This window comes from Thamnophis elegans, chromosome 14, assembly GCF_009769535.1.
Source record: "Thamnophis elegans isolate rThaEle1 chromosome 14, rThaEle1.pri, whole genome shotgun sequence".
Classification (NCBI taxonomy): domain Eukaryota; kingdom Metazoa; phylum Chordata; class Lepidosauria; order Squamata; family Colubridae; genus Thamnophis; species Thamnophis elegans.
In genome coordinates, this window is record NC_045554.1 from 36,406,003 (window position 1) to 36,548,360 (window position 142,358).

The following is a 142,358-nucleotide window of genomic DNA, read 5'->3' on the forward strand; positions in this document are numbered from 1 at the left end:
ACCTTCTCTTATCTAAAACACATCTAAAACATACGAAGAACGATATGATAGCACTGTTCTTATATCTAAGGGGTTTCCATAAAGGACAGGGAGTCATCTATTCTCCAAAGCATCGTGAAGGCAGGACAAGAAGCAATGGGTGGAAACTAATCAAGGAGAGAAGCAACTTAGAACTAAGGAGAAAATTCCCTCATAGTAAAACAACTTGCCTCCAGAAATTGTGAGGGCTCCAGTCCTGGAGGTTTTGAAGAAGAGACTGGACAAGCATTTGGCTGAAATGGTGTAGGGTTTCCTGCCTGAGCAGGGGATTGGACTAGAAGACCTCCAAGGTCCCTTCCAATTCTGTTGTTCTTTTATTATATGGACAAGTAAAGACCTTTAATTCCAGCAGGAGGATGGAAGAGAAGATAGAGAGGAAGAAAGAGTGAAAGGGAGTGAAGAGGAGGTGAAGGGGCAAACATCTGGATAAATGGCTGCTATCAGTAGTTTGGGGTCTTCGTTGATATATAGCCGTGCTTTTCAACTTTGACAACTTGAAGATGTGTTCAACATTCAAGTTTAAGAAAGCTAAAGTGTATTAATGAAACAGAAAGCAGGCAGATCTCCCATAACTTAAAGCAGGCGTGGGAAAAGGCAGTCAGTTTTTGCAAACATCTGGCAGCCAGCAGCAGCTTCCGTCCGAAACTGCCCTACGAATTAGTCTCAGACTTTTTCTGCTGATCTGCTACAAAAGCAAAAGCAAAAAAATAAATAAAAAGAACAGCTACTCACACTTCACAGACTTCTTTCACAACTGCTGACAGAGGTTTAGCCTGTAATTAAACATAAATGGCATGTTGAGGGTTTCCACATGATTTGAACCGTAAGCCGAGCCGGTGCACGGAGAATAAAATTGGGCACCTCTGAGCTGGCAACGATTCTTCCATGTGCCAAATGGGTTTTTTAAAAAAAGGATGTCAGGATCCTTTACCTGATTCAGTTCGATGAGCTGGGAATCGCCCCCATCATCTGCACAGCGATTTTGACCACATCTTTGGAAGGTGGCATGGTCAGCCCTTCCCTAGGTTGACCGGGAGGTCCTTCCTGCGAAAGCATGCAGAGGTCCCTCATCACATATGCTATCCAGGCAAAGGAAAAATGTATTGCTAAGATAAAGGTAAAGGTTCCCCTTGCACCTATGTGCTAGTTGTTCCCGACTCTAAGGGGCAATGCGCTCTCCGTTTCAAAGCCGAAGAGCCAGCACTTTCGGAAGATGTCTCTGTGGTCATGTGGCTGGCATGACTAAACGCCAAAGGCGCACAGAACACTGTTACCTTCCCACCAAAGGTGGTCCCTATTTTCATACTTGCATTTTTACGTGCTTTCAAACTACTAGGTTGGCAGAAGCTGGGACAGAAATGGGAGGCTCACTCAGTTATGTGGCACTAGGGATTCGAACCGCCGAACTTCAAATTGACAAGCTCAGCATCTTAGCCACTGAGTCGCCGCGTCCCTTAAGATATTTTATATCTTAATTTAAGATATTTGATAACAATTTTTGTTGCATGCATGATGTACAATGACAATAAAGCAGCGATGGGTTCCGTATCCTGTTGCAACCAGGATGATACAATGGGGCTGGGCGTATACCACATGCACGCACACCGCATGAGTACTGATCGCCAGTGATGCTCCAGCTACTCAGCGGAGCGTCACGTAGGCGCCGTACACTCTGTACGCGTAAGCCCCGATCGGCTCAAATACCAGTAAGGAGGATGGGCAGGTGGGTGGACCCTCCGGAGCACTGTACCGGATCGGTACCTGGTGCTCCCAGCAGGAACCGGTATGCCCGTACTGGGGTGTACCGGTCATATCCCACCACTGCAATAAGGCTATACTATACTAAAAAGTCTGTAGAGATTCTCAGTCATCAGATTCAATTTGGGTTGAACACCCTTTGAAACCTCCAACTGTTTCAAGGACCCTCTAAAAGGATGCAAATGACCAGCTGTCTGCAAGGAGTATACATCCTTCCATTCCCCACCATCCAGACAGAGCTGAAGAAGCTTCTCGGATGAGAAGCAAACGTCTTCAAAAAGAAAAAAACAAGAAAGTCCAGTTGCCTCCTGAAAAAGCACTTTTGGGACAACCTTGCCCTGGATGACTGAGACTCTCTACAGACTTTTAGCTATACAATTTGGGATCAACAGCCTTTGAATGGTGTGGGAGAAGGAATGGATTTCCAGAGGAAAAAGTGAAGACTATAGGAACCAGGAGCATCACTCAGGTGATCCTAAAGACACAGAAAAACTCCAAGTGGCCTCAATGACCCTCTAGAAGGATGCAAATGACCAGCTGTCTGCAAGGAGTGTATATCCTTCTCGTACTTCGTAATTTAATAAGCTTATATGCTTATATGCTTCTATTCCCCACCATCCTGTCAGAGCTGAAGAAGCAGGCTACTTCAGCTGACTGCAGTTCTGCAGTTCGGCTGTTCAAATCTCACCGGCTCAGGGTTGACTCAGCCTTCCATCCTTCCAAGGTGGGTAAAATGAGGACCTGGACTGTTGTTGGGGGCGATATGCTGACTCTGTAAACCGCTTAGAGAGGGCTGAAAGCCCTATGAAGCGGTATATAAGTCAAACTGCTATTGCTACTGCTATTGCTAGCTTCTTGGATAAGAAGCGAAACGTCTTTAAAGAAAAACAAGTAAGTCCAGATGCCTCCTGAAAAAGCACCTTTGGGACAACCCTGACCTGGATGACGGAGAATCTCTAGAGATTTCTCTCCCCTTGCATGGTTGAAGTGGGGTCGAGAGGCATGGTCAATGCGCCTTCCCTGACATAAGAGGCCCAATCCTGGGAAAAGACTCAGCTGCTTTAAAGAGTTGCTGACCAAACGTGATCGGGGTGCCTTTTTTTAAGAATCAAATTCGAAATGCTCCACAGCTTTACTTGCAAACCATCATTGCTCCCTTGTTCCCAGAACTTTGCATGCAACTTTGGGTGGGGGCGAAAAAGAGAGAGGGGAGGAGGAAGAGGAAAAATCACTCAAAATCACATCTGTCTGACAGGCGCCACTGCAGAGAAGGATTTATTAGTCGGAAGGGGTGGAGAGTTAAGTAGAAACCCACAAATAGATCTAATTCTAGGAACAGACCCTTGCTTAATGATTAAAAGTAGAGTTTGTCATTTGGATGATTCAAGCCACTTCCTCTTAATCCCATGGAGAACTGGCTGGCGTGCTTGGCATTCTTCCACCCAGCGCCTTATGGAAGGCTGAGCCATCACTGAACACTTTTAGTTTTTGGAAAAGTTTATTATTTTTCTTACTCATGCATACATACATTTCACAAATATACATTTCTCATAAATATTATTAGTGTTATACATTATCCTTTAACATTTATAAATTCCATTCTTCCCCTAAAAATATAGTAATGTATTCGAGATTGCTTTCCTGCCATCCCGTACAGTACATCCATCTTATATTACAGCCATCACTGAATACTTAAAAAAAACACCTCAATTATCTTTAAAAAAATTCAATTAACTTAAAAAAATCTCAACTTGAAAAAAAATCTCAATTAACTTTTAAAAAATCTCAATTAAAAAAATCTCAATTAACTTTTAAAAAATCTCAATTAACTTTAAAAAAATCTCAATTAACTTTAAAAAAATCTCAATTAACTTAAAAAAAATCTCAATTAAAAAAATCTCAATTAACTTTTAAAAAATCTCAATTAAAAAAATCTCAATTAACTTTTAAAAAATCTCAATTAACTTTAAAAAAATCTCAATTAACTTAAAAAAAATCTCAACTAATTTTTAAAAATCTCAATAAATTTTTTAAAAAATCTCAATCAACTTTAAAATCCAGCACTTAAATTAAAAAATGCATGCAATCCCTTTGACCCTCAACCCTGTTCAAAACTTACACACCCAAAACACACCCCAAAACCCCTTAGTCGATCTCAATTTACTCAAACTTAATCTCAATTAACTTTTTAAAAAATCTCAATTAACTTTAAAAAACCTCTCTTTTTTAAAAAAAATCCAGCACTTAAATTAAAAAATGCATGCAATCCCTTTGACCCTCACCCTGTTCAAAACTCTTTCTCTCTCCCTCTCTTTCTCTCTCTCTCTCTCTCACACACACACACACACACACACACACACACCTCCTTTAGCTCACCTTTTAGTTCTTGCAAGCGCTCACCTTGGACGTTTCCAGCCCAGGCTACCTCGCAGGGCTCCACGGGTGACTTGAGAGCAGCCGGGCGCTTCGCGGGGAAGGAAAGCTGAGTTAGCAAAAACAGAGAGAGAGAGAGAGAACCGATGCCCGCTTTCGATTCCTCCCCGTCTTACCGGGACGAAAAGAGGAGCAAAACTTCGGAGGGAAGCCAGACCTTGCCAGGAGGAGCCGAAAAACTTCAAAGCCTGCCCGATCTCGCTTTTTTTTTTGCCCACCCCCCTTACCTAAACTTTCCCTCGGATCCCACAGTCCTCTTCCGCGTCCGCCAGCAGCTCTCCGCTCCCCTCCGCCTCCGCTTCTTAGCTCGGGCTCCCTCCGGGCATCCTTGGCCGGACTCGGGCTGGGAAGCCAGCAGCGCTCTCCAAGCGAGGAAGCAGCAGCAGCAGCAGCCTCCGCCGCGGCCCCGGCCCGAAAGAGGCTCCCGCAAGGCCGGCGGGCGCGGAGAGGAGGGCGGGCGCCTGTTGGCGAAGCGGGGCTGGGCAGAGGCGAGGGAACGGGCGAAGAAAACGGGCGACGCATCAGCCGCCGCCGCCGCCGCCGCCGCCGCCTTCTGCCCACCCAGCCACCCCGCTTGGCTCGCCGTCCTTCTCCCGCTCGGCGCTCCGGCAGTTCCGGGGCGGTGGCCGGCCAGGCTGCCCGCCCTCGAAGGAGGACGGCCGTCTCCGCCCCTGGGTAGAGGGAGGCGGGAAGGGCGGACGGGCGGGCTGGCCGGCGGAGGAGCGCCAAGGCGCCCACTCTCCTCCGCCTTGGCGCTCCCTCGCCAGATCCGCTCCGAGCGATGCTGGCCCGAACCTGCCTGCCCGCCAGACGCGCTGGGTCCTTGGCCAGAGCCTGTTGCGCCCGTTCGGCACGTGCGGAGGAAGCTCCGGGGCGGCCAGCGAGGTTCCCAAAAAAGGGGCTGAGACCGCCACGATGCGATGGAAGGGAAGGCAGTAGGATTAGGATGGGATGGAATAGGAAAGAAGGGAATGTAGAATAGAATAGAATAGGAGTAGGGTAGAATAGGAGTGGAGAAGGAGTAGAGTAGAATAGAATAAAGAGTAGAGTAGGAGTAGCAGCAGGAGTAGGAGTAGAGTAGAATGGAATAGGAAAGAAAAGAAAATGTAGAATAGAATAGGAGTAGGGTACAGTAGAGTAGAATAGAAAAAGAGTGAAGTAAAGTAGAGTAGAATAGAATAAAGAGTAGAGTAGCAGCAGGAGTAGAAGTAGAGTAGAATGGGATGGAACAGGAAAGAATGGAATAGAAAAGAAAACATAGAATAGGAGTAGAGTAGAGTAGAATAGAATAAGAGTGGAGAAGTAAAGTAGAATAGAATAAAGAGTAGAGTAGCAGCAGGAGTAGGAGTAGAGTAGAATGGAATAGGAAAGAAAAGAAAATGTAGAATAGAATAGGAGTAGGGTACAGTAGAGTAGAATAGAATAAGAGTGGAGAAGTAAAGTAGAGTAGAATAGAATAAAGAGTAGAGTAGCAGCAGGAGTAGGAGTAGAGTAGAATGGGATGGAACAGGAAAGAATGGAATAGAAAAGAAAACATAGAATAGGAGTAGGATAGAGTAGAGTAGAATAGAATAAGAGTGGAGAAGTAAAGTAGAATAGAGTAGAGTAGAGTAGGAGTAGAGTAGAATGGAATGGAATAGGAAAGAATGAAATAGAAAAGAAAATATAGAATAGGAGTAGGGTAGAGTAGAGTAGAATAGAATAAGAGTGGAGAAGTAAAGTAGAGTAGAATAAAATAGAATAAAGAGTAGAGTAGCAGCAGGAGTAGGAGTAGAGTAGAATGGAATAGGAAAGAAAAGAAAATGTAGAATAGAATAGGAGTAGGGTAGAGTAGAGTAGAATAAGAGTGGAGAAGTAAAGTAGAATAGAATAGAATAAAGAGTAGAGTAGCAGCAGGAGTAGGAGTAGAGTAGAATGGGATGGAACAGGAAAGAATGGAATAGAAAAGAAAAGATAGAATAGAATAGGAGTAGGGTAGAGTAGAATAGAATAAGAGTAGAGAAGGAATCGAGTAGAAGAGAACAGAATAAAACAGAAGTAGAATAACTTTATTGTCACTTTGAATGTATGCTAATAGGCATACATTAAAATGAAATTGTAATTCAATGAAATGCAAATTCTGGGCTTTAGTCCTGCCAGCAATATCTGTAGTTTTGGGCTTTTTTTCAGCGGGTTACGTGAACTGTCCAAGGAAAGTCGGTCCAGCGAGCTCATGGCTGCTTCTTCAGCTGCATCAAAGAGGTGTGGACCCTTCCCCAGGCTAGCTCCCCCTTCTCCTTTCCCCACAAATTCTCCATTCTGCTCCATCCTGGAACTGTACTCCGATGCCCACCTTCTCCTTAAGACAATTCAACTCTTGGCCCTTTGCCAGAAGGAAGAGGGGGCCGAGAAACAATCCCTGGCAACTATTTAGACTGGCCAACAGATGTGGCTTCTGGCTGGCAGAGGAACAACACGGACAGCTGGCTTGCCGTGTGCCAGTCACAGACTTTCCACAGACTCCATTGATAGTCTCTTTGCAGGGCTTCAGATGCCTTGCAAAGAACTTTTCCTCTTCTTGCCACAATCCTTCGAGGTTCTCCAGTCTTCCCAGTGAGTCCCACACTGGAGCATTTTCATATCCCCACGATGGCTAAGCTGGTGAATGCCAGTTCTGGTATTTCCACTTCAGGAGAGGCTCCGCTGTCCATGAGCGTGGAGATGACTAAGGAAGTCAGCCATTTGGAGAAGCAAATTCCAATTCTGGCTTTTTCCAACCCTGGACAACTGTAGATGTCAACGAGGCCCATCAAAAAACATTTCTGAACATGCGAATCAGAGGCATCGGTGAGGCAGACGCTTATCCCCGATTCAAAAACAAAGGGAGAGAGGATACCTCCTCTTCAACAGCATCACTGCCACCGAAGGTATGTTGGGTTTTGCTAAATCACAAAGAGGAGTTAAGAGAGGAATTACGATGTATTTGGGATCCTTCAGTAGAGGTGTTAATATTGTGCCTGGTGATGGGAGCCAGACACGATTGGTTCTTCCTATCGGTCCATGATAGAAAGTGTCCTCACGTCAGGGGTGGGTTTCTCGCCCCGTTCCAACCGGTTCGGTTGGAACGGGGCCGGCGGTGTCCTCGTGCATGCGCGCAGCGCACGCATGCGTACTAGCGTCTGTGCGATGCTCCAGCTGCTCCTGGAGGATCGCGCAGGCGCTGTATGCGCCCTGCGCATGCGTGGAAGTGCCGAACTTGTCAAAACCGGGTAAGGAACGCGAGCGGGCGGGTGGGCCCTTCGCCGTTGCCGGAAGTTACTTACTTCTGGGTTCGCCGACCAACCAGTTCGCGGGGACTGCCGCGAACCGGTTGAAACCCACCCCTGCCTCACGTCCTGCATTATGTTGGTACGCTGATTTAACTGCTGCAGACAGGAAGGCATTACGGTGAATGATCAATTCAGCACAAGAAACCATTGGTTGCCCTCTGACATCATCAGGTCTCCTGCTTCAGCAGAGTAAGGAAGACACTCAGGGATGATTCCCACCCCGGGCAGTGTCTCTTCTCACTTCTACCATCAGGCAGAAGACATTGAAGCATAGCCAGCCGAACAAACAGGTTTAAAAATAACTTTCTATTGTCAGAGTCTTAAAACACAACCACAATCACTCCACGCGCACGTGGAAATGTAGGATTAGTTTTTCTTTTTTCTAATTACTTGCATAGCGATTATTCTTTATGCTATTTATGTTGTTTGTAATTTTTGTCATGGATTGCACCAGTGAGGCTAAAACCAATTTCGTTGTATACATGATGTACAATGACAATAAAGGTTATAGCAATAGCAATAGCAGTTAGACTTATATACCGCTTCATAGGTCTTTCAGCCCTCTCTAAGCGGTTTACAGAGTCAGCATATTGCCCCCAACAACAATCCGGGTCCTCATTTTACCCACCTCAGAAGGATGGAAGGCTGAGTCAACCCTGAGCCGGTGAGATTTGAACAGCCAAACTGCAGAACTGCAGTCAGCTGAAGTAGCCTGCAGTGCTGCATTTAACCACTGCGCCACCTTGGCTCTATACTATACTACAATTATATACTACAAGAGTCTTGCATCCAGAACAAGTCAAGTGGGAAAGACTGAGACGCAGAAAAAATACCCTCCCCAAAATAAACCATTATTTGGGCGAGGGTATTTTATCCTGTTGCTATCTCCACCGTTTGATGTGTTCTGGATGCAATGGGCCCTTGTGACCTCTAGGCTGGAATACTGCAACGTGCTCTACATGGGGCTGCCCTTGAAGAGCATCCGGCGACTTCAGCTAGTCCAGAATGCGGCCGCGCGAGTGATTGTGGGCGCACCGCGGTTCGCCCACATAACACCTATCCTCCGCGAGCTGCACTGGCTACCTGTTGATCTCCGGGTGCGCTTCAAGGTGCTACTTACCACCCATAAAGCCCTCCATGGTAGTGGATCTGAGTACTTGAGAGACCGCCTCCTGCCAATTACTTCCCTACGACCTATTAGATCACACAGATTAGGCCTCCTTCGAGTTCCATCCGCCAGTCAGTGTCGACTGGCAACTACGCGGAGGAGAGCCTTTTCAGTAGTAGCTCCGACCCTTTGGAACGACCTCCCCGTGGAGATTCGCACCCTCACCACCGTCCAGACCTTCCGCACAGCCCTCAAGGCCTGGCTATCCTGTCAGGCCTGGGGATAAAGATTCTAATCCGTCCCCACCCGAATGATGAATGAATGTTGTGTTCTATTTTTACTTATGTATTGTCTCATGTCTTGTCCTGTATTCCCCTCCCCACAAATTGTAAGCCGCCCTGAGTCCCCTCAGGGAAAAGGGCGGCCTATAAATAATAAACAAACAAATCAAATCAAAATCAATGACTGTTCTTTCTCCATCACTCGGGGCCAATACGTGTAGTAAAAGCCTCGTTTGTGTGTTTTGTAGTAATTGCTGGTTTGATCGTACATCAAATTGGACCCCAGATCTGGTGCTACGTAGATCAACTCTGGAATTCTTTTTAAGGGCTTGTGTAGTTGTTTTCAATCCAAGCAGGTGGCACTTTTTAAATCTTTGTACGGTCCTTATGTGGGATCGCACTTCTGCCTTTCACCTGCCAGTACTAACAATAAACCCACCTGGGACCCAAAGAATCTACCTGAAAGGAAGACCCCGGCAGTCAGATGCCAACTCTTAAAACAATCTCCACTCAGGGCATTTTGTAGTTCAAACCCTTAGCATCACAAGGTGGCAGATGTACAACGAAGGGTACGAAATGCCCTCTTTTTGACAACACGATAGGCCGGAAGCTTTGGAAAGTTGGTTTATTCACTCAGGAAAAAAAAAAACTGTACAAATATTACAGGCAAGTTTCTTCTGCTGCAAAAAAGTATAAAAATAATCTTTTTATATGAATCAAAACTCATTTCTCTCCCTTCCACACACCCCCAAAACATTTCCTCCATGCATCCTTTGGGGGAATGTCACCTAAGGGGTCAGACGGGCGTAAGGAGGCGACAGCCAAGAGAAACGAAGGTTCGGCGGCTGAAGAGCAGGCCCAAACCACGTACGATATAGGCAGGGAGGGGGTGCAATGGAGGCAGGGAAGGAATTCCTATGGCTCGTCCGGGATGACCACACAAGAGCTGGACGAACAGCTCAGAAATCCTGGAAGAGGAAACTTCAGGTGAACAGGGGCTCCAGAGGGTTTTATTTGTTTGTTTGTTTGTTTGTTTGACAGTCCTGTGCCTAGAGGCCGAGAAAGATGCTCCTGGAGTGGTGAAAAATCTCTAGATCTATTTCCTATCCAGAAAAAGTCAAAAGTCGCTTTTGTGGATCCTTTAGAGCCCAGTGTTTTCAACTTGATAGCTTGAAGATTGGAGGGGGGGGGGACTTCAACTCCCAGAATTTCCCAGGCAGTAGGGCTAGCTAGGGAATTCCAGAAGTGGAAGTCCGCCCATCTTAATAGCTGTCAAGGTTGAGATACCGGAAACGGGGGTGGGGGGGAAGCAGCTTTGCCTAGGTCTCCCTAATGACATTAGAAACATTCCCTGATTACAGGGGGAAGGGGATGTCAGGATCAGGCCTGCCCGCTCACACGAACCTTTCCGCAATTCTAAGCAGCACACTTCATTCAGTCCCCATCTAACAGAGATTTTCAGCCAGGTCGTTACAAGGGCTGGGATGTGAGAGCGTGAGCTCCCCCCTTCGGATCAAAACCCTGCCCGCTCTACCAGCCACATGGCAGGAGGTGGGCTTTGGGTCACTGGGGCAGCACCCGCAAAAGCCTTCGGGGTTTGCATACGGCGTAACCCGGAGGCTGACGGGCGTTGAAAAGGATATGGCTTTCAAGGGGGAGGATGTTGGGAAGTGCAGAGGGGAGGAAGGGGGAAGCGAGGGCTGCTTCCACATCCCAAGGATCAGGAGAGGACCCTGACGGAGCGTATTGGAGAGAATGCGGGAAAGGGGCACGTCATGGTTGAGTTCCAAAGAGAAGGACTGCGTCAACAGGACCGGCGACGTCATGCTGCTAGCGTATCGCGAAGGGAAACCGCATCCCCAGCGCATCCGGGAAAGCCCTATTCTAGCGGCTATGGGAGGAGGACACGCTATCGAGACTCACTTCACTAGGTGTGACTAAATCGCCTTCATCGGCGGGTCCCGATGGAGACGTTTGGGGGGGGGATCTTGAGAGCCTCCCAATTTAGCCCCCAGCCAGCTCTTCCTTTGCTGAAGCAGCACAGCTGCAAACGGGGAGGGTGAACGGGATGACAACCCAGGATGGGTATGCAAAAGAGGGCTTTGCGCTGAGCGCCATCTGCTTGAAGCCCCGGCTTGGTTTTTGCACGCCCTTTTTACAAATCCTTTCTCACTTCTGACTCTTTGGAGGGAAAAGTGACTGTGCAAAACTGGCACCTTAAAAACACGCACTCACTCACACGCACGCACACACACACACCCTCTAAAGGGGGAAAGGGGCTTCGTGCTTTGTGTTAAGAGATGCACCAGGAGGGTTACTTGAAACGCCACTTCTAAGCACATTAAAAAACAAACAAAAAAAACTAGAACCGATCCTGAGAGCGGCTGAGATGCTTGCATTCCATCATGCCACAAGCAGACGATGCCTAGAGAGAGAACGCCCCGGTGTTTGAATTCTACAAACGAGCCAAAAAAAAGGGGAAGCCAGAGGTGGCATTTTTCCCAAAAACCACCTGGCTACGATTCGGCTGTAATGTTGGTAACCAGAAAGGAAGAAGGAAGGATTGGGGGGGGGAATGCAAAGTGCCCCCAGCAGTGCAGGGATGCCAAAACAGGCTAGGGGGAGGGAGGGGTGCGGACCCAAGGAAGCGCTTTTGCTGCTCGGCAAGGTTCAAAAGCAGGTGCCTGGGAGGGAAGGAGGAGGCCCATCCAGGATCCATGGAAGGACAAGGAATGGACTAAAATAAGCCAGGGAAGAAAAGGAAAGGGGAAAAAAAAAGCTGGAGACGAGTGTCTCCTCCTCGTTGGTTTTTCGGTCTAGATCAGAGCAGCTGTGTTTCACTCAAGCACTAGCAGACAAAAAAAAATCCAAAATGAAGAGTTGGGGGCGTGTTCCCCCCCCGCCCCCCACATTCCCTCGATACAGATTTCTTTCTTTAAAAAAAAAAGGTTGGGGGGGGAAGAATCCGTATCCCAAAGTCCATCCCGTCAGTCAAAGTCAGAGGTTGAGAATCGGGACGTCGAAAAGATCGCACACCCCTTCGCTCTCGTCCAAGTTGTAGATGTAGTCGTGGTCTCCGGGAGGCGGGGAGAGGCGGAGTAAAGGAGCAAACACTACCCGGGAGAGAAAAGGAGAAGCTTAGGAAGCCGGGCCCTCTTCCGACTCGGCAATCCCACCCTCTTGAGCCCAATCTTGCTTAACCTCAGCCAACTTTTAAGATGAGCGTTTCCCAGAATTCCCCAGCCAGCCATGGTCAACTAAAACAATGCAGATGTTTATCCTGTTTCCCTGAAAATAAGCCCTCCCCGGGTAATAAGCCCAATTTGGCTTCTGAGCACATGCGCTAAAATAAGCCCTCCCTGAAAATATTGCAACACAGCAGCAGCCATGAGGTGACCATGCTTACTGCCTCCTGCACCTTAATAATAAGACCTCCCTGAAAATAAGCCAAGTGCTTATTCCGGAGGTCAAAAGAAAATAAGACCCTGTCTTATTTTCGGGGAAACACAGTAACAGCTGCGTTCCCTAGTCTTCTCTGCTATCTGATGGGGCCTTCACTCTAAACTTGGGAGTTGGAAGAAATGCAGTCCTACCTTCAGATGACATCAGCTCTTCAAGCAACTCGGAATTCACGCACTCTATGGGAAGAAGAAGAAGAGGAAAAAGAATGCGTAAGACATTTACATGCGTGAAAAATATCCCCCGTGCCCCAAATTTGACGGGTTATTCTTCCAGCCCAGATTCTTCTGCCTCATAATTCATTCCTCTCTTGACTACGTATGAGTAATGGTTCCACCACAAAACCGTGGACGACGAAATCGCGGTCGACGAAAGCGCGCATTTGACGTCATCACAGCGCAACGAAAACATCGCGCTGTGATGGAAAAATGTAAAAATAAAGCGAAAACCTTACCCTAACCCCCCCAAACCTAACCCTAAACCTAACCCTAAACTTAACCCTTAACCTAAGCCTAAATCTAACCCTAAACCTAACCCTTAACCTAACGCTAAACCTAACGCTAACCTTTAACGTAAAATTTAACGTAACCCTAACGCTCTAAACATAACCCTAACCCTTAACCTAACCCTAACCCTAACCCTTACCTTTATGTGAATCGGCTTGCTTTAATTTTATTGTTATTTCAATTTTTAATTTTTTTCGTCGTGCTGTGATGACGTCAAATGCGCGCTTTCGTCGATCGCGCTTTTGTGGACCGCGGTTTTGACGGGTCACGTGAGTAATTGGGCAGATTCTGCAGGCTCCTGCACGAGCAACATCAAAGCAATGCATATTTAGCAGCTACTGCTTCCTTTCCCCGGGGGATTTGGTCTACGCAGGTAACCAAATGAAATGTCCTTTCAGTAACAGGTTTAAAGGTTTTATAATCTTTCAGCAGGTAGAAGTCTTCCTTACAAGCAGAAAACCAGCGCAGGAGACGCAAGCCAAGAAAAGTGCTTCCTTCTGTTGCTACTCTACAAGGGAAGGGCCTGATTCAAGTTTGCTTAAAATAGCCTGACTTTTTTTTTTGAACTTCCAAAAGAAAAAAGAAAAAAAGGCAAAGCACGAACAAGGTTTGCTACAGGGACACTAGCAACGCACCTCTGGTTGGCTCAAACATTTCTGAAAGCTCTTTGGGAAATTCCAGTACTGGAAAAAGAAAACAAAAAAAGAACAAACGTTGCACATCTTAAAGACCAATGCAATTATTGTGGCACAGGCCAGCTCTGTTTCCAACCTGAAGTCCTTTGGGGCTGCCATTCCCCATCGGAATAGGAATTCTGGAAGCAATAATTCCAACGTATTCGGGAGCCCAGGTAGGAAAAAGGCCAAGATACCATTCCAGAAACCGCAGTCTGCTAAGAGTTCTTGTTTTTATATCACTCTTGAGATTTCCACTGTCTACCCCAGTTATTTCCCACCCAACTTTACAACTTTTAAGCTGTGTGGACATCAAGTCCCAGAATTCATGCTGGCTGGGGAATTCTGGGAGTTGAAGTCCACACAGCTTAAGAGTCGTCCTGGTTGGGAAACACTGGATCTACACAGCTCGTTTCTCCTGGTTATTGATCACTTCCTCTTATCAGGTCTTCTGAGAAAAGGAGCCAGCAAAGGAGCAAAGTCAAACACACCCAACGACTTTGGAACGGAAAGCAGCCCATCGAAGTACAATGCAGGGGTCAGAGCCACTGGTTCTGTCTGTTTTGATCCATCGCAACCGCCCACCCGGTAGCTGAGAAATCAGAGCACTTACTTTCTGTGGGGAAGGACTTGATTGGTTCAAAAGAGGTAAAGGAGCTGGGTAGGACAGAACTGCTGTCCAGCAAGGCAGAGGATTGAAGAGGCTGCGTATCAAGCCCAGCCGGCGGGCTGGCCGGTACAGTCGAAGGGGTAAGCGACTCCAGCTCCCCACTGCTTTTTGATTCTGCGTTCGCGGTGCCTGTCTCTGCAATGGGAAAAGAGGGTGGCGGAAAGATTGGATTACTGTAACGCACTCTACATGGGGCTGCCCTTGAAGAGTGTTCGAAGACTTCAGTTAGTCCAGAACGCAGCCGCGCGAGCAATTGTGGGTGCACCCAGATACACCCACGTCACACCTATCCTCCGCGAGCTGCACTGGCTACCCATTAGTCTCCGGACCCGCTTCAAGATGCTGGTCGTTACCTATAAAGCCCTACATGGCATCGGACCTGGGTACCTGAGAGACCGCCTCCTGCCGATTACCTCCCATAGACCGATTAGATCTCACAGGTTTGGTCTCCTCCGGATCCCATCTGCCAGCCAATGTCGGCTGGCGACTCCCCGGGGGAGAGCCTTCTCTGTTGCAGCTCCAGCCATCTGGAATGACCTCCCTGTGGAGATCCGGACCCTTACTACCCTCCCGGCCTTCCGCAAAGCTCCCAAGTCCTGGCTGCTCCAGCAGGCTGGGGGGCTTTGTGAAACATCCAGCCCCATGGAAATTGTGAATGTTGCGTTTTTTAAAGTGTTGTCTTTGTCTATTTATCCCCCTTCCCTTGTCTATTGTGAGCCGCCCGGAGTCCTTCGGGAGTGGGCGGCATATAAGGCAAATAAACTAAACTAAACTAAAGATAAATTATTATTTAAACGGATGCCACTCAATGGCCTGTTGTGTCGGACGGGTTCCACACAGCTGGGGAAAAGCAGCTGGCAAGCTCATAGCAACCGTCAGGAAAAGTACTTCAAGTTCAACCAATCTGAATAGAGCTGGAACCTAGGAAGTCTCCTAATCCAGGGGTCGCTAACCTTCCGGACCTCGGGGACCACTAAATTCATAATTTTGAATCCCGCAAATCACCAATATGATTTTTTAAAAAGATAAATGGTATTTAGTGCAATATAAAAAAATGCACATATTTTTTCTTCGGACCATCAAAATTTTCTTGCGGACCACCAGTGGTCCATGGACTACCAGTTGGTGACCGCTGTCCTAGTCCAGCCCCCTGCTCAAGCAGGAGACCCTATACCATTTCAGACAAGTGACTGTCCAGTCTCTTCTTAAAAACCTCCATTGATGGAGCACCCACAACTTCTGCAGGCAAGTTGTTCCACTGGTTAATTGTCCTCACTGTTAGAAGTTTCTCCTTAATTCCAGGTTGCTTCTCTCCTTGGTTAGTTTCCATCCATTGTTTCTTGTCTTGCCTTCTAGTGCTTTAGAAAATAATTCTATTCTTTTCTTTCCTATTCTATTCTCTATATTGTATTCTATTCTAATTCTATTCTTTTCTTTCCTATTCTATTCTATTGTATTCACAGAGTTGGAAGGGACCTTCTAGAGAAGATTTCATTATTTTGATAGGAAAGTATCAACAACAAACTTTTTGCTCAATGTGCTTGTTTCCTGCTAAGGAAGGACATGCCATTATGTGATTTTTTTTAAAACTCAGATTCTGGCTATAGCAGAGATTCAAATGAGGATAAAAGGTTTATACCAGGGGTAGTCAACCTTTTTATACCTACCGCCCACTTTTGTATCTCTGTTAGTAGTAAAATTTTCTAACTGCCCACCGGTTCCACAGTAATAGTGATTTATAAAGTAGGGAAGTAACTTTACTTTATAAAATTTATAAAGCAGAGTTACAGCAAACCCCTACCGCCCACCATGAAAGCTGGAACGCCCACTAGTGGGCGGTAGGGACCAGGTTGACTACCACTGGTTTATACAGTGGCAAGGAAAACAGGGCATGGTTCCTAAATTTGGCCCTTGATTTCATTGTGACGGTTTCTATAAAATTAACCTAATTTAACCATGATCAGCCTCACCTTCTGGAGGTGCCCTGGGAACCAAAGTTTCTGAGTCAGCCAATGTTAATAGCGTAGCTACCGGTCCACACTTTAAAATGTGCGTTTAAACTTAACAAATTCTGTGCTTTCCACTCGTCCCTTTGAACAGCTCACCTGTCCCGGTGGCCGATTTGGGCACTGGGGATCTGTGGTCTTGCGTGCTGTTGGGTACAGATACAGGAGGGTGGGCACCGCTGGGAAGAGAGGTCTCTTGGGATGGGGCAACGGATGGCTTTGTGGAGGGTGTGATTGGCTGGCACTGAATGAGGTCTTCGGGGGGAGGGACAGGAAGCACCACCGGAGGAGAACTCCAGGCATCCTTGTTCACTAGAAGAACATCAATGGAAGCGTTGCTACTCTTCAGGTGGATCTGGTATTTCCTCTGGCCGTTTAAGCCCTAGAGAGGAAGAAAAAGAGAGGTTGCATGGATGCAAGTATATGAAGACAATGTTGGTGCAACAACATTATCTGGTGTCATCACAATCGGAGGAACACACAAGACTGAAAGGAAGCCATCGATGTCAGTATGGAATTCTTTCTCCAGGTATTCTCCATGTTCAGGTGACACCCCCCCCCCCAAAACCTTCTCTGTCCCCATGAAAAGAGAGGGCCCTCACAATTTGTTGAGCCCCACATTCAGCAACATGCTCCGTGGATTAAAGTAGCCTAGAGTGCCAAGTGGAATAGGTGTGTGTCTGTGTGTGTGTGTGTGTGTGTGTGTGTGTGTGTGTGTGTGTGTGTGAGCTTAACACAGTTCCAGACATCTTAGAGCAGGCGTCTGCAACCTTGGCAGCTTTAAGACTTATGGACTTCAACTCCCAGAGTTCCTAAGCCAGCAAAGCTCTGGGAGTTGAAGTCCATAAGTTGCCAAGGTTGCAGACCCCTGCTTAGAGCAGGCCGTTGTTTTAACTAGAGACCCTAGGGAATTTGAACACGTGGTCTGCACAGAACTGTATCCACTAAGACCCCTTAGGCCAGGGTTTCCCCACTTTTAAGATGCAAGGACTTCCAATTCCCATGCTTCTCCAGCCAGGGGAACTCTGGGAGTTGGAAGCCCATGTTGCTCTTGTTGGGAAATCTTGCCTCCCAGCCAAATACCGTATTTTTCGGAGTATAAGACGCACCAAGGTTTGAAGAGGCAAATTTTCTAAAAAAGTTTTTCCACTCTGCAGTCCTCCCAAAAATGGCCCGTTTTTCGTGAAAACGGGCCCGTTTCTTTTTAAGGCATGAATAGCATTTAGGCGGCTTGTAGAGTGCTCCAGAAGGGAGCAAAAATGAGCAAAAAATGGCCTATTTTTGTGAAAACGGGCCTGTTTTTTGTCAAACAAATTGAATGCATAACCTTTAGGAAGCTTATAGAGTGCTCTTGAGGGCTGGGGGGGGGGGGCAAAATTGAGCAAAAAAAAGGCCCGTTTTTCGCTCATTTCTGCCCTCCCCAGCCCCCAGGAGCACTCTGCAAGGATTCTAGAGGCTATTAACGGCCTTTTGGTGAAGGGGGCAGAGTTTCGGGAGGTCAAAAATGCTGAATTCAGTGTGTAAGACGCACCCAGATTTTGAGAGAAAAACGTGCATCTTATACTCCGAAAAATACAGCGTATTTCTATCACAGCAATATTCCCTTGGGAGTAATCCTTCATGTGGCTGGGATTACTGAATTGATTTCTTTTTCACTGCTGTTTTTCTTCTTCCTAGTCTCCATTTTTTCCCTCTTAACTTTCTTGTCTTCCTTTTGCATCTTGATTCCCCAGGAAGTGAGCTAGATCAGATTGCTCTTGATTGTATCTAACTATCAACTGAGTGTTTCTGGAATGCCATGTTCGATTGGTAACTTTTTGCAGAGGGCTTCCTCCTCTTCATTTTTTGCTTGTAACCTGTCAAATATGTTTTCTTTTATGTACCAATGCACCAATGACAAATTCATTGTGTGTCCAATCACACTTGGCCAATAAAGAATTCTATTCTATTCTACCCTTGATCATCGAAGCTGACTTGAAGAGAGCTCTCTGCTAGCATCTTCAAACATCAACACCCACCTCAGGGACAGGAACTTCTAGCTGGGTTCCTGATGGAGCCCGGATGGCCAGCAGAGTGTCGCCTGTAACGAGAAACCAAAAGGCTGCATTCAGGAAACAGAGCCAAGCAGAGAGCAACACGAGATTGTGCATTGCTCAGTTCTTCCGCGCCAGCTGGGCACGATGTTTTCAGTCCCTGATTGCCAGGAAGTTTCTTCCCATCTCCCACACTCCCAATTCTACCCACAATGCAAATCAAAAGTACGTTGATCCAGGGAAGGACCAGCTTCTTATGAAGATTTGGCAAGGGTGGGATTACATTAGGCAGAGGTTTTAGGGATGAAGTGACGCGCCATTCTTACCTGGGAAGCACTTGCAAAGATCCTCATCTGTCACATATGCTAATGTTCCTGAAGTTAAGGGAAAAACCAACTGCCTCTGAAACTCTGCAAGATTATCCCCCCCCCTCCCCACCCAGTATTTTTTCTTCTGTTTACGGCCCTGTAACCCAGTAAATCCCCTTTGTCGGGATGGAGTCAGGGCGACTGAACAGAGCTGAGCATTTACTGGCCAGATGCCCTTCCAGTGGCCTATGCAGAGTTCACAGCAGATATTTACTCTCTGTGCCTTGATAAAACATCAGTCGCTGCCTAGGATTGAACTCACAACCTGGATTGTTGAAAATCAGCAGTAGTTTTCTGCCATTCCAAGATAGACATACACAAACAAACATGTAGCATGCACCCCAAAGTCTCAATCCTAGGAAAAAGGATACTAATTTGAAACACAAGGAGCGTTATTATTTCATGTTATTAGGACAGCGGAATAAAAGAGCCTTTTCTAATTTGACGTTAGCTGTTTTTCTGTTATCCTGTGCAAATTAGGTTACCTGCCTAGAAACATTTCTATTAGAAATAGCTTGCATAAAAAAACTTGTCCTATACAAATTGGCATTATATATATATAATCCCAATGTATACATACATTGGTGTGTGTATGTATGTGTGTATACATACATACACACACAAAAACATATATATATATATACATATATACATATATACATATATACATATATACATATATACATATATACATACATACATACATACATACATACATATATATATATATATATATATATATGTATTAGTGTCACAACCCCTGGTAAGCCCCAATTATGGGAGGAAGCTAACTGCTTCCAACATCTGTCAATCGGCTCGTCACAAGAGTCCATCACGACAGAAACCCAATATTTTTACTGTTGCCTTTTTGTTATATTTGTGCACAAATAAAAACACACACACACACACATATATATATATATATATATAAGGGACGTGCAGTCAGGGGAGGCAGGGCCTCACCACTGTCATCATGAAAAGAAAAAAAAAATTAAAAGGAAAAAGGCTGAGTTAGTTGCTGCCAGAGTTACAGTGGATTATTCTACTTAGTGCTTAACTGCAGGAGGAGGCGAGAGAACCACGTGCCTCCTTTAGTCTATCTTTATGATCACTTGAGCAGAGTTAAACAAGGGTTAAAAGGCGAAAACTTCCTTATGCAGAGGAGGCACAGGGTTCTCTTGCCTCCTCCTGCAGAGGGCACTTTTTTTAGAGGCTTTTTTAAAACAGTGAAGCAGAGTCATCCATTGGGGACTCTGGCAGCAGCTAACCCAACCTGGTTTCAGCAGCTCTTGCCTTTTTCCTTTTACATTTTTTACATTTTCATCATGGCAGACAAGAGGAGAGTTGAAATCCTCTGTGACACAGCTGGAAAAGGTATGTGACTCGGAGGGAGGAATTCAAAATTATTGTAATTTGTAAGTCATTGTAATTTGTATTATTGTAATTAATTTGTGTGTGTATGTATGTTTTATCCGCCTCTGTTGGCTTGCGGGCTGACACTATTTTTTAAAGCCATGTCGCCGCGCCCCGCCAGAGTGGGACACGTCCTGCTGTATGGCCGGTGTGGCGGCATGGCTTTAAAGACAGCGGCGTGCGTGCGCCCTCACGATTCAGTGCAGCCACTCCATCCCGTTAAACTGCCTCACAGTTAAAAAAAAAAAGGAAACTCGGCCCGACTTGGCTTTAATGAAGGCGGCACTCTGCACACGCCCAGAGGACCACCCCGCTTTTGCAACCAAGAACGTTGGAGCGGGAGCGGCTTTCTCTTTTGCCACCTGCCAATCCCTTTAAACCCTCTTTTTGCCCTGCGAGTTGGGAGGAGACGGATGGAGGGAGGCTGGAAGGCGGCAGGGGCGCCCCTTGTGCCACTGCTTCTCGGAGTGCTCTGCGCGGCTTGCTTGCCTGAGTCTCTCCGGGCGTCCTTCCGCCCTGACTCAGAGGCCGCTGAGGGAGGAGGACTGAGCTGGGAGCCCCCCCCAACCATCCATGCCTATCCAAGCCGGGTAAGAAGCGCTGCACCCCGCTCCTCTCCAGCCCCTCGCTTTCTCTTTAACCCCCTCAAACGGCCTTCAGGTCTGGCTCTGCTTTCCCCGCTTTTGCAAAGGGGGAAGTGTGTGGCCGGGGGCGCGCGTATATGAGCGGACTGCCTAGCCGCGGGTTTCCCCTTCTTCCCCCCCCCCCGCCGAAGCCACCCCCAAAGCCCCGTGTCCCGCTCTATGGCGGAAAGCCACACCGGCACTTTAAAGCTATATATAATGGCTCCGTGTGTGTATATGTTCTAGCATAACTCTGGAATGCCTTGAGCAATTTCAACCAAACTTGGTACATAGATGACCTACTCTCTGGAAAAAAAAATATTATGGAGGTAAGACACCCTCATAACCCCTTGGGAGTATGTGTTCTATTAAGATATAGCCTGTTGTGCCTTAAAATGGCTTCTACTGTACAATGCAGTGGAGTTGCCATGGTAACGGCTTCACCAGTACTCCCTCTGGTAAGGGGGAAAATCCAACATTAGAAATTACGTTTGGTCCGGACATTTTCCTCTTATAAATAAATATCCGGGCAACGCCGAGTTATCAGCTAGTCAATGATATAAAGATGAGAGATGCTCTCACTCTGAGACTGCAAATTCCAGAATTCCCAGGCAACATGACTGAATTCTGGGCACTGCCGTCTCAAATATCCGGGAGGAAGAACCATAAAGTTAGGCCAGAGCAGAATCATCAGAAAAGACCTGCGTTTTAGCTTCAAAGAAACCCGAAGGCAGGAAGAATCAAGAGTAGACTCCAAGGATATTCTTTGTTCTGTACATCGTCGGTGACATTTCTGATACTTTGCTGCACCCACATCTTTTGTTGTTCCAGTTCTCGTTCCCGATGCTCTAGATCCTCAATCTCTGCTTTCAACTCAATCAACTTGTGGGCAATTTCTCGGGTATTACAGCCAGGCCCCACACCTCTGCCAAGAAAACAAGAGAAATCAAGGGATCGGCCTTTTCCACAGCGTATTAAGAATCCGATACCAGAGACAAATGGCCATTTTAATCACACACATTGCCCGCAGAAGGAAACTTTTACAGGTTTTCTTTGTTTTAGTTCTATCTTTTCAGAGAGAATTAAGTGACACATTTAATGCACCCAAGAGAGAACTCAAAGACCCTTTTCAGAGTTCTTCTTCTGCCTCATATTTTCCCCGAGTGGGTGGGAAAATCCGGTAGTAAAAGTCTCAAAAGTTCTCATCCCTATGGGAGAGAGGGTGGGAGGGAAGGTGAGAAGGAAGGGAGGGAGTGGATCGGGAAAGGAGAGGTAGAGGGGGAGGGGAAGTAGGGTAGAGGGGGATGATGGAGGGAAGATAGAAAGTTGGAGGGGATGGAAGAAAGAGGTGTATGGAGAGTGGAAGAGGTATATTGGGTTTCTATTTTCTGGGGTATTGTTGACAAGAGGAATAGCTGCGATTGTTGTTTAATGCTGTATGGTGTTGGCTATGCACAGTATATATGTGAGTGTATGAAAATGAAAATGAAAAAAATAAAAATATTTTGCTAGAAAAGAAAAAAGAAAAAAATCTTTAAAAAAGTTCTCATCCCTGGAAGATCGATTTTTTTTTCTCAGCCAATTTCCCCTTCCACACCATTTTTTTTAATAAGCGCCAAATTTCCTAAATTAGGTTTGGGTCATGACTAAATTGATTTGTGACCCAAGTTATGGAGCGAATTATGTTCGTGACCAGAGGGTGCATGTGTGCGTTTTCGTAGATTTTCACGGGTGTAGGTATGCTGGTCTTGTTGTATTCGGGTCTTTTTCCGTGTAAAATTGAGATTGTCTTGGCAACGTTTCGGCAAAGTCCCACTCGCCATCTTCAGGCTGAGTTTTGGGCTTAAAGCGTGGGCGGAGCTGCCGTCTTTCTATGAAACTTGCTGTGTGTGTGTGTGTGGTGTACTGGGTTTGTTTCAGTAAGTGGAATGATTGGTTGTGTGGTTGTATCATGATTGGTAGATTGTGCTGGCTGTGTGTCTGTTGTTGTTTCGTGTTGTAACGGCCTGGGTGGTGGGTGGGGCTCGTTTGTTGACTGGGGCTGGTTTCCAGATGTCTGGTAGGCGGGAGGTATCACCCCCACAACATGAATAAACATGCCGATACTTCCCGCCTACCAGACATCTGGAAACCAGCCAACAAAGAAGCCCCACCCACCACCCAGGCCGTTACAACACGAAACATGTATGTATGTATGTATGTATGTATGTATGTATGTATGTATGTATATCTACAGTCACTCAGGAGAGTTACTGATAAAGTTCCTCCAAAGCCAGCTTCAGGGAAACACATACACACCCCAGCTGTCTCAAAGGTGCTTGCTCAAAAGGCAACTGGACTTTGGTTTTTCCTTAAGGAAGACGTTTCTCTTCTCATCCAAGGAGCTTCTTCAGTTCTGACTCAATTCAGTCAGTCAGAACTGGGGAAGCTTCTTGGATGAGAAGTGAAACGTCTTCAAATAAAAAACAAAGGAAGTCCAGTTGCCTTTTGAAAAAGCACCTTTGAGACAACCATGACTTGGATGACTGAGAACTGAGAAACTTCACAGACACCCTGCAGCTGTTCAGAGAAATTGTTCTGATTCACCCGTCCGACTGTTTAACGATGGATGCAACTGCAGCCGTTCCAATGGAAGTTTAGTGTCAGGGCTTCGGTCTCCTGCTACTCACTTCCACTGAATACTGTTCTTCGATTTCTTCTCGATTAGCCCGATGCCCTCGAGGACGTTTGTAATATCATAAATCCGTCTCTTTTGCCGCACTGCCAGAGTATCTGCTGCCTGCAAAGGCGAACCAACAAAAAAGAGGTGAGTTCAAAAGTACCACGGTGTTAAAAAAAAATAAAAAATACCTGGACCGTCACAACACAAAAGCTGTGTTAATTACATCACACCCTGTTTGTGAACTTTCTCAATTGCTCAGGACAGTCTATTTTAAAACTGAAAAGTGCCAAACTCTTTCATGAATGGTTATTGTGGGGTGAAACTGTCAAACTCATCACCAAATCTAACACTGTACAAAGCGGCTGCTACAACTGTAAAAACAGAGCGCCTTATGCAAAAATTAACTATTGTTCAGATTAGGCTAATGTGCTTACTGCTTCGACAATTCATCAACAATGGTTGCTAATCAAGAATGGCTCACAATCTTGTTTCTTGGGCCTTCTCTTTATTTGTTTGCATTCCATTTTAATTTGTGTCCTGCATCATCATCATCTAACGACCCCATGATCCCTTGCAGGGTGGAGTCTAGGCAACTGAATGGAGCTAGCCGAATGTTTATTGCCCGGATGCCTTTCCTGTCGCCAACGCGGAGCTTTGTTCAACAGATATATTCTCATTGTGCCCAGAGAGAGAAATATCTGCCTCTACCTAGGATTGAACCCACAGACTCCTGTTTGTGAGGCGAGAGCTCCGCCTCTAGGCCACTGCATGCCTCTGCTCTTGTTTCCTGCAAATTTATTTCATTATTTGACATGGTTAAATCATTTCTCTTTCATTTTGCCTATATAGATAAATACTGTAATGGCAGTGCTGGGCTAGTGAACTTTGACCCATTTTTTAAATTTTCCTGCAATATATTAGATGAAAGCACCATCCTGCACATGGCTATTCACAGCACATTTTTTTCAATTGAACAAGAATGACCCACAGATAAATACCCATGTACAGGATTTATGCATTTTTATGATGCCGAAGAATTGTTTTCACTGCAGGAGAAGTAACATTCCTTCTCTTTGGATTTGACAAAAGCCTGTCCATACTTCCTTAAAGGTAGATCCCACTGAATGTAGGTGAGCTTACTTCTAAATCAGGGCTGTCCAAACTTGGGAACTTTTGAGACTTGTGGACTTCAACTCCCACAAGGTAGCTGGGGAATTCTGGGAGTTGAAGTCCACAAGTCTCAAAAGTTCCCAAGTTTGGACACCGCTGTTCTAAATAAACAACTCCTCAGACTGTACTGCTGTGATATGTATAAATGCTGTAGCAACACTTCCAATCACTGCTTCCTTTTGGAATAAATACATATAGTCCTATGACTTACAACAGTTGTACAGTTTGAAGTCACAACAGCACTGAAAAAGAGTGACTTATGAGGATTTTTCACAAGTCTATCCACTGCCACATCCCCGTGGTCGTGATCAAAATTCAAATGCTTGGCAACTGGTTCGTACTTGTGACGGTTGCAAAAAAAGAAGGGGGGGGAGACCCAGATTCATTTAACAACCGTGTCATTAACTGAAGAACTGCAGTGATTCACTTCATTGTGGCAAGAAAGGTTGCCAATGGAGCAAAATTCACTTCGCTGTCTCACTTAGCAATAGAAATGATGAGCTCCATTGTGATTGTGTAACCAATTTCGTTGTATTCATTTTGTACGACAATAAAGACTATACTATGATCCAAAAGTCGAGAACTATCCATTCTGTGTAGGAACCATAGGTTGCTGCTGTTAATTTATCCAACAGAGGACTATACAGCTGCAGCCCTCCAGATGTTGCTGAACATTAACTCTTGAGACACAATCCGCATGGCCAATGGGGAAGGATGCTCGGAGTCGCCCTTATTTCCCATCTATGATTCACATGGGGATTCATTGATACTTCACCCATGCTCTGTTAAACCTCAGTTGTGGTTCACAGCACAAGAAGCAACTTCCTGCCTGGGACTTTGCTCTAGGTTTCTTATGTATGGGGAAAACCCTGCTGTGCCTTGCTACCAACTGTCCTTAGTTTCAAGAAGTTTGGGACTCTTCCCCCCCCACCCCAAATCTTCTGCAGAAATCTAAACCCTCCCAAGCATGCCTAAGAAAGCCCTGTACACAAAACACAGCCACTGTGGTGAGGTCGTGCCTTTGCAAGCACCCAGGTAGCGGAAGGGAGGTGGGGGAGAAAAGGGGAAGAAAGGGCTCCCACCAGCTGGCAGAATGGAGGGAAAGTAAGGACAAAAAGCTGAACGCCATCTCCCCCACCCCCGTTGCCCTACTGATGCTGGATGAGAGAAGGAAGGAAGGAGATGGGAAGGAAAGAAGGAAGGAGGGAGGGAGGGAAAGATAGATAGATAGACAGACAGACTGCAAGCCAGAAGGAAGGAAGGAAGGAGATGGGAAGGAAGGGAAGAAGGAAAAGAGAGGGAAGGATAGATAGATAGATAGATAGATAGATAGATAGATAGATAGATAGATAGATAACCAGACAGATAAGAGATTAGAAAGATAAGATACAGAGATGATAGATGACAAAGATTACATAGATAGATGATGATGATAGATAGATGATAGATAGATAGACAGACAGACAGCAAGCCAGAAGGAAGGAAGGAAGGAAGGAAGGAAAGAAGGAAGGAGGGAAGGATAGATAGATAGATAGATAGATAGATAGATAGATAACCAGTCAGATAAGAGATTAGAAAGATAAGATACAGAGATGATAGATGACAAAGATTACATAGATAGATAGATGATGATGATGATAGATAGACAGAGAGACAGACAGACAGATATAGGATGCAAGCCAGAAGGAAGGAAGGAAGGAGGGAGGGAGGGAAGGAAAGATAAATGGATGGACGGACAGACAGACAGGATGCAAGCCAGAAGGAAGGAAGGAAGCTCATTGGAGGGAGAGATGGGGTGGAAGACCCCAACCGCACCCCCCCCCCAAAAAATGTCTGAGTCATGCTCCAAACAGAAGCCGTGTGTCAAATGTGACCAAATAGGGAGCATGTGCAGGGACCGCACACACGTGCAACACACAAGAAAGCCACACACATGCAGGGCAAAGGATGCTGCCTAGCAGGCTGAGGATGCTCTTTTGCTCTCTCGCCCGGCTGTGCAATCCCCTAGCACCCCAGGTGGCAGCCTCTTTTCCCCAGGCTCGGCCGCAGATGGGTGTTGTAGTCCTCGCCTCGCAGCTGGTGGAAGGAGAGAAGACCACCAGCGGGGGGGGGGGGGGGGGGCAGACCCACATGGGGTGGGGGAGACAGTCCCCTCCCTGGAAGCTGAAGCTGCCCAAAGCTCTCCTGGCCGGGGAAGGCATTGAGAGCGCTGCCAGCCCCCCACCCCCGCGGGTGCATGCGGATGGCCTTTGTAGTCCACACACACCTGCAAACCTGCGGACCGACTGCTTCTCCCCGAGGAGGGGGAGATTTGGGGGGTTTTGTGCTTCCCCAGGCGAGGATCCTGCCCTTCCCCCTCCTCTCCCCCAGCCCCCACCCCCAAGCAGGCGGATGGGCTTTGTAGTCCACACACACACATGCAAACCTGCGGGCAGGCTGCCTCTCCTCGGGGAGGGGGAGATAGGAGGGTGACTTGTGCTTCTCCAGGCGAGAGTCCTGCCAACACCCCCCCCCCTCACCTCCCCAGCCGACCCCCGGCTCACCAGCTTCAAGTCGAGCACGCCGTCCTTGGCCTCCTGCAGCAGCGAGACGAACTTGGTGGTGAGCAGCCCCAGGCTCTTCTCGTGCCGGCTGGGTGCGCCGCCCGGCGGCTGCGGTCCGGACTCCGCCATCCGGACGGCTCACACCTGCCGCCGGTGTGCGGATCCCAGCGCTCACTCCGTCGCGGGCCCCCCGTCCACTCTGCCGCCGCCGCCGCCGCTTCCGGCCGCCGCGGGGCATGACGGGAGGGGGAGGAGCCAAGGCGCTCCATCTTGAAAGAAGGGGCGGGGCTTTCCCGCCCTCTTCTCCAAGCTCCGCCCCCCCTCCAGCCGGCTTTTCTTGGTTGGTTTTCTTGCGCGGCATTCCGCCGGCAGAGATGGCTGGTGAATGCTCTCTGGGTGTAGCGACGCCTACTGGCCAGGAGACGAACAGACACGGTGGGGCCCTCCCTTCATTGCAAATTCTTCTCTCTCTCTCTTTTTTTTTACAATGCCAACTTCAGCTTTCTTTATGGAAAACTTGCTGCAGTGTTTTCTTTACATCAAAAGGGATTGCATTTCTGTATTAAAAAAATAATAAATAATGTGTCTCAAAAAGTGTTTTCCATATCCTCTCCAACCTATTCTTATTTATTTGTTCGTTTGTTTGTTTACTTAGTTTCTCACTCATGTACAAGATAACAGGACTAAGAATAAACATGAATAAGAACACAGGAAATGGGGACAAATCAATGGAGACATTAGGACAGGGACGGAAGGCACACTGGTGCGCTTATGCATGCCCCAACATTAACATATAGTTATTTATTAACATATTCTTCATTAACATATAGTCTTCATTATATGTTATTATATGTTATATTAATATAGGTTATATATTATATGTTATATGATTAATTCATTTTTCATTAACATATAATCAAAACATAACATAACCTCTTTGCAAATTATTGATCGGGGAGAAGTGAGCAGCTGGCTGCTGGCAAAGTTCCCATCATCCCCAGCCAGCACAGTTGCTTTGTATTACAGTTCTCATCACACACACACACACACACACACACACACACACACACACACGGATCAGCATAGCTGGCAAGACTATGTGGACTGCAAAGCGTGAAAAAAATAAAATAATAATACAATTAATACAAAAAAAAAACAGTAAACAGTAACAGAGTTGGAAGGGACCTTGGAGGTCATCTAGTCCAATCCCCTGCTCACGTAGGAGACCTGTAGTAGAGATTCGAACTGCCGACCTTTCTGATCGACAAGCTCAGCGTCTTAGCCACTGAGGTACAATTAATTTAAAAAAACAATAATAGTTGTAAATAAAACAACAAATACAGAAAAAGAGAAAGCAATAATGTAGTGGTAAAGATATATAGGACCAGAGGTGGGTTCCTACCAGTTCGCACCTATTCGGTAGAACCGGTTCGTCAAATCTACCGAACCGGTTAGAAGAGGTTCCACCAGTGGACCCGGAAAGCAGGCCACACCTACAGAAGTGGTTCCAAAAAATTTTGAAACCCACCACTGACACACACACACACAGACTCACACAGAGAGAGAAAGAGAAAGAAAGGAAGAAATAAATAAAAAAAGAAAAAAAGAAAGAAAAAGTGAGAGATGAAAGAAAAAAAGGAAAAAGGGACAGAGACAAAAGGAAGGAAAGAGAGAGAGAGAGAGAGAGAGATGGCCGGCAAGCCACTCCCACAAAGGAGGCCATACCCACAGAGTAGGTTCAAAAAATTTTTGAAACCCACCACTGTATAGGACCCAGAAGTCCTGAGTTCTAGTCCTACTTTAAGCACAAAGCCAGCTCGGTGACTTTGAGACAGTCAACCCTGCTCAACCTCTGCAAATTCCCTCCCTTTTTATCAAGACACCAGATATGCAATCCCATGCATTCTATTAGGATATAAGTCAAAAATGCTTTTTTTCTCAGAATAATTTAATCAATCCGAATTAATAAAGCTCCAAAACAGAACCACACGATATGTGAATAATCTCAGTGAAGCCCCTTCTACATAGGGATCCCTGCGTTATTTTCCAGACCGTTCTTATATTTCAAAGCTCTGTTTCACACCCTGAAATGCAACCCAAATAATTAGCTTGTGAATTTCCTTAGAGCAGGGGTGTCAAACTCAAGGCCTGGGGCCCAGATCTGGCCCGCGAGGCCACCCTGGAAACAGCGAAGGACCGGCCCGCGGTGCCTCTACCAGTGAAAACAGAGCTCAGGAGGGCTACATGTGTTTTTGCTGGCTGAGGGATGCAGGAGGCTGTCGCAGCTGAAAACGGAGCTTGGGAACCTGTTTTCGCTGGCAGGGCACTTGGGCCAACACAGGCGCCCCCAACACAAGTGACATCGAGCTGGTCATGCCCACCCTGGCCTCACGCACCCCAGCCCCGCAAGATCAAACACAACCCTGCTGCGGTCCTCAATGAAATGAAGTTTGAACACACACACACACAAACACACACACACACACACACACACAAACACACCGCCTTAAGAGTTATCTGGGAATTAGGTTTCAGACGGCAACTGAATTGCACTGCTATCTAGTCAGATAATCAGACTTCCGTGGCTTGGAACTATTGATCTTCAAGTCAGCCGGAAACAGCTAATGTCTGAGAACACTGATAATTGAAAAACATGCATACTAACAGGGTGTGGATGTGTGTGGGTGTATGGGAGAGAGAAAAAGAAAGGAAGGGAAAGAGGGAGAGAAAGAGAGAGAGAGAAAGAGAGATAGGGGAGAGTAAAAGAGAGAGGGAGGGAGAGAGAGAGAGACAGAGAGAGACAGAGACAGAGTGAAAGGGGGAGAGGGAGGGAGGGGGAGAGAGAAAGAGAGAGGGAGGGAGAGAGAGAGAGACAGAGACAGACAGAGACAGAGTGAAAGGGGGAGAGGGAGGGAGGGGGAGAGAGAAAGAGAGAGGGAGAGGGAGAACATATTTCTGGGGATAGCTGAAAATACAAAACTCCAAAGAGTATTCTCTGCTGTGATGCAAATACCTTCAGGGAATAAGATATTGGATTTGAAAAATATTGCTGTTTTAGAAATCTCTTTGGGAATTATTATTGCTATGTACGGTAATAGTTCCACATAAAGTATCACCTCTTTACCCTGTTAATTTTTGCAACCTTAGTGTTATATAGATTCTGGGAACAAATACATTGGAAAGCACTCTGCTTCCAGGAAAATGTGCTTATTCCTGAAAAAGTAGGCATATATGGGATGTTTCTACATTGGGCTAAACTCGGCATCGACCACTCTACCCTTGTAATTGACGAATGCTGTGACATTTTCAAATCTTTGGTTTAGAATCTACTGTGACTGATGATCCCTGGGGGATTTTTCAGAAAAGAACATGAATAAATTTTTATCAAGAATGGAAAGGAGGAAACCAACATGGTTTTCAGGAGCACATCATGATTCTGTCTGAGAAGAAATAAGCATATTTGGTGATAAAGCACATGGGACACATATCCCATGACTTGATAAAATGTGATAAAATTTACATGTCTATGGAGATTCTCAGTCATCCAGGTCATAATTGTCTCAATGGTGCTTTTTCAAAAAGGCAACTGGAACTGTTTTTTTCCTGAAGGAAGAATAAGAAAAAATTTCACTTCTCATCCAAGAAGCTGAATGGAATGGAATGGAATATAATGGAATAGAAGTGGAATAGAATAATGAAAGGGAATATAGAATAGAATATAGAGAGTAGATTAAAGTAGAGTAGAGTAGAGTAGAGTAGAGTAGAGTAGAGTAGAGTAGAGTAGAGTAGAGTAGAGTAGAACAGAACAGAACAGAACAGAACAGAATAGAGGTACAAGAAGAGGAAGTAATTAGGAAAATTCTGATTTGTGCCGAAATGGATAAATTGATGTGGGAATTAAACAACAAAGACGAATCAGAATATTATAAGATCTGGGATAAATTTTATTGATGGATGGAACACAAAAAGGAAAATCTCAAAATAAGCAATGACCAAGATTTATAGAATGGAAATTAGAATTATGTATGAAATCATAACAGTGAAAATGTATAAGACAAGAACAAAGCAACGTGGATGGAAATACGATATCCTTATATTTGTAAATACTGAATAGACCAATTGTAAATCAGAATGGTGGTTATAATATTTAACTTTATATTCTAGTATGTATGGCTAAGACACTGAAAGGACGGTTACACTATGTCCAATGTTTTAATTTGTGTTTAATAAAAAACTTTTTTTTAAAGTTAGAATAGAATAGAGCAGAAGATAATAGAGTAGAGTAGAGTAAAACAGAACAGCACAGAACAGAACAAAATAGAGCTACAGATGAGAGACTCAAATACTCATCACTTAAGACTTCCGGTCTATACTGATGAATGAGAAGCAAAATGTCATCTTCTTTTACTTCCTTCAGGAAAAAACAACAACAGTCCAGTTGCCTTTTTTTGAAAAAGCACCTTTGAAGGAAATTTACAATTCCCCCCCCCCCATGGATGCATTAGCTCAGCTCCAGAGTTGCCATCATCCAACAATGCAGCCTCTTGAATAATGCATTAGTTGACTTGAATGTTTCAAAATAAAAACAAAATGTTCCCGAAGAAATTGCATCTACAGGCAGAGCAGAATAAGAAAACTCTCTGGATCGTGGCAAGCAGGATGCACGGATTCTTGCTGTGGTCAAACGCCAGCAGCAGCCTTGATGCGCTGAGCTCTTTTGTGCTGTTTCATCTGCGTTCCCAAAGAATGAAACTGACCGGTAGATTTGCTGTTTTCCCCGCCTTCCTATTCCAACATCCTGAGGGTTTGGGCTTCAGTATTACAGAGCAACCCCCCCAAGGAGATGTGAGGATTATTAACTGACGGAAACGCTATTCACTGGATCGCCTTCCTCTGCTCAGCCCCATCCAGTCCTAAGCTTTGAGCCGGAGGGATCCTGCTGCATTGAAGTCATGGGGATGTCTGCCAAGGAGAGCAATTCCACTCGTCCCAGAGGTAACAATTGAGAAACGAAGGCTGGGGATTAAGGAGAAAGAGCAAACTGAATGTTATATGATTTGGGAAGTATTTTACCAAAGGTTGGAGGTGGGGGAAAAGGAGTTTGGAAATGAAGAAAGCTAAAAAAAATGAGTAGATAATACACTTAGATGGAGATGTAATGAAGATGAAAACTGTTAGTATGTGTATGATGAGAATAATGATGTTTAACGTTGATATATTATTACTAGAAGATATTAAGAAGAATTGAGAGTTCCATAACGTTTTAATGCTCAATATGTTATAATACGAAACTTAAGAGAAATAATGTTAATATGAAGGTGAAAGATGTGGCAAAAGAGGAAAGAAGTTGCACAGAGATGTTTGTACCCAGATGACACACTGCAGAAGGAAAGATGGAATGTTTATTTTTGTAACGAAAAAATAATAAAACTCTTTAAAAAGAAAGAAAGAAATGAAGGCGGGGGGATTTTTATTTTTAGGGGCAGCAGCATGGGATATGTAATCCTTTCTACCAAGCAACAGCCCAATACGTAAGCCACCCACTTACGTCGTCCATCTCTCTCTTCCTTCCTTTCACGCTTTCCGCAGCTGTCGCAGCCAAAGGCTCATTTTATTCCTACAGGGGGACGACGCAGGAACTCAATTCCCAAACTTTGTGGTTTGCAGCCAGGTCAAACCTGGAATCTGGTTTATATTGGAGCAGAAAGTCCAGCCTACTTTAATTTGGCGAGGTTCCACAAATCCCCCTCCGTCTCTCGCTTTTAAAAATGTCGGTTTAGGGACAACTCAGCCTGAGCCGGGTGTGTAATCCAAGGTGTATTGACACCACGTTTTAACAGAATAGCAGAGTTGGAAGGGACCTTGTAGGTCATCGAGTCCAACTCTCCGCCCAAGCATGAAACCCTACCCCATTTCTGACAGGGCCTTTAGTGGGCTGTAGCCCATAGGTTGAGTACCCCTGTTCTACAGCACAGGGGCCTCCATGCTCCTGTCTATCATTTCATTCTGTTTGGGGACCAACTTGGCTGAACGGTTTTGAGAGGCTGCACTTCCGTTGCCTTTTTGCCACAGTGGGAATAACTCCAATTCTACAATCACTTTCTTCTCCCTCAAAGCTCCCTAAAATCCCCAACCTCCTCTGTGTAGCAAGGAACCCCTCCCAGAGAGATCTTTCAAGTCTGGGGAAGCCAGAGCCCACGTTCCACCAGCTGGCAAAGTTATGCATTCGTTTCCCGTTTCCTTTCTGCATCCTTAGATGAAGCATTTCCACTGCCTGGAATTTTACTTCCTTTCATTGTTCTTGCCTTAGTGGGAGAATGGCCAGAATTGGAAAAAGCAGAGAAGCTGGCAAGAGGGGCTGCCTTGAAGTGGGCATCAGGGGTGTTTTACCAACCCGACAAGCTGGATAGCCTTCCGCAGTACCAGGTTCGGGAGATGCAGCGTAACAGGTTCATCGAATCCCGCATCAAGGTAGGTAAGCGTGGCAGGGTAATTTCATCAAATCTTGAGGTCCTTGGTCCTCTCTGAGCTTGCTTGTTTTCTTGCAGACGATTCATTACCCAACTGGGTAACCTCATCAGTGCTAGAAAGGAGTTGGGTTTGTGCAGAGGAGGAGGACTGTGGGGGTCTTGGTGCTCTCTGAGCTTGCTTGTTTTCTTGCAGACGTTTCATACCCAAATAGGTAACCTCATCAGTGCTACAACCGGCAGTAATGCCAGGAGCAACCCACCCCTGGCAGGGAGTCCTTCAGTGGTGGGTTTCAACAAATTTTGGAACCTACTCTGTGGGTGTGGCCTCCTTTGTGGGAGTGGCTTGCCGGCCATGTGACCTGGTGGGAGTGGCTTGCCGGCCATGTGTTTTCTTTCTTTCTTTCTTTCTCTCTCTCTCTCTCTCTCTTTCTTTCCTTCCTTTTGTCTCTCTGTCCCTTTTTTCTTTCATCTCTCTCTCACTCTTTTTCTTTCTTTTTTCTTTATTTCTTTCTTTATTTCTTCCTTCCTTCCTTCCTTCCTTTCTCTCTCTCTCTCTCTCTCTCTCTCTCTCTCTCTGTGTGTGTGTGTGTGTGTGTGTGTGTGTAGCAGTAGTGGGTTTCAAAATTTTTGGAACCTCTTCTGTAGGTGTGGCCTGCTTTCCGGCTCCACTGGTGGAACCTCTGGTAGATTTGACGAACCGGTCCTACCGAATAGGTGCGAACTGGTAGGAACCCACCTCTGGAGTCCTTGTATAGTGACCATACTTGGAGCCAGCAATTCGGTTGCTAAATAAAGTGGTTGCTAAATGAAATTGGTTTTATTGGTGATCTTACTGTAGCTTCCCCTTGCTTTAGAGACCTGCGAAGGTCGCAAATGTGAGGATTAATCATAAGACTATTTTTAAATCCCCATTGTAACAGCAAAGAGTTGATAAACGAGGCAATTGCTAAATAAGATCTGTATTGAGTTTTATTTTCTTTCAGGCTAAGAATAGCTTATTCCGTCAGTCTTTCCAGTTAGAATTAGCTTATATTCCAACTAATATTTATTGCCTTTTTGGGAACAAGCCTGCTCCAGTTTGTTTGAATCCTTTTTGAAGTTAGCCATAATTTTATATTAAGACGAGAATTTCTCTAATGGAGAATCTTTCCAAAACTTTCTAATACTGGCAGGAACTGGGTGCTCACACAACAATCCCCCCCCCAAACTCCTTATCCATTTAATTTTATTCTTGGGATCGAATCGTCAAACACATTTATTTATTTACCTACAGTGAGCTTACATATACCTTTCTCTTTAAAAAAAAAAACCTGGCAGTTTATAAACAGGGACTCTAAAATTAAACCATCTGGAGTCACATAATATGATGGGTGTGACACAAAATTGATAAACAAATAAATAGAGGCAAAAGCGGGGGAAGAGGAGGAGGCGAAATGTAAGCCTGTCTTTTACAGGGCCCATAAACTGTACAGGTAGTCCTCGACATACGACCATAACTGAGCTCAAAATTTCTGTTGGTAAGCAAGACAGTTGTTAAATGAATGTAATCCCATTTTACAATCTTCCTTGTCAAGAGTTGTTAAGCGAATCGCTTGCAGTTGTGAACAGAATCTGGCTTCCCCATTGATTTTACTTGTCCGAAAGTCATATAAGGGGACCACGCGACCCCCCAGGACACTGCAACTGTCATAAGTGTGAACCCGCTGCCCAGTGTCCGAATCGTGACCACGTGACTATGCGTGACCCGACAAATGCGCGCACGACAAAACCGCGCCGACAAAATCGCGACGTCATCAACGTGCCGACAACAGCACACCGACAACAGCGCACCAATAGAAGCTTGATTTAAGTTAAGGTAAGGGTTAAGGTCAGGGTCAGGGTCAGGTTTAGGGTTAGGGTTAGATTTAGGGTTAGGGTTAGGGTTAGGGTTAGGGTTAGGGTTAGGGTTAGGGTTAGGGTTAGATTTAGGGTTAGGGTTAGGGTTAGGGTTAGGGTTAGATTTAGGGTTAGGGTAAGGGTAAGGGTTAGGCTTAGGCTTAGGCTTAGGCTTAGGCTTAGGTTTAGAGTGCGCTTCTGTCGGCACGCTGTTGTCGGCGCGCTTTAGCGCTCATTCATCGGTTTAGAACTCGCGGTTTTGTCACCGCGATTTAGTCGGGCGCGCTTTTTCGGGCACCCTTTTGTCGGTGAACCGTGACTATGGGGATACTGCAACGGTTGTGTGAAAAATGTCCCTGAGTCACTGTTTTTCAGTGCCGTTGTAACTTTGAACGGTTACTAAATGAAGTGTTGTAAGTCGAGGACTACCTGTGAGGACTTACTTCTGGCTTCGCCTCCAGTCCACCGCTCAGTCCTATCTGGAAGGAATGAACACAGGCCTCGAGGAACTGCATTCTGCCCTCATTGACGTCCAACACGTGGAGGAAGCCCTGGGGACCATTCAGAAGGATCTCACGTCATGCATTGATTCTTTTGCGAGATTGCAGGAGCTACGAGAACTGGCCACGGAACATGACCAGCTGGAGGCAGTGGTCCAGATGTTGCCCCAGCTTTTCTCAGGTGACTTGGGCACTGCGGGATCCCACCATCTTGCTTCCAAAACCCATTGCAAAATTTTATGCCAGGCAATAAATTCATGCCAGGTGGGGAAAGCCTTAATGCAGAAGCATAATACTCTGGATCTCTTCCTAGCCCCCACAAAAACCTTAGATTTAATTCCTTTCACATATAGTCCAGAAGTGGTATTCAGCCAGTTCGGGTCAGTTCACCTGAACAGGTAGTGGAAATTGCGGGTGGGCCCATGCACCTTTCTACCTGCCCCAGCTCTATGCCATTCTATTTAGGCACATTTTCAAGCCACACACATGATCACAGCACAAGCACAAAAGACAAAGTACATGCATGGGCACGCTTGCTCACATTTGTGAACCGGGTAGGGAAAGTAAATAATACCACTCCTGATATAGTCCCTGTATTATGTATACATTTGTCTCAGAAAGGGGGAAATGTTAAGAATAGAAGAAATAGTCTTACTAACTGAATGTTATTATTACTTTGGTTTCAATTAAATGTCAGTAACATGACATTTGTAAGGGACACGGTGGTGCAGTGGCTAAGACGCTGAGCTTGTTGATCAGAAAGGTCAGCAGTTTGGCGGTTTGAATCCCTAGCATTGTGTAATGGAGTGAGCTCCTGTTACTTGTCCCAGCTTTTGCCCACCTAGCAGTTGGAAAGCATGTAAAAATGCAAGTAGAAAATAGGATCCACCTTTGGTGGGAAGGGAAGAGAATTCCGTGTGCCTTCGGCATTTAGTCATGCCAGCCACATGACCATGGAGACGTCTTCGGACAGCACTGGCTCTTTGGCTTTGAAACGGAGATAAGTACTCCTAGAGTCGAGAACAAATAGCACGCATGTGCGAGGAAAACCTTTACCTTTAACATGATATTTTAATCTTCTTTTAGCCCCAACGGTCTTCCAGAGTGAGACTCTTGATTCAAAGACCAAATTTCAGCCTCCAAAATTTTGCATGTGCATATTTTAAATGCTTGCCCCAAACCAGGAATGGAAGTTTATATACTCCTAAGTCATTTTTATACCGGCACGGTTTCTGTTTTTTTCCTTCTTTGTTCTTTATTATTTTCATTGCTGTCTTGATCAGTGCAAATTTAAGTACAATTTTAAAAGTACGAGAATGAATTTCTCCACTGGAGCCCAATGTTCATCTGCCGCTTTTATATCAAGTTTGCCAAAAAAGGTGGAAATCTAACATGAAATTAAAGGGCCAACTTAACTATATGCTGATTTAAAAAATAATAATTTACAAAAAGAAATTCTAATTGCCTGCCATGAAGAAAATACAACATTTTGTAGGAAATGTCACAGTTAAAAAGTGAGGATGGAAGGAGGGAGTGTGAAACCAACAATCAGTGGCCAAGCTAATGGAATGGCTGATTACTGTGTTTGCGATTTTCTCTTTACTAGGTGATAATTTATTGTTCATCTCATTTTTCTTCTAAGGCAGGGGTGACCAACGTTGGCAACTTTCAGACCTGTGAATTTCATCTCCCAGAATTCCCCAACCAGCCTGGTTGGGGAATTCTGGCAGATGAAATTCACAGGTCTTAAAAGTTGCCAAGGTTGAATATCCCTATTCTAAGGGATTGAGGAAAGTAATATGTAGAGTAATATGTAATATGTAAGGAAAGTAATATGTAATATACGGAGTTATTATTATCAATTATCAATTATCAATTATCAGTCATCATCAGTCATCAGTCATCAGTCATCAGTCATCAGTCATCAGTCATCAGTCATCAGTCATTAATTATTATTATTATTATTGTTATTATTTATATGCCGCCCAATCCCGAAGGACTCGCGGCGGCTTACAAAAAAGAGGGGGGGGAAAAAGACACATAACAAACACATAACGAGAAAAAAAAAACCGGTGTAAAATCGCAACACCACATACATTCATTCTAATCGGGGCTGGACCTCAACAGTGCGGTCAACAGCTCCAGGCCTGCCGGAACAGCCAAGTTTTAACAGCTTTCCTGAAGGCCATCAGAGTGGGTATGATCCGGATCTCTGGGGGTAGCTGATTCCAAAGAGTCGGAGCAGCCACAGAGAAGGCTCTCCTCCGGGGGCCCACCAGCTGACACTGTCTGGCTGAGGGCATCTGAAGGAGGCCCAATCTGTGGGATCTTACTGGCCGCTGGGAGGTATGTGGCAGTAGGCGGTCTCGAAGGTACGCTGGCCCTAAGCCATGTAGGGCTTTAAAGGTAATAACCAACACCTTGAATTGCGTCCGGAGGCAATTGGTAGCCAGTGCAGCTCGCGGAGGACAGGTGTAACGTGGGTGTACCTCGGTGCACCCAATATCGCTCACGTGGCCGCATTCTGGACTAACTGCAGTCTCCGAACGCTTTTCATGGGTAGCCCTTGAAAACAGTATATTCTGTTCAGTAGACCAACCACTGTTCAATATTACCTTTATTTCCTTTCCTTTTAGAGGTTTCAATTTGGAAAGCTTAAACTCAATCCCTGCCTCTCCTTTACTCTTCTCCATTGGTGGGATTAAAAACATTTTACTACCAGTTCTGTGGGCGTGGCTTTGTGGGCGTGTCAAGGGAAGGATACTGCAAAATCCCCATTCCCTCCCCATCTCAGTAACCTGCTTTCCAGCTCCATTCTCCTGTTCAGGGCAACAAAAGAAGATCAGCTGGGAGGCAGCGGGAGCGAGGCCAGCCTATTAGCCGGTTCTCCGAACTACTCAAAATTTCCACTACCGGTTCTCCAGAACCTGTTAGAACTGGCTGAATACCACCTCTGCTCTTCTTCCCTGCAGTACCTCAACTCATTTCGGAAGGCTTCGGTCTCTTAGAAAGCCAGAACCTCTTGAAAGCTCATCTTGGGCTCATGGACTTGGAAAATTTACGAGATAGCATCCTGTCCCAGGTGCATAACCGCAACCTGCTCAGCCCCTTGAATTGGACCAGCATTGAGTCTTACTTCGGAGGTCTCCTGGAGTTGAACGATGCCTTGGCTCAGCATCTGTGGCGCACAGTTGCCCGAGCCACAAAACTGGTGTTGGAGGACCCATCTCTTTTGGTGTCAGCCGTACGGATCATTGAGAGAGAAGAAAATATAGATGCCGTCATCTTGCTGAGGTCCCAACCTCATGGCTTCCTCCCACCGGGACGCCCAAAACACTGGAGAAGGAAATTCTTCCAAGTCATTCAAGACACTGTGGTAGCTTCTTCTTTCCAGGCTGAGCCAAAGGAGACTCAAGGCCAGGGGCTTAGTAGCCACTTGGTATCTCTGCAGGGTAGCATCCTGGCTGAACTACGCGTCGTGAAAGATTGGATGGTCCAGTGCTGCCCTCCTCATTACAACATCCTCACGACCTTCGCCACCATGTTCCACCAAGGCCTCACCCATCACCTGCATCGTATTCTTACCAGGGACCTAGACAAACAAGAGATCTTTGCTCTCCTCCACTGGGCAATCCATGTCTACCCAAGGTGAGTGCCGTTGCTAGTGGTGCTGAAGTCCAAAACCATTTTAGGAAGAAGATCTAGAAGTGAAATTGATAGCAATAGCAATACTACTTATATACTGCTTCACAGTGCTTTATAGCCCTCTATAAGTGGTTTACAGAGTCAGCCTATTGGCCCCAACAATCTGGGACCTCATTTTACCCACCTCAGAAGGATGGAAGGCTGAGTCAACCTTGAGACCTGTGAGAATCGAACTCCTGGTTATGGGCAGAATCCACCTGCAATGTTGCATTCTAACCCCTGTGCCAGGAAGGAAAGAAGGGAGGGAGGGAGGGTACTAGCAATAGCACTTAGAATTACATACCACTTCACAGTGCTTTTACAGCCCTCTCTAAGCGGTTTACAGATTTAGCGTATTTCCCCCAACAATCTGGGTCCTCATTTTACCCACCTCGGAAGGATGGAAGGCTGAGTCAACCTTGAGCCTGGTAAAATTCGAACTGCCAAATTTCAGGCAGTTGGCAGTCAGCAGAAGTAGCTTGCAGTACTGTATTCTAACCACTGCACCACCAAGGCTCATTGATGATTGGAGCATCCACATATATGAATGGTGGAAGGGAGGAAGTTGCTTCTTGTGCTATGAAGCACAGTTGAGATTTAACAGAGCATGGGTGAAGTATCAGTGAATCCCCACATGAATCATAGATGGGAAATATGGTCTTTTCAAGGCTGAAGGGTGACTGCAAGCATCCTTCCCCATTGGCCCTGTGGACTGGGTCTCAAGAGTTAACATTCAGCAACCTCTGGAGCAGTGGTGGGATTCAATTTTTTTTTACTACTGGTTCTGTGGGCATGGCTTGGTGTGCATGGCTTGGTGGATGTGGTAGGGAAAGGATACTGCGAAATCCCCATTCCCTCCCAATCAGCTGGGGCTCGGGAGGCAGAGAATAGATGGGGGCAGGGCCAGCCAGAGGTGGTATTTGCCGGTTCTCCAAACTACTCACAATTTCTGCTATCGGTTCTCCAGAACTGGTCAGGACCCGCTGAATACCACCTCTGATATATACACATAAGGTCTCAGTAGAAGGAATCCAACATGGGTGCATATTAGAATTTTACTCATGGTTTACTATAACCAATCTAGCCTGGAATGTTGAAGGAGACTGCTAAGAGTTTTCTTCTGCCTTTTGGTCCTGACTCCCCCCCCTTTTTTTTAACAGTTCTGAAATGATGGCTCACCCAGATCTGCTTCCTGAAGTGAACATATCAACCATGGGCCCTCTGCTTTCAGCAGATACAATAAGCTCTCTGGAAGAGTCTTATCTGGGGAAAGTGCAGGTGAGTTAGAAGACCAGTCAGGATTTGGAAAATCCAATCATCTGTGGGCATGGAAGGAGGTCTGGATGTCTTTAGGAGTGATTGAACTTGAGTCTGTAGCAGAGGTGGGTTCCTACCAGTTCACACCTATTCGGTAGAACCGGTTCGTCAAATCTACCGAACCAGTTAGAAGAAGTTCCACCAGTAGACCCGGAAAGCAGGCCACACCTAGAGAAGAGGTTCCAAAAATTTTTGAAACCCACCACTGGTCCTTGGATATGATTATTCTACACTATCATGTTCATATTTATAAAACTCAGTGCCTCTGTGAAAGGTAAGGATGACAACTGCGTTTGTGGTGCAATCAGAACATTGCGTGAGTTGAAGTTGTTTTAACGCAAACCAAAGATGCCTTTTAAAAAACAAGTTTATATCCTATTCTTATGCATGCCAGTGCTGTGTGTGAGGTAATTTAAGGTGGTTCTGACAAGTGTCGTTGGCATCTTCATACCCGGTCACATGGGTGGCAAGCCACTCCCATCCGGTCACATGGGTGGCAAGCCACTCCCACAAAGGAGGCCACACCCACAGAGTAGGTTCGAACAATTTTTTTTTTCACTCAAAGATTCTTTTATTACATTTTCATTTTCCTTTATACAATCACTTAAATACTGTGCAGTTAAAAAAAAAAAGGAAACAATAAACAACTCATAACACTTCTATCCTACATACACCCTTCCTTCTACCCCTCCAACTTTCATTTCCCCCTTCCAACAATCCCCTCTTCTACTTCCCTTCCCCCTCAGCCATTCCTTTCTCCCCTTCCCACCATCTCACCCTCCTTACATTCCCTTCTCACTCCCTCTTAATTCCCCCCTCTTCTTTCCCTCTACACCTCGCTTCAGTGTATTTCTAGTATTCATTGGTCTATTTGTTTTGTACTAAAACAAAAGAAAAATAAAAGGAAAAGAACGAAGAAAAAAAAAAGGAAAAAAAGCAACAGTATCCAAGTGCATTCATTTTTCTGAAAATTGAGTCTATATTTCCACCCTCCCCCCCACCCCACCCCCTGAACCCCCCTCCCTGACCCCCTTCCGACTTCCCAGGTCCCATTCCCGGCATCGTTCTTTATCAAGCAAAGTCTGGAGTATATTGAAACCAAATAGATTAGAAGTTACAAAATAAAAAAAAAAAAAAAATAAAGAACAAAAAAGAAAAGAATAATAATAGGGGAAAAAAAGGGGGGGGACCCCCCCCCCCAAGAAAGAGAAGTCAATATACTCTCTAACATTAACCTCAGCTTCTCATTATTTTTAAAATCTTAAACAATATCTTTACCTGCTTCCGCATATAAATTCTATACCTCCCATCCTGCCTTTACCCGTGTCCGCATATATATTTTATCCTCATCCATTGCTCCTCCCATATTTACTCCACCCTCGTGTGGACTCTCCGGATAATCTTTCTTAACCTTGTATTCAAATAACAATTTATACAAAAATCAGCTTACATTCTGGATCAAGGTAATCTAATTGAACTTTCACTACCCTTCCATCTACCCCACGCCACCCGACTCCATTCATCCCAAACCACAATCCAAAAAAAACTACGATCTCCGCTCTCCTCGCCCCAAAGAATAGATCATGCGCAGTTTAAATTAAGATTCAAACAAGTCTTATATAAGTCCCATACAATATATGTCCAAATTCAGCACCGCTTCTTTCAGTCTCAATATCTCTTCATCGGTATACAGCTTTGTCATTTTATACCAGACAGGAGTCCTGAAATTTTATTCAAATTAAAAATTTAAGAAGTATTTTAAAGGCATAGCTGGATCTTTATTCTTTACTCTTCTGCCCTTCCGGAAGGGGAAAACAACACCCTCCGCCTTGTAGCCACATGTCCCGCTACTTATCTTCTCCTTCTCCTTGTCTTTCTCCAAGTCCGGGTAAGTCAGGAAGTCCCGCCTTCAGAGTTTTGTTGTAAAAATCTCGGGCTTCGCAAACAGAATTGAGACGATATTTTTGGTTCTCAAATGTGACTGTGATACCAGATGGCACTTCCCATTTATATTGTATCTGAGAATCTCTGAGTTTTTCAGTTAAGAAAGTGTAGTCTCTCCTTGCTCTTAATATTTGAGATGGTATTTCTTTAAAAACAATCAAGTCCTGTCCATCGATTCGCAGCCTGTTATTGTAGAACTTCTGTATTATCGCATTTCTGGATTCTCTTGTGGTGAAATATATAATTATGTCCCTCGGAAGCTGTCGTTGTTTTGCTACACACGAGTTCTGGCGATAAATTTTTTGAATCTGCCAATCAAAGTTAAATCCCGGACTTCCCACCGAACGTCTGAAAGCCTCAAAAAAGGTCTGTTTCAAGTTCTCCTGTTCCTTTTCACGCAATCCTCTGACTCTTATTGCAAACGCAGTCTTATTGTAATTTATCATAACGAGTTGTTTTTGAGCATTTTCAACTTCCTGTTGTAACGTTTGAATTTTAGATGTCAAATTAGAATTAGTTTTTTCCAAAAGTTCCAATTTGTCCTCCATTTCAGAAACATAATCTGTCATAACAGTCATAACTCTGATCGTATCTTCCCTTGTTTGAGCAATCTTGGCGTCCAGTTTATCATATAAGTCCGATAAAAGTTGTTTAATTTCCTGTCTGAACTCTTTAAGGGTTTCAAAAAGAAATTCTTGCGTTAAGAGATCTCCAGTAGAGGGCGTGGGAGGCAAGGGCAGCGATTTTGTAACAATTTCTTGAGATGTATTATTAAGGAGACGCTTAGACTGCTTCGATTTGGGAGCCATTATAAAAAAACGCACAAACAAACAAAGTCTCTGCTCCCCTCGGTTTTAAATGGGATACTATTTATAGACTTTTAACAGTTAATAAGGAGAAGTCTTCAGGAGAATAGAGCTGATTGAGTGTGTCATATATCAAACGCAGAAGCTATAAAATCGGCATCTTGTAACGCAGCTGGATAAGAAAGCCTTTCACAAAATTGAAGCTGGTATTTTGAATAGTAATAAGAAAAAAATGTACAACTTCAAGTTAATATTTGGTTTTAAAGCCATTTCAAAATTTATCTGCCTGCAGTTAATAAAACTCTATTGCCTGAATATGCAGCTTCAAGTAAAGAGGCTTTTATTTTGAAGTTTAAGGCTTGGCAGAACTTTCAGTGAGTAAACATTGTAACAAGACCGTTCAGCAGATTCATCACCATTTAACTTCCAGATAAGCAAAGTTAATGAAGGAGTAGAAATGAAACTAATTAAAAAGCTTCTGCTGGCCTATTGTGAAACCAAAACATATGATAAGCAATCTCTTTTGTTTTGAATTCTTGTGAATTCTTGTGAGGATTAACAAAAAGTGTTCATTATTACCGGAGAAACCAGCCTGCTCGGCGCCATTTTAAAAGCCTCTAAGTAAATAATTTTTCGGAGGAGAAAAAGAAAAGAAGCTAAAATGTTGATAAACAATTATTGTCCACGGAAATGGATTCAGCTCGTGATAAGATTAAATCAAACAAAACTTGGAACTGAGTGGGGGAGACCTACTTCGTCCTGCACAAGGCAGTTTGAAATTCCCAGCACGGACAGCCGTTCTGCCTTGGGCTAGCCCCCCTTTCCCTGCAAGCACAAAGCTGCAAAAATCGAAGAGCATTTGCCAGCAAAACAATTTCTTCTTTCCTTCTTGCCTGAAGGATAAGAAAACCTGATAAGACGTCAGATGGAAGATCCTCTAAACAGGTACGTAGCCAGGAATTCGGAGGCAGCTGATTTTTTTGCTGCCACCACCAGCAAGCTCCTCCCAGGAAGTCGGTTCGAACAATTTTTGAAACCCACCACTGGTCTGTAGGCTACTATGAGAAAGGTTTCAGGCAAATTCTTTTCTCCTACCAAAGGGGCTCGGGATTACCTGATCCCATTTTGTTTCCTTCCTGTAGGATAGCATTGCAGAATGGATGCAGAAGGCTCTAGAAATGGAGTTTGAGGAATGGCTTTGTGGAAAAGAACCTGAATCCGACTATCAAGGCTTCTTCCAGACTACTCTGCCTACCATCGTCATGAAGGTTAGGAGGAACTGGGGAGGCAAGGAGGAAAGACTTATCTAACTGAACAAAGAAGACATTTTCAATTGTAGAAGCCAAATCAGGAGTTTGATTCCCCCCATCTGTTCTTCTTTTCTCTCTTTCCTCAGATGCTTGATGAAAACGTTAGAGTGGTATCGCTCATTTCTGGTATTTTCCAGCAGAAAGTCCTTGAAATGGCTTTGGGAGAGTTGGAAGCCTTTTTGGGCAGGTTAGTTTCATCTTGTATGCCAATTAATTAAAAAAAAACAACAACCAGGATGGCGCTGCCCTTTATAACCTCAACATCTCAGTAGGAGAAGGATCTTTGAGTCCAACCAGTAGGCACATCTGAGCTGAATCAAGTTGAAAGTTCGTTTCTGGAACTTCTTGGTTCGTAATTGGATCCATCTTGGTCCTGTCCACCATTACGTCAGCTTATTGGTGGTTGTACATCAGTGTGGGGAAAAGGGGTTGGCTTGCAAGCTGGAAGTATGACAACTGCATGGATCATTTCACTCCCCCTATAACCTCACCACCCGGTGGCTCAGCAGCTAAGATGCTGAGCTTGTTGATCAGAAGGTCGGAAGTTCAGCGGTTTGAATCTCTAGCGCCACGTAACATAGTAAGCTCCCGTTACTTGTCCCAGCTTCCGCCAACCTAGTAGCTAACAGATTAACAGTGTTGGAAGGGACCTTGCAGGTCATCTAGTCCAACCCCCTGCCCGAGCAGGAGACCCTACATCTGCCTCTACCTAGGATCGTACTCACAACCTTCTGATTGTAAGGTGAGAGTTCCACCTCTAGGCCACAGCAGCAGCACATTAAAAAATGCAAGTAGAAAAATAGGGACCACCTTTGGTGGGAAGGTAACAGCGTTCTGTGCCCCTTCAGCATTTAGTCATGCCGGCCACATGACCACGGAGACGTCTTCGGAGAGTGCTAGCTCTTTGGCTTTGAAATGGAGATGAGCACTGCCCCCTAGAGTCAGGAACGATTAGCACGCACCAAAGGCTTCTGGGTGAGCAAGGCCCTCATGATAAACGTATCTTTCCTTCCTGCAGGCTGTATGAGAAACTGGTGGAATTTTGCAGAGCACATCAGCAAGAGCCCATAGCATCTAAGTACTACAGAGCGAGATTGCTGTCCACTGTCAACAACTGCTTGGCTCTCAGGTATTCCTGAAGGCTGTTTCTGGTACTCAGTACTTCTTTCTTTCTTTCTTTCTTTCTTTCTTTCTTTCTTTCTCTCTCTCTCTCTCTCTCTCTCTCTCTCTCCCTCTTTCCCCACCCTCCTCTCTCTCTCTTTCTCTCTCTCTTTCTGTCTCTTTTCTCTCTCATCTCTCTCACACTTTCTTTCTTTCTTTCTCTTTCTCTCTTTTTCTGTTTCTCTCTATCTCATCTCTCTCTTTCTCTCTGTTTCTCTCTCTCTCGTCTCTCCTCCCTCTTTCTATCTCTCTTTTCTCTCTCATCTCTCTCTCGCTTTCTTTCTCTTTCTCTCTTTTTCTGTTTCTATCTCTTATCTCTCTCTTTCTCTCTGTTTCTCTCTCTCTCATCTCTCCTCCCTCTTTCTATCTCTCTTTTCTCTCTCATCTCTCTCTCGCTTTCTTTCTCTTTCTCTCTTTTTCTGTTTCTATCTCTTATCTCTTTCTCTCTGTTTCTCTCTCTCTCGTCTCTCCTCCCTCTTTCTATCTCTCTTTTCTCTCTCATCTCTCTCTCGCTTTCTTTCTCTTTCTCACTTTTTCTGTTTCTCTCCATCTCTCATCTCTCTCTTTCTCTCTCTCCCATCTCTCTCTTTCTCTCTCCTCTCTCCTCTCTCTCTCTCTCTCATCTCCCTTTCTCTCTGTGTGTCTCTCTTTTCTCTCTCATCTCTCTCGCTTTCTTTCTTTCTTTCTCTTTCTCTCTTTTTCTGTTTCTCTCTATCTCTCATCTTTCTCCTTCTCCCTGTTTCTCTCTCTCTCTGTCTGTTTCTCTCTCTCTCTCTCATGTCTCTCTCTCCCTCCCTCTCTCTCTCTCTCCCTCCTTCCCTCCCCCCCTGTCCAGGCCTGTTTTCTCCATCTTCTTAGCCATCAGCCAGAAGGCTCTTTCTTAATTATTTCTCTTCTCTTTGCTGGCAGCTCCTCCATTTCAGCCTTGCGTGCTAATGGGTTGCCCCCCGAAGAGCCTGCCAGGATGCTACCATCTCTACACGCGGCTTTAGAGAAGACTCAGAAGAAGGCATGCCAACTTCTACTGGAGGAGATGCTGGCTGACTTGAAGGTACTCCTCATTGAGGATCACACACACAGCAGTGGGTTTGGTTCTGGCTTAGGGTGCTTGGAGAACCTAACTAATAGTGGTCATTTGATATGCCATGATCAAACGATTCATGGCTTAACTTGCAACCTGAACCAGGTTACTGATTGCTACACATCTGGCACAACCGCTGGAAAACAGAGCAGATTCCAGCTGCCTCATACAAATATACCCCAACACTTCAGAAATGAAAGCTGCACCCTTAATAAGGGTGAAGCAAACCAATGGTCAAAAGCTGTACTTCACTGGATGTCAGGCATGAAATCCTCTTACATTTGATACTGGATCGGAACCGGGAGTGCGCACATGTGCACGCTCGCTTCATGCATGCGCAGTGCTTCTGCACATGAGCAGAACCTTCTGCGCATGCACAGAGCATCCATGATGACACCTGAGTGTGTAGGCAGACCTCCCCCGCCGCCATTACCGTTCGCCCGAACTAGGGCGAACTGGCAAAATACCACCTCTGCTGTATGTTGATATAAACAGTTCATCCGGTCACTCCCATGCATGTTATAATGTAAAGTTTCCCCCTGTCCAGTCGTGTTTGACTCTAGGGGGCAATGCTCATCTCCATTTCTTAGCGGAGAGAGCCAGCGTTGTCTGAAGAGAGTTGTTACTTTCCCAGCAAAATGGTACCTATTTATCTTCTCGCATTTGCATGCTTTTGAACTGCTAGGTGGGCAGGAGCTGGGACAGTAAGCCAGCAGCCAGTAAGATCCCACAGATTGGGCCTCCTTCAGATGCTGTCAGCCAAACAATGTCGGCTGGCGGGCCCTCGGAGGAGAGCCTTCTCGGTGGCTGCTCTGACTCTTCGGAACCAGCTCCCCCCGGAAATCCAGACCATACCCACTCTGATGGCCTTCAGGAAAGCCATAAAAACTTGGCTGTTCCAGCAGGCCTGGGGCTGTTGACCTCACTGTTGAGGTCCGGCCCCGACTAGAATGAATGTATGAGGGGTGTCTGTTTTAAATTGTTTTGTCGTTATGTGTTTTTTTATATTTCTTGTAAGCCGCCCAGAGTCCTTCGGGATTGGGCGGCATATAAAAACTCAATAAATAAATAAATAAATAAATAAATAAATAAATAAATAAATAAATAAATAAATAAATAAATAAATAAATAAATAAATAGAGCTCACCCTGTCACGGGGCACTTGGGTCTCGAACCTCTGGCTGCCAGCTTTCTAGCTGATAAGCTCAGCATCTTTAACCTCTGAGCCCTATTATAATATAGATCAAAGCAAACCAATTGGGTTTTTTAGGCCTCTATATCTGTCTGTACTGGTTGCTCTTTTCGAGTCTACTTGTATAGCCTTGCATCTCATATTGAGACCCCGTTTCCCTGAAAATAAAACCTCCCCGGATAATAAGCCCAATTGGGCTTTGAGCGCATGGGCTAAAATAAGCCCTCCCTGAAAATATTTAAACACAGCAGCCATGAGGTGACCACGCTCGCCGCCTCCTGCACCTCAAAAATAATAAGACCTCCCCGAAAATAAAGGCAAGTGCATATTTTGGGGGTCAAAAGTAAGTAAGTGTCTTATTTTCGGGGAAACACAGTAGCATTAATCTCAAATACAGGTAGTCCTCAACTTACAACAGTTCATTTAGTGATCGTTCAAAATTACAACGGCAGTGGGGAAAAAGTGACGTATGCCCATTTTTCACACTTACGTACAAATTCCAATACTTGGCAACTGGTTCACACTTACGACCGCTGCGATGTCCCAAGGTCATGTGGTCCCATTTTGCAACCTTTTGATTAGCAAAATCAAGGGGGAAGTCAGATTCACTTAACAACCAGGTCATTAACTTCTCAACCACGGTGATTTGCTTAGCAATGGTGGTGTGAAAGGTCGTAAAATAGAACAAAACTCAGTTAGCAGATGTCTCCCTTAACAACAGACACTTTGGGATCAGTTGGGGTCAGAAGTCTGCAATGGGCTCTACATGGGGTTGCCCTTAAAGTGCATCCGGCGACTGCAGTTAGTCCAGAATGCAGCCGCGCGAGTGATAGTGGGCGCACCGCGGTTCGCCCACGTTACACCCATCCTCCGCGAGCTGCACTGGCTACCTGTCGATCTCCGGGTGCGCTTCAGGGTATTGATGACCACCTTTAAAGCACTCCATGGTAGTGGATCTGGGTACTTGAGAGACCGCCTTCTGCCGATCACCTCCCTTCGACCAATTAGATCGCACAGACTGGGCCTCCTCCACACTCCATCTGCCAGTCAATGTCGACTGGCGACTACACGGAGGAGAGCCTTTTCTGTTGCAGCTCTGACCCTGTGGAACGACCTCCCCGTCGAGACCCTCACCACCATCCAGACCTTCCGCACAGCCCTCAAGACCTGGCTCTCCCATCAGGTCTGGGGATAGGTTCCCAATTTACCCGCCAGAGTGTTGACTGTTGAATGCAAGTTGTGTTTTTATTATTTTCTTTCTTTTGTTCACATATTGTTTGTCTTTGATAGTGCACCCCCTTCCCTTTGATTGTAAGCCGCCCTGAGTCCCATCAGGGAAAAGGGCGGCCTATAAATCTCAATAAAATGACAAAAAAAAAATGACAAAGAAGTCAAGGACTAGCTGCAGACTAACTTTTATTTAAAAGCTACCAGCATCTTCTCTCTCTTTTTGCTACTTGGAATGCTGTTCTGAGCTCCTCTAACTAATTAAGAGAAGACTTGTTGTCTCTTGTGGTCTGTTCCAGCCACTCTTGGCCCAGTTGCCCTCCCGCCAGTGGCTGCTGGATGACTGTCAGCTGACGAACAACATCTGCGAGGTGATTGACAAGCATGCAGAAGGTTTCGGCAGAACTCACAAACCTGTCAGCACGGTAAGATCCTGGCCATCGCTGGGAACATCAGGGATGGGGATGAAGATCTATCCACTACTGAAATCCCAGGGTGAGCATCATCCTGAGATCATCACAAGCCCGAGGGCAGATCAGTCAGTTAGCAAGACAAGAGGCAAATAGCAATAGCACTTATATACCCCTTCATAGTGCTTTTACAGCCCTTTCTAAGCGGTTTTACAGAGTCAGCCTCTTGCCCCCAACAATCTGGGTCCTCATTTTACCCACCTCGGAAGGACGGAAGGCTGAGTCAACCTTGAGCCTGATGAGATTTGAATTGCCAAATTGCAGGCAGCCGGCAGGCAGCAGCAGTAGCCTGCAGTACTGCACTCTAACCACTGCGCCACCGCGGCTCTGAATGAAGGAGAGTCTAGACATTGCAAATGCGAGAAAGGGGAACAAGGATGTCACTGAATGCTGCCTTTAATCCTTCCAAATTAAAGTGGAAAGGCTTTTTTTATACAAAATTGAATTCCTGCAAAGATAATCTGTCAGATACCGTATGACAGAGGGGATAAAAACCAGCAGTGAGGAACAGAAGAGGGGGGGGGGGAAGCTGGAAATCGCCTTTTTTCAATCGTTCTTTCCAGTGGTGGGTTGTCAATTTTGTTACTACCGGTTTGGGTGTGCTCCCGTGTACGCGCACGCGCAACACTTCTGCGCATGTGCAGAATCGTCCGGGCAGGTGGGCGGAGCCTCCCACTGCCGCTACTACCAGTTCGCCCGTTCTGGGTCAAACCGGCAGCAATCCAGCTCTGATTCTTTCATTCACGCTTTTAGATAATCTTTTTTTTTTCCGTACGCCCTATATTTTTCACATGCCCTTCTCTCTCTCAGCCAAGCTCTACAGAAAAGAAACATCATTGATGACGTGCAGAGGGATACCTAAAATCCAGTCAAAGGTTACCCCTGATCTTAGCATTGTAGGTGCCCATGTTGTCCTATCTGGAAATGCCAAAAGTGAAGACAGAATCTTTTTTTTTTCCACACAAATCATGACCCTAAATTTCAGCTCAGAACAATCCAGGTTAGTTAGTGAGGGCACCGGGGGAGGGCTACTGGGGATTCATAGGGAGAACCTCTAGCTAGGATTCTAAGCAGTTTGGAGAACCCCCAAATCCCACTCCTGGCTGGCCCCGCCCACCCCTCCCCTCCCAGGAGACCCCACACAGCCCGTTTTGGATGCAGGTAAGTGCAGGACATGTGTGGAGGCTTGGGGAGGGTGAAAAACAGGCCTACCAGAAGTTCTGGGCCCATTTCCAGATCTCCAGAGGGGCTCCAGAGCCTGGGGAGGCCGTTTTCACCCTCCCGGAGGCTCAAACAAAGGCTCCGGAGCGTGGGGAGGGAAAAAACACCCCCACCATGGTGCAGGAGGCCAACTAGGCCACACCCACTCTGTCCACACCCACCCAGCAATTGGGCAGAGAACCCGTTGCTAAAATTTTTGAAGCCCACCCCTGGAGGGCACATATTCACCAATTGGATATCCAGAAACATTGCACCTGTTTTTTTCCCCCCATTCTCCTCTCATGCCCACTCAGTACCTGTTGTCAGAAGCTGAACACCTGGTCATGAGCCAATATGTGAAGTCCCTCTTGCAGAAACGGATGACGTGTCGATCGGCCGAGGAGAGGACCAGAATGTCCACAAGGATGCTGCAGGATACCTCTCAGCTGAAGGAACTCTTCTGTGCCCTGGTGAGAAAGAGACGGGGGAGGGGGAAACAACTGGCTGGGTAGAAATGCTGCAAAAAAGGGGGGGATGGGAATCTCTGGGGAAAGACAGACTAATTTGGCCCCAACAAAGGCAAGGGTGAATGACTATTACACAACCTGTGTGGCAATCTAAGCAGAAATGTTTTCTTGGTTCAGTTCTGCATGGTTTAATTATGCCCTTTTAAAAATAGACTAAAACTCAACATTGCAATCGCAGAGCCACAAAACAGACGTGGTGTAGGGGGAGAATTGCAAAAAAAAAAAAAAAAAGATTTGTAGCCACTACAATCAAGGAAGACTGGCAGCAGTTGGCATAGACCAAAATAAACTACAATGAAATCGTGACACGACAAAACCGTGCTCATCAAAATAGCGGTGATAAAACCGCGTCGCTAAAGCCGCGATGTCATCACCGCGCGTCATCACCGCCGCGACAACAGCGCGGCGACAGAAGGGCGCTTTAAAACAGCACGGCAGCAGAAAGGCGATTTAAATTAAGGTTAGGATTAGGTTTAGGGGTTTGCTTTAGGGTTAGGTTTAGGTTTAGGGTTAGGGTTAGGGTTAGGGTTAGGGTTAGGGTTAGGTTTAGGGTTAGGGTTAGGGTTAGGGTTAGGGTTAGGGTTAGGGTTAGGTTTAAGGTTAGGTTTAGGGTTAGGTTTAGGGTTAGGGTTAGGTTTAGGGTTAGGTTTAGGGTTAGGTTTAGGGTTAGGGTTAGGGTTAGGGTTAGGTTTAGGGTGCTGAGTGCTTCGGAAGGCACGGATTTGCCCTCCGCCCTTATGTCAGTGCGGTAAGGTCGCATTTGCTTTAGCGATTCGGACGGCGCGGATTAGGGTTCGCGCTTATGTCTCCGCTGATAAGGGCTTCGCGGTATTGTGGTGGAACCCAATGAAATATCCATGGTATAAAAATCAGGCAACTAGAAGTAATTGAATCACATTTGTGATTCCAAATGTATCTGAACGTTTGTTTACTCGATGATCCAATAAATAAGTATGTGCAATTTTATTTCTGGTTGACTGTCCCAAAGCTGCTTTTTTTCAAGAGGCAACTGGACTTTCTGGTTTTTCTTTGAAGGCGTTTCGCTTCTCATCCAAGAAGCTTCTTCAGCTTCTTCTTTAGCTTCTTCTTCAGCGTCTTCTCAAGAGCTGAAGAAGCTTCTTGGATGAGAAGTGAAACGTCTTCAAAGAAAACCCAAAGAAGTCCAGTTGCCTTTTGAAAAAAAGCACCTTTGGGACAACCATGACCTGGATGATTGAGAATCTCCATAGACATTCTAGTTCAGTGTTTCTCAACCTTGGCTACTTGAAGATGTCTGGACTTCAACTCCCAGAATTCCCCAGCCAGCGAATGCTGGCTGGGGAATTCTGGGAGTTGAAGTCCAGATATCTTCAAGTGGCCAAGGTTGAGAAACACTGTTCTAGTTGACGGTTTCTAGAGCATGGAAACTTGGTTCTAGTTTCTTTTGGTCTACGCCAACTGTTGCCAGTCTTGCTTGATTGCATTTTTGCAATTCTCCCCTACATCCCTTTCAAACTTCTGTTTTGGGGGTATGAGATTTCAGCGTTGAGTTTTGCTGTGTTTTGAAAGCAAGTGAAGGTATTGGCTCTGAGCTACACGATCTTCTTTTCATCCCAGGGCTTGGAGGAGGACAAACTTTCCCTCAAAGTCATTGCAGATCTGCAGCAGATCCTCAGTGTCAAGGACCCTTCAATGCTTGGCCTGGAAGTGTTGGGATTCATGTCAAAATATCCTGATATCAGGTAGGATACCCAAGTGGTGGGAAAAAAGGACCATTTCCCATCATCTGATTGCAACATCCTCTGCATTGACTGAACGAGAAACTCAGAAACTGCTATAAGCGTTCTTTTGACACCAGATACTCAGGACTGGTATACTAGGACAAGAGAGATAATTAGGCATCAGTAGTGTGACTAAGACGCAGAGCTTGTCAATCAGAAAGGTCAGCAGTTCAGCGGTTTGAATCCCTAGCACTGCATAATGAAGTGAGCTCCCATTACTTGTCCCAGCTTCTGACAACTTAGCAGTTCGAAATCATGTAAAAATGCAAGTAGAAAAATAGGGACCATCTTTGGTGGGAAGGTAACAGCGTTCCGTGCGCCTTCAGTGCTTGGACATGCCGGCTACATGACCACGGAGATGTCTTCGGCTCTTCGGCTTTGAAATGGAGATGAGCACCATCCCCTTCAGTCGGGAACCACTAGTACATATGTGTGAGGGGAACCTTTACCTTGTGTTTGACCTCAGGGGCGGGATGGATAGGGGGGCTTTGGCCAGCTCGACATCACTCATGTCTGAGGCACTTCATTCTCATTATAATCTCCTCTCTCCCTCCCCCCTCCCTTCCTTTTCTTCTTTTTCCTTCCCTCTTCATTCTCCTTTCTTCTTCCTTCCCCTCTTTCCTTATTTTTCCTTCCTTGCTCTCTTCCCATCTTCCCTTCTTTTTCTTTGTCTTTCCTCTTTCCCTTTATCACCCCCTCTCCATTCTTGCATGCTCAAGTGCAAAAGGGGAGACATTTCCCCTTTTGTTTGGCTGTTAGTGTGTTTTGCTAGGGCTCTGCCAGAGAAAATGGAGGTCGGGGAAGGGGCGCCACGCACAGCCTTCCTGAGCTCCATTTTCTCTGGCAGACACACTGTGCGCTGGTCCTTTGCTGTTTCCAGGATGGCTCCGCAGGCCAGATCTAAGCATCCCATCTAGTCCAACCAGTGGTGGGTTTCAAAAATTGTTCGAACCTACTCTGTGGGTGTGGCCTCCTTTGGGGGAGTGGCTTGCTGCCCATGTGACTGGATGGGAGTGGCTTGCCGCCCATATGAAGATGCTGACACTTGTCAGAACCACCTTAAATTACGTCACAAACAACACTGGCATGCATAAGAATATGATGTCAACTTGTTTTTTAAAAGGCATCTTTGGTTTGCGTTAAAACAACTTCAACACACGCAATGTTCTGATTGCGCCACAAACTGCAGTAGTCATCCTTACCTTTCACAGAGGCACTGAGTTTTATAAATATGAGCAGGATAGTGTAGAATAATCATATCCAAGGACCAGTGGTGGGTTTCAAAAAATGTTGGAACCTCTTCTGTAGGTGTGGCCTGTTTTCCGGGTCCACTGGTGGAACCTCTTCTAACCAGTTCGGTAGATTTGACAAACCGGTTCTACCGAACAGGTGCGAACTGGTAGGAACTCATCTCTGAGTCCAACCCACCCATCCTCTCCCGCACAAGCAGGACACCCTACACCATTTCTGACAGACGGCAGTCCAGTCTCTTACAATACAATAGCAGAGTTGGAAGAGACCTTGGAGGTCTTCTAGTCCAACCCCCTGCCTAGGCAGGAAACCCTATACCATTTCAGACAAATGGCTATCCAACATCTTCTTAAAGACTCTCAGTGTTGGGGCATTCACAACTTCTGGAGGCAAGCTGTTCCACTGATTTGTCAGGAAATTTCTCTTCAGTTCTAAGTTGCTTCTCTCCTTGATTGGTTTCCACCCATTGCTTCTTGTTCTACCCCCAGGTGCCTTGGAGAATAGTTTGACTCCCTCTTCTTTGTGGCAACCCCATAGCTATTGGAAGACTGCTATCATGTCTCCCCTAGTCCTTCTTTCTCTTAAACTAAACATACCCAGTTCCTGCAACCGTTCTTCATATGTTTTAACCTCCAGTCCCCTAATCCTCTTTGTTGCTCTTCTCTGCACTCTTTCTAGAGTCTCCACATCTTTTCTACATTGTGGTGACCAGAACTGATTGCAGTATTCCAAGTGTGGCCTTACCAAGGCTTTATAAAGTGGTATTAACACTTCACATGATCTTGATTCTATCCCTCTGTTTAGCCTAGAACTGTGTTGGCTTTCTTGGCAGCTGCTGCACACTGCTGGCTCCCATTTAAATGGTTGTCCACTAGGACTCCAAGATCCCTTTCACAGTTACTACTGTTGAGCAAGGTACCACCTATACTGCATTTCATTTTTCTTGCCTAAATGTAGAAAGTCTCCATGATGAAGCTCCCATAACTTCTGAAGGCAACTTCTATTCCAGTGGTTCCCAACCTTGGCAACTTTAAGACTTGTGGACTTCAACTCCCAGAATTCTCCAGCTAGCTCTTCTGGCTGGAGAACTCTGGGAGTTGAAGTCCACAAGTCTTAAAGTTGTCACGTTTGGGAACCACTGTTCTATTCCATTGGTGAATTGTTCTTACTGTGGTACATACAAGCTTCCATTATAATGTTGGTTTTGAAGTCTTTTCTCGTGTCTGGGTGTAAAAACATGTAGCACGCTTATCTTTCTGGGACCTGTTTTTCATCTTGTTTCTTCAGCGAGGACCACATTTCCATGTTCTTCTACTTGCGGGGCGACATTTCCAAAGAAATCTGCAATCACGTGCTGGGAATCATGGTGCAGAATCCTCAAGTTCTCCCGGAGAATTACCAACCCGTTTTCAGCAATATCTTGGTTCCTGCTCCAGAGCTGCCCCTTTGCCTTGGCAAGACCAAGTGTGCCTGAGAGCGCCTAATTGTAGCTGTTCCTCCTCCTGCTGCCGACTGTCTCACCTGCCTGTCTGAATTCACTGACCTGCCCAGAGTTCAGTTGACAACCTTGGCACGGTGTGGAAAACTTACCCTACGCCAGGGGTGTCAAAATTGTGTTCATTGAGGGCCGCAGTACTGCAGGCTACTTCTGCTGCCTCCCGGCTGCCTGCAGTTTGGTAGTTCGAATCTCACCAGGCTCAAGGTTGACTCAGCCTTCCATCCTTCTGAGGTGGGTAAAATGAGGACCCAGATTGTTGGGGGCAATAGGCTGATTCTGTAAACCACTTAGAGAGGTCTGTGAAGCAGTATATGTCTAAGTGCTATTGCTATTGTTCTTCCTTCCTTCCTTCCTTCCTTCCTTCCTTCCTTCCTTCCTTCCTTCCTTCCTTCCTTCCTTCCTTCCTTCCTTCCTTCCTTCCTTCCTTCTTTGGTCCGCAGTGGTTAGTATGCAATACTGCAGGATATTTCTGCTGACTGCTGGCTGCCTGCAATTTGGCAGTTTGAATCCCACCAGGCTCAAGGTTGACTCAGCCTTCCATCCTTCCGAGGTGGGTAAAATGAGGGCCCAGATTGTTGGGGGAAATAGGCTGACTCTGTAAATTTGGCAGTTCGAATCTCACCAGGCTCAAGGTTGATCCTTCCAAGGTGGGTCAGATGAGGATCCAGATTGTTTGGGGCAAGAGGCTGTCTCTGTAAACCTCCTAGTGAGGGCTATAAAGCCCCGTAAAGTGGTATATACCCTGTTTTCCCCAAAATAAGACCCAACGGGAAAATAAACCCTAGCATGATTTTTCAGAGTGCTCATAATATAAGGTCTACCGCAAAAATAAGCCCCAGTTAAGGTCATCAGCCAGACAGATGCAATTAGTACCGTATTTCCCCCCAAATAAGACCTAACCAGAAAATAAGCCCTAATGCATCTTTTGGAGCAAAAAATAATATAAGACCCAGTCTTATTTTTAGAGAAACACGGTAGTTCTTGACTTACGACCTCAATTGAGCCCCATACTGCTGTTGCTAAGCGAGACATTTGTGCATTTTGCCATAGTTTACGACTGTCCTTGCCACCGTTGTTAAGTGAATTGCTTCAATTGTTAAGCTAGTCACGCGGTGGCTAAGTGAATCTTGGCTTCCCCATTGACTTTGCTTGTCCGAAGGTCGCAAAAGGGGATCAACATGACCCCAGGGCCCTGCAACCGTCGTAAATATGAGTCAAATGCCAAACATCTGAATTTTGATCATGAGACCATGGGGTCCAACGGTCGTGAGTGTGAAAAAAGGTCATTAAGTCACTGTTTCCCAGTGCCATTCTAGTGGTCATTAAACGAACTGTTGTAAGTCGAGGGCTATTTTTCTTCCTCGAAGTCGGCAGGCCTTCCATTTTGATGGCTTTCCCCCCTTTATCTTCTGAACCTGTTCCTTTCTGAGCACTTGACTCTAAGTGCTATTGTGCTAGTGCTATTTACTGTAGAGCAGTAAGCCGTTGAATCAACCAGGGGCTTAAAGGTTGAGAACCAGAACAATCTTATTGTATTGTATTGTATTGTACTTATTTGGTTTGTATGCCGCCTAATCTCGGAAGACTCAGGGCGGCTTACAGGTAAAAAAGGGAGGGGGGGGACATACAAAGAATACAGACATTAAAATTCGTCAACATTCATAACTTAAGATGGGGCTGGATAGTTCAACAGCCCCAGGCCTGCCGGAACAGCCAGGTCTTAGTCGCTTTGCGGAAGGCCGGAAGGGTAGTAAGGGTCCGGATCTCAATGGGGAGATCGTTCCATAGGGCCGGAGCAGCTACAGAGAAGGCCCTCCCCCGGGGAGTCGCAAGCCGACATTGACCAGCAGATGGAATCCAGAGGAGGCCTAATCTGTGTGATCTTATTGGTCTCTGGGAGGTAAATGGCAGGAGGCGGTCTCTCAAGTAGCCAGGTCCGATACCATGTAGGGCTTTAAAAGTAACGACTAGCACCTTGAAGCGTGTCCGGAGACCAATGGGCAGCCAGTGCAGCTCGCGGAGGATAGGTGTAACGTGGGTGTACCTAGGTACACCCACAATTGCTCTCGCGGCTGCATTCTGGACTAACTGAAGTCTTCGAACACTCTTCAGGGGCAGCTCCATGTAGAGCGCGTTACAGTTATTTTATGGTGGGAAACCAGATACTGAATGTACTCACGGATAAGCCAAAAATTCTAGATCCCAAAACACACCCAAAATTAGCTTATCTGCCAGTAGAGACAATACTAGCCCCCCCCCCCCAACAACAACAAAGGTTGCTGCCTGTCAAGGGAAGGTCACAGTCCAAGCACAACCATTTGGGAGTCTCGTCACCCAGCTGCAACCCCCAAGGCTCTTCCCTCGGGCTCTGCAACGGGAGGAATGGAAGGACAAATCAGTCTGATTAGAGATTTCACAGGTGTGAGATTGTGGAAAGTTTCTCCCTGCAGCAAAGAAAGGAAAACAGTAATAGAAATAAGCAGAGTTTGTTTAAAAACAAAGAAACAAACAAACAAAAAAAGCTAGCCAGGCTGAAGCTGCCAGAATTACTCAATGAAAGATCTTTGAGTTGGTCACTCGGAATCATTGCACACAAAATGGAGATTGGGAGGGACAATGCCAGTGTAGGTTATTGTATCTCTTTAAGTTATTTCTAAGGGCATGCAGAGGCTAAGAAGCTGAGTTTGTTGATCAGAAAGGTCGGCAGTTCAGTGGTTCGAATCCCTAGCGCCGCATAATGGAGTGAGCTCCCATTACTTGTCCCAGCTTCTGCCAACTTAGCACGTAAAAAATGCAAGTAGAAAAGAGGAACCACCTTTGGTGGGAAGGTAACAGCGTTCCGTGTGCCTTTGGCGTTTAGTCATGCCGGCCACATGACCACGGAGACATCTGCGGACAGCACTGGTTCTTCGGCTTTGAAACGGAGATGAACACCGCCCCCTAGAGTTGGGAACGACTAGCACATATGTGCGAGGGGAACTTTTACCTTTACAGTTATTTTTTATAAACCTAGTTTGGGTTATTGCAGTGGTGGGATTCAGCCAGTTCACACCGCTTCGGGAGAACCAGTTGTTAAGTTTCTGAACAGTTTGGTGAACTGGTTGTTGGAAGAAATCATTTGGAGAGAGAACCAGTTGTTAAATTATTTGAATCCCACCACTGGGTTATTGTCTATCTTATTGTAACTCTTAAGGCGGGCATGATGGCTCAACAATTAAACACAGTGAGCTTGGAAAGCAGACAGCTCAGGTTCGAGACCCAAGCATCACGCAACAGGGTGATGTCCCATTACTTGTCCCAGTTCCTGTCCACCTAGCAGTTCGAAAGCATGCAAATGTGCGAGTAGATAAATAGGTACCACTTTGATAGGAAGGTAACAGCGCTGCATTCACCTCGGTGTATAGTCATGCTGGCCACATGACCACAGAAATGTCTTCAGACAACGCTGTCTCCCTTGGCTAAGGAAACGGAGATGAGCATCGTCCCATAGTGTCAGACATGACTGAACAGGGTAAAACTTTAACAGAACAGAATAACAGAGTTGAAAGGGGCCTTGGAGGTCTTCTAGTCCAACCCTCTGCTCAGCCAGGAAGCCCTACACCATTTCAGACAAATGGTTGCCCAAATTCTTCTTAAAAACTTCCAGTGTTGGAGCATTTGCAACTTCTGGAGGCAAGTTATTGCATGGATTAATTGTTCTCACTGCCAGGAAATTTCTCCTTAGTTCTAAGTTGCTTATCTCCTTGATCAGTTTCCACCTGTTGCTTCTTGTCCTGCCTTCAGATGCTTTGGAGAATAGCTTGACTCCCTCTTCTTTGTGGCAACCCCTGAGATATCTTTATCTTTATCTCTTAAAATAAAACCTGCACATTGGTAAGTTCAAAGCTTGGGGCCTGATGTAATTGAGTAGGGAAAAGATCCTATAGCTGGTATTTTGGATTGAGAGTTCCACCTCTCGTATTGCTATAATCCTGGAAAACATTTCACTGGCAAGAAAGCATATAGTCCAGATCTTACTAAAAGATTAACATGCAAACCACCATCACCCCAGGCGTTAAGGGAAATGGACAATCCAAATCTCTTTTTGAGAGGTGACTATCTCTCCCTGTTCTTTGCACTGCAGTGCTGAAATTCTGCGTCTTTACTGGGCAGAGTTGAACATAAATAGCGTTTCTGGCATCCGTGAGAAAACACCTGCCAGAGTTCAGGAAGCAAGTCTCGTAACTGCCGTTAGCCTACACTGATTCTCAGATCTGGGACGTCTAAAGACTCTTGTGAAAGAAAGAAAGAGAAAGAAATAATATCATGAAAGGAAGTCTTCTGCAATTGTTAATAATGCAGAGTTGGGAAACGTTTCTTCAGCCTCCTTGTAATACTTTTGCCCTGACTATATTAAACCTTTGAGATAGGCTTCACTTTTTATCGATGACATGCAGAGTAAAAGAGTTTCTCTGAGTCATACTCTACCAGCAACACGTCATACTTGTTTCCAAACACCTACTGTCACAAACTGAGTCAGTTTTCAAACTGGGGAGGGGAGGAGAAGTCCTTGGGAGTTCCCAACCAGGGGGACGATTCAGCCGGTTCGGAGTGGCTTGCACAAACCAGTAGTTCCAGACATCAGTTGACCCCGCCCACCAGCCCCTGCGCTAGTCTGCTCTATATTTCCTTTGTTTGAAGCCCAGCTGATGGGCACAGCAGAGCAATTGTCAAGCCTCAACTGCTTTACCCACTGGGGCTGCAGTAGAAGGTAAGTTTTAGAGCTGTTTTAAAACGAACTGTGAGCGGGCGGAGTGCGTGCTCAGTGAAGTGTACTCTCAGCGAACTGGTTGTTACACTGGTTGAATCCCACCACTGTTCCATCATCACCTTGAATATTATGAATAGGGGGAAGGGGGAATAGTTACTGTGTTCACAGAACATCTTTGCCTCTTTTGACTGACCTGAATGGTATCTTTCCTTACGAACTAAGGTTTTCTACACACTGAGTTAGGATGTCCTTGAAACTCTACTTTCACAAGCATAGGCACATGAAGTCAAGGATATATGATTTAAACTGAGATGACAATACAGTACATGAACATTCTGAAAGTCACAGAGCAGCCTTAATGTGTCAAGCTTGAAGCTGACCTGACCGGAGCCATCTTGGAGGCTTCGGTTCACCAACAAAAGCACGCCGATGAAACCGCGGCAAGGAAACCGCGTCAAGAAAACCGCGAGGTCGAAATCACGCTGACGATTTCAGTGTTGCCACACTGGAGCTGAGGGATAAGGAAGGGGGATTAGAGATAGCTGGGGTTTTGTAGCCAAAATAAAATACTTTCGCTTGGGAACCAAGGACATTCTCACACCTGGGCTGAGGAAGGAGGAGTGAGGTCACCAGACAGTGTCTTGATTGGACCATGTGACTGATTGGGGTTATGGGAAAACTTTCTCTTTTAATTAGGTGAAAACCACGGGAACCTTCAGAGTCGGTTTTCACCAGATTTGTGTCACTATGATAACTCCAATAAAGCTATTCTTTGAGGAATTCATCTGCCTCAGAGTTTTGCTTGCTATGGGACTATTTCTTGGAACCTTGTCATAATGGATCAGAGCAAAGGCTAATCTAGACTAGTTCTGTGTTCTTTAATGGCCAAATACAGAGGTGGGTTCCTACCAGTTCGCACCTATTCAGTAGAACCGGTTCGTCAAATCTACCGAACCGGTTAGAAGAGGTTCCACCAGTGGACCCGGAAAGCAGGCCACACCTACAGAAGAGGTTCCAAAAATTTTTGAAACCCACCACTGGTCCTTGGATAGGATTATTCTACACTATCATGCTCATATTTATAAAACTCAGTGCCTCTGTGAAAGGTAAGGATGACTACTGCGTTTGTGGTGCAATCAGAACATTGCGTGTGTTGAAGTTGTTTTAATGCAAACCAAAGATGCCTTTTAAAAAACAAGTTTACATCATATTCTTACGCATGCCAGTGCTGTGTGTCAGGTAATTTAAGGTGGTTCTGACAAGTGTCGTCGGCATCTTCATATCCGGTCACATGGGTGGCAAGCCACCCCCATCCGGTCACATGGGCGGCAAGCCACTCCCACAAAGGAGGCCACACCCACAGAGTAGGTTCGAACAATTTTTGAAACCCACCACTGGCCAAATACATGCCTATGAGAAAACAACCAAGGGACATAATGTCCTACTGCTCAACAGAAGAGTCTTAATGTGATTTTTGCACAGATATTTTTCAGACGTATAGTAACTGAATTGTTTTCCATTCTGTTTCCAGTCGCAGTAGCCAATTGGATTTTCTGGGACAAAGTCATATTTGCAATATACCATATAGTGTGGGAAATAACTCTGGACACTTATTAATTGCCAGCTGCAGCCCCACTGTTACTCAATAGCTGCTTTTTACGTCCATTCTTTCTAATTGTTCAAGGTGATGCGGAATTGTGTAGAATAAACAATAAAGGTAAAGATAAAGGTTCCCCTCGCACATATGTGCTAGTCGTTCCCGACTCTAGAGGGTGGTGCTCATCTCTGTTTCAAAGTCAAAGAACCAGTGCTGCCCGAAGACATCGCCATTGTCATGTGGCTGGCATGACTAAATCCTGAAGGCGCATGGAACACTGTTTCCTTCCCACCAAAGGTGGTTCCTGTTTGTCTACTTGCATTTTTACATGCTTTTGAATGGCTAGATTGGCAGAAACTAGGGACAAGTAACAGGAGCTCACTCCATTACGCGTCACTAGGGCTTCGGACTGCCAAACTGCTGACCTTTCTGATCAACAAGCTCTGCGTCTTAGCCACTGAGCCACCACATCCCTTCAGAATAAATAAACAATACAGAATAAACAATGCACCCCTCATAAATAAAATACTGAGCATCAGTTGTCTTCAGAAGCAGGAAGAAAGCAAACAACAATTGGAACTGGGTTCGAGATGTTTTAATTAACTATTTTAAAGACTTAGTGAAATGGGATTTGTTTCCAGAAACTATTAACATCGAGAAAACTAGGAGTCAGTCCTCTCTATTAACCCCCCACTGTTCCCCAAAACACCAACAAGAAAAAGAGATTCTTGCTGTGTAATTTTTGAAATCACAACAGGAAGTGATGCATTGCCGAACTAAAGTAGGAAATTTGACCACAAAACATACATTTTCAGGAAGTGTCTTATCAGATCCTTATCAAATTCTTTTCTGGTGGTAATATTCCCACTCAAGGGAAATTTAACAAAGGCATGGAGGTGCTTCACCTCACTTTGATCTGTCCAACATTAAAATATGGTTTGAGCCACTGAAGAAATTCATACATTGCACTAAACTATAATTTGGTTTGGGATTGGTATAGCAACTGTCAGGACTTAATAAATTGCATGATTCAGCTAACGGTGGCAAACCCTGGAAAAATAACCCATGATTTAGCAGGAAGGGAAAAACCACGTGTTTCTCCTTCAACTTTTCATTGGTACACCCTTGAAGTAAGATTAGAAGGTTTTACTTCAGTATTTCCATTTAAAAATTCCCTGTTTCCCCTAAAATAAGACCTCCCCAGATAATAAGCCCAATCGGGCTTTTGAGCGCATGTGCTAAAATAAACCTTCCCCCCAAAATAAGCCCTCCAGAAAATATTGCAACACAGCAGCAACCATGAGGTGACCACGTTTGCTGCTTCCTGTACCTCAAAAATATTAAGACCTCCCCAAAAATAAGGCCAAGTGCTTATTTTAGGGGTTGAATGAAAATAAGACCCTGTCTTATTTTGGGGAAAACATGGTACCTTTTCTTATGGATGTCAGAACTTAATTCAAGCTTAATTAAGCAGATAAGTCAGGATCATGAATTAAAGTTTAATGCTTGTGTGTCTTTTTAAATTCCAATAAGGTCTAACTATAGTTAATTTAGATCTGGATACAATAAGCAATAAGAAGCAAACATTACTAATTCCTTCTGTATGACTGGTCTGAGGAGAGGAGGAGAGCAATATAACTACTTGGGAAAAACAAATGAAACAGTAATAATTAAACAAGTCACACAGGAGAAAATCCCCAAATTGCCATTATGGAATTATCAATATTTCCAACTAAAATAATTCTCTGAAGACTTTTGTTCTCACCTCAGTTTCTCTATATCCTCTAAAATCTTTTATCTGAAATCTTCCCCTATAGTTCTTTCTAGATGCAACAATTACATTCCACTCAGAAAATAAAGAGTTTTGCTATCCGATTTGCTCCTGGTTCTTCTCAAACTACAGAGTCTGCATGGAAGCGGTATTGTCCTTCGTTAATTTTTCCTCGGTGTCGTTGCGCAGTTTTTCGAACAGTTTTGCAAAATTCGTCTTGCGTAGCCCTCCGCGGAAACTCCGTGCTGCGAAGGCGTAGAGAATAGGGTTGATGCAGCTGCTGGAAAAGGCCACCGCACCATGAACGTTGGTTAAAATTTTCATGGACTTGAGTAAGTTCTGGCTGACCTCGGGCTTGGCATGCTTCAACAACAATGCCGAGACTGTAATGAGGTTTAAGACGTGGTAAGGAAGCCAGCAAACAAAGAAGGCTCCAACGACTGCAGCAATCAGCTTCCCGGTTTTCATTTTCTTGTGGTTTTTCAGAGTCCGAATCTTCCTCGCCACATAAGTATAACAGACTGCCAACACAGCAAAAGGGATCACGAAGCCAAACAGGGTCTCCACGACATCAACCGCAATGTGCTGGTTGTCAGAGTTGTAAAATTCATCCGTGCACTTCCCTCTGGGCATCTCTTTGGATGAGAATATCAAGCATGGGCAGGAGAGAGCTCCCGCTAGCAACCAAATGGCTAGCATGATCGCATGCACCTCCCTCGGCTTCCGCCATCTTTGGGAAGCGAGTGGCAGGATCACCGCAGCAAAGCGGTGGAGGCTCATTAAGGTGATGGAGAAGATGCTGGTGTAGACGGTCAAATACACAAGGTACATGAGGAACCGGCACATGAAGTCCCCAAAAACCCAGCTTTTGGCAAAATAGTACGTCCAGAAAGGCACCGTCAGTATAGCCAGTAAGTCGGCCACCGCTAAGTTCAGGATGAGGGCAATGGTGAATGAGCGCTGGGGGAATTTGGAAAGGATGGTCCAGATCACGAGACCATTGCCAGGGATCCCAATTAGGAAGCACATCGTCAGGAACACAATTGGAATCACTTTAGCCTCTGGGCCTTCCATAATCTGGTTGGTTGGTGTCCCTGTGGCATGAAGGGACATCCTGGGTCCATATAATCTTGTCTGAAGGCAAAACAGCTCCAGGACAAATGCACAGGAGTCCCACGGTGTCAATGAGATCCCCAAGAAGAGGAAGATCTCTTTGGCATGGGCCAGTTTCTTTTAAAAAGAGTGTCAGGGTTTTTTTTACTCAGACTGGGACATCCTGATTGGTTCTGCAACAGAGAAAGAGAGAGGCTTTCTCCAGTCCACTTCCTTTCAGAGAATTCTTGCCTATGGCCCAATTCCTACCAGGTTGAGTAACAGTTTTGTTTTGACGTCTGCAGTGGCATTGCCAGGAAAACAGGTCTATAGAATGGAGCTACATCACAGGCAACAACGCACGGTGTTCCCAGAAAGGGCCCCCCAGTTAGTGGCTCCAGACTTCCTGGAGAAAGGGTGATAAGACGTTAAGGAGATCCCATGGGAAAGGCTCTAGAAGTAGTTGTGTGAAAAAAAGACAGTGGTGATTAGCCTAAGTCTGAAACTCTACAAATGGTAGAATAGAATAAAATAGAATAGAATAGAATATAGAGAATAGAATAGAATAGATTTCTGTATTGGCCAAGCATAATTGGACACGCATGGAATTTGTCTTTGGTGCATATGCTCTCAGTGTACATAAAATAAAAGATACATTCATCGCAAATCATAAGGTAAAACACTTAATGATAGTCATAGGGTACAAATAAGTAATCAAATCATACTAGGAAACAATCAATAAAGTTACAGTCATGCAGTCATAAATGGGAGATGAGTGATAGGACCCTGTTTTCCCCAAAATAAGACCTCCCCGGATAATAAGCCCAATTGGGCTTTTGAGCACATGGACTAAAATAAACCCGCCCCCGAAAACATCGCAACACAGCAGCAGCCATGAGGTGACCACCCTCGCTCCCTCCTGCACCTCAAAAATAACAAGACCTCCCTGAAAATAAGACCAAGCACTTATTTTGGGGGTCAAAAGAAAATAAAACCCTGTCTTATTTTTGGGGAAACATTGTAATAGTAATGCAGCCTTAGTCAATGGTTTGACTGCGGTGAGGGAATTATTTGTTTAGCAGAGTGAAGGCATTCACCGTTATGGGAAACAGGTGTTGTTTGCGCTCTACATGGGGCAGCCTTTGAAGAGTATTCGGAGACTTCAACTCGTCCAGAATGCAGCCGTGTGAGCGATTGTGGGTGCACCTCGGTACACCCACGTTACACCTATCCTCCGCAAGCGGCACTGGCTACCGATCGGTCTCCGGATACGCTTCAAAGTGCTAGTCGTAACTTATAAAGCCCTTCATGGTATTGGACCTGGGTACTTGAGAGACCGCCTGCTGCCAATTACCTCCCAAAGACCCGTCAGATCTCACAGGGTCGGCCTCCTCCGGGTTCCGTCCACCAGCCAATGCCATCTGGCTACTACCCGGGGGAGGGCCTTCTCTGTAGCAGCTCCGGCCCTTTGGAATGAACTCCCCGCGGAGATCCGGACCCTCACCTCTCTCCAGGCCTTCCGGAAAGCCGTCAAAACCTGGCTGTGCCAGCAGGCCTGGGGTTGATGAGTTCCCCTCCCCTCTCGACTGGTATGGCTGTGTGATTTTCGTGTATTTTAATTATGTGTACTGTTGTTTATGTTCCCTTTCCCCTTTGAGTTGTTCGCCGCCCTGAGTCCCTCCTGGAGAAGGGCGGCATACAAATAAACCAAAACTAAACTAAACTAACATTTGGGGGGGAAAAAGTTGTCTTGGTGTGCCGGGCTCTGTAGCGTCGTTTTGAGGGTAGGAGTTGAAACAATTTAAGTCCAGGATGTGAGGGTTCTGTAAATATTTTCACGGGCCTTTTTTTTTTTGACTCATGCAGTATACAGGTCCTCAGTGGAAGGCAGGTTGGTAGCAATTGTTTTTTCTGGCCAACACGGAGCTTTCAGCTTGAAAGAAAAAGACCGTTATGGGAAACAGGTGTTGTTTGCAAACTCTGTGGCACTGTTGGTGAAACGTCCTTGACAAGGCACCTGCACCATGCCACCAAGGCTAAATTTAGTCTGCTCCTGCTATCACCCATCCAAGGACGTGGGGAGGGGAAGTCAACCACACCTGGCGAAGCGCTACGGCTCATAGTAATAAAAACCTAGCACCCGGGGACCTAAACCTCCTGGGAGTAGCAGCCAAAATGACTTTCCTGTGGACGGCTCTCACTTACCTAGTGCTCCTTGATGTTGCCTGTGGTGAGTAAAGCATGTGTTGCCTTTCTAGGTTGGGTGGTTGTTTCCTATTCTTTCATCACGGCTGAGGGATCGTGCAGTTCCTATGGTGGGGGAGCATGCTTAAGTTCATTGCTTGCAACATATTACACACAAGCGCACAACACACGTTGCTAAACTCACAGACCTGCTTGGTTGAATTGTCCTCCCTTGCAAAAACCAAAACAAAAGAGCAACAGGATGGGAAAGGAAGAACACAGAGGAACTGTGAATGATGCCAAGGACGTTTTCTGGCAGTTAAAGCAGCTTGTTGTCACCTTCTTTGGGATTCACTTTCCAACTCCAGCAGTCCCTTTTTTTCCAAAAATTGCTCTGCTATATAATGTCACAGAGGAATTATTGAGTCTGTCATCTGCACTTCTATAACTGACTGGTTTGGTTCTGCAACCCAAGAATAGCAATAGCAGTTAGACTTATATACCACTTCATAGGGCTTTCAGCCCTCTCTAAGCGGTTTACAGAGTCAGCATATTGCCCTCAACAACAATCCGGGTCCTCATTTTACCCACCTCGGAAGGATGGAAGGCTGAGTCAACCCTGAGCCAGTGAGATTTGAACAGCCGAACTGCAGAACTGCAGTCAGCTGAAGTAGCCTGCAGTGCTGCATTTAACCACTGCGCCACCTCGGCTCTGACAGACCGAGACTTCAGAGGATAATTAGAACTGCAGGAAAAAACAATTACTGCCAACCTGCCTTCCATTGAGGACCTGTGTATTGCACAAGTCAAAAAGAGGGCTGTGAAAATATCTACAGACCCCTCGCATCCTGGACATAAATTGTTTCAACTCCTACCCTCAAAACGAGGCTACAGAGCACTCCAAACCAGAACAACTAGACACAAGAACAGTTTTTCCATGAACCTCATCACTCTGCTAAACAAATGATTCCCTCACCACTGTCAAACTATTCACTAAGGCTGCATCACTATTACTATTAGTCTTCTCATCGTTCCTACCACCCATCTCCTCCCGCTGATGACTGCAGGACTGTAACTTGGTTGCTTTGTTGCCTTATATTTATATTGATATTGATTGCTCCGATTGCTTATGACTATGACTATCATTAAGCGTTGTACCTTATGATTCTGGACGAACGTATCTTGTCTTTTTATCTGCACTGAGAGCATCTGCACCAAAGACGAATTCCTTGTGTGTCCAATCCCACTTGGCCAATAAAGAATTCTATTCCATTCTACATGTGGACAAAGAGGGACATGATTAAAAAGGTATAGAAAGCAACGTTGAGGATAGTTCACTTAGAACAGTGGTTCCCAAACTTGGCAACTTTAAGACTTGTGGACTTCGACTCCCAGAGTTCTCCAGCCAGAAGAGCTAGCTGGAGAATTCTGGGAGTTGAAGTCCACAAGTCTTAAAGTTGCCAAGTTTGGGAACCACTGACTTAGAAGATTGAAATGGACATTCAAGCGGAGTTACATCAAATTTACTTTGGCCCTACTTTGTCCAGGAAAATTTCAGAATATGAGCCCTGCCACATGTATCACTCAAGGGCCAATTATGGCTTTTCAGCTTGCAAATTTAAAATGCCCCCATTCTGTAGCCTAAAGTATAACAGCCAACCAGTTGTTTGTAGCTTCTGGTTTCCCTGAGCTTGTCAAGAGTAAGCAGCGAACGAACAAATCTGAACCAGCCTCCTCAACCTTCTTGCCTTTCATGGAAGGCTACTCAGTCCAGATCTAAGATACTTATCAGATTGACCCTCTTTGTCTTTTTGTAGGCTGTGGGATCCCAGCCATTAAGCCTGATGTGAAATATACAGCGAGAGTTATCAACGGGGTGGATGCCATTCCTAATTCTTGGCCCTGGCAAGTCTCGCTGCAGGTAAGGACATCAACCATGGTCACTGGTAGCTCAATAATGGTGGTGGGGATAAGTACTATTCTCCTTATATTCAAGATGCTGAACTGCATTTTAGGCATAGCAGGCAAGCTGAGGACCCTGGAATGGAAGAAGATAGAGGATGGAGCACCAAGTTGTTGTCGGGTTGAATTGAGTCAACATGTGGGCACAATTAAAGCACATTGTTTATGATAGAGGGTAGAGTGGTGTGGTGGCCTAATGGTGAAGACACTTGCCTTACATTCATAAGGTTGAGAGTTCAATCCCAGGTAGTGGCAGATGTTTTAATCCCTAGCGCCGTGTAACGGAGTGAGCTCCCGTTACTTGTCCCAGCTTCTGCCAACCTATCCTGTTTCCCCAAAAATAAGACCTCCCCAAAAATATTGCAACACAGCAGCAGCCTATGAGGTGACCACCCTCACCACCTCCTGCACCTCAAAAGTAATAAGAATTCCCCGAAAATAAGATGAAACGCTTATTTCGGGGGTCAAAAGAAAATAAGACCCTGTCACAGCAGCAGTTCAAAAGCACGTAAAAAATGCAAGTAGAAAAACAGGAACCACCTTTGGTGAGAAGGTAACAATGTTCCATGCACCTTCGGTGTTTAGTCATGCCGGCCACATGACCACGGAGACGTCTTCGGACTCTTTGGCTCTTCAGCTTTGAAACGGAGATGAGCACCGCCCCCTAGAGTCAGAAATGATTAGCACATATGTGCAAGGGGAACTTTTGCCTTTACCTTAAATAGGTATATTTCTCACAATGATCCTTGAAGTGAGAAAAAGACGCTGCAGCTCTATTAATCCTAGTTTAAACTCTGGCTGGTTTTAGTAAGTCTGTTACTCATAAAAATAAATGAGCACTTGGACAAGCAGAGTTTGGCATAATAAGGCTACCCTTTTAAGACATAATAATAGTGCATAGTTGAGAATAGGGTAGGGTGGACTTGAAGCTGCCCCAGAAAAAGTGACTAAAATTTTGTTGCCGTTAACAACACAGTAGTGTATTTCTGAAAATTTTTTAAAAATGTGATGTCATTTTTGCTGACCTTCAGAATATATGCAGGCACTTATTTGCACTTTTCCCAATTCCTAAAATTCATGAAAATGATATTTAAAATGTAAATAAACTGTGTTTTTTTAAATCAAAGACTACTTACCTTTCTCTGTTGTACAAATGTGTGTTGTTTTTTTTGGTTGTAAATTAACTAATACTATATGCGTGCAACTTTTAGTATTGTATATTCTTTCTGGATTCCTGGTAGAAGAGTGTGCACGATTTTTTTCCAAGACAGATTTATTTAGTGTTTATTTGCTGCTACTTTTGCATCCAAAGTGAAAAGAATGCTCGAAATTAATTGCCAATAGGACGTGGCTTTTGAATTCATTCATGTCTATACTTGGAAAAGGTGAACTACAGATTGTTTTTCTCCCCTTGATCTGTTTAGTTCAAATCCTCAAAAAAAATGAAAGGGGAAGCAAAGGAAAAATTAGGAGCATAAAGTTGCTCAACATTCTGTTTTCTTGATGCATTTTATCTTTCATGCATTCCAAATCTGTGCTATTTTGATATTTTCTTTCTTTCTCTAGACTAGCTCACGTTACCATTTTTGTGGCGGTTCCCTGATCAATGAAAACTGGGTTATTACTGCTGCTCACTGCACTGTGCAGTAAGTAATGTTGTTCTTATATTGATCACTGTCCTAGAGGCACCGTGTTACCAGTTTCATCCTTACTTGGGATCATCAGAGGCTGAGAGTTAAAAATCCCCAAGTCTTAGTTCCCGGGGACACCCCTGCCTCCCATAAACGTGAAAGAGAATTCTCGCCTTTGAGCTCTGTCCATCAAAAGGCCTGATCTGATTTAACCATCTCTTTTCCCACCTGCATCTCCAAACTATTCTCTCCCTTTCTGAACTACTGAATCAACAAAATGATGTGAGATTCAAGAGTCTGAATATTGGTAGGGGCTATTTATTTTTGATAGCCTATTTATGATCTATGATCTATAACTTTGTTGTTTTACGTGTGAATACTGAGAGCTTTTGCATTGGAAGTAAATTCCTTCTATGTCTGATCACATTTGGCCAATAAAGAATTCTATTCTATTCTACTCTACTATTCTATTCCTACTTTTTTATTTATTCTATTCTGTTCCTAATTCTATTTCTATTTCTTTCTACTCCATTCCATTCCTGTTCGATTTCTATGCTATTCTATTCTATTTCTGTTCTATTTTCTATTCTGTTCTATTTTCTATCCTATCCTATCCTATCCTACCCTTCCTTATTTCTTTCATGCCCAGCACTAAGGCATTGATTTACAGTATGCCTCAATGTTCAGTTTAGCTGCATGTATGCATCAGAGAGAAAAAGGTCACAATAGCACATTAGACATGAGTTGTGTTTTTATTTCTCCAGACCGGGGTCAGATTTTGCTTACTTTGGAATGCAAAACAGATTTGATGATGCTGCGCCAGTCCAATCGCGATCCATAATCGAGGTGAGTGTCTTATTTGGGACCATGTCCAAATGACCAAAGAGTGCATCATGCAAGGAAAGCACATTTAGGCATCGGGGATAGAAGTAAGATCACCATCTTTACTTTTTTATTTGTCCCACTTCCCAATCAGCTTGTAATCCTATGCGGTTTATAATGGAAACCGTTTAAAATTATTTTATTGAAGCTCATCCCACAGGGCAATGCAGCCCCACAGTTGTGGATGTCATGACAGACAGTTCTGCTAAGACATGGTTTGTTGGCCTAATTGGTTCACTACTTAATTATTTCCTTTTAGAGAATCTTAACAAAGGAAGATAGCACTTAGATTAATAGAGTTGGAAGGGACCCAGTAGGTCATCTACTCCAATCCCACCCCTCCGGTCAAGCAGGAGACCCTACACCATTTCTAGCCAATGGAAGTCCAATCTCTTCTTGAAAGCCTCAAGTGATGAAGTTCCCACAACTTCCAAGGGCAACTTCTGTTCCATTGGTTGACTGTTCTCATTGTCAGAAAGTTCCCCCTTATTTCTAGCTTGAATCTCTCCTTGGTCAGTTTCCATCCATTATTCCTTGTCCGGCCTTCAGGTGCTTTGGAAAATAGCTTGACCCCCTCCTCTCTCTGGCAGCCCCTCAAAGATTGGAAGACTGCTATCATGTCTTCCCTGGTCCTTCTGTTCACTAAACTAGCCATGCCCAGTTCCTGTAACCGTTCTTCATATGTTTTAGTCTCCAGTCCCCTAATCATCCTGGTTGCTGTTCTCTGCACTCATTCTAGAGTCTCAACATCTTTTGTATAATGTGATGATGAAAAGTGGAGGCAGTACTCTAGGTATGGTCTTACTAGGGCTTTATAGAGTGGTATTAGTAGCTCACTTGATCTTGATTGCATCCCTCATTGTATCCCTCACACAATCTGTGATTTTAGATTTAAGAGCTAAAGATGATATGGAGAAACCCCAGTATTTCCATTCAGAAATACCAGCAGTTATCCGTCTTGCATAATCGTATTGTTGATCATCTTGGTTTTGGGATGGGAAAAGCTCTCAAGGGCCTAGCAGGGAGCGATGGACCGTGGCACGACAAAACCGCACTCGACTAAAGCGTGCCCGATTAAAGCGCGTCGCTGACATCATCAACAGGGCGACAACAGCGAGCGCGGAGAAAGAAGAGCACTTTAAATAGCGCTTTGAAAGCAAGCCGTTTCAACTTAAGGTAAGGGTTAGGTTTAGGGTTAGGTTTAGGGTTAGGTTAAGGGTTAGGGTTAGGTTTAGGGTTAGGTTAAGGGTTAGGGTTAGGTTTAGGTTTAGGGTTGGGTTAAGGGTTAGGTTAAGGGTTAGGTTTAGGATTAGGTTTAGGGGGGTTAGGTTTAGGTTTAGGGGTTAATTTTAGGTTTAGCGTTTACAGTGTGCTTCTGTCTCCGCGCTGTTGTCGCCCTGTGATGACGTCAGCTACGCGGTTTCGTCGAGCGCGCTTTAGTCGAATGCGGTTTTGTGGTGGAACCGCGATGGACTTCTAAGATCTTAAAATCAAGCAGAGACTATGATTTTTTAAGGTTTCTTCCTTCAACCCGGATGTTTTTCAGGTAATCACCCACCCTGACTGGGATCCTTACAATATAGATAATGACCTCGCTCTATTGAAGCTGTCTACTCCAGTGGAGCTGAACGACTACGTATCTCCGGTCTGCCTCGCTTCTCCCACGGAACTTTTCTCCCCAGATTTAAAGTGTGTCACATCTGGTTGGGGACGGGACAAACTGACTTGTAAGTGGCCCTTTGGGAATCAAGCGGGCTGAGAAAACCCAAGTGAGAAAGCGAAGACACCAGCCTGCCTTCTTTCATTCAGTCCGACAATTCCAACTGGTTTCTTTCTCTTACACCATTTTTTTTTCTTTCTTTCTGCCAGCACTTGAATCTGCAGTCATATTACAGCAAGTTGTTCTTCCCTTGGTGCCAGTAAACGAATGCCAGGAAAAACATTACAGGCCTATCACCAGTTCTATGATCTGTGCGGGTGGGGCCGGTTCCTCGTCTTGCCACGTAAGGTTCTCTACAAAAAGGATTTTATCAAGGCAGTGGTGGGATTCATGTACCTTCCCTACCAGATCGCAAATGTGAGCTCGCACGCGCCGCGTCTGTGCATGCACACCTCCTTCTCCACATGCGCAGTGCTCGTGCATTACGTTGGGGTGGGTGGGTGGAACCTCCCGCAGCCGCAACTAGCGATTTGCCTGAACCGGAGAGAACTGGCTGAATACCACCTCTGCAGCGTATTGAACTGTGAGAGAGGTTCTTTGTGTCCAGCCATGGACTTATTTTGGTAAGGTAGAGAAATGCACCCAATAATATACTTTTAAGTGTTTCATACCTTTGGCCCTACTGGAGGAGGCCTTAAGAGTTCCACTCACTCAAAGGTTCTATCCACTATCAGTGGAACAGCTTGCCCCCAGTTGTGAATGCCCCAACACTGGAAGTCTTTAAGATGTTGGATAGCCATTTGTCTGAAACAGTGTAAGGTTTCCTGCCTAGGCAGGGGGGTGGACTAGAAGACCTCCAAGGTCCCTTCCAACCAGAGGTGGGTTCCTACCAGTTCACACCTATTCGGTAGAACCGGTTCGTCAAATCTACCTAACCGGTTAGAAGAGGTTCCACCAGTGGACCCAGAAAGCAGGCCACACCTACATAATTCCAAAATTTTTTGAAACCCACCACTGGTCCTTGGATAGGATTATTCTACACTATCATGCTCATAGTGATAAAACTCAGTGCCTCTGTGAAAGGTAAGGATGACTACTGCGTTTGTGGTGCAATCAGAACATTGCGTGTGTTGAAGTTGTTTTAACGCAAACCAAAGATGCCTTTTAAAAAACAAGTTTACATCATATTCTTATGCATGCCAGTGCTGTGTGTGAGGTAATTTAAGGTGGTTCTGACAAGTGTCGTCGGCATCTTCATATCTGGTCACATGGGAGGCAAGCCACTCCCACCCGGTCACATGGGCGGCAAGCCACTCCCACAAAGGAGGCCACACCCACAGAGTAGGTTCAAACAATTTTTGAAACCCACCACTGCTTCCAACTCTGCTGTTGTATTATAAAGGAAACCAGAGTGGCAATCATGATCTAAAGCCTGATGAAGAGCTTCCAAGGGCTTTTTAAGGTCAAATTAATCTCCTTTGGGTTGAAGTCAGCTCCTGGTGGCATCAAGGACATGACTATGTGATCTTCTTGACAGCCCAACAAAAATGGTTGACCACTGCTGTCTTCGTCCAGGCTGCTAGTTCAGTTTTTCAGGCTAGCTTATAATCCTTGATTTCCCCAAAGACCTGTTATTCAAGTACATATTGGGCTGTCTTTGGAGATTCTGTCACCCAGGTCATGGTTGTCCCAAAGGTGCTTTTTCAAAGGCAGCTGGACTTCCTTTCTTTTTTCTTTGAAGGCCTTTCCTTTCTCCTCCAAGAAGCTTCTTCACTTCTGATGGAAGAACTGAAGAAGCTTCTTGGATGAGAAGCGAAACGTCTTCAAGGGAAAACCAAGACACTGCCCAGTCACCTTTTGAAAAAGCACCTTTGGGACAAATTGGGCTCCAAATTGGCTAATTTTTCTGGCTCCAGGCTAAAAAAAAAGTTTTTCATAAAAGCATTTGCTTTTCTTTCCTTTTAGGGTGATTCTGGTGGCCCTCTGGTATGCCAGAACGGCCCAACTTGGTATCTGGTTGGGATCGTCTCCTGGGGAAGCTCCAGCTGCAACGTCACTATTCCTGCTGTCTATGCCCGAGTCTCCAAATTCCGCAACTGGATTGACCAAGTAGTAGCCACTCACTGATGACACACCTGGGAGACACAAGACAAACACTCTCACTGGGACTCCCCCCAATGTAGAAAATATATCAATGTACATTCTTGCAACTGAAATCTGGGGGAAAAACACATCAGTTTTCATTTCAAAGAAAAAAATATTCAAAATTTTTTGATTAGAAGATACCTCAATATTAAAAGTCATAAAAGCCGGCAACAGTTCCAGCCTTACCTCTTTCAAAGTTTAGGGGGAAAAATACTGAATATAGGAACGAATATTATCTACAATCACTTTCAAACAACTGTTTTTATCCTCGTCCACTAACTTGAGTTCAGGGCCTCACCTGAAAAAGCCTGCCATTCATTAGAGCATGTATTTTAACCATTGTTGTTGCTGCTAGTTGCAAAGTTGTGTACGACCCATCGCGACCCCATGGATGTTCCTCCAGATCTTCAGTGACTCCATCCAGCCACCTCATTCTCTTTCGTCCCCGTCTTGTTTTGCCCTCAATCTTTCCCAGCATGAAGCTCTTCTCCAGTGAGTCCTTCCTTCTCATTAGGTGGCCAAAGTACTTGAGTTTCATCTTCAGGATCTGGCCTTCTAAAGAGCAATCAGGGTTGATCTCCTCTAGGACTGACCGGTTTGATCACTTTGCAGGCCAAGGGACTCACAGGAGTCTTCTCCAGCACCATAATTCAAAGGCCTCCATTCTTAGGCGCTCAGCCTTCCTGATGGTCCAGCTTTCACAACCATACATTACAACCATACCCCACCAATAAAATAAAATAAAATAAAATAAACCATCCTTCACTACTCTGTGAGGATCAACATTTTACTGAATAAAAAGGTTACAGTTCCAAATTTTAAAAAATAGACTGAATACACAAAATAAATAATTCCATACACTAATTTCAACATTACAGGTTAACTGTCATGCATCAAATCGCCCTCTAAAAAAGTAGAGATTCCATTGTGTAAAAAAAAAAAAAAAATCCCAAAAGGCACCAAAGACAAAAATCACAGGTAATGAATACTTGGGAGAAACAAAGTAGGGAAGGGAAGTCGCTGATCTATGAAAAAGTGGCAATTATTTTTGACAAATTGGATGTTATGGTGACAGGAAGAAGTATCGGACTAAAATTGCTTAATTCCTACCTTGGAGGATTTCCAAAGGACACTGGAATGCAGGGCTATCCAACTTCCTCAACTTTTAAGACTAGTGGGCTTCAACTTCTAGAATACCATGCTGAGTGGGGAATTCTGGGAGTTGAAGTCTACAAACTTGCCGAGGTTGCACATCCTTGCTGTCGTAGTTCCAAAAGTGACAACATTCGCAGCACACCAGATATTGGCAGGAAGGCAGCAAGTTATAGTTGGGGGCTGCTGGAGTAAAGAATATTTGAAAAGTACCTTCTCTCCCAACACAGTTATCAGAAAGGAGTAACCTGTCAATCCTATTTTTTTTTAAAAAAACACACCATTTTCCATGTTGGGTTCCAGACAGCCCCGAGGTTCTTGGAAAGCCTCTCTAGCCTTAATTGAGGACAAACACTGTTAATGGGCCTCAATGAAACGGCTAGTCCCTCACTGCTGAACAATCTCAGCACCGTAGAGCTGCTACGAGATATGTCTGGACGCACTATCTGTACACAGAGTTACAGGACAGTCCTTGACTTAACGGCCACGACCAAAACCTAAAGTTCTGTGGTCAAGTGAGTTGTGCCCGGTTTCACAACCTTTCGTTGCCGCCGTTGTTAAGCGAACCACTGCAATTGTTCAGTGGGTCGTGAAGGGAGCCCAGCTTTTCTCCGTTGACTTGGCTTGTAGGAAGCCAGCTGGGAAGGTCACAAATGGTGGGATCGTATGATACATGCTGGTGGCCAGGTGCCTGAATTTTGATCCCATAACCATGGGGATTCTGCAACTTAAAGTGTGAGAATGGTCATAAACCATCCTTTTCAGTACTGTTCTAATTGTCACTAAACAAAGAGTTGTAAGTCAAGAACTAGTTGTAATTCCACTATCTTAGCCAGCAACTGTCCATCTAGGACAGTGATGGCAAACCTTTTTGTTAGGGCCACGCGCCAGAAAAGCCAAACTTCCACACCCAACAACCAGATGGCTGGCATGCATGTGCAGGCCAGTTTTGAGCACCGCCACAAACACACAAAGGGATCGAGCTCCGGAAAAGCCAACAGTGTGCTCATGCACACCCAACCATCGGCATGCAGAGTTTTTTGGCACTGCCACATATGTGAAGGACAGCTGATTGTCGTGTGCGCACACACGCCAGAAACCCGGAAGACAAACAGGCAAGGCTGCGCGTGCCAGGCGACATGGCTTTGTGTGCCACTTTGGGCACGCGTGTCATAGATTCACCATCACGGATCTAGGATTTCAGTTAATCTATAGGACCTCCTCCCTAAGATAAATGGTTTGGAAATAGGTGGCTTGCTGAACCAAACCGAGAAAAATTAAAAGCAGAGCAGGCAACAAGGGTGAATTTCCTATTTTTTTATAGCATTGTTTCTGCTTCTGTGACATCAGATGAAGCCCAAAATCATCCAGTAGTTCAAAAATGGTCGCTGAGATTTGTAATGGTTTTTCCCCTCTTTTGAACACAAGAGTCCCTTGTGTTACATCAGACTTCCTTTGACACACTGTGTTTCAAAAGTTATTTGTAACACAACACGGAGAGAAAGGAAACCAGTCTGGACTTACTAAGGGTGCATCATCAGCAGAGAGGTTCTTTGGACTGTGAACTCCTTGTAACTAATGTAGGCCTAGGTTTCCAAGAATAATGACTGAGTGGTTTAAATAAAGGCCTTTATATGGCACTTAAATCCATCTTGAGATAAAGGCAACTGTTTGAAAGTATTGGCAAAATGACTGGTGTGGATTTATGCAACTGATCCTATTCCCCAAATGCGTTTTCTTGACGTTCTCCAGCTGCTGAATTCTGTTTACAAAACCACGGAAGAATACAAAACTACTTTAATTCCATTTTCACCTCCTATTTACTCATCAAAGCTGAAACTTCCACAGACAACAATCCTGGTCATTTATGAGATAAATGTTTAAAGGCCAACCTAGGCATTATGGCAGACACAGAAGGACTGCTTAAGATGACCTCCTGTCATCTCCACCAGTCACGGGGAAATCCATGTTGGTGCACCATGGGGCTAGTAAGCAGAGGAAGATTGGGACAGGAGTCTCTTGCTGGCAATAATTTCACATGAAACGCAGCTCTGACTGGCTTGTGAATTACCATACGGTCACAGTAACATCTCCATATTTGAATTCTCTTCCACTGGAGAATAAAAGTCGTTAAAGAGCCAGAAACATTCAAGCACTGTTTTGTGACTCTTGGGGAAATGTTGGGAAGCACTGGGATTTGTGCTTCGTATGAAATGATGGGAACTGTTGAAAAATGTGGCTCATAGGAAATATTAAATTATCGGGACAGGATAAAGTGCAAGAGTTCCTGGATTCAAAAAAAGCGTTGGCAGTTTAAAGGCAGACAATAAGAATGCCTGATAAAAGCTAAATATCCTGACACTGTGGAATACATAGATGCTTGGCTCCAGACGGCCTTCTTTTAATCACTGCCCTAGAAAAAGATCTCATGCTTCTTCCTACTCGGCAGTAATACGATGACACTTCTTGATGCCAGCCCTTGGGTAAGCATGGCTATAGTCCAACGAGCCCTTAGAAAGCGCCAGGAAGAGACTGGCATAAAAGGTCCCACTGATGCTCAAATGCAAGACATAAAAAGAATATATTTCTAACGGCAAAATGTGGGCCAGAAGTCACTTCTAATCTAGAGCACCACGGAGGGAGCCACAGGAGATGGTTCAACCGTTTATGTGAAGACCATCTACCACCCTTCCCGAGCGGGTGCTGGAAGCAGAAGCGGCAGAAAGGGAGCATCAGCTGGGTGCCCGGCCCAAAGTGCTGGTATCTGAGCGGGTCGTGCAACTGGACCTGACCCTGCAGGGCAAAGCTGTGGGAACTACACCACTCCTGGAGATGATGACTGGGGTGATGCTGTTGGAACCCCAGATGGATGGAAGCTAAGCGGGACAGGCCTCGATCCTCGGATGCCCCACAAGAACGCCAGGGAATGGGGATTCCTGCCACCTTCACGTAGCCAAATGCTAGCTGGCCTCCTGGAGCAGTTTGGCCAACTCAGCGTCGGCAGCGCCATTCAACCCCTTGGCACCGAGCAGCCCAGATGGACCTTGGCCCAGCCTACGTTCACCTTCCTGGGCCAAGAAGCCACAGCGCCACTGAGTGGCGTGTCCACCTCCTTTCACTCAGCACGGAGCAGTTCGGCCCATAGCCTTATGCATTGGGCCAGACCAGCTGGGGTGATGGTCACCACGGGATTGGAGATGACCCAGCAACAAAGCCTACTGAACCAGCCTGGCCCGGTGGTATGGGGGCCGCAGCAAAGATTCTGGGGGCCAAGTATTCCACCACAGCAGCCGATATACATGACGTCTTCAGAGTCCCATTGTTAGAATGTAACCCCAACTTTCCATTCTTCCTCTCCAAGGCACAGATGGATTTCAAACTAATTGTACTTTTCAACACAGTATTGCTAAGTTCCAGTATATTTACAATAGTTTAGGTATTTCCAAGAGTGAGAAAAGGAGGCATGGGTACTGGGCACAACCTAATCTCAAGGTCAGGAGAATATTCAATGGTCGTTATTGCGTACATATCATAAATCAACAGCAGCTAAGCCCCAAATTGAATTGGAGCAGGAGAGGAGGAAGAAGCATGGATGAACAGTTATGCTGCAACCAGGATAAACATATTTTTTTTTCCTTGTCTTAGAAATTATGGCATAGACTTAAAAACAAAAACTCCACTTTGTGAATGATTTGCTTATCATTATAGCAGGCCAGCAGACTACACTTAGCCATCCTTCATGGAAGTTTTTTTTTGCTTCTGTGCTTAGATGGTACTGATCTCCATGGACAACCAGGGGGTGAAAAGCGGTGACTCTCTCTCTCAAATTGTCCTCTTCTTATTACCCAGAAGGAATGGAGCAAAGAAGAGTTAAAGAAATCTCTACCGCAGACCTCAGAATCTTCTGAAGAGTCAAAGAAATCCGCAAAGGCCAATGTCTATGGAGATTCTCAGACATCCTGGTCATGGTTGTCCCAAAGGTGCTTTTTCAAGAGGCAACTGGGCTTTCTTTATCCAGTGGCCTCTTGAAGAAGCACCTTTGATGCACAAATGCCAATGGGAAATTTGGTATGGCTCAACGGCTATCAAAATATGAATCAAGGTATGCCAATTATGGTACAGTAAACAATGACAGGATACGAAGTCATGTGTTATTAGATGTTTGCAACTAATTGACCCGACAGGCAAGAATATCCTGAACCACTAGATGGCACCCTGGCCTGAGAAACCAATTCTACACAAGGTTTGCTTAGTACAGGAGTAGAGAGAAATCAAAAGTAGAGTAACACATGCTCAAGGGGATGTAAAAAATTTAGCTCCAGGGACTCTTCTAGAATCATCACTCACTAGAGTAAAACTTATCTTTAGGCTCATAAGGCTCATAAAATTCAGTGTCATTTTAACTGCCCAACATGATAAAAGCCCTTAAATATCAAGTCTGAAGAAATGCTAAACTTTAAACTGCCAGCTAATTATCGTTCAAGACATCTGTGTTAGTTTTGAGACAGTTACATTTCTAAAAAGGATCTGCCAGAGGGTATGAGGAGATGGTTTCTGATAAAAAGGCACTTTTTTATAGCTGTCTTGGCCACAATTCCAAACTGGAAAAAAAGGACAGAAAATGATCAAGAGGACTAGGTCAACTAAATATGCTTTGGGCTGACATCGAGAATTAAAGGCATCGCTCTGGATGGTTATTTTCAAAGCTAGGATCAACTACTCGGAAACTCCAGATGGTCTTTTGAGCAGCCTTGGCTTCTCACAAGAGTCTTCCTATGCCCAGAATGAGGTAGCAGAATTCATTGGACCACTTCACCATGCAAGGGGAAGGGGAGGGGTACCACTTTGAATCAATCCCCACGTTTGGCAAATCATCTTTTTGCTAATGAAGATTTAGTGCCTCTGAAGGCTCCCTCCTACTCCCTGATGTGCTAGCTTTGTATGCGCAGGGAGATGCATTTTCTCCACGCTGTTTGAAATTAAAAGGATTAATGCTGTCGTCAAAATTCCCACACTTCCTTTGGCTGTATAATTATATCAGGCTTAAACAAGGATAGAAGAACTCAACTCTCCTTCAAGTTGGTTAATGATTTTGCAGATGCATGTTGATAATGTGCAAATTTCTTGTTATAATCGTTCGCATTGCTTCACCTGACTTTATTTTAAAAATGGCTATGGCAGGATTATTGCTTTTGGTTCCGGACTCTTCGTTTGCAACCGTGCAATTTTTTTTTTTTAAGTGGGTTAATCCTTCGGGGTCTTTGCGGTGTAGAATATTTGTGGATCTCATTAAACTACGCAAGTTAACGATTCTAAACTGTACTCTCTGCACATTCTATGGGCAGACACAACAGTGAAACTTCAACCACAACATTTGATGAGAGATTTCTACTGCTCATTCTGTCATTGTAACAGGACATCTATAGTAGGGTATGATGTTGGAAGACAAAGTTCTTAAGGTTCTTCCAGTTCTCTGGGAATGTGGAATGCGGAACCACATCCTACAAATTTGGCAGGCTTGGAATGACAACTGGGATTATAATAATTCATCCCAACATTAAGTGGAAAAAAACAAAAACAAATTGAAGTTCAAAGCAATGCCACAAAACACGAAAGAGGCAAGAAAGAAGAACAAAACTCATTCCAAGCCATTTCCAGCTAAATGTTAGCCCAGATGTAGAGAACATCCCCCCTCAACACAGAGACATTAAATGTTAAGAGAATCTCTAGAAAAAAAATTGTTTAGCACAGTCCAAGAGGTCACGCTGGTAAAGAAAACTGATTGTACGTTTGTGCACTCTCGGAAATGCTTTGAACTCCGGGTGATTCCAGATCTTAAGCAAGTGAGCCTAGTGTGTACTTCTGTATGTATCTACACAGAAGTCGCCCCCTTAATTTAATCAAGCTTATCTCCAGGTAAGTTGGCAGAGAGGACTGCCTTCTAAATCTCCCAACCATTGGACACTGTGCCAACAACAATAACAACAACTGACCTTCGTCATTAAATAAGCAGTGATAGCAAGGATTTTAAAATGGAGTAAGCATTTTCTTTTCCACGTGTTTCCAGTATTTCAGACCATCAGCTCAGGACTTGACCCAGGGAAGGCCCAAAACGGATTTTCCTCATTTCCCACCACAGCAGAGATACTGTACTGACCCTGCCCAGGTAGGGCATTTTCCCCCCAAGGCGTCAATGTCCCCACAAATCTCCATTTCTTTCCAAACAGAAAGACAGACACAGGGACTGAACTTTCAGAGAAGAAATAAGGCAGCTGGAGCACTTCGTGGGCCCCCTACCCCAGTGACAAAAAGAAGGAAGCGAGATCGTCTCTCGGGGAGCTGTCAGCCGTTGTACTGTTGCTGGTACCGCAAATTCAGTTCTCGCAGTTCCCTCTCCCGCACTCGGCGGGACTTGTTGGATTTGGTGGAACGGCTGGAACGGGTAGACTGAGCTGATTTGGTGCTTTGGCAACGAGATGACGCCCTCTTGAGGAGGTTCTGAGAGATGGAGCGGTGCAGGTTCTTCATGGAAGAAGAGGCCGCCATGCTCACCACCCAGGGATGCTTTAAGGCTTGAAGTGCTGTCATCCGGTCGCCAGGGTCCACCGTGAGCAGGCGGTCAATGAAATCTTTACCAAGATTGGACACGCTGGGCCAGGGCTGAAAATGAAGGAGAAACAAAGGGACGGGGAAAACATTAAATTGTGGTTGGAATGCAGTATTGCAGGCTGATTCTGCCCAATGCCAGCAGTTCGATCCTGACCAGTTCAAGCTTGACTCAGCCTTCCATCCTTCCAAAGTCAGTAAAATGAGGACCCGGATTTTGGGGGCAATAGGCTGACATTGTAAACAGCCCAAAGCACTATGGGGCAGTATATAAATTTAATTGCTATTGCTATTAAAGTTGGCAATAAGCAAACAAACCTGTTTTTCTTTAAATAGGGTGATTTCTCCTTTGCACTTGCAAGCACCCCATCATTTGCTCTACCTAAAGATTCTTTTGTCTGTGGACTTCCAACTCTGACTTTACGTTGGATTTTCCCTACCAAAGTAATGGGTATCTGGCCACGCCCGCCCCTGGTTTAGCAAAGGGGGAAAAGTCGTGATATGTCACATGACGACAACATGACATCGTGAGTTTGACACCTCTGCACTATAGTATCAACGGATATTCAATAACCCCTGAGATTAGAGGATTAGACAGATTTTTTAAATATCTACTGTGGTCTCTCAATGTTCCTTCCAGACAGAATTCACTGGCTAATTAGATGCATACCCAATTTATACTACTGGAGCTGGAAACTGGTTTTGTTTATTTATAGCACAAATTTGTTTCCAGCACAATCAATGCCAAGAGGAAAAGGAGTACAAAGTACCATCAGGCTACTGTAATTTCACATTTGTGTAGAACCTATGCTGAAGCACAACTATTATCTATCATTTGATTAACTATAATGGGCATCACAGTAATAATGTATTATGGGCATTTCAGTGATATCCAAAATAATTGGTTTCATCTAGATCAGGAGGGTCAAACTTGATTTCATTGGAGGTTGCATCAGGGTTGTGTCTGACCCTGGGGGGGGGCATGGCCAGGGGGCATGTCCAGCTTGACGTCACTCCTATTGGGGGCACTGGTGGTGGTCTGAGCACTCTGCTAGCGGAAACAGGCTCCTGAGCACCGTTTTCGGCTGCCACTGCCTCCTGCAACTCTCTGCCAGTGAAAACGGAGCTCAGGAGGGCTGCGTACTTGGGAGCCTGTTTTTACTGGCAGAAACACCACGGGCCGGTTCTTCACTGTTTCCAAGGGGGCCCCACGGGCCGGATCTAAGTACCCTTCAGGCCGGATTGGCCCCTGGGCCTTGAGTTTGACACCCCTGATTTAGATTTTGTACCTAAATAAAATAAAAACAAAAAAAGGACCGTGTTTGTAGTTAGAAATAGGTGTTAGGTGAAGCTCACATACTGCTAGAATGTTAAATTTAAAAATGCTAATTATCATCATCAAATAATCAAGGTTAATGTTTCAATGTTGTTTTAACAATTTAAGCAACCAGTATTATTTTAACCATAATGTGAAGCAATTCCTGAATGAGGAACTGAGACAGGCAGCAATAAATTATCACCTTCAATCTGACAAGCGAGTCAGCATTACCAGCTCAGTTAAGGGGCGCTAAACAGGAACAAATTCTCCAACAACAAGGAATTGGATTTCTTATCCTTTCAATTACTCTGCCACCTTCTGAAATGGTAAGCAGAGAGCACTAGTAATTAGAAATCTCTTCTAGTCAGCAAACACAAATTGGTTTATTGATCTGTTTATTTTGCTGGAGGCTTCACCTGCTGTACAGTATGTATCTTTGGCTTGATTTAATTAAGCTACCCTTCTGAAGAAATATATATATATATATATATATATATATATATATATATATATATATATACACACACACACACACACACACACACACACACATACAGACAGACTGACATATACACCCCTATTAAGGTTAGAAGTGAAACGAGCTTACTAGCTTCTTTGCCTACCACCCATTAAAATGATCACTTTCATTTCCTAGGATGAAATGAGAATAACGTGGAATGCTGGCCGCAGAATCTCAATTTCATGAGCTTGATATTACTTCTTTATAATAATTTTTTTCAGTATTTGCTCAAGGAGAGTTACATTGGATGCAATGTTAAAAACCTGCGTTTGAACTCAATTCTTAAGGTATCACTTAAATGTCAAAGCAAGGAAAAAAAGATGATTGGTATACAACAAGTTCATGGACAGGAAAGAGGGTGGGCTTATCTCCCCCCCCCCCAACTGAGTCCTAAACCAAATCAGACCCAACACTAATGATTGCTTGGATGATCTAAAACAAGGGTCTCCAACCTTGGCAACTTTAAAACTTGTGGACTTCAATTCTCAGAATTCCTCAGCCAACAAAACTGGCTGAGAAATTCTGGGAGTTGAAGTCCACAGTTGCCAAGGTTGGAGACCCCTGATCTAAAGCGTAGAATTCAAAAATGTTCTCGGTATTGACATTCATTTAGCTACTGTACTGGAAAGGATTATACAGGTAGTCCTCGACTTACAACTCTTCATTTAGTGACCATTCAAAGTTACAACAACACTGGAAAAAAGTGACTTAAGACCATTTTTCACACGTATACTGCTGCAGCATCTCCATGGTCACACATGACTCCCATTCGGACGCTTGACAACTGCTTCATATTTATGAAGGTTGCAGTGTCCTGTGGTCACGTGATTCCCCTTTTGCAACCTTCTGACAAGCAAAGTCAAGGCAGGAAGCCAGATTCACTTAACAATCGGGTTACTAACTTACGAACCGCTCTAATTCACTTAACAACGGCAGCGCGAAAGGACGTCAAATCCTTTGCCAAGGCAAAGGTTTTGGTTCCAAAAGCAGAACCACAGGTTATTCAGTGCCAATTTATCCTTGCCTAACTAGGTGTAGCATGGCATCTAGTCATCAACGGGTTTAATCCATTTTAGTCTGGAGCAGGTAAAATCCGCAGGGAAAGAAATGTGCTACAATATTTGTATATTTGACATAAAGTTCCATTCAGCTGGAATTCCAATTTCCCCCAGATTGACTTCTTTCTTCCTCTTTATTGTTCCAAGCTCAACCAGTAGAACAAGCAAGCAGCAGCAATAGAGGTAGAGCTAAATGGGACTCCGCAGGTAACTGCAGCAATAGACAAAATCCATAGCTGTTGCTATAGACATTCAGAGCCTCCTTCGTGGGCTTTTGTGTGGAGATACCGCTCCAATAGCAAACCCAAGCACCAAGGAGAGAGGAGGCTTGAAAGTAATTATTTTGCCTGGTGATTTGTTTGTTTGTTTGTTTATTCCATTTATATTCCGCGCTATTCCCGAGGGACTCAGGGCGGCTAACAAACAAAGTGGGGGGGGGGGGGGGAATACAAAATACAAAACAAGTTAAAAACAAAACAAGAGTCGCAATAATTCAAGTGGTGCTGGGAACTCAGATTTATACTGTGGTTGGTCATTGTTCCCAATAGTCATGCTTTGGTTAAAGCTTCATAGTGATTTCCTGAAGGGCTATTTCCAGTTTTTCAAAAACAATGGAATGTGTTGTGGCCCGGCAGGAGCTGTTGGAGCTGCCGCCAGACTCCGACAGCGAGGGGTCTTATGAGTCGGCCCTGGAGGAGGTGGAGGACCCTGGACAGGGTCCCGACTCCGAGCAGGGCGAGGAGAGACTGGTTGGCCACCAGGTGGCGCCAGAGCCTTGGATCAGTGGGGAGGAGACAAGAGTGAGTGATCCAGAAAACACCTGTGAGTTGTTCTGGGATGCATGCCGTCGAAGGGCTACTTGGCGTCAAGAACAACGGCGTAATTACAAGAGGTGATTATGCTCAGCTGATGCTCATTAAGATCCTCTCCTGATTATAAAAGAGACTGCTTGTGCCACGCCTTTCTGCAGAAGTCAGCGTTAAGGACTAACAAGAAACAAACTTGGCAGGCTGGATTGCTGCCAGAGTTTGTTTGCATTGCTGCCAAGTTTTGTAGGACTTGCTGCCAGAGTGCTTATCTCTTTGTTTATGTGGCTTGCAGCCAACAAGAGTCTTGACTGATTAAAAGAAACCTTCTCATTTACGATGGTTTCAGCTTTCGTTCCTGGATGGAGGAGGGGGGTCAGAACAGGAATGTATCCATTTAGTTATTCACAATCCAAGAATGATATCCTAGAAATTCTAACCTCTATGACACCCCTAAATCCTTGGTTAATTCACTTCTATTTTACTCTTCTGTCTTCTTTTTTTAATGTATCTTCTTTAAAATGCAAGGTTTGGCCAATGGGTTTGAGGAACCTAGAGAGGGATGAAGGCCATCAGGTGACTGACTGCTGTCGCGGAGGGTGTGTGTGTGTGTACATATCAGGGGGTTATTGCTTTTATTGTTGTATGTTGGGTTTTTATTTTTTTGTAAGCCGCCAAGAGTCACTGAGTGAGTGGGGGGGCAATATAAATTTTCTAAATAAAAAAATAATAGCTAATTGTTTTCTTTCCGCTTGTCCTTTTAGCGGGGGTGGGGTAGGGGGGAAGGTTCCATCAACACCTATCAGAACCTCTTTTCACCATTTCAAAGACGCTTTTGAATGGCTTAGTGGGAAATTACAACTTAGGAGCAAAGTTTAAGGTTGACTGAATATTGAAAACAGGAAGGATTTGCTGTTCTGTGATCATCCCGGATAGCTTGAACTCCTGTCCAGTCTTTCTCTGTCAACCTGATCCACTTCACATGATTGCTGTATGTAGATAAAACTGGGAGTGAAGGGTATGCATGCTGCCTTGACTTTCTAACAAAGGATAAGATATAAATGGAACCAGTGGTACATACTGTCAGGCTTGTCAACCCCAAAGTAATAAGCCCCCCCCGATAATAAGGCCCAAGCAACATGGGGGGGTCAAAAGAAAATAAGACCCCGCCTTATTTTCGGGGAAACACGATACATTTACAGTACCACATGGAACAGAGTAGAGCAGGGCCTGGGGGAGCAGATCCGGCCTGCGGGGTGCTTAGATCTGTCCCGCAGGGCTGCCCTGGAAACAGTGAAGGACTGGCTTGCAGTGCTTCTGCCAGTGAAAACGGAGCTCAGGAGGGCCACATGCAACCCCCCTCTCCCTGCCAAGCTATATTTTCACTGGCAGAGGTTGCAGGAGGCTGTCACAGCTGGAAACAGAGCTTGGGAGGGCTATGCACGGCAACCCCAAGCGACATTTTCATTGGCAGAGGGTTGCAGGAGGCAGATTACCTCCCATAGACCGATTAGATCTCACAGGTTAGGTCTTCTCCGGATTCCATCTGCCAGCCAATGTCGGCTGGCAACTCCCCGGGGGAGAGCCTTCTCTGTTATAGCTCCAGCCCTTTGGAACGACCTCCCCGTGGAGATCCGGACCCTTACTACCTTCCCGGCCTTCCGCAAAGCCGTTAAGTCCTGGCTGCTCCAACAGGCCGGGGGGCTTTCGAAATATCCAGCCCCACGGAAACTGTGACTGTTGTGTATTTTAAAGTGTTGTTTTGTTTATTTATCCCCTTCCCTTGTTTATTGTAAGCCGCCCGGAGTCCTTCGGGAGTGGGCAGCATATAAGACCAATAAACATCAACATCAACATCAAACATCAGTCACAGCCGGAAACAGAGCTTGGGAGGGCTATGCACGGCAACCCCAAGCTACATTTTCACTGGCAGAAGGTTGCAGGAGGCTGACACAGCTGGAAACAGAGCTCGGGAGGGCTATGCATGGCAACCCCAAGCTACATTTTCACTGGCAGAGGGTTGCAGGAGATCATTGCAGCTGGAAAAAGGAGCTCAGGAGCCCATTTTGCTGGTAGAGCACCCAGGACGCTGAAGGCACCCACACCCCCGATGCGGCCCTCAATGAAATTGAGATGGATACCCCTGGAGTAGAGCTTCAAGAAATTGCTGCTCTATTTCAGTTTGTGTGATTGGACAGCTCAAGGAGTCCCAAGTATAGACTCAGGCCTTTGGGGAAAGCACAGGCTTAAATATATTGAGCCGACTGAAACAAGCAATATTCGTGTTCTGCACACCGGAGAAAAGGAATAAATACTGCTAAGTAACAGATTGCCAGTGAAATGGCCGTTGTCAGCAAAAGACTTAGCAAGCTAAACAAGGAGAAATTGGGTGATGTACTGCCCAGAGCATTTTGAAGCTATAGCAGATATTTACAGGGGCTTCTCAGGCACTCTCTTCTAATGAGTCCCGTATCCATTTTGCTCAGCTCACTTTTAACAATACATATATTTGGAAATAAATAAAGGACCATGCTGTAGAGTAGCCGTATTAAACATCCAAAATTGTCACAATCATTTAAAGAAACAATCTATAGCAGGGGTCTCCAAACTTGTCTTAAAGTCAACAAGTTTGAAGACCCCTGATCTATAGTATAATTCACTTGGCAACATCATCCAGAATGGGTTTTATATATATTTATATAAAATATATAGTACTGTGCAAAAGTTTTAGGCAGGTGTGAAAAAATGCTGCAAACAAAGAATGCTTTCAGAAATATAAATAACGATTGTTTATTTCTGTCAATTTTCAAAATACAAAGTGAGAGAACAAAAGAAAAATCTAAATCAAATCAATATTTGGTGTGACCACCCTTTGCCTTCAAAAAAGCAGCAATTCTCATAAGTACACTTGAACAAAGTCCGGGATTTTGTAGGATTATAATCAGGGGTAAGATCAACCAATTATACCAAACAGGTGCTAATGATCATCAACGTCACACATAGGTTGACATCCAGTCAAGAACTGAAACAGAAACAACTGTATAGGAGGCAGTGGTTAAATGCAGCACTGCAGGCTACTTCAGCTGACTGCAGTTCTGCAGTTCGGCTGTTCAAATCTCACCGGCTCAGGGTTGACTCAGCCTTCCATCCTTCCGAGGTGGGTAAAAATGAGGACCCAGATTGTTGTTGGGGGCAATATGCTGACTCTGTAAACCGCTTAGAGAGGGCTGAAAGCCCTATGAAGCGGTATATAAGTCTAACTGCTATAACTGCTAACTGCTTAAAACTGGATGAGGAACAGCCAAACTCTGCTACCAAGATGAGTTTCATGTCATGGCAAGATTGAGCACAGCAACAAGACACAAGGTAGTTATACTACATTAATAAGGCCTCTCCCAGACAAAGATTTCAAAGCAGACTGGGGTTTCAAGATGTGCTGTTCAAGCTATTTTGAAGAAGCACAAAGAAACGGACAATGTTGAGGATCATAGACGCAGTCGTGGTCGGCCAAGGAAATTTAGTGCAGCAGATGAAAGACACATCAAGCTTATTGCCCTTCGAAATCGGAAGATGTCCAGCAGTGCCATCAGCTCAGAACTGGCAGAAACCAGTGGGACCCAGGTACACCCATTTACTGTCCGGAGAAGTCTGGCCAGAAGTGGTCTTCATGGAAGAGTTGCCGCCAAAAAGCCATACCTCCGACGTGGGAACAAGGCCAAGCGACTAAAGTATGCACGAAAACATAGGAACTGGGGTGCAGAAAAATGGCAGCAGGTGCTCTGGACTGATGAGTCAGAATTTGAAATATTTGGCTGTAGCAGAAGGCAGTTTGTTTGTCAAAGGGCTGGAGAGCACTACAATAATGTCTGCAGGCAACAGTGAAGCATGGTGGAGGTTCTTGAAAGTTTGGGGCTGCATTTCTGCAAATGGAGTTGGAGATTTGGTCAGGTTTAATGGTGTTCTCAATGCTGAGAAATACAGGCAGATACATATCCATCATGCAGTACCATCAGGGAGGCGTATGATTGGCCCCAAATTTATTCCGCAGCAGGACAACGACCCCAAACATACGGCCAAAGTCATTAAGAACTATCTTCAGCGTAAAGAAGAACAAGAAGTACTGGAAGTGATGGCATGCCCCCCCCCCCCCCCGAGCCCTGATCTCAACATCATTGAGTGTGTCTGGGATTACATGAAGAGACGGAAGGATGTGAGAAAGCCTACATCCACAGAAGATCTGTGGTTAGTTCTCCAAGATGTTTGGAACAACCTATCAGCCGAGTTCCTTCAAAGACTTCGTGCAAGTGTACCTATGAGAATTGCTGCTGTTTTGAAGGCAAAGGGTGGTCACACCAAATATTGATTTGATTTAGATTTTTCTTTTGTTCGCTCACTTTGCATTTTGAAAATTGACAGAAATAAACAATCATTATTTATATTTCTGAAAACATTCGTTTACAGCATTTTTTCACACCTGCCTAAAACCTTTGCACAGTTCTCTCTCTCTCTCTCTCTCTCTCTCTCTGTGTGTGTGTGTGTGTGTATGTGTGTGTGTGTGCCACTCTTATTAGTCTGTGAATGTTTTAACAGCCAAACAAACCAAAATGAGATTTTCTCAAAAGAATTCTCCAACCATATGTATTAAAAGGGAGGAAAGATTAGGATATTTATTTAAGAAAATTTATACGGCTACCCAACTCATCATCCTTAAACTTTGGGTGGCTTTCAAAGATTAAAAAAATATTATATAAAAAATAATGAAGAGATATAAGCTCCACTACCTCACCCCAACCCCTGCAACAACAATCAATCAAACAAGCCACTTGAGTGGCTCCATCACACTCTGGGTTCCACGGGCAAAACCAGTCCTTGTGAAAGAGGGCTAAAATGGGGGTCAATCTTATTTCTTTGGGGATGAAGTCCCACAGGGAGGGAGCTACCATAGAGAAGGCTCCTCTTCTTGGTCTCATTAGATGAACTTCCTTAGGGGAGAGGACGCAGGGCATTCCTTGATGTTTCTACAACTAAATGCATTTGTTTTTAAGACCCAATGCATCTAGCAGTTTCATTTTCTTGGTAACAAACGTTTGACAGTTACAGTAATCACCCTTTTCCCACACAATGGAAGAACATGCAGAAATTTTCAACCTGGAAAGTTTTCAAATTTTCTTTTCTCTTTCTCAGGAACTGAAAAGATAATAACTTGGATCAGTAAATAAAAATTTGGTCTCTTTTATTGTACAAATAAAAATAAATAGGGACCCGGTGGCGCAGGGGCTAAGACGCTGAGCTTGTCGATCAGAAAGGTCGGCAGTTCGGCGGTTCGAATCCCTAGTGCCACATAACGGAGTGAGCTCCCGTTACTTGTCCCAGCTTCCGCCAACCTAGCAGTTTGAAAACATGTAAAAATGCAAGTAGAAAACTAGGGACCACCTTTGGTGGGGAGGTAACAGCGTTCTGTGTGCCTTCGGCATTTAGTCATGCCGGCCACATGACCATGGATACGTCTTTGGACAGCGCTGGCTCTTCAGCTTTGAAACAGAGATGAGCACCGCCCCCTACAGTCAGGAAGATTAGCACATATATGCGATTTACCTATACCTTATTGTATAAATACAGTTTTCTCGCACTAAAAAGTGATGAAGCTGAATGAATCCTTCAGTACTATTTATGATCCAATTTGTAACAACTTGGAACTTCCTTAGTCTTTGCTAAGCTCATTTTCCAACAGCTACCAAATAACTTCTAAATTGATCACCTGAAGTATCTCAAAACATTGATTTCCACTGTAGGGATGGAAGTTCTGTGCACTTGCTATGTAATCTGCAGGCTTGTGTCAATACAACTCATTCATCTTGCATTTATACAGCCCAGCTAGTGAATGCAACAGCAGCAGCAGGTGTTCCTAAAAACTAACAACTGGAAGCCTCCTCCGCACAATCAGCTACGTGCACAATTTTACCAATCGACACTGATCGGTTTCAGAAGACGCCTGACAATCCCCCAGAAAAGCATTCAAGTCCAAAAAGCAAAACAGCCTTAATTGGGAAACATGTCTCTAAACCCAGTCCTGGCACTCTCCCAGGAAAGGAAGGGATAAGAGACAAAGTCACCCATTGACACCAGCTAGGGTGGGGTAGACTGAAACCTATGTACCAGGTGTGATGGACTGGAGGTGGGGTGTGTGGTAAAGGAGATGCAAAAGGATGACCCTGAACAAATGGTCGATATGCTGGAACAATCAAGGAGATGAAAGAAAGAAAGAAAGAAAGAAAGAAAGAAAGAAAGAAAGAAAGAAAGAAAGAAAGAAAGAAAGAAAGAAAGAGAAAAGAGAGAGAAGGAGACAAAGAGGGAAAGAGAGAGAGAGAGAGAAAGAGAAAGAGAAAGACATAGACACAGACAAGACAGAGATATGAATGGAGGGAGGGAGATAAATCTATTTTTGCGGTTCTATATGCAATTTCATGAACTCATTTTTATAAGACACCTTTTTCTTTGTCTTCTGTTTCTCCAAGAAATCATTGCCAAATACTGGAAGGGTAATGAAATGACTTTTGACATGGTCATCTTGCTCCAGTGCTTTTCAACAAACTTAGTACATACTTCATACAAATGAAAAAATGACAAAAGCTATTAGAAACGTATTTTTCGGAGTATAAGATGCTCCGAAGTACAAGACGCACCTCGATTTTGGGGAGGAAAACAAGGGGAAAATATCTGTCTCTGCCTCCCAGCAATTTGCCTCCTTGCAACAAACAGTACAGACAATATACACTGTTCGTAGTGTTAGATTTCAGACTATACTTGTACAGATGCTATTAAAAGTGATGTGCTTTTTGGAAGTATAGTTATTCTCTGCTATTTAAAAGAATAGCACTTTTTAAAACAATAGCACTGGGCCTCTTGAGAACAAGCATTTATTTTAAAAAGCTTCTTCGTTTTGTTAAATTGTCTAGAACAATAATAAAGCAGTCTTTAAAAAATAAGTCTAATAATTTGAACATTCTATAGGCATTTATAGTTGTTGACTTACCTCCTTGCAGCAAACAGCCTGATTAGCACAAGGGAAAAAAAATCCCCCTCCCAGCAATTTGCCATGTGGAGCAAACAGCAAGTTTCACTTTCAATTTCTCTCCATTATCAGCTGTTAATAGCCTGCAGGGATTGCTATAGCTTATTGAAGCCTTGGCAAGCTCCCACAAGTAAATTGCTGGGAGGCAGAGGCCAAAGGGTTGGGGATGGCAGGTAAATGGGGTTACATTCAGCGTATAAGACGCACCCAAATTTTCACCCTATTTTAGTGGGGGGAAGGTGCATCTTATACTCCGAAAAATATGGTACATCAAAATATTCCCAAGATTCCAAAATTTGAATGAAAGCCACAATATTCACATTTTTCAAAGATAAATGCTGCAAGCTTCAAGAACAATTTGACACTAGGTTGGAAAAAAAGAAACTTGCAGACACTTATCAGATGGGGAGACCAACTGTGAACGTCCATTTGGGATTTTATAAGGAGTCCTGTTTTGGGCACGGGGTCGTCTAGAAGACCTCCAAGATCCCTTCCAGCAATATGATTCTATGATGCATAAATTTTAAGAGACAATGTGTCCATCCTTTGAAATAGGAAATCTAAGCATTCTTGAATTGTGGATAACAGATTCTGTAACAGAATCCTGAAAGCCTGTCAGAGCTTCTCTAGGCTTCAATTTACATCTAACCCAATCAAGAAAGAGTTGGTTTTTTTCACACTTTCTACTTTCTTAGAATACGAATATCTTTTCTGTAGTGGTTGGGTATTCTCCTCTTCCTTCTCTGAGTCTAATCTGCATTCTACCATACCGCTACAAAAATCAAGTAGAGAAATAATAAACAATTTTCCTGACACCATCCAGTCTGTGTCTATTTTTCCAGGTACATCAACCTGAATCTAAGCAGTTGAAAATAAAATAAATGACTTTAATCACAATCAAATAGTCTATGTTCTCGTGGTCAATACGCAGTGGGCAAAATTCAAGTCCACAAAGGTTATTAGCCCAAATACACCCCTCTCTATTTTCACCGCAACATCTTGCGTACGAGGCTTCTGATTAGCTACAGTATAGTCAAGGTTGCAAGCAAAGAGGCCCGTGGCCATTTCAACTTTGAAAGAGAGCAAATGCCAAATGAATCTGTACTTCTGTGAACATTTCTGCCCACTGCATCACATCTGGCCACAGAGCTGAGGCAATCAGATCAGCACAAAAGGGAGCAAACTCTAGGTACATTAAGTTGTCAGCTGGACAGCTGCATTAAGGGTAGGGGGAAAGAGCGAAGAACAGGGGGGAGAAAAGAAAAGAGAGTTTCAGAGTGTGCATTTGTCAGGCTGACCTCAGGGATGGAAGCATCTTATTTCAAGCTCCATTCAATATTTCTCTTTTTTTTAAAAAAAAAAATGAAATAAAAAAGGAAGAACACTCTGCCTTTTCAACAGAGCCCCTTGAGGTTACATGAAGCCTCACCATCACTGGCTCAATCTCTCTGATGCAAAAACACATTCCTTGGTAAATGGATTTCTCTTCTAAGAAAGGGTAGGACCGCTCTTAAGGTCCTCTTAAAGAGTAAGAATATTGTAGTCTCCTTTCCATCCAAGATTTTCATGGATTTGTTTCTTCATTCTTGCATGCACTTGAAAATTGAGCCTCGGTGCTAAGTATCTGTAACACTAATGAGGGGTAGAAATTAAAGGCCCTACAACTCCTGCTGGACTCCAACCTCCATCACACTGATTGCTGGCTGCTAGGAATTGGAAACCAACCAGACCTGCAATAATTGTTTCTCAATCCAGAATTAAAAGTATCTTACAGGGGAAGGGGCATTGTGAGAAAGCAGTCAGGTTAGAACAGGTAGCAATAGCACTTAGATTTATATACCGCTTTACAGCAGTGGTGGGATCCTGCCGGTTTAACAACCACTTCAGTGATGGTGTGCTTTGCGTGTGAGCGCGCAAAGTTTAAAGAAATCTTCACTTCCGCGTTACTGCTGGGGAGTAACACAGCTGAGGCGTGGCAATCCACTCTGCCACACGAATCAGCTGAGAAGGTAGGAAAGTAGCGCAGGGAGATGGGTGGCCCCCATCTGATTATCGGCGCAATCCGGTTTGCCCGAACTGGCGCGGTAGAATCCCACCCCTGCTTTTCAGCCCCCTCTAAGCGGTTTACAGAGTCAGCCTCTTGCCCCCAACAATCTGGGACCTCATTTTACCCACCTCGGAAGGATGGGAGGCTGAGTCAACCTTGAGCCTGAGATGGGATTCGAACTGCCAAATTGCAGGCAGCCGGCAGTCAGCAGAAGTAGCTTGCAGTTCTGCATTCTAAACACTGCGCCCCAGATTTCACCCCATTCTCAATCATTAAATCTCAAAGAGTGAATTTCAGCTTAGTAATAAACAGAGTTGTTGCTATTAATGTAAAATGAGAGGAAACCTCCATCTAAGACACCTTAGGCATCTAGCACAAAGATGGGGAAACATGGACATTTTAAGACTTGTGGACTTCAATTCCCAGAATTCCTGAGCCAAACACACTGCTCAGGAATTCTGAGAGCTGAAAGTCCACAAATCATAAAAGGGCCAGAATTCTCCACTTCTGATCTAGAAGAAAACTGGAATACTAAAAAACCTAATCCAGTCTCACAATTTAAGACTACAATTATCAAAAGGGGCACAATTTATGTAAGATGTTTAAGGCAGCCTCCCTCACAGTATTTAATCTTTTCTACAAATTTTAACATTTGTGCATTACACCAACGAGTAAGTCAATACTTCATCAGTGACGCACCACAGTGTGTTCAAGGCAACATCCGCATCAAACCTTTCTGAAGTGTGTTCTGCGTCAAGGTGCATTAAACTTTGTATCAAGTGGAAGTGCTATTCGTTAGAAATTAAAAGCTGATGTGAGTCACAAAGCAACAGGGAGGGAGGGACGCTGTTGGACCGTTTTCCCAGGCAAGTTGACAAATGTAAATGACAAATTTCAGCCACTCTTCCAGGCAGATGGTGCATCCTCTACCTTTCAAATGATGGGGGAAAGTTTACAAACTGCATTTTGCTTTACTTCGTCTCTACCCTGAGAAACATTCCAGATAGGCTTTCTTCCCTTTTCAGTTTTTAGCAATACAGAAAAAACAAATCCTGAATGAAAAGGAAAGGCAGGACCAATGTGTTTGCTTTATTTCGCCTTCTAAGCTTAATGCATTATTCACAGCATTTTCCTCTAAATATCATTATTAAAAAAGAGCCAAGGAACTGAAGAAGTAGAGAGGGAAAGGAGAGAAGGAAATGGACAAGAGGAGTAGGAGAGAGAAAAGGAGAAGAGGAGAGAGAAGAGGGGAGAGGAGAAGGAAGAGAAGAAAGTAGAGAGGGGAAAGGAGAGAGATTAATATATATAGAGAATGTTAAGGTACATTTATGAAAATAATGCCTACAACTATGACGTTCAACATTATGTATTTAAAAGAGACTATAAATGTATGATTAAGAGAATATTGGTTATAACCAGGGTGTACAAAACTATATATACTCAAAAAGGACTGGATACAGCCAGGACATTGCCGTTGCAAAACTGGAATTGTATTATAAAAAAAAAAGTACAATAAAAATATTTATGTAAAAAAAGAGTCAAGGAACTGGCAAGGTTTAATGCAGGTAGTCCTCAACTTACAACCACAACTGAGCCCAAAATTTATGTCACTAAGTGGGAAACTGGTTAAGTGAGTTTGCTTCATTTTACGGGTTTTCTCGCCACATTTGCTAAGTGAATCACTGCAATTAGTAACCTGGTTGTTAAGTGACTCTGGTTTCCCCATTGACTTTGCTTGTCAGAAGGTCGCAAAAGGAGATCACATAACTCTGGGACACTGTGACCGTCATAAATACGAATCAATTACTAAGTATCTGAATGTAAATGGTCATGTCACTTTATTCAGTGCCATTTAATTTTGAGCAGTCACTAAATGAACTGTTGCAAGTCGAGGATTACCTGCATGTGCAAATTCAATTGTGTTCTGCCTGTGTGTTGCTCCATATCTTAGCAATAAACATTTCCATTGCCTGGGTAGCATTTTTCCTTTCTGATCCCTGTCGAGGACTACTTGAAGGGACTCTTCAAGGTCGGCCAATGAGTTTCATATTTCCTGAGACCTGAAACCAGGCCTCTCTAACCTTAATAGTCTTCTAAAATACAGGGCCTTTCCAGACAATCTTGGGCTCCATGCGTGCTTGTCAACCAACTTTTGCTTTTGCAAGTGAGAAGTAGACAGACAAAAGACAGCTAGAACCACCGCAGTCACTGAGCTTCGACAGGGGCATATGACCAAGCACAGAGGGAATTTAAGGTCTGCAGACATGAGAAGGGGGAAAAAAAGCTCATAATCGCATTCTAATGAGAAAACCACACAATACTTTGCGTTAATTAGAAAAGGAAAAACCTACAATGAGATGACTGAACAGAATGGAATATCCTGGAGGATGACATAACAGAGCAATGCACGGGAGCGCTTCAATTAGGAAACTGTGGAAATAACTGCAGCCTTGCTACTAAAGTTCCATCTGCCCTTGGTAACAGGTAGAACGTATTGAGCGTTGGCATGCATTGAAAACATTTTGTGCAATTGTGAAGCTGGGAGGGCCGGGAACTAACAAACCTTAGAGCAGATGTTATCAAAATAGGAGGCAACCAGGGATGGGCTGCTGGAGATTCACAGGGGTTCGGGATAACCTCTAGCTAAGATTATGTACAGTTTGGAGAACCCCAAATCCCACCCCTGGCTGGCCCTGCCGACCCTGCCCCACTCCTCCCAGGAGTCCCGACGCAACCCGTTTTGGGTGCAGGTAAGCGCAGGGCGTGTGCGGAGACTCACGGAGGGCAAAAAACAGGCCTCCTGGAAGTTTGGAAGCCCAGAAATGTGCCCATTTCCAGACTTCAGAGGGCTTCCGGAGTTTGGGGAGACCTTTTTTGCCCTCCCGGAGGCTCAAATAAAGCCTCCAGAGCCCAGGGAGGGCAAAAACGTTCCTCCCCACACTGTGGTGGAGGAGGCCGACTAGGCCATGCCAGAGAACCCCTTGCTAAATTTCCCATCCCTGGAGGCAAGGCTGAGAAACAAGTGGGCAGAAGTCTATTGCCATGTAAAGATAGGAGAAAGAAACTCTTTCAAGAATTTTAAAGAGTATTGTACAGCAGCTTATTGTCATTAAGGCTTCTTGTACCTTGCAATACAAGCAACCTACCTATCCAAGTTCCCAAACAAAGATTTATTGCTGAGCTTTGGGGGGAAATCTAAGGACGGTCTAAGTGTTAACTATAAAAACAAAAACCGGCTGCTCGGATGGTTTGAGAAGATTAACAGCATCATGTCCTGCTATTTCTGAGGTGTGAAATACATGAAAATTTAAAAGTACATATTTAAAACCTGCACATAAAAAATGTAAAACACGGATGCCTTCTTCTCCCATCGCTTCCTGTGATGTGGCCCCATTCATAAATTAGTCAAAGATGCAGGCAGGTAATTTGGGGGATACTTTTAGCTGGAGTTTTTCTTTATCAACCATAAGTGAGCAGAACAATGGGATATATCAAATCATTTGACTTCTCATCTGGAATCACCAGACACATCAGAAGGAGCGTTTTCTGCTGTGTATCCCGATTTTTATTTCCATTTTATACGGCAAAACAAAGCCTTCTGCTTATTTAAATAAGCCCTGATAAAGCAAAGAAGCTGCAGAGTGCAGGGAAAAACACAATTAGTTCCTAACAGATAAATTGAGCTGATCCTGCTCTGATCAGCCCTGTAACGCAGGAAGCTAACATCATCAGAAGTGTTTCGAGTGTCTCTCCAAACTGCATTAAATTTCCCTTCTTGGTCATCAACTATACATCATCCAGGAGGCAAAGAATAATAATTAGAGCAGTTGAAGTCAGCAGAACCTGAATGAGTTATTAGAGTAGCGTGGCCATTGATCGCTTAATAGCCTCTGGAAAACAGAATGGAACCACATAAGGAAGACACCTGCTGCTGTACTGGCAGGCAGCAACTGCAATACAGGTAGTCCTCGACTTACAACAGTTCATTTAGTGACCATTCAAAGTCACAAACTTCTCATCCTTACGACCGTTGCAGCCTCCCCATGGCCACGTGATTAAAATTTGGCCGCTTGGCAATTGACTCATACTTAACAACTCCAGGGATTCCTTTAACGACTGTGGCAAGAAAGTTCGTAACATGGGGCAAAATTCACTAAGCAACTGCCTCACTTAGCAACAGAAATGTTCAGCTCAATTGTGGTCCTAAGTCGAGGGCTACCTGTAGCTGGCGTCAGATTTTTCTTGTCGACTTTCTTTTCGCTGTCAACGGCCTCTCAGCTATTTTAGTTACGAAATTGAGCCCAGCCTCAGTTTTGAAAAGGCACTGGGTTTGAAAGAGTGGAAAAGGAGAAAGGTCCTTGCTGTTGAAATACTTCTTTGACAGAAGAACTCAACCTCCTGAATTCTTTTCCTCACAAAAAGTGCACATGGAGATTCTCAGCCATTCAGGTCAAGATTTTTCAAGAGCAACTGGACTTTCTGTTTTTTTTTCTTTTAAGAAAAAAAAGAGAAAGAAAAAGAAAAAATGAAGAAAAAGAAAAAAACAGAAAGTCCAGCTGCCTCTTGAGAAAGCACTTTTGGGACAAGTGCATTGAAGTTAACTCTGCAACACAAAATAGGAAAGATGCTGGGAACAAGCAAACAATAATCCTTTGAAAGATATTAAGTGTTATGCCTAATTTTATGTAGCGCTAAACCAGAATTTAGTATAATCTGCAGACAATTCTTTGAAAATATGGGAGAACAGGGGGGGGGGGGTATTCAGCTTTGTGCATGCTAAAAGAAAGACTCTTAATAGATTGTGTTTATCTTTCTTCCATTCTTGGCTGGTTATTGTGAATTAAACAAGAATCATGTTTTGCCAACTGCTAAGAAAGCCAGTAACTAATCCTTTGTTTTAAATCATGTTTTGATTTAGAAACAAGAAATGTGGACAGCTAAATTAAGTTGTACATAATTCTTCTGACTCTCAGGCCGGAAGAGAAGGAAATGGACAGTAAAGAAATCTGAGGCTCCACTTAGGTTTGCAAAGAGTCATGCACCAAAACTCTTGTTGTTGTTGTTATGTGCAAATACAGGTAGTGAGAAAAGTCAGCTCTTGAATCTAAGAGAGACAAACTCAATAATCAAACAGCTTTGGCAAGACACTGCAGCTTTGCCTTTTTGATATACATCTGATGGAATTAGGATTTAAGTCTCATCAAAAGCATTTACAAGTCAACATATATTAATTCAAGTTACCATTCTCAAGAGAAACTGGAGGTCATCTATAAAAGATGTCTGCATGACATAACCCAACAAAACATACATAGAGAAACGACAGGTCAAATTAAGAAATAGTACTTATCCATATTTGACTGGTGGAGTATTAAGAACATTATTGTTGGGGGCAATATGCTGATTCTATAAATCGCTTAGAGAGGGCTGTAAAGCACTGTGAAGTGATATATAAGTGCTATTGCTATTACAGCTGTGCAGTGCTAAAAGTTTCTTCTATCATTACTTTTCTGGTAAGGTCACACTGCAGCACTTTGGGCCATTCCCTAGCAACAGGCATATTCCTACAATAGATCCACTTTTCAGAGCAGAGTAATTCACAAAAATCAGATTATCCTCTTTGAGAAGTGATTCAAATATTGAAGACGGCACTGCAATAACATTATAGTCTTTTGCCATTCTTTTATTTCCTTTAATTAGGTTTGATACTGGAAGAAGTGCCTTTTCCCTGTATCAGTGGGGATGGAAAGATTCCCCTTGTTGCGAGTGTGGTGGTGATATACAAACCATTAAACATATTGTGCAAGATTGCCCACAATGTGCATTCCCTGGTTCCCTAGATGTGCATGAAGCAACGCCAGAGGTGATAGCCTGGATAGGTGAATTGGACCTCCAGTTATGAGGCCACTGCCACACACCCTTAGAAGTATTAGTTATAATTACATGGAGTGTGTGTATGTGTGTGTTTATTTCTCTTCTGTCACATTCTCATCATAACACATCATCATCATCCCTTTACTCACCTCCCCCGAGTAGCTGTATTTTCCTTTCAGAATTTGCCGATACAAGCGGGTGCGGTTATCATCCTCAAAAGGCATAGTCCCACTTAGTAGGATGTACGAGATCACCCCGAGCGCCCACATGTCCACAGAGTTAGTGTAAGGCTTCCTGATCAAGATCTCTGGGGCAATGTACTCCGGGGTCCCACAGGTCGTCTTCATTAAGCAGTCATCTCCTTTCTTCCGAGCACTCGCCAGTCCAAAATCGGTGATCATGATTTTAGAGTCCATACCTGGGTGATAGTAGAGCAAGTTCTCTGGCTTCAAGTCTCTATGAGTTATGCCCAATGTATGCAAATATTTAACTCCATCCAATACCATCTGTAGCACTCGGGTGGCATCTCTTTCCGTGAAAGACCCTTTGGCAATAATCCGATCGAACAGTTCGCCTCCGGTGGCCAGCTCCATGACCATGTAGACACGCTCCTGAGTCTCGAAAACTTCGATGAGCTGGATGATGTTGGTGTGCCGCACTCGGCGTAGCACGCACAGCTCCGATTCGCATACTTCTCTCCCCTCGCGGTATTTGGTCTCTATCAACTTGATTGCGTAAGGTTGCTTGGTAGCTTTGTGCTCCACTCGTACCACCCGACTAAAGCTACCCCGGCCAATCAGAGCTTTGATGTCGTACTTGGCTGTCACTCGGGGGTCAAATTTGGCACGGTACTTTGCCACTCTGTTCTTGCGGGGCTCCTGCTGTTCCACATACGGATTGGTGTGACACGGAGGAGAAGGAATAGCAGACTTGATGGCATCTCCATCACCTTTGATGAAATGTTTATATATGTCCGTTTTATAACCAGTGTAGGGCTCGACCTTTTTAACAAGATCCAATTGAACATCCTTGGGAGGCTCGGGAAGGACTTTACTAGTCCCACAGCCCATCACTGAATGGTACTAGTCATCCATCAATATGGTCTCCCAGGATAGCACCACAGCAACCATGCCTGGAACAATTCCAACCATTGCAACGTTCCAAGATGATGCTGAAAAGAAAGAAAAATAGTCAGTGAGTTGGCTCAGTTATATTTCCTGCATTTACAGCTTAATTGAGATTGAGATTGAGATTGAGATGCTTTATTTGTATGCCGCCCTTTTCCCTGGGGGGACTCAGGGCGGCTCACAACTCAAGGGGAGGGAGGACAAACGAGTCACAGACATAAAAACAATACATCATTAAAAACACAACAGTCATACAATTCGAGTGGGGTTGAAATCTTTAGCCCCAGGCCTGTTGGGACAGCCAGGACTTAAGGGCTACGCGGAAGGTCTGGAGGGTGGTGAGGGTCCGGATCTCCACGGGGAGTTCGTTCCAGAGGGTCGGAGCAGCCACCGAGAAGGCTCTCCTCCGGGTAGTTGCCAGCCGACATTGGCCGGCTGATGGAATTCGGAGGAGGCCTAATCTATGGGATCGTATCGGCCTAGTGGAGGTAATTGGCAGTAGGCGGTCTCTCAATTCAAACATCAGGAACTTTTTAGAAATATCAAAAATGTTGTAATTGGATAATACCCGGTTTCTATTACTAGAAAGCATTAGCGTTTCAGAGCTGAGGTGGCACAGTGTTTAGAGTGCAATATTGCAGGCTACTTCAGCTGACTGCTAGCTGTTTAAAAGATCAGGCTAGATGAAAGGATGGGGGAGATGCTTGGGGCAGATGCCTATTACTAAAATATAGGATATCTCTGTGTGTGTGTGTGTGTGTGAGAGAGAGAGAGAGAGAGAGAGAGTGAGTGAGAGAGAGAGAGAAAGAGAGAGAATGAATGAATACAGGATATGTCAGTTACACAAAGAGCAGAATAAAAAAAAATCATGGTAAATATTAACATATGATAATGTAATTATTATATGATAACAGGGGTATTAAATATAATTGTAATAGTATAACCAAATAATTTAAAACTGGGTTTTCTTATATCTTGGCCTATTTACATTTTATAGGTTATCATACTTATAGTTAAAAACAATCTCTATTTTAATACATTCATAGTCTCTCCCCCCCCCCACCCTAATTCCTACCCATTGTCTCTACCCACTCATATAAACTGTTCCATGTCAGGTAATATTCTGAAGTCTTCTTTATCCTTAATTTTAAAAGTTCACCTATCCATTTCAGCACATTCTAAAATTTTCCGAATTACTTCATTGTCTGGTGGAGTGTTTTCATTTTTCCAGTATTTGGCTAATATAATCCTTGCTGCTGTTAGTATATGCAAAGCTAAATATAAGGTCCCTTTATTGTAACCCTCTGTTATTATTCCCAACAGATATCATTCCGGCATTGAATCTATATTCTGTTTAGTTATCTCTTCCAGCCAATTACATAATTTCTCCCAGTATTTTCTTGTTTTGCTGCACACCCACCACATGTGATAGTATGTGCCTGGGGACTGATTGCATTTCCAGCATTTTGTAAACAGGTTACTAAACATTTTTGTCAGTCTTGCTGCGAGTAGATGCCCCCTGTAGAACATTTTGTATAAAAATATATAGGATTTCTATATCTAAAAAGAGAGAGAGCAAATCTAGTCTTTTTTGTCCCCCAGTGGGGACCTCACCTTTCTCCTTTACTGATATTTCCTATCCAGCCCACTGAAGCTCTATATAGAATAACAGAGTTGGAAGGGACTTTGAAGGTCTTCTAGTCCAACCCCCTGCTAAGGCAGGAAACCCTACACCACGTCATATCTCAGCTTCCTTAAGTATTTCTTTTGCAGATGGGTTGGGATAACATGCCAACTGGGAATTATGGGTCCTGGGACCCCAAACAACAACGGGCTGGGGGGCAACCAGCTGTCCAAAGGCGGCGCTGCGTTTCCCAGACCCCTCGCTGCCTGGCATGGACAAACTCTGCCCGGGGGAGAAGAAGAAGCCTGACGGAGGCCCAGACTCCTCAGGCGCGCTCGCAGGGGGCGATCGAAAACGGGCCTGGCATGCGGACCAGGTGGAAAACAAGCGCAGGCCCGGGAGGACCGAGGCCTCCCATCCCAGCCCCGTCGAGGCCAGGCAGAGAAAGAGGAGCGGGGCGAGGACCGGAACTCGCCGGGCTGTCCCGAACGGACTCACCTCAACCCGCGGCCGGTGGGGCGCCGGGTCCAGCCCAAGCCCACAGGAGGTTCTGGCCTGGCCTGGCGCGGCCGTCATGACGTCATCAACACGCGCGCTCGGGGAACACAACGCTAGGTACCACAGGCCGCTTTCCTCTACTGTGATTGGACCAGACCAGCCGAGCGGGGGCGGGACTTTCCCTGGTCCTTAGAGAGAGAGAGAGAGAGAGAGAGAGAGAGAGGAGGGTGGGGAGAGAGGAAGGAACAGTTGGCGACGGTTGCTAGGGAAACTTAAGCCCCGCCTGTAGAGGGCTGTCATTCTTTTTTGCCCTGCCTTATCCATCCGCAAAATAGTTTTCTGCATCGTTTGATGGTCGTTGGTTTAAAACGCCTTTTTGAAAACCTGATTCTGCTTCCCTTTTAAAAGAAACCTTGCAATTTTGGAATGAGTGGACGAACACTTTTTTTTTTACTGTTTTAAACATTTGTATTGTTTCTTTGACCCAGATTATTGGGGACAATATGCTAACATTGTAAACCACTTAGAGAGAGGGCTGTAAAGCACTGTGAAGCGGTATATAAGTCTTAAATGCTACTGCTATTGTATGGTTCCTTTATTTTGGGGAGGTATTATTTATGTTTTAATAATAATTAAAACATTTGAATTATAAACCATTCAGAGCTACGAATGTGAAATAGGCAGCGAATGAATGAATGAATGAATGGACAACAAAAGGTAGAAAACAAAAACAACTGTGGGGGAAAAATTAATTTGGATGCTGTGATATTAGGAAAATGCCATTTATTAGCCCAATAAATCTCTCTTTTAAAATAATTATTTTTGTGGCCACGCAGTCTTCATGATGGAAATCCTTCCTCTGATTTCTTTGAATTACAATGTCCAATTAACAGACCTCCTTTTTTTTTTTACACGTAGACTGTCTTATTTGTCTTTCAAAGATCATTGGCATCAAGTTGGCACCTGTCCTGCTTTAAATCCCTTGTTAAAATCCTTTTGATTGAGAGGAAGGCTTTATTTTCCATACATGCCAGTTTGACATCCTTCAGTTAATTGATGCGGTTAATTTCTTTATGGAAAATAGTAAACTTCAGAGCCTCCTGTGGCACCGCTGGAAAAATGCCTTTAATATACTCCAATATACCCATGATAATTAGTAAAAAGCAGTTTGTAATCCCACTGATACCGTATCTTCTTTAAAAAAAAGGCTGGGAATACTTATTGATGCTGTAGAAAGCTTTTATTGCATGCTTCTATAAAAAGTATTTATTCCTTTATTTATCACATTTCTGCACTGCCCATTTCTCCTGAGCGACTCCAGGCAGCTTATAATAAAATGATTGGTTCCAGATTCTTTACTGCAAAACATCGTTTTTTGCCAGTCTCACATCTGCCCCCCTCAGACTTTTTTTGGGGGGGAGAGGAAGAGGTAAATGTGTAAGAATATTCTTGTGGCATATTTCCTTTTTCCATTTTATGTAGTGTTCTACATTTCTGTGTTCAGATCAGATTGTGGACATCTTTATAATAAGGGCTCCCAGCGCGGATTTATTACAAGGGCTAAGCTCCACCCACGATGACCCATTCTAAAAGGTTGAATGTGTGATTATTACTAGCTCAAATGATTTTTCCACAGGTTCATCCTCAAAGGAAATGGTGATCAAGAGCGCTTTGTTGGCAGAAATTCTCTTACAGGTAGTCCTTGATTTACAACTGCAACTGAGCCCAAAATTTCTATTGCAGTCTGACCTAAGCCTAGTACACAAAATTGTATGCTACAACATCCTATCTATCAATGACTACTTCAGCTTCAACCACAATACTACAAGGGCAAGCGATAGATACAAACTCAAGGTAAACCGCTCCAAACTTGATTGCAGAAAACACAATTTCAGCAACAGAGTGGTCAAATCTTGGAATGCTCTATCTGACTCCGTTGTTACATTCCTAAACTCCCACAGCTTCAACCTCAAACTGTCCACCGTGGACCTCACCCCATTCCTAAGAGGCCCTTAAAGGGGGCATGCATAAGCACACCAGCATGCCTACCATCCCTGTCCTACTGTCCCCATTTATTTGTACTCATTTCTTTTGTTCATGTCCATGTTTATACTTATACCTGTTATCTTGTACATGTTTGCCAAACCAAATAAATAAATAAAAATAAGTGAGACATTCGTTAAGTGAGTTTTGCCCCATTTCTTGCCACAGTTGTTAAGTGAATCATGGTTACATTAGTAACATGGCTGTTAAGTGACTCTGGCCTCCCAATTAACAGGACCCCGGGACACTCCAAGCGTCATAAATATGCCACATTTGTCAGGTGTCTGTATTTTGATCAAACGACCACAGGGTTGGTGCAATGGTCATAAGAGTCCTTCCATCTCAATCCTCATCCTCATTTGTAGAAGAAGAGAAAAGATTAAAACTTGAAGAATTCCAACACAAACATGGACACAATAGGTGAAATATTAAATCTGAGCTTCTCCCCCAAACGTAAATTAAGAACTGTATGGAGGGATGCATTAGCTCAGTGGCTAAGACGCTGAGCTTGTCAATCAGAAAGGTCAGCAGTTTGGCAGTTTGAATCCCTAGCACCACATGACGGAGTGAGTTCCTGTTACTTGTCCCAGCTTCTGCCAACTTAGCAGTTCGAAAGCACGTAAAAATGCAAGTAGAAAAAATAGGGACCACCTTTGGTGGGAAGGTAAGAGCGTTCCGTGCACCTTCGGCATTTAGTCATGCCGGCCACATGACCACGGAGACGTCTTCAGACAGCGCTGACTCTTCGGCTTTGAAATGGAGATGAGCACCGCCCCCTAGAGTCGGGAACGACTAGCACACATGTGGAACCTCTACCTTTATATGGTATTGCACAGACATACAAAGAGACATGCAGATAGACATAACCCAAAGACGGCTTTTTTAATAGGGTTGGTATGTATACATCAATTCTTCTAAAAGGTTTTCTAGGGCTCTTATCTTGCACAAGGGCCCACTTTCTCCCACTGAAATAGCTGAATATATATATACATATACATATACATATACATATACATATACATATACATATACATATACATATACATATACATATACATATACATATACATATACATATACATATACATATACATATACATATACATATATATATATATATATATATATATATATATATATATAACCCCCGCATCTATTTCTCAAACTCAGCTACCAGAAATAATTAGGATGGAACATCTCGTCCTATTCCTTTTTCTCCCTAGTGTCCTGCAAAAGTAGATTTTTCTGCTGTCTCATAACACAAAGGCCGAATAGTGAGAGATGTTGCAGAAAATAAATTATGGAAAGTCTTAAGCTCTCAGGAGCAAATTATCTAGTAACCTCAGCAGGGCCAAACCATCAGTAGCTCCAGGAGTATCAGCTCAAGGGATTGGTAAACGATTATAGGTAAAGGTTCCCCTCACATATATGTGCTAGTCGTTTCCGACTCTGGGGGGGCAGTGCTCATCTCAGTTTCAAAAGCGAAGAGCCAGCACTGTCTGAAGATGTCTCCATGGTCATGTGGCCAGCATGACTCAACATTGAAGGCGCACGGAACACTGTTACCTGTTAGGGGTTCGAACTGCCGACCTTTCTGATCGATAAGCTCAGCATCTTAGCCACTGAGCCAAACAGAAAAATTCAACCAAGTTGGCTAATATTGCAGTAACACTTGGCTGTAAGTGATTTGTATCTTGGACTTCAAATTAGGTAATAAGAACTGGAGAACCAGAGCAAAAGGACCATGATGTGCAGCAGTTGTTAACACGCAATAAACCTAGCAAACATGATAATTAAGTACATTTAGTCTTGGTGCCTGAAATTGACATTCTTATAAAGTCCAGCTGCTAGTTTCTTTGCCCAGAAATGAGACTCTGAATTTACGCTATAGGACACTGCACACCAGAACAACTAGACACAAGGATAGCATTTTCCCAAATGCCGTCACTCTGCTAAACAACTAATTCCCACAACACTGTCAAATTATTTACTAAGACTGTATTACTATTATTCTTCTCTGCCTTCCTATTACCTATCTCTTCCCACCTATGACTATAACCATGCTGCTTGTATCTTTACAATTTATATTGTTTTCTTTATTCCTAGTACAATTCGATTGCTTATTAGTAACCTATGACTATCACGAAATGTTGTATATTATGATTCTTGGTGAATGTATTTTATTTTACTTTATGTACACTAAGAGCATCTGCACCAAAGACAAATTCTTTGTGTGTCCAACCACACTAGGCCAATAAGAAATTTTATTCTATTCTATTCTATTCTATTCTATTCAGATTGGGAATTTCTAGGCAGGTGACAAATATTTCAAGATTTAGAAGTCTGAGATTTTATTTAAGACTCAGAAAATTAGAAGGGAATAAATCAGTCACCTCTGGCCTCTCAATTTCACTAGGGATGGGAAGAAAATAATTTAACATACACACTGAATTTTGTGTTAGTATTATTCAAAATACTTTGAACTGAAGAGTTTCTTGGATGAAAACCGAAAGATCTTCAAGGAAAAAACAAAGAAAGCCCAGTTGCCTTTTGAAAAAGCACCTTTGGGACAGGATGCCTGAGTATCTCCATAAACATATTCAAACTATAATATTTTCCAAATTTTATAATGCAAAATTACTTTTTTTTAAAAAGGCTACAATAGAAAAAATAACTATACAAGACTGGGCAGATTCCCACAAGTACAGTATGTTACTGTACATACAGTACTGTATGTTAAAAATGCATTACATTGGGTGGAAATTACACTACAGATGTGATAAACAAGCGCAGGCAAACGTTTCCCCATGCACCAAAAAGAACACAGAATTTAGAGATTCTATTTTTTAAAAAAATAAAATCTTGCAAATGAAGGAGAATATTCCTGTCCCAGGATCCAATCTGTGTCAGTTACCAGAACCAAAGATTTAGTCTTCTGAACTCCATGTTGGAGCCCGTCTTCCAGGAATTTCTCTTGATAATTCTGGATGGGCTCCAGCACAAGGCCAAAAGCTCAGAAGACTTAACCTCTGACCCAGTGTCTGACCGAGATTGGTTATATGTGTGTGTGTGTGTGTGTGTGTGTGTGTGTGTGTGTGTGTGTGTAAAACATTGGATGATGTGAACTTGATATACGGGCAAATATGAGATACTGACATTCATTTGCTCATCCTTGAATTTAGCTATCCTGCGAAGACCTGGTGGTGCTAGAAAGCATTCCAACATTCAAAGTATAATTTGTAATTCACACAGCCTTGGCCTTCACCTTTTTGAAGTGTTTACTAACTGCTTTCACACAGCTGCCCGGAATACGCTCTATACCATCTGGTGCCTAATCTCTGAATAATAGCCACGGCACAGCCTCTATCTCCCCCACCCTCTGCTCACAACTACCAATTCTGAATCAGAGCATCATCCTCTTCCTTTATCCTCCCTCCCCCCCACCCCACCCCAGTCTAGCATCCACAATCCTTTCCAGTTCGGAAAGAGGTTGTCCCTTAGTGAAGAGACAAGGGGACAGAGAAAGGGATAATGTCTACAAAGCATTTAATCTTCTGCCTAAGCAGCAATAGAGAGCAAATTAGGATTGACTCCAATTAATTTGCCTTGATGGGCAAAATCTGGAATGGAGCCATTTCTAAGAATTAAGGAAAAGGCAGAGAGGATAAAGTAGGTCACGGGAGATTTTCTCTCTCTCTCTTTTTTTTTAAATGGTCCAGGAAGGGGGTTCATTTCTGTAGCATCTACACGATGCTCTTCGGAGACCTGTTTTTCTGGCCCGATTTGAATTATTCCATCAAATACAGACTTCGCTTACTGCAGTGTGGATTTAAGTAAGAAAAGTCGGAAGGAATAAGTATAAATGGGCAATAGGAAAATGAGATACGTGGTAGCAGGGGTGGGTGGCTGCCGGCATTGCTGTTGGTTTGCTTTGTGTGCGCTTTGCGCATGCGCACTTCAATGTAAATTGTTCTGTGAATGCACAAGGACCATTAAAAACTAATAAAAACCTTGCTGACAATGGCAGCAGAGACAGGAGAACTGGTTCAGGGGCGTGGCCAGCCTGTGTCATTGCCAATTCTGTGACCCAGGCCAAAATACCACTACCAGTTCGCCTGAACTGGTGCAAACTGGTAGCAACTCCACGGTAGGACTACGCCTGTATTCCTTTTGGTCTGGGATTACAAGAGGCTCTTTCCCCAAAGAGATTCAAGATCACTTTGCAAACAACCATCCTTCCCCCTGTGGGTTTGCCAGAAGATATCAAAAAGGGGAAGACAGGATGTCAGAGAGATCATGAGTGCCTCCATCTATGCAGGAGAAGAGACTTTTGGAAAATGTTATCAGGTTTTGATAGATTATTAATATTCTGTCGTGACTCAGCAGAAGTTTGCTATGAGTTGAGTCGGGATGCAGGAATAACAATGCAGCTGGGGCTTGTTAGTGTCGTCTTCTGGAGATAAAAGGACCGATGGTGCCATGCCCTGTTGCAGAAGTCAACGTTCGTCATTCGTGGTTCGTTCGTGGTTCGTCGTTCATCGGTCGTGGTTTGTTTGTGAGAGGCACTTGGATAAGTGATTTGCTTTCTGTAACCCTGATTCAAAGAGACACTTGGAGAAGTGATTTGCTTTCTTTCTGTAAACCTGGTTTTGCTGTAAGAGCTCTTTGTTTTTGCATTCTGCTGCATAACCTTTTTGCCAGAGACTTTATTTATGTTTATTTTTGGGCTCGCAGCCAGCGTGAGCCAGGACTGATAAAGTTATTTCTTTTTAAGTCTGTCTGACTGTCGTCCGTGAACGACTGAGGAAGGGGGGTCAGAACAATATTCCAATAAGGAATCTGTCCATCATGCCATTTATCACAAAGATAAAATTAGAAAATTTAAAATTTGGCTTATTCCAAATACATCAGATTCTGCATTCACTGCCGTTTCAAAAGTTAAGGCATAAGAAACTAGAGGAAAAATATGATTTGGATTCGAGTAGTTTTGTTTCAGGAGCTTTGGTGACTCCTGCTGCTTTGAGAAGTTATAAATTGCCTAGAACTATGAATAAGATGGCAGGGTGATGGTTGCTCTTGTGTAGATGAAGGTGTTAACAATAACATCAGCAAAGAGTAAACAAGCCTCAGCACCTTGGACAGCTCCCTAATAGCAAATTGAACCTTATCCACTTATATTCCTGTTCCACCAAGTTGGGACTCCTTCCAAGCTTCACTCTTACACTGGTATATGGAAAACATATTTTGGGGATGCTGACTATGTGCATTGTACACATCCAATCAAGTGTGTTTTTAACAAACTACAGCTTGGGATGATAAGCATATATTCGGTGAAAGGTTTCTTACTTTCTCATCTCTGTGCTCCTAAAGCACCCCTTTCTAAACTTCCTGCAGATGATTTGAGGGGAGCAGCTGCATATTTGTTGCAGCACAGTGTCTTCAGGTTGTGTACTTGGCATTCATTATACAAGCATACATTTGGCCCTTTTGTTGTGATTTAATTAAGCCCTGTCAGACCCCAGGTTGCCCTATCCATACTGCATAATAGCCTCTCTCAAATCCTCCTGCTTCAGACACAGTGCGTTCTGAGTATATCGATATACAGCTGGATCCAAATGAAACGGAACTACTAGAATAGCTAACATGAGAGCTCTCAGATAAGTAGTCAACAATGTCTGATGGGAATGCAGAGGGATAAAGAGCGATGAGTAGGCAGTGGAAAGGATCGTCATGACTCCAGATAAGATTCTGTTTGTCTAGGCAACAAGGGCATCAACGTCAGTTGAGCTTTGATTTCCGATCCAGAATTTAGGAATCTCAACAATAGTTGATCACCATCTTCTTTCTTTACTCAAAATTCTACCCAGAAGATCCTACAGCCCAGAGAGGCTACATCCAATACACCAGGGGTGTCAAACTCAAGGCCCTGGGGCAAGATCCGGCCCACGGGGTGCTTAGATCTGACCTGCAGGGCGGCTCTGGAAACAGTGAAGGATCGGCCCTTAGTGCCTCTCCATCAGTGAAAACAGAGCTCGGGAGGACCGCAAGCACTCAGGCTATCACAAGGGCCTCTGACATGAGTGACATTGAGCTGGCCATGCCCAGCCTGGCCATGCCCCCCCCCCGAAGTCAAACACAATCCTGATGCACCCCCCAAAGAAATTGAGTTTGACACTCCTGCAATCAGAGGTGGGTTCCTACCAGTTTGCACCTATTCAGTAGAACCGGTTAGTCAAATCTACTGAACCAGTTAGAAGCGGTTCCACCAGTGGACCTGGAAAGCAGGCCACACCTACAGAAGAGTTCCAAAATTTTTTTGAAACCCACCACTGCCTGCAATACACTGTCAAGAATTCCAACTGGTCAGGTTCTTATAAGATTTTTTTACTTGGATAATGCTGCAGAAACATATTGCTTCCCCCCAACAAGTATCAGATACCAATAAGGGTGAATTGAAAGCATTACGAGTTGTTGTGTGCATGTATCAAGAGATCTGATACCATAGCAATGCCTGGCAGGCGTTTGGGATAGTCAGCAGATTGGCATGAGCAGAGCCTCAACTGCCACTGAATTAGTTTTGTGCCCATTGAAGAGACTGGCATCCTAAAAGTGGGAAGAGCATTGCAATCTAAAATCATCTAAGATGTGGTGGAATCTAGAGCTGAGTTGAGGGAATGTAGGAGAAGGAACGACAGAATCTGGGGGTGGAGTCAAAAGAGAAACCAGCCTAGAATCTCTATATAGTCACAAAGGGACTAAGTTCGACCACCTTAACCCTAGCACCGAAATAGCGCTAACCATTCGTTGAGTAGATTCCCATGTATAGGCATGAACCATAGACTATCAATCATGTGATCCTGATTCTTCGTTCCTGGTCACCTAGCCTTGAATCGATAATGGGGAGGAAGCAGCTGAAAGGAGATTCTCTCTAAAACTTCCACAGTGTTTGTGTAGTAGTTCTGGAGTGAGTAGATTAATCTAGTTAAGATTCCAATCCATAGGCGAGCAGCAATAAATACTGATCAGCTCCTTGTGTCGTTGCTTCCACCTGACAAATGGCATTAATACAATGTAACAGCACTTCTTCTAAGTCTGCAGGATTACAGGTGAAATTTCACACTACTGAAGAAAGGTGTTTCATCCGGCCACCTCCTTCTCTGTCATCCCCTTCTTCTTTTGACCTCGATTTTTCCCAGCATGAGGCTCTTCTTCAGTGAGTCACAGTGAGATCTAGTGGGTACACTCACAAAATGGCTGCCACATGGCAGCCTGGCTGCTCCTGAGGTATCTGCTTCGTTGGAGACAAGCCAATAGGGTTTTTTTTTTAAACCGAGCAAGAAGGTAGATTTTCCAAAGAAAAGACCAGGCTGCAATTGCTGATATTATTTTATAAGAATGTAAGTCTCATGTGGGGCGTAAGGACATGATTGGGAATAAAGTTGTGCTGGAAGCTGGTGCTTCTTGGTTTTCTTATTTAAAATGAATTTTCATTTTAGAAAGTAAAATGGAGCTTGGATCTAGATAGGCACGATGGAAGGTGTTATAAACCACATTTCAGACCCTGATATTCTGTATACAGTGATTAGCTCTTATTTCCTTTCCTGCCACTGGATTCTTTCCCAAAGTTTGCACAGATTTTCTGTTATTATGGTGACCATTTTAACATCCTCCTGTTCCAATATTTGAGGGAGAGGGAGTCAAGTCAAGCTATTCTCCACCTGAGCACCTGAGGTTAGGACAAGAAGCAATGGGTGGAAACTAATCAAGGAGAGAAGCAACCTAGAACTAAGGAGATATTTCCTGACAGTTAGAACTATTAATCAGTGGAACAGAAGTTGCCTCTAGAAGTTGTGAATGCTCCAACACTGGACGTTTTAAAGAAGAGATTGGATAACCATTCATCTGAAGTGGTGTAGGGTTTCCTGCCTGAGCAGGGGGTTGGTCTAGAAGAACGTCAAGGTCCCTTCCAACTGTTATTCTATTCTATTCTATTCTACTCTACTCTACTCTACTTGTCTCTATTTTTTCCTATTCTATTCTATTCTATTCTACTCTACTCTATTTTTTCCTATTCTATTCTATTCTATACACCCTACCCTACTTTATTATATTCTTCCCTATTCTACTCTATTCTATCCTATTCATCCTACCCTACCCTACCCTATTCTACCTTATTCTATTCTATTCTATTTTATTCTATTCATCCTACCCTACCCTACCCTACCCTATTCTATTCTATTCTATTCTATTCTATTCTAAATATGTTTTTTCCTTCCTTTTCTTTCTTTCATGATGTGTAAACGCCCAGATATTTCTCCTTCCTGAAGAAGAGCCCGGGACATGTTTTCTCTGAGTTCCTTCATCCAAATGCCAATGTCAACAACCGTTCAAACCAGCCCGAAAGCCACATTTGGAGGACTGACTGATCGCATCAGTTGTTAATTCATACGAAGCAAACGTGAGAACAGCCTGAATGAGTAAATACGTCTAGGAACTTTTCAGTGAGCTTGTTGTACCCTTTGTTGTTCACCCATATTTGCAGCTTAGCTGAATCCTGCAGGGACCTCAGATTAATTCACTCTTAAACACAGGATCGTCCGCCGGGTACGTGAAGAACAGGCAGATTATCTGGTCTGCAGGCTACCTTTGAAACACTGGAGCTGCTCTATTTTGAGAGGACAGGGCCTAGGTCAGAGATGGCTAACCTTTTTGTCATTGTGTGTCATGCGTGGGTCCCCTCCTGCCCCCCGCCCCCTATATATGCATGCATGACTCCTGTGATCCCCCACCCCCTTGCACATCACCCTGCCCTCTCACCCATTTTTTGCTTCTGGGTTAGTAGTGCAGGAGGATTTCTAGGCCCAAAATGGGGTGTGGGGGGAGGCGTCCGTGCACCCACCCACCACCGTTTTGGGTCTGGGAGGCCTCCTGCACCAACCTGGAAGCCAAAACAGGGCTTGGGGGACAGGGCTGGCTGAAAGAAACAAACACACGCGCACGCGCACGTGCGCACACACACACACCAGAGGTGGGTTCCTACCAGTTTGCACTTATTCGGTAGAACCGGTTCGTCAAATCTACCGAACCGGTTAGAAGAGGTTCCACCAGTGGACCCGGAAAGCAGGCCACACCTACAGAAGAGGTTCCAAAAAATTTTGAAACCCATCACTGGTCCTTGGATAGGATTATTCTACACTATCATGCTCCTATTTATAAAACTCAGTGCCTCTGTGAAAGGTAAGGATGACTACTGCATTTGTGGTGCAATCAGAACATTGCGTGTGTTGAAGTTGTTTTAACGCAAACCAAGGATGCCTTTTAAAAAACAAGTTTACATCATATTCTTATGCATGCCAGTGCTGGGTGTAAGGTAATTTAAGGTGGTTCTGACAAGTGTTGTCGGCATCTTCATATCCGGACACATGGGTGGCAAGCCACTCCCATCCGGTCACATGGGTGGCAAGCCACTCCCACAAAGGAGGCCACACCCACAGAGTAGGTTCGAACAATTTTTGAAACCCATCACTGACACACACACACACACACACACACACACACACAAACACACAGTGGTAGGATTCATCCGGTTCGCACCTATTCACTAGAACCAGTTGTTAACTGTCTAAGCAGTCTAGAGAACTGGTTGTTGGAAGAAATCATTGCATCTTAACTATTTCAATTCCTCAAGGTTCTCTGGCACTCTGCCTGATTTGTAACTCTGGCCTACAGGTATTTCTAATCTAATCATTAGTTCTTTAGGGCAGCTTTTTGCAAGCAAAGAAGCTTTTTTGTAGTTTTGTACAGGTAATCCTTGACCTACAGCAGTTCACTTAGTGACCATCCAAAGTGATAATGGCACTGAAAAAAAGTGACGTATGGCCATTTTTCACCCTTACAACCGTTGCAGCATCCCCATAGTCACAAGAGGCCAGGCGAGGAGAAGCGCCCCTCGATGTGAGTGATGTTAAGTTGGCCACGCCTGCCCAGTCACATGACCACCCAGCCACGCCTACCCAACTGGAGAACTGGTTGTGAAATTATTTGAATCCCAGCACTGACAAACGCACACACAGAGACAACCTGGAGCTTCCAGGCTTTGAAACTACTCTGTGACTATCGACGAAGAAAACCTGCGTCTCCCTTGCTTGTCCCAACACACCTTATTCTATAATAAGGCCTAACAAGGAAGAGACTCCTTCTCCCCAAAGCGTGCCAGCACAGAGCGAGAGATGGAAATAAGCAAGCTTTGAGCTCCTTGGAGGCCTCCAGATCTTGTTTGTGCTTTCAGCAAACACTGAGCTCATGGCCTCCAGAGGGATCATCTTCCAAGTCCATACTTCTCACACATTCGGACCCAAAGACTGCAAGCTGGTGACAGCCAAGGATTGGTGGGCAGTTTGCCAGGCAATCAAACAACACAAAACCCCTCTTGGCTCAACCTGGATGCTCACACTGCGTCTGGTCTCTTACGTGGGTGTTTCTGGGACTGCCAGTGTGGTTCTTCATGTTTTAGGCTGCATAAACAGAGGGATAGAATCAAGATCACGTCAAGTGTTAATACCACTTTATCATGCTTTGGTAAGGCCACACTTGGAATCCTGCATTCAGTTTTGGTTGTCATGATGTAGAAAAGATGTGGAGACTCTAGAAAGAGTGCAGAGAAGAGAAACAAAGATGATTAGGGGACTGGAGGCTAAAACATATGAAGAACGGTTGCAGGAACTGGGTAGGTCTAGTTTAATGAAAAGAAGGACTAGGGGAGACATGATAGCAGTGTTCCAATATCTCAGGGGCTGTCACAAAGAAGAAAGAGTCAAGCTCTTTTCCAAAGTACCTGAGGGTAGGACAAGAAGCAATGGGTGGAAACTAATCTAGGAGAGAAGCAAATTAGAACTGATGAGAAATTTCCTGACAGTTAGAACAATTAATCAGAAGTTGTGAATGCCCCAACACTGAAAGTCTTTAAGAAGATGTTGGATAGCCATTTGTCTGAAACGGTATAGGGTTTCCTGCCTAGGCAGGGGGTTGGACTTGAAGACCTCCAAGGTCCCTTCCAACTCTGCTATTCTATTCTATTCTATTCTATTCTTCAGGTCTACACGAAGCACAGCATGAATACGATTGCAGTGATCACTTTTTTTAACACTGGGCTTTTCTCTGCTAAGATTGCAAATATAGTATTTTGTACCAATGGCCCAGATGCTGCGCCATTGGCAGTCCAACTGTCTTTATGCATGATTTCCATGTGGAAGAAGGGAAAAGAACTCTACCTTGTCTCTACCTAAACTTGTTTAGAAGAAGGCAAGTGCCTTGCATTTGTCTCTAGAGCAGGGGTCTCCAAACTTGACAAATGTAAAACCTGTAGACGTCAACTCCAAGAATTTTGGGAATTGAAGTCCACAAGTCTTAAAGTTGCCATGTGATGAACTACCATGTTTTCCCCAAAATAAGACTGGGTCTTATATTAATTTTTGCTCCAAAAGACGCATTATGGCTTATTTTCTGATTAGATCTTATTTTGATGGGAATACAGTACTAAATGCCTCTGTCTGTTGACAATCTTAACTGGGGCTTATTTTGGGGGTAGGGCTTATATTACGAGCATCCTAAAAATCATGCTAGGGCTTATTTTCCAGTTGGATCTTATTTTCTAGGAAACAGGGTACAAGCAGCTGCCTCTTAGCCCAAATTATCAGGGAGAAAGAATTAACATCCCAAGGATGCAGAAGAAACCATTTCTCTAAATGGCTACTCTAAATTCACTGCTGATACCACATCACAATATTTTTATTGCTTGGCTTGTTGCAATAATAGATAATAGAATAATAGGCTTGCATTGTTTTCTAGTGGGGGGAGAGAATCAGCTGATTCCCAAGCCAGGTTCCATAGGCAAGCCCTCCGTGTTTTCGATTGCTTTTCTAATTTTGTATCCAAGGGAAGCCAACTTTACGATTAAGAAAGAGAATGAAAAAAAATACACATCCCAAATAGTTACTCCCTGCTCCATTAAAACCTCGCAACCAGGTTTATGAGGCTCGCTCTTAAGTTTACAACAATACCTGTATATATGCTCTGTCTAATTCAGGTGTTTACATCTGAACGCACCAATAAATTTTGCAATATTCTACTGGGAGAAATGCAGCCATCCGCTTAGAAAGGGAAACATTCTGTAAATAAGATCTACCCTCGACAGAGTTAAGCAGGTATCCTGAGCGGTAAAAAGAGAAAAATGCTTTCGACTTGGTTTGATTATTTCCTGGAGGCGCTCAACGCCCTCCAAACTAACTCATCATCAGTGACAATAAAACTTGAGATTCTTGTTATAACGGATGGCAAACAACGCCAGCAAATAAAATAAAATAAAAAACCTCTCACACCCAGAAGGTGCTTGGAAATGAGCAGCATGGCTGCAGACCAAAGGCATGGATTTAATTGGACCAAGACAGGTGTTAAGGTTTTAAGCAAATAGGGAGATTAATTAAATTATGGAAGGGAGAAATGGCAGGACCAGGAAAGAAACTAAGCCAAACTGTTAATACCCGGGTGCGGAGGAAGGCATCTGCGAGTTAACTTTTGCCTTCCCTTGCAAATCGGTGCTAGAATGGCATTCTTCGCACCCTGCATTCCAGAGTAGAAAGGGGGGCAAGGACCTTTTAAAAGAAGTTTAGCACAGATGTTCTGCTGCTGTGTCTCCAAGCCCTACATAACGCATGGGTGAGCGGCTTCTCCAGAAGCTGCTTTCTCTCCCTTCATTTCTGACCGTAAATGACAGGTGGGAGGTGCAGCTTAAGACCTTCTGGAAGTCTACGGCGTTCTCATACTTACAGTTCAGCAAATGGAGGTCCTTATTCTAGGCCACCGTGAAGAGTAGCTTTCTCAGGAAACCATGTTGACCGTATGAGACTTGCTAAAATGTGTGACCTGCAAGATCTTCAGGACTCAAGATCCAAATTTACAAATGTAGAGTTTTCCACGATGGACATGCCATTCTGAAATCTGTTCCATACATGATCATGCTCCCTTGGGTCCCTCAGACTCAGATGTAGCTGGGAATGAGTCATCTGTAGGATTCACTTGCCTTCCCTACTGGTCCGCAAATGTAAGTGTGTGTACACCACATCTTTACGTGCACACCACCTTCTGTGCATGTGCAGTGCTTGCGCATAACATCAGGGTGGGTGGGAGGAGCCTCCCGCAGCCACCGCTACTGGTTCACCCAAACCAGAGAGATCCAGCTCAATACCACCTCTGGAACGAGTCCTGCCTAGCAATAGCACCTAGACTTATATACTGCCCCATAGTTCTTGTTGTAAACAGAGGTTTACAACATCAGCATATTGCCCCCAATTATCTAGCTCCTCATTTTACCAACCTCAGAACGATGGAAAGCTGAGTCAACCTTGAGCCCCGTCAGGATCAAACTCCAGACTGTGGGCAGAGTTAGCCTACAATACTGCATTCTAACCACTGCACCACCAGAGAGCTATTTGCAAATAATATAGACCATGATAGCAATAGCACTTACTTATATACCACTTTACCTGCTTTATAGCCCTCTTTAAGCAGCTTACAGAGTCAGCATATTGTCCCCAACAATTTTGGCTCCTCATTTTACTCACCTTGAAAGGATGGAAGGCTGAGCCAACCTTGAGTTCGATGAGATTTGAACTGTCAAATTGCAGGCAGCTGGCAGTCAGCAGAAGTAGCCTGCAGTACTGTATTCTAACCACTGTGCCACCACGGCTTAAGGGTTTGATGGGCTTGATTTGGTACTACTAGAGCCGAGGTGGCGCAGTGGTTAGAATGTAGTACTGCAGGCCACTTCAGCTGACTGTTATCTGCAGTTCGGCGGTTCAAATCTCACCGGCTCAGGGTTGACTCAGCCTTCCATCCTTCCGAGGTGGATAAAATGAGGACCCAGACTGTGGGGGCAATATGCTGACTCTGTAAACCGCTTAGAGAGGGCTGAAAGCCTTATGAAGCGGTATATAAGTCTAACTGCTATTGCTATTGCTACTAGATGGACTCACCGTGAAGCAATTTCCTGTGCAACTTATCTGAGATGCACTTTCCTTCTTTCTCCAGAATCTACCAACTAAGGATGCTGATTACATGCTGCATTCCCCCCTTAAAAATTCTTCACTCAACTCAAAGCCTCTTTCTGTGTGTGTTGCAAACTTTGGGCTTCCCCCAAGCTTGCTGATATCTTCGGGTTATTGGCTGGTGCGGTTTTGGTTGTAAGTACAACATTGAGATCATGAAATTGGAAACAGGAGGAAGGATAAGATCTCCTGCTCTGACTTTTTTTTTTTTTGCTGGCTTGCTTTCTTTATGACCAACTATGTCAAGAGCAAAAGAGAGAAAGCAAACTGACCGTGAGATCAGTGCTAGCTTTGCTGAATTTTCTAATGTTTGAAAAATGCATTTTTTTTTTGTATGCTCCTAAGCAAAAAATGAAGATCGGTAGTGTGATGCACAAAGTGAAGTGTATGAAGTGTGGTGCGCAGCCTGGTGTTCTAACCAAGGCTTCCCAAGAGCATGAAGCAAACTCCTTGTCCCGACAAAAACTCCTTTTATTAATTTACTGTGAATCCCTTTAATTCACATCCAGCAAAGTCTTTCAAGGGAGGATTTACAGTCACAGACCTTATCTGGCTTGGAAAGCTGCCAGGCTGATATCTGCAAAACTTGGCAAGGAGTCCCAGAGAGTCAGGAACCAATTAAGCAAACTAATTGTCTCCAGCAAACTCCACCCCCTTTTAGTCCTCTTTTATTTCCTCTGGGAGGGGCCATTCATTGTCCACCTGTGACCTTACTCCCAAGTCGACCCCTGTTCTTTAGCTGATCCCTTTGTCTGGGAACTCTGCACATGTGCACACATTGGGAACAGGCTGCAGCTGTTTGTCTGCCTCACCGATGTCTGACTTTGAAGGCAGCTGATAACTGGCATGTGGCTCTGGCCCCTTCTCTGCCTCCGACACAGAGCCCTCATCAGAGCCTTCTCCAGACTCCAGGATTGGCCCATGTTACTCCCCAACCTCCTCACTGTCCCAATCTCCTGCCAGCTCTGCTGGCAGGTCACAACACCCAGGGCAAGACAGAAGAAATGCAAAAATGCCTTTTAATAGAAATATAGATACACATTTAAACAGCAGGTATGAATGGACAAGAGCTGAGGATTTCTCTCTAATCCAGTGAGGAGTGACAACACATGGACATGTCTTTGTAAGAAAGGCAGGCCAGGCTGACAAGATACCTTTGCATCTGCTCTTCCCCAAAAGATTTTTTTGGCCAACAAAACAGTGAAGACTATCCCATTTCACCCATAGTTTCATAATTACCCCATGTCAGCAAGGAAACGGAGAATGCAGAATGGTCAAAATTAGGCTTGCAAACAGCAGTGCTACAAATATTGCATGCACCCTCCGATTGGTCGCAAGCTCAATCCACAAGCTCTGCGGTCATCAACCATACAGGTGAAGCTCCCAACTAGCTATGTCCAGTGGGGAGAGAGGAGGTCTTTTTTTTTTAAATGCACAAACACACACAGCACTGGATTCATTTTGCCTTCACGGTGGCCAAAGATGGGAGAACCCAACGGGAAACATAAAAGTACCAAGTGGGCAGAAGTAAAATAATGGCTTTCCACAAAAGAAGAAGAAGAAGAAGAAACAAGTACAGATGCTGTCTTCTTGAACAGATGAGCTGGGAAATCTCCCAAATGAAGTAGCCACCAAACAGATGTCAGGACACACATACTGACTAGTCAGGGGTGGGTTCCTGCCAGCATTACTAACGATTTGGCGGCCGAAATATTAATGTTGTGAAGCACGCTCGCTTCACAACATTAAAAAAGGGGGGAAATTACGTTTTTCAATGAAGATTGTTCTGCACATGTGCAGAAGAGAAAAATCAAGATCGCACTGCCAAAGATAGAACCAGTTCGGTCACGTGTCCGGCCGAGTTACTACCTATTCGGCTGAACCGGTCCAAACCGGTAGGAACTCACCTCTGTGACTAGCGCACAGACTGAAGTGGCTGAGCTCTGTTGAGGATCACGACACCTCCATGTCATCTCACCTGGCCCAGATTGACTCTCCTAATGAGATACTGCCAAGAACATGGGACACAAGGACTGTGGGACACCGGAACACATTTGAGCACCTTTGACAAAAGTTCTCTTGAGTAGGGTCATGGTTGTGAGTCCACACCTGCTTGCCATGGAGCATGTTCTGGAATTAATCCCTACTCTTTCTAGGGAAAGCTTTGCCTTCCACCAATCCATATGGACATGACAAAGGGAGAGGGTCTCATAGCCCAGTCCAGAACGAAGGACAAGAGGGCGAGAAACATGAAGCAGAGAAGATAGACGGATGAGACCAGATAGAGACCTGAGATTGGAACCTGCAACTCCTACTAGGAGGCAGCTTCCATGATTCATGTGTGTAAGGAAAGAAGGTGCACCTTTAGCACATTCAAAGGTTGTGTTTCATGCCACCTAGATTCCAGGTCAGTATCTGGAGTTCTGTGGGAGTTTTGGATGGGGAGGAACAGATTTAGGTTCAACCTTCGTAGGATGAAGGGACTATGGATTTTTTGAGACTTTTCCAACTCTTCTTCTGCATGATTTGGGGAAACCTCTCAAACTCACAACTCCTGCTTAGAGAGCAGGCGGTAGTAGCCATGGCTCGGGGTTCTTTTGTGTGTTCATTTGTGCAACAATTGCAACTAATCCTGAATTGGGAGGCCCTATTCATGGCCACGCCTTGGCTACCTCCTGCCTGGATTTCTGCCACGCAACCCACGTGGTACCCACTCTTGAAGATCACTTAGAAGCTACCACTGGTCCTTAACGCAGCAGTGGACACAGTAATGAATGTAGCTTATATTCTCAACTAACACACCCACTTTGTGAGCTGTATTGGTTGCTGGTGAACTTCTAGATACAATTGAAGGTGCTGGTTATCACTTTTAAGCTTTTCATGATAGAGCCGGATTTTTGTGAGATCCCGTCTCCGATTATTTTGGCATCTCCAGTAAGATTGAAGAGAGTTGGCATGCTCCAATTCCCATCACTTACGCAATGACATCCGATGGATGTCATTGCTTCACTGTTATTGCACTTGCCCTATGGAATAGTATTCCCCCAAGATCTAGATGACTTGCCCCACTACCATTGGTAAGGTTTTCTCCCCAGACATTGGGTCAGGAGATCTTCTGGACCTGTCCAGGTTAGTTATGCTTAGTTATTATATTGCCTCTAGTGTAATTTGTATTGCATTTAATTACATGTACATTACAGTGTTGTTTTGATTGTGTGCTGCCTTGAGTCATAGGTTGAGAGAATAAATGGACTAAATACATACACCTGATGTGATTTGACCTAGGCAGGTTCCAGGCAGGCAAGCCCCATCACCTCCTGTCCTCCTACATAAGAGACCAGATGCCCTGTAATCGGGGCATACCAGGCATTGCCATCAACCCCTAACCTTGACAATATTCCTTAGAGAGAAGCAGAACAAGGTCCCCAGTCCATCCATACTGTGGTGGACAAGAGAGGAGGGATGGGCTTCTCCACTGCTCCTAGACTAAGCAAAGGGTACCAGAGCCACGAGAGCTACAAGAGTCAATCTACCCATGAGGCTGGGCCAGAGAAGGGAAGCTGCCCCCCGCAAGGTCTCTTGGTTGGTCTCATCTACACGTAAAGCCTTCCCATCACCAGCCAGCTGGGCTCGTGAGCTGCAGAGGTTATGTAGGTTGCCTTGGAACTGGATCTTTCGGGACTCTTGCCGAAGGGACTCCCAAATGTTGGCTGCCTCTTCAGGGCAATTGGACAAAACCTTGGTGGCACAGATGTGGAAGTCATCCCAGGACCTGTAGGAAGAGAAGGCTCAGTGAGGATTAACAGCAATGGCACTTAGACTTCTACACTGTTTCATAGTGCTTTTACAGCCCTGTCTAAGCCGTTTACAGAGTCAACAATCTGGGTCCTCATTTTACCAAGGATGGAAAGCTGAGTCAACCTTGAGCTGGTGAGATTTGAACTGCTGAACTGCAGCTAGCAGACAGCTGAAGTAGCCTGCAGTACTGCACTCTAACCACTGCGCCACCTCGGCTCTTTTAAGCTCAATTTATGCTGAAGCCATAGAGAACAAAGTGGGAGCATGATTCTATTTGTATGGGTCAATGGTTACACAACATTCCCTTCTATTTTAGTTTGGGGTCGCCCACGCAAAAAAGGGGCTAGTGTTAGAAACAGCCTTGGCTACATGACTACAAGCATCAGAAAGTAGCATTGGTGAAGGTCACAAAGGGAACACCACAGAAGTGGGTTCCTACCAGTTCGCACCTATTCGGTAGAATCGGTTCATCAAATCTACCAAACCGGTAAGAAGAGGTTCCACCAGTGGACCCGGAAAGCAGGCCACACCTACAGAAGAGGTTCCAAAAATTTTTGAAACCCACCACTGGTCCTTGGATAGGATTATTCTACACTATCATGCTCCTATTTATAAAACTCAGTGCCTCTGTGAAAGGTAAGGATGACTCCTGCGTTTGTGGTGCAATCAGAACATTGCGTGTGTTGAAGTTGTTTTAACGCAAACCAAAGATGCCTTTTAAAAAACAAGTTTACATCATATTCTTATGCATGCCAGTGCTGTGTGTGAGGTAATTGAAGGTGGTTCTGACAAGTGTCATCGGCATCTTCATATCCGGTCACATGGGCGGCAAGCCACTCCCACAAAGGAGGCCACACCCACAGAGTAGGTTCAAACAATTTTTGAAACCCACCACTGGAACACCAGTAAGAAGAATCATTTGCATTACTGTAACTGTGGTGCAAAGTGGCTCTAGACTAGCATAGACATCTAAAATTCAGTTTGCAGGGCATTTCCCTGTATTTCATTCTAGTGTTCTGATCTGATCTTCAGGGATGTATTAAAACTGCATTGGGAGAACATGAAGTATTATGCTTGCTCAGGATTTTCATCATCCTAATTATGAAGAGGCAACTCCTACAAATGCACACACCTCTTCCCTGACACCACCTATACGAGGAGGGTTGTAGGATGTCTATCAACGTGTGTCAACACCAGAGCAATTTGCAAATGCCTTACCTGCTGCCATTATTAAAACCTTTCAAAAGGCCACAAAAGGGCTCTCATTCCCACCTTTGAAATTCAGTGGTGGATCTTAATCTTCAAATTTACCGAAGCAAGATCTAAGTCAATTTTGCATCAGATGAAAATTATCAGTAGGGCTGCTGGTGGAAAACAAACCTCAGGTAAATCCATGCAGAACCCGGGACAGATCATACGGGATTTAGCGTGTCACATGAAAACTCAAAGAAACGATGTCTACATTCAGGGAGCAATATAATCCAACAGTTCCTTGGAAGTGGCTGTTCTGGTGCATATATGTTATTAGCTACTAGCCGATAACCCCGCATTGCCCGGGTATTTATTGATAGGGGGAAAATACCAAACGTAATTTATAATGTTGGCTTTTCCCCCTTACCAGAGGGAGCCTCCTTGTGGAGTACTGTGAAGCTGTTACCATGGCAACTCCACTGCACTGTACAGTAGAGTCCATTGTAGGGCAGTACAGTAGAAGCCATTTTAAGGCACAACAGGCTGTATCTTAACAGAACACCCCCCCCCGAGAGGTGTTAGGGGTGTCTTACCCCCACAATATTTGTTTCCAGTGAGTAAGTCATCTGAATACTAAGTTTGGTTGAAATTGCTCGAGGCATTCCAGAGTTATGCTGGAACATACATGCACACAGCCATTTATATATATACCGTAGATAGATTGTTTCCTTAACTTTGCCTGGCTGACTAAGTACTATGCAAAGAGTTTTGGGCTGGATTCCCAAATCATGTTTAGCCACAAAATGATTTGCTTAGTTTGTACCATATCATCCTTTGCAGTTTGCAATCTATGGTTAATGGCTTTGCAACATATGAAACTGTTGAAGGCTTATTCAACAAATAATAAACCTTCATTTGGGCAATATTTTAACCCAATCTTATCACCTGATCTTTAAGAGGTGGATGTGGGTAAACTGAACATTGCAGTTCTAGGGCCCAGATGGTCCTGAAGTCCAATGTTTGGAAGGCAGTGTTACCTTCCTTAGACGTATGGATGACCTTTGGGTTCCTAACTGGGAAAAACAAGGGGTTTTCTTGGTCTCTTTCTCAAAACCAGTGTTCCTATTTTTAAAGTTCTGTGCTGAAGTATCAGACTTGGGAAAGCTGAAGTCAGCAATACCAATTCAGATGGATGAATAGCTCGAGGAATCTTCTCGCAAGCTTTTGAGGCAGCTCCATAATAACTTTACTACTGATGGGTGCCTGAAATGAGGAACCTGCACTCACCTACAGATGGTGTTCAACTCCTCTTGATCCTGGATGGTGTCATCCTCCATATCCTTCTGAACATTTTGAGCCATGCTGTCTCCAAGGCTAACCAGGCACTCTGCAAACCCCTTATAGATGGTGTTGCACTTCCAGCCAGCCGCATTCACGGGCTGCCCCACCAGCACTGCAATGAAGTTGAAATTGAGATATTCAGACTGTGTTATCTTCAATAGCTTTCCCAAGCTCACAACTTGATAATTGTGTAGGACTATAATTCCCATAATCCCTGGGAAGCATGCAGGATGGGGTGATGGAATCATAGTTAAACTTTCCCGGAATGTGTCTTAGAGCAGGGGTCTCCAACCTTGGCAACTTTAAGCCTAGAGAACTTCAACTCACAGAATTGAAGTCCACCAGGCTTGAAGTCCACCACAGTTGAAGTCCATCAATCTTAAAGTTGCTAAGGTTGGAGACCCCTATCTTAGAGGATAAAGATAAAGGTTCTGCTCGCACATATGTGCTAATCATTCCCAACTCTAGGGGGCAGTGCTCATCTCAGTTTCAAAGCCAAAGGGCCAGCACTGCCGAAGACGTCTCCATGGTCATGTGGCCAGCATGACTAAATGCTGAAGGCACACAGAACATTGTTACCTTCCCACCAAAGGTAGTCCCTATTTTTCTACTTGCAGTTTTACATGCTTTCAAATTGCTAGGTTGGCAGAAGCTGGGACAAGTAATGGGAGTTCACTCCGTTACGCGGCGCTAGGGATTCAAACTGCTGACCTTTCTGATTAACAAGCTTAGTCACTGAGCCACCCCGTCCCTGAGGATCAGGTCTTAAAGGACAGCATTCATCAAATAGCCAGCAGAGCCAGTGTTTGCCATTATAGGCCAGAGTGGCAAGTTGAAAAATTAGAGACAAAACACCTCATAAAATTAAAATATATATTTCGGGATAGCTTCAAAAGCTATTGCTATTCAAGAATTCTAAAGCAGTGTTTCTCAACCTTGGCAACTTGAAGATGTCCGGACTTCAACTCCCAGAATTCCCCAGCCAGCGAAAGGGTGCTTGTTTCACCCCTGGCCTCTTTCTATTGAAATGTTTAGGCATTGGATAATGGTAATGATTATTCCAAAAATGATAAGGCAATTTTCTGTATTTCCTGAAGAGCATTTGTAAAGGGGCAATCCAATTCTGATAAAATAAGTTATTTTAGGGGGCCAGAAAAGAAGCAATTAGTTGTACATTCTGGCTTTCCTTAGTTTAAATATTTTGCATATATAGCCGGGTTTGATTTCTGAACAACCGAGAATAGCACCCTAAGACTGTTTGATAGGGTTGCTTATTTAACGGTGTGTAAAATTTAAGATGGTGGTTTTGACATATGGAGAACCAGTTTGATGTAGGAATTGAGGTTCTAGGCTAGAAACCAGGAGACTGTGAGTTTTAGTCCTGCTAGAGGTACAAAGCCAGCTAAGTTACTTTGGGCCAGTCACTCGCTCTCAGTCCTACAAAGTAGGCAATGGCATTAGGGCAAGCCACTTCATATAAATCTAATAAACCTAAACCTAAACCTTCTGAGAAGTTGCCAAGAAAACTGGCAAGGACTAGTTCAGTCAGTCATTAGAAGTCAAAATTAACTCAAAGGGCATTTTAAAAAAGGTTTGATGTGTAAAAACCCTTAGTGACTCAGCTGGGTATAAGCAAGCATTCACCAGGACTTCTGTTATCCAAGACACTAAAAGCTAGAATCCAAGACGGTGATTTTAAAAGACAAAGAAAACTAGGACTTCAGAACTCTGGACAGCTCCTAGAAAGCTCTGGGAGACTGCCTTTGAGCTTAAATACCAAGGACAACTTTTCAACAAGAAAGTTAAAACTACCCAGGAGGAATCTGAATTCCCAAATTCATGCATCATACAAAGCCTGATATTCAAATGATCAAAACTGAGATTGCACGATGCCCTAATTGCAATGTGGTTTAACCTTATGTGGAAATTTTTACTAAAGTAGGCTACCCAACATTCTGGGCTGAATTCATTTCTTTTGTTGCTTTGAACCTGTCCCATCACTGAAATACACCCTCAACAAAAGACTTCAGAGAGAGGGAAAGCACCCACTTTCAGACAAGGATATGCCTGTACATAAAGCAGCTGGCTAGCATTCCCTAAGGTAAAGGTAAAGGTAAAGCTTCCCCTCGCACATATGTGCTAGTCGTTCCTGACTCTAGGGGGCGATGCTCATCTCCGTTACAAAGCCAAAGGGCCAGCGCTGTCTGAAGACATCTTCGTGGCCATGTGACCAGCATAATTAAACACCAAAGGTGCACGGAACACTGTTCCCTTCCCACCAAAGATGGTTCCTATTTTTTTTACTTGCATTTTTACATACTTTTGCATTGCTAGGTTGGCAGAAGCTGGGACAAGTAACGGGCACTCCCTCCGTTATGCGGCACTATGGATTCGAACCGCCAAACTGCTGACCTTCTTGTTGATCAGGAAGGTCAGCAGTTCGGCGGTTCGAATCCATAGTGAGTGGTATCGGTATCTTAGCCACTGAGCTACCTTTAGCATTCCCCCCCCCCCACAAAGCACATTTCTGTTTAGATAACAAGACTGAATGTAATAAGGACTTAATTAGAATGCAGAGTTAAGACCGCCCCAAATTGAATTGAGGTAGCTGTCTTGCATGGCAAACTATGACCATCTCTTGAGGACTCAGAAAGATAAACCGCGTATCTTATCTTAAAGAGGTAATACTCAATGCATGATGACAATTGTCCCCCAAATTTATGTTGTTAAGTGAGACACATGCTAAGTGAATTTTGGCCCCTTTTATGACCTTTCTTACCCCAGTGGTTAAGCAGTTCTTAAATGTATAACCCAGTTGTTAAGTGAATCTGGTTCCCTTGCTGACTCTGCTTGTCAGAAGGTCGCAAAAGCGGACCAGACAACTCTCCAATCATCATAAATGTGAGTCAGGAGTCAATCATCTGAATGTAAATCATGTGGCCATGGGGATGCTGCCACAGTCATAAGTGTGCGAAAATGGTCATAAGTCACTTCTTTCAGTGCCATTGCAGCTTTCAATGGTCACTAAATGAGCTGTAGTAAGTCAAGGACTACCTGTAAAAGTCTAATACTATATCAATAAGTACCGCATCAAATAGCTGTTGGAGATACATGGCTGAGTTAGCTGTATATTTAGGAAATAACAGACTTACTGTCTTAGGGCCTCAGTGATTACAAAAACAAAAAAAACACCAAAGGCCTTTGTCAATCAAAGTAACTTCAATTCTGTCCCTGTTATCAATGCGTATACAGAATAAAGAATAACAGAGTTGGAAGGGACCTTAGAGGTCTTCTAGTCTAACCCTTCTGCTCAAGCAGGAAACTATACCATTTTAGACAAATGTCCAATCTCTTCTTAAAAGGGTACATACCAGTGGTGGGTTACAAGCGGTACACTCTGGTACGGGTGTACCGGTGCGTACCGGGAGCACTGGCTACCGTTCCGGTACGGGGTTCTGGAGGGCCTGCCCGCCCGCCCTCCTTACCTGTATTTGAGCTCTTTGGCGCTTCCGCACACATGCACGGAGCATACGGCACCTGCGCGATGCTTCGGCGAGCAGCTGGAGTGTTGCGGAGGCGTCGCAGGAGATAAGGACGCATGGGCACACTCCGCGCATGTGTACGTGTGCTGCACACATTCATGTGGTGGATGCCGAGCCCCATTGCATCATACCAGTTGCACCAGGATCCGGAACCCACCACTGGTGCATACTGAAATCACCGTTTCTATTAATTAGCTATAGAACCCTGTGCTAGTTTGTACCTAAAAGTGTCAAGCCAACAACAAACCATATAATCAAAATTGAACACACATATATTTAAATAAGTAAATATACATGTGCTGTAGGTGAACTTACAACACATTATTATGTTGGATCTTGCAAGCCTGTAGGCAGAGAGTTCACCGTTGCAATCTTTTGCATGGAATCTGGAAGTTCAAAATGTATATAAACTGCAAGGCGATCCAACCGGTCAGTCCTAGAGGAGATCAACCCTGACTGCTCTTTAGAAGGCCAGATCCTGAAGAGGAAACTCAAAGACGTTGGCCACCTAATGAGAAGGAGGAAGGACTCCCTGGAGAAGAGCCTGATGCTGGGAACGATTGAGGGCAAAAGAAGAAGGGGACGGCAGAGAATGAAGTGGCTGGATGGAGTCACCGAAGCAGTCGGTGTGAGCTTAAATGGACACCTGAGGATGGTAGAGGACAGGAAGGCCTGGAGGAACGTTGCCCATGGGGTTGTGATGGGTCAGACATGACTTCACAGCTAACAACAACAATACAAAACTGCCATTTGGATATATTTCTCACCAGAGAAAAGTTTTTATCTGGACCATACTATACCAATCTTTCCCTAAGAAGGCCTTTTTCCATATGCTGTTTAACAAACCCATCCTAATCACTGGCAATGCAAGAGTTTTCAAGATCATTTGGAAGACAGCGGGTTGGAGAAAACTGGAGGGAAACACATGGCATTTTGTATTCAGATCCCTAGGAAATGCCAATCACCCAGCCTTATGTCTTATTTAAATTGATAGAATTTAAATACACACCCACACACAGACACAGATATGCACAACTCTGAGTCCACCAATAGCATCAGATAAGAAGCATTAGGATTAATTATGCTAATTCTATCATCAAATCATAGGCAAGGCAGACTCTTTATTCCAATGCAGGCTTTTTTCAACCCATTAGGATTTGAGCATCTTCTCTGATATTAAACAAGCAAGGATGAGTTTCCCCCAAAACCAAGACAGGAAGGAAATTACAATTCCATAAGGGCTTTCAGAAAAATGGCTTGATCAGGATTCTAAAGAGCTCATTCGTGGGTTTTTAAAAATTTTCTTAACAGATTTTTAATAAGACAGGGGAAAAATAAGAGACGTTTCCATATGGGAAAACAACACGGCTTGGGTGTTCCTTCCCACCTTGGGATTAAAAAAAATACTTTGAATGGAACAGGAAATTAAACATTTTCAATCTAACCGATTGCTAATTTTATCTTAATATTGCCGGTCATGTTCTGATGATGCCGTACTACTTCTAATAATAATTGAAAGACAAAAAGGAAACCCAGTTCAACTGAGGCCAGAAAATGTAAAGCAGAAGAAGCTTATTAAAAGAGCAGAAAAATAAGTAGAAATAAATAGAAATAGAGCAGAAAAATAAAAGGGTTTCTTCTGGGTACCACAGAAGGTAATAATATCATGTACCTTGGGATACCTGCAGTTTCCTTACCAAAAGGTACAATCTTGGCCTCTTCTCCTCACCCACTTTATTTAGCATTCAGCTTGTATTTTTCTCCATGAGTAAAAGAGGAAAATGGAGGGCTTGGTGAAACACATACACAACTTTGGGACATCTGTGCAAATCACTCCCTTTCTAGACCGGTGATGAGGATGGTTGTAAGGACATTGGAGACAACACAATGGATAAGGATAGATTAAAAAGTACCAGCTGGAGTTGGGAAACCTGTGGCCCTCCAGCAACACCCAACACTGGCTGTACAGGTAGTCCTTGACTTACAACCACAATTTATGTTGCTAAGTGAGACATTGGTTAAGTGAGTTTTGCCCCGTTTCACAACTTTTCTAAGCCACAGTTGTTAATTGAATCATTGCGGTTGTTGAGCTAGGAACATGGCTGTTAAGTGAATCTGACCTTGCTGGTTGGAAGGCCACAAAAGCTGTTTATGTCTGTCTGTCTGTCTGTCTGTCTGTCTGTCTGTCTGTCTGTCTCTCTCTCACACACACACACACACACACACAGAGGACTCTGCAGCTGCCGTACATATGAATCAGTTGCCAAGCATCTGAATTTTGATCAGAGACCATAGGAATGCTGCAACGGTTGTGTAAAAAATGGTCACAAGTAACTTTTTTCCCCAGTGCCATCATTAACTTTGAAAGGTCACTCAGCAAACTGTTGTATCTTGAGGACTACTGTATCAGCAGACAAGTAGTTCTGTCAATCTCTAATGTATTACACAGACCAATTGCCATTTAGACACATTTCTCACCCTCCAGAGAAGGGAAAAAGTTTTATCTGAAATATAACTATAGCAACCTTTCTCTGACATTTCTCCTGCCATCCTTTTCCCCATACAGAGGCAAGCAGAATCTGACCCAGCACCTCACCCGAAGCCTTGTCCTGCCTCAGCCTCTTTTCTTTTTCTTTTTTTTTAATTAAAAAGTTTTTATTTACTTTTTTAAAAATATGAACCTTCCCTCTTTCCTTAAACAGTGTGTCGTCTGGGTACAAATATCTCTATGTGATAACCATCAAGATTTACAACATGGGAAACTAATGAGATTTAAAGACAGAATCACAAATTGGGGGCGTGTAAGGATGTATAATTATATAAATACATTGATGAGAATAGTGGGGAATTGTAACCAGGTCTACATCTCGGTCAAAACTAGGTGTGTGTGTGTGTGTGTTAAAAGCACAATGACTATATATGTATACTTTTTTGTTCTATTTATCAAAAAAAAAGAAGGAAGAAGATATACGTTAAAATGAAATATGTATATTGAAAAGGAATGATAAATACCATCAACATAAAATGGAGCTTGTTCAGAAGCTGAAATATACCAAGTGAATGAAATGAAGAGTGTGACATAGAGGAGAGAGGTAAGGGAAAAAGAGAGGGATAGGAGAGAGGAGGGGGGAAGAGGAGGAGAGAAAGGAGGAGTGGAAAGGGGGGAGAGGAGGAGGAGAGAGGAAGGGGAAGTAGAGAAGAAAAGGATGACGGAGGGAAGAAAGGAGGGAGGGAGGGAGAAGAGAGAGGGAGAAGAAAGTGATAGATAAGGCACAAATAGGGTGCGTGGAGAGCAGAAGAGCCAATAATTGTTTTGAGGAGTTGATGGTAAGGTGAATTGATGTAAACATTTAATAATACAATATGATGTTGGCTATGTAATAGTATACATGTGATTATATGTTATGAAAATGGAAAAATAAAAAACTTAATATGCAAAAAAATTTTTACAACATCATTGACATTGATATTAATTCTCTAATCTTAGAATTAAAGTATATTAAACAACTGAACATAACAATCCTGTTCATTTTTTCCCTCTTAGCATATCTTCTAGTAAAAATGTAATAATAACATCAAGCATAATGTTGTTTTCAAAAGCAAGAAATCCTCCTCCTCCTGCCATCCCATCCTTCCCTGAATTAAGGAGAAGAGCAACCTCACATCCCATCCCCTGAACCTAAATCCCCCCAGCTGGATAAGAGCCATCCCCAACATCAGCAGGAGGAAAAATTCACGGAATCTGTTGTTTTTTTTAAGGATCCTGCAGAGGATTGGACCCAAAGGGAGAATCTTTGTGAAGTCTTCAGGACATTCTCAGACGACAGTAATGCATTTTATTAAAAGGCAACCAGCTTTTCTGAGCCACATCAAGCTTTTAGCACAAAACTCATTTGCTTTTAAAATGCGCGTGGGGTGGGGGAAAAACAATCTCCTTATCTTGAGCATCCCTTCCCTCAGATATTGGGGGGGTGAAGAGGGTGGGGTAGGGAAGGAGACTGACTACAGCCAATAGAGCATCTGTGGGAAGCATCAAGCGGGTGTTTTGCAAGGGGTAAGAGGAAGCGGGTGTGTGTGTGTGTGTTAAGAAGGAAAGACAGGAGCAGGAGTTTGTGAAGAGGACATGTTGAGGTTCCTTCTTCCACTGGCAAGCAACATCCAGAGAGAGAGAGAGAGAGAGAGAGAGACAGAGAGACAGAGAGAGACAGAGAGACAGAGACAGAGAGACAGAGAGAGACAGAGAGGAAGACAGAGACAGAGACAGAGAGACAAAGAGACAGAGAGAGAGACAGAAAGACAGAGACAGAGAGAGACACAGAGAGAGAGAGAGAGACGGACAGAGAGAGACAGACAGACAGAGAGAGTCAGAGACAGACAGAGAGAGAGACAGAGAGAGACAGAGACAGAGACAGACAGACAGAGAGAGACAGAGACAGACAGAGACAGACAGAGAGAGAAAGACAGAGACAAAGAGACAGAGAGAGACAGAGAGAGACAGAGACAGAGACAGAGAGACAGAGACAGAGAGACAAAGACACAGAGAGAGAAAGACAGAGAGAGAGAAAGTGTGTGAGAGAGAAAGACAGACAGACAGAGAGAAAGAGAGAGAGAGACAGAAAGACAGAGAGAGAGAGAGAGAGAAAGTGAGAGAGAAAGACAGAGAAAGAAAGACAGAGAGACAGACAGAGAGAGACAGAGGCAAATTAGGGGCCAAAACAAACAGCTTCTAATTTTCAGCAAGAAGAAGGCAGCCGGTGCCACTAGACCCAGTTAGGGGTGCGGTCGATCCAGCCTCTACACCCTGGAGGGCTCCCCGATTCAGTTGGGGAAGGAGTTTTGAAAAGTCAGCAGAAGGGTGTCTTGCCTCAACTTACAGGATCTTTGGAACGGTGAAAAGGTTGACTTGCCAAAAAGCAAGGAAAAGTCATTGGAGAGAGGGGAGAAAATTCTGTAACGGCAGGGAAGGAAGGAAGGAAAGAAGGAGGGAAGGAAGGAAGGAGGGAAGGAAGGAAGGAAGGAAGAGGAAGGAAGGATGGAAGAAAGTAAGAAAGAGGAAGGGTGGAAGGGTGGAAGAAAGAAGGAAAAAAGAAAGAAAAAAAGAAAGAAGGAAGGAAAGAAGGAAGAAGCCGTTGCTTTAAACCTCAGTCTTGCCGACAGTTGCAACTTCCAGCCAAGGGGGGAAAAACACTCCCGAAACTCTGACGGTTCAGACGGACGGAGAGAGACACGCTGAAAGCCCCGACCCCTTTCCCCGCCCGCTGGGTCTTCCAGACGTGCAGAGTTCCAAGCCCCATCATCCACAGGCGGCACTTGCCAGGGGCCTCCTGGGGAGGAAGCGGGGGCTTCAACGCCCTCGGAACCCCCCCCCCCTCGCCGGGGGTCCAGCTCTGCTCGGGGGCCGCCTGCGGCTTCCTACGAGCGCCCCTTTTCTCACCGCCCGCTCACCCTTGCACAGCCCCGGTTTGGCTGGGTCGACCCGGCCACCTTCCCCACGCATGAATCCCTCGGCCCACCCGGTGCAGGGAAAGAGAAGCTGCTTCCAGCAGAGGTTGCAATTCAGGGGGCGCCGCAAGCAGCCCGTTAAGCCTCCAGCCGGCAAAGAACGAGGACCTCAGCCGTCCCCACGTGCGAGTCCTGGGATGGATGCCCCGCCGGTTGCTTTGAACCGGGCAGCCTTGCGGCTCTTCGGAACTCCGCTTTGCGCGCTGGCTGCCGTCCCGCGGAGACAAGATCGCCTCCCGGTCCCGGTCCTTTCCCTTCTCCTCCCCTCCCTTCTTCCCCCCTTCCCGGTCCTCGTCCCCTGCCCCTTTTCTCTCTTCCCCTCTCTCTCCCTTTCTCTCTCTCCCTCTCCCTTTCTTTCTCCCTCCCCCTCTCCCTCTCCCCTTTCTTTCTCCCTCTCCCCTTTCCCTTTCTTTCTCCCTCTCCCTTTTCCCTCTCCCCTTCCCCTTCCTTTCTCCCTCTCCCCTTCCCCTTCCTTTCTCCCTCTCCCCTTTCCCTTTTTTTCTCCCTCTCCCCTTTCCCTTCCTTTCTCCCTCTCCCCTTTCCCTTTTTTTCTCCCTCTCCCCTTTCCCTTTTTTTCTCCCTCTCCCCTTTCCCTTTTTTTCTCCCTCTCCCTTCCCCTTCCTTTCTCCCTCTCCCCTTTCCCTTTTTTTCTCCCTCTCCCCTTTCCCTTTTTTTCTCCCTCTCCCTTCCCCTTTCCTTTCCCTTTCTTTTCCCCTCTCCCTCCCCCCCTTTCCCTCTCCCTCTCTTTCTCCCTCTCCCTTTCTCTGTCTCTCTCCCTCTTCCCCTCCCTCTCCCCTTCCCCCCTCCCTCTTTCCCCTTCCCCATCCCCCTTCCCGGTCCTCGTCCCCTGCCCCTTTTCTCTCTTCCCCTCTCTCTCCCTTTCTCTCTCTCCCTCTCCCTTTCTTTCTCCCTCCCCCTCTCCCTCTCCCCTTTCTTTCTCCCTCTCCCTTTTCCCTTTCTTTCTCCCTCTCCCTTTTCCCTCTCCCCTTTCCCTTTTTTTCTCCCTCTCCCCTTTCCCTTTTTTTCTCCCTCTCCCCTTTCCCTTCCTTTCTCCCTCTCCCCTTTCCCTTTTTTTCTCCCTCTCCCCTTTCCCTTTTTTTCTCCCTCTCCCCTTTCCCTTTTTTTCTCCCTCTCCCCTTTCCCTTTTTTTCTCCCTCTCCCCTTCCCCTTCCTTTCTCCCTCTCCCCTTTCCCTTTTTTTCTCCCTCTCCCCTTTCCCTTTTTTTCTCCCTCTCCCTTCCCCTTTCCTTTCCCTTTCTTTTCCCCCTCTCCCTCCCCCCCTTTCCCTCTCTCTCTCTTTCTCCCTCTCCCTTTCTCTGTCTCTCTCCCTCTTCCCCTCCCTCTCCCCTTCCCCCCTCCCTCTTTCCCCTTCCCCATCCCCCTTCCCGGTCCTCGTCCCCTGCCCCTTTTCTCTCTTCCCCTCTCTCTCCCTTTCTCTCTCTCCCTCTCCCTTTCTTTCTCCCTCCCCCTCTCCCTCTCCCCTTTCTTTCTCCCTCTCCCCTTTCCCTTTCTTTCTCCCTCTCCCTTTTCCCTCTCCCCTTCCCCTTCCTTTCTCCCTCTCCCCTTTCCCTTTTTTTCTCCCTCTCCCCTTTCCCTTTTTTTCTCCCTCTCCCCTTTCCCTTCCTTTCTCCCTCTCCCCTTTCCCTTTTTTTCTCCCTCTCCCCTTTCCCTTTTTTTCTCCCTCTCCCCTTTCCCTTTTTTTCTCCCTCTCCCTTCCCCTTCCTTTCTCCCTCTCCCCTTTCCCCTTTTTTTCTCCCTCTCCCCTTTCCCTTTTTTTCTCCCTCTCCCTTCCCCTTTCCTTTCCCTTTCTTTTCCCCTCTCCCTCCCCCCCTTTCCCTCTCTCTCTCTTTCTCCCTCTCCCTTTCTCTGTCTCTCTCCCTCTTCCCCTCCCTCTCCCCTTCCCCCCTCCCTCTTTCCCCTTCCCCATCCCCCTTCCCGGTCCTCGTCCCCTGTCCCCTTTCTCTCTTCCCCTCTCTCTCCCTTTCTCTCTCTCTCCCTCTCCCTTTCTTTCTCCCTCCCCCTCTCCCTCTCCCCTTTCTTTCTCCCTCTCCCTTTTCCCTTTCTTTCTCCCTCTCCCTTTTCCCTCTCCCCTTCCCCTTCCTTTCTCCCTCTCCCCTTTCCCTTTTTTCTCCCTCTCCCTTCCCCTTTCCCTTTCTTTTCCCCTCTCCCTCCCCCCCTTTCCCTCTCCCTCTCTTTCTCCCTCTCCCTTTCTCTGTCTCTCTCCCTCTTCCCCTCCCTCTCCCCTTCCCCCCTCCCTCTTTCCCCTTCCCCTTCCCCCTTCCCGGTCCTCGTCCCCTGTCCCCTTTCTCTCTTCCCCTCTCTCTCCCTTTCTCTCTCTCCCTCTCCCTTTCTTTCTCCCTCCCCCTCTCCCTCTCCCCTTTCTTTCTCCCTCTCCCTTTTCCCTTTCTTTCTCCCTCTCCCTTTTCCCTCTCCCCTTCCCCTTCCTTTCTCCCTCTCCCCTTTCCCTTTTTTCTCCCTCTCCCTTCCCCTTTCCCTTTCTTTTCCCCTCTCCCTCCCCCCTTTCCCTTTCCCTCTCTTTCTCCCTCTCCCTTTCTCTGTCTCTCTCCCTCTTCCCCTCCCTCTCCCCTTCCCCTCCCCCTCCCTCTTTCCCCTTCCCCTTCCCCCGTCCCGGTCCAGGTCTGATCTCTTCCCCGCCCCCCCAGCTCCCATCCGCGGGATTCAGACGTACCCAAATGCAAGGTGAACAGCAGCAGCGCCCAGGCGCCCAGCGACGCCCCGCAGCCCATGGTGCCTCTGCCGCCGCCCGCTCTGGAGGGAATCGGGCTGCAGAAACGCCGAGCGGTGGCTCCGGGCGGCCGCTGCGCTCCGCCCCCGGCTCTGCCCCGCCCTGCCGCTGGGAGCCTCGGGCGGACGGAATCCCGGAATCCTTTCGGTCCTTTGGGAAGTTGGGCGCTCACCACGTGGGAGCGCTTGTTTTTTGGGGGGGGGGGGGCTGTGCGGGAAATGGTCGGAGAAGGGGCCAAGCGGCTAAGTTGGGGTCTCCAGCTGCGGGTGGGGGTGCTTGAGTAAGAGTTTGGTGGTGTGGTGTGGGGGGCTATAAACTGCAGGAAGCCAATACAAGTCCATGCAGTCCTCGATTTACAACAATTCATTTAGTGCCCGTTCAAAGTTACAACAGCACTCAGAAAAAAAAGGACTTGTGGGCGTTTTTTCACAGTTAGGTCCTTTGCAGCATCTCCATGAAGAACACCTGATCAAAATTCAAAGGCTTGGCAACTGGTTCATATTTATGACGGCTGCAAGTACCTCCGTTCCAGATCAGCCTAAATTGTGGCTTAATCCTGGTTTTTAGGCAATCACAAGCAGCTGAGCTCAACTGGCATTTGTTGTTGTTAGTTGCGAAGTTGTGTCTGACCCATCGCGACCCCATGGACAATGTTCCTACAGGCCTTCCTGTCCTCTACCATCCTCTGGAGTCCATTTTAAGCTCAGTGACTCCATCCAGCCACCTCATTCTCTTTTGTCCCCTTCTTCTTTTGCCCTCCATCGTTCCCAGCATGAGGCTCTTCTCCAGTGAGTCCTTCCTTCTCATTAGGAGGCCAAAGTATTTGAGTTTCCTCTTCAGGATTTGGCCTTCTAAAGAGCAGTCAGCGTTGATCTCCTCTAGGACTGACCAGTTGGATCGCCTTGCAGTCCGAGGGACTCGCAGGAGTCTTCTCCAGCACCATAGTTCAAAGGCCTCCATTCTTTGGCCCTCAGCCTTCCTTATGGTCCAACCTTCACAGCCATCCATTGCAACTGGAGAAACCAGAGCCTTGACTATTCACACTTTTGTTGGCAGGGTGATATCTCTGCTTTTTAGTCTGCTGTCTAGATTTGCCATAGCTTTCCTCCCCAGGAGCAAGCCTCTTTTGATTTCTTGACTCAGTCCCCAACTGTGTTGATCTTGGAGCCCAGGAAAATAAAATCTGTCACTACCTCCATTTCTTCCCCATCTATTTGTCAGGAATTGAGAGGATTGGATGCTATGATCTTAGTTTTCTTAAGGTTGAGTTTCAAGCCAACTTTTGCACTCTCCTCCTTCACCTGCATCAAGGGGCTCTTTAGTTCCTCTTCACTTTCTGCCATCAGAGTGGCATCATCTGCATATCTGAGGTTGCTGATATTTCTCCCAGTTTGTGGCTAATAATAAGGTTTGTGGCTTAGTATGCCATCCCAACTGGCATACTAAGCCACAAACCTTATTATGGGTTATTGCATGGGAACCTCTGCAGTGATTTTTCTAGCAACACCCAGGCACCATTATAGCTAATAAGACATAGTTGGGTGGTTCACATGATTAAACATTAGATTCTACTTTCCAAACTAGAATAGCTGGGCTACAGGCTATAGGGGAAGTCAATGACTGGCTCAAAGCACCACAAGTTCCATGGTTAATGACAATGGGAGCCTGGGTTTCCACCAGTGGTGGGTTTCAAAAATTGTTGGAACCTATTCTGTGGGTGTGGCCTCCTTTGTGGGAGTGGCTTGCTGCCCATGTGACCGGATATGAAGATGCCGACGACACTTGTCAGAACCACCTTAAATTACCTCACACACAGCACTGGCCTGCATAAGAATATGATGTAAACTTGTTTTTTAAAAGGCATCTTTGGTTTGCGTTAAAACAACTTCAACACACGCAATGTTCTGATTGCACCACAAATGCAGTAGTCATCCTCACCTTTCACAGAGGCACTGAGTTTTATAAATAGGAGCATGATAGTGTAGAATAATCATATCCAAGGACCAGTGGTGAGTTTCAAAAAATCTGGGAACCTCTTCTGTAGGTGTGGCCTGTTTTCCGGGTCCACTGGTGGAACCTCTTCTAACCGGTTCGGTAGATTTGATGAATCGGTTCTACCAAATAGGTGCGAACTGGTAGGAACCCACCTCTGGTTTCCACCACTGTAAACCTTATAACCAGCAGGCTAGCATGGTTGGGTTTACACAGCAAGATAAATCCAGAGCCCCTGTTTAATGGCTTAGAGTAGTTTTTCTCCACCTTGGCAACTTCACAACGAGAGCACTACAAGTCCCAGAATTCCCTTGAGAACATGTAGAATGAGTCGGGAAATCCCCAGATTTCTCCAAAACAGTTTGGGACCCATCTTGTGCAGCCATCCTCAGGATCGGGGGT

The 142,358-nt window shown here is 44.7% G+C and overlaps 6 protein-coding genes and 2 long non-coding RNA genes across 9 annotated transcripts in view; 2 read left to right on the forward strand and 6 right to left on the reverse strand.

The window, feature by feature from the left end:
• LOC116517745 overlaps positions 1–994 on the reverse strand; it is a 2,334-nt gene extending 1,340 nt beyond the window's left edge. The window contains exons 1-2 of the long non-coding RNA XR_004256486.1: positions 971–994; positions 772–812 (exon numbers count right to left, since the gene is read on the reverse strand). This is a non-coding gene — a long non-coding RNA (uncharacterized LOC116517745). The remainder of the gene's footprint in view (positions 1–771; positions 813–970) is intronic.
• A 2-nt stretch (positions 995–996) lies between these two features.
• Positions 997–4,843, reverse strand: LOC116517744. Its single transcript, XR_004256485.1, has 3 exons — positions 4,458–4,843; positions 4,174–4,261; positions 997–1,083 (listed from the first exon to the last, which is right to left on the reverse strand). It is a non-coding gene; the product is annotated as an uncharacterized LOC116517744 (long non-coding RNA).
• Positions 4,844–9,966: 5,123 nt separating this feature from the next.
• On the reverse strand, positions 9,967–27,289 carry LOC116517806 (transcription factor E2F4-like). 2 transcript variants are annotated; one of them, XM_032230981.1, is made up of 10 exons: positions 27,055–27,289; positions 23,349–23,458; positions 21,443–21,604; positions 18,602–18,645; positions 18,261–18,322; positions 16,342–16,624; positions 14,180–14,371; positions 13,528–13,575; positions 12,521–12,565; positions 9,967–12,040 (listed from the first exon to the last, which is right to left on the reverse strand). In XM_032230981.1, exons 1-10 carry the CDS (start codon positions 27,181–27,183, stop codon positions 11,925–11,927), a joined length of 1,191 nt encoding a protein of 396 aa, XP_032086872.1. In that variant the 5' UTR covers positions 27,184–27,289; the 3' UTR covers positions 9,967–11,924. The 2 variants fall into 2 exon arrangements, with proteins under 2 accessions (XP_032086872.1, XP_032086873.1); XM_032230982.1 differs by lacking the exon at positions 13,528–13,575.
• Positions 27,290–31,983: 4,694 nt separating this feature from the next.
• LOC116518021 (exocyst complex component 3-like protein) lies at positions 31,984–56,435 on the forward strand. Its single transcript, XM_032231236.1, has 13 exons — positions 31,984–32,049; positions 33,365–33,525; positions 35,861–36,080; positions 38,872–39,547; positions 40,744–40,861; positions 44,793–44,918; positions 45,047–45,147; positions 45,979–46,089; positions 47,031–47,172; positions 49,921–50,046; positions 51,606–51,761; positions 53,415–53,539; positions 56,117–56,435. Exons 1-13 carry the CDS (start codon positions 32,007–32,009, stop codon positions 56,301–56,303), a joined length of 2,292 nt encoding a protein of 763 aa, XP_032087127.1. The 5' UTR covers positions 31,984–32,006; the 3' UTR covers positions 56,304–56,435.
• An 8,136-nt stretch (positions 56,436–64,571) lies between these two features.
• LOC116517932 (leukotriene B4 receptor 1-like) lies at positions 64,572–65,558 on the reverse strand. Its single transcript, XM_032231120.1, has one exon. It carries the CDS (start codon positions 65,556–65,558, stop codon positions 64,572–64,574), a length of 987 nt encoding a protein of 328 aa, XP_032087011.1.
• Positions 65,559–67,712: 2,154 nt separating this feature from the next.
• CTRL (chymotrypsin like) lies at positions 67,713–76,163 on the forward strand. Its single transcript, XM_032231121.1, has 7 exons — positions 67,713–67,767; positions 69,539–69,642; positions 71,250–71,329; positions 72,079–72,160; positions 73,743–73,923; positions 74,066–74,199; positions 75,822–76,163. The coding sequence occupies exons 1-7, from the start codon at positions 67,713–67,715 to the stop codon at positions 75,981–75,983; spliced, it is 798 nt and encodes a 265-aa protein (XP_032087012.1). The 3' UTR covers positions 75,984–76,163.
• A 2,110-nt stretch (positions 76,164–78,273) lies between these two features.
• Positions 78,274–105,781, reverse strand: PSKH1 (protein serine kinase H1). Its single transcript, XM_032230920.1, has 3 exons — positions 105,701–105,781; positions 102,601–103,622; positions 78,274–83,813 (listed from the first exon to the last, which is right to left on the reverse strand). Exons 2-3 carry the CDS (start codon positions 103,519–103,521, stop codon positions 83,496–83,498), a joined length of 1,239 nt encoding a protein of 412 aa, XP_032086811.1. The 5' UTR covers positions 103,522–103,622; positions 105,701–105,781; the 3' UTR covers positions 78,274–83,495.
• Positions 105,782–125,331: 19,550 nt separating this feature from the next.
• On the reverse strand, positions 125,332–128,384 carry NRN1L (neuritin 1 like). Its single transcript, XM_032231122.1, has 2 exons — positions 128,122–128,384; positions 125,332–125,617 (listed from the first exon to the last, which is right to left on the reverse strand). The coding sequence occupies exons 1-2, from the start codon at positions 128,382–128,384 to the stop codon at positions 125,332–125,334; spliced, it is 549 nt and encodes a 182-aa protein (XP_032087013.1).
• Positions 128,385–142,358: the final 13,974 nt, after the last annotated feature.

Coding starts and splice junctions, on each gene's coding strand:
- LOC116518021 (XM_032231236.1), top strand. CDS start 32,007: ATGGGGATGTCTGCCAAGGAGAGCAATTCCACTCGTCCCAGAG. Junction 36,081..38,871: donor GTTGCCCCAGCTTTTCTCAG/GTGACTTGGGCA, acceptor TCTTCCCTGCAG/TACCTCAACTCATTTCGGAA. Junction 44,919..45,046: donor TGCCTACCATCGTCATGAAG/GTTAGGAGGAAC, acceptor CTCTTTCCTCAG/ATGCTTGATGAAAACGTTAG.
- LOC116517932 (XM_032231120.1), bottom strand. CDS start 65,558: ATGTCCCTTCATGCCACAGGGACACCAACCAACCAGATTATGGAAGGC.
- NRN1L (XM_032231122.1), bottom strand. CDS start 128,384: ATGGGAATTATAGTCCTACACAATTATCAAGTTGTGAGCTTGGGAAAG. Junction 125,618..128,121: donor GAGTTGAACACCATCTGTAG/GTGAGTGCAGGT, acceptor CTCTTCCTACAG/GTCCTGGGATGACTTCCACA.
- LOC116517806 (XM_032230981.1), bottom strand. CDS start 27,183: ATGGCGGAGTCCGGACCGCAGCCGCCGGGCGGCGCACCCAGCCGGCAC. Junction 18,646..21,442: donor GACGATGTACAGAACAAAGA/ATATCCTTGGAG, acceptor AACTTCAGGAAC/ATTAGCATATGTGACAGATG. Junction 12,041..12,520: donor AGAGCTGATGTCATCTGAAG/GTAGGACTGCAT, acceptor TCTCCCGGGTAG/TGTTTGCTCCTTTACTCCGC.
- PSKH1 (XM_032230920.1), bottom strand. CDS start 103,521: ATGGGCTGTGGGACTAGTAAAGTCCTTCCCGAGCCTCCCAAGGATGTT. Junction 83,814..102,600: donor AATACAGCTACTCGGGGGAG/GTGAGTAAAGGG, acceptor CTTCATTTTCAG/CCCTGGCCCAGCGTGTCCAA.
- CTRL (XM_032231121.1), top strand. CDS start 67,713: ATGACTTTCCTGTGGACGGCTCTCACTTACCTAGTGCTCCTTGATGTT. Junction 69,643..71,249: donor CCTGGCAAGTCTCGCTGCAG/GTAAGGACATCA, acceptor TTCTTTCTCTAG/ACTAGCTCACGTTACCATTT. Junction 72,161..73,742: donor AATCGCGATCCATAATCGAG/GTGAGTGTCTTA, acceptor GATGTTTTTCAG/GTAATCACCCACCCTGACTG.